At 39.4% G+C, this 144,179-nt stretch overlaps 4 protein-coding genes across 30 annotated transcripts in view; 3 read left to right on the top strand and 1 right to left on the bottom strand.

Annotated features, from left to right (window-relative positions):
• The first annotated feature begins 9,759 nt into the window (after positions 1 to 9,759).
• LOC125975028 (plectin) lies at positions 9,760 to 81,488 on the top strand. Of its 22 annotated transcripts, none has more exons than XM_068651896.1 (36): positions 34,468 to 38,227; positions 52,692 to 52,753; positions 56,062 to 56,076; positions 56,635 to 56,724; positions 57,757 to 57,834; positions 57,937 to 58,041; positions 58,731 to 58,897; positions 59,150 to 59,265; positions 59,780 to 59,883; positions 60,909 to 61,028; positions 61,148 to 61,243; positions 61,319 to 61,446; positions 61,893 to 61,986; positions 62,114 to 62,268; positions 62,345 to 62,657; positions 62,745 to 62,822; positions 62,951 to 63,112; positions 63,228 to 63,332; positions 63,420 to 63,515; positions 63,671 to 63,796; positions 63,879 to 64,031; positions 64,108 to 64,262; positions 64,378 to 64,504; positions 64,807 to 64,990; positions 65,086 to 65,109; positions 65,527 to 65,684; positions 66,263 to 66,441; positions 66,528 to 66,666; positions 66,853 to 67,209; positions 67,308 to 67,391; positions 67,573 to 67,677; positions 67,784 to 67,882; positions 69,470 to 72,823; positions 73,550 to 80,558; positions 80,777 to 80,893; positions 81,014 to 81,488. In XM_068651896.1, the coding sequence occupies exons 1-34, from the start codon at positions 35,002 to 35,004 to the stop codon at positions 79,667 to 79,669; spliced, it is 16,674 nt and encodes a 5,557-aa protein (XP_068507997.1). In that variant the 5' UTR covers positions 34,468 to 35,001; the 3' UTR covers positions 79,670 to 80,558; positions 80,777 to 80,893; positions 81,014 to 81,488. The 22 variants fall into 22 exon arrangements, with proteins under 22 accessions (XP_049586024.1, XP_049586025.1, XP_049586027.1 ...); XM_068651897.1 differs by having other exon boundaries at positions 81,048 to 81,488; XM_049730067.2 differs by lacking the exon at positions 34,468 to 38,227 and adding an exon at positions 9,760 to 9,917 and having other exon boundaries at positions 80,777 to 81,488.
• Positions 81,489 to 82,441: 953 nt separating this feature from the next.
• macf1b (microtubule actin crosslinking factor 1b) lies at positions 82,442 to 105,562 on the top strand. Of its 4 annotated transcripts, none has more exons than XM_068651900.1 (40): positions 82,442 to 82,731; positions 83,572 to 83,683; positions 91,245 to 91,301; positions 91,410 to 91,580; positions 91,957 to 92,123; positions 92,197 to 92,356; positions 92,570 to 92,654; positions 92,856 to 93,100; positions 93,671 to 93,790; positions 93,901 to 94,008; positions 94,088 to 94,306; positions 94,669 to 94,872; positions 95,712 to 95,943; positions 96,265 to 96,491; positions 96,575 to 96,697; positions 96,776 to 96,877; positions 97,004 to 97,105; positions 97,192 to 97,341; positions 97,414 to 97,569; positions 97,821 to 98,018; positions 98,106 to 98,234; positions 98,312 to 98,482; positions 98,576 to 98,731; positions 98,826 to 99,032; positions 99,143 to 99,262; positions 99,331 to 99,500; positions 99,578 to 99,737; positions 100,067 to 100,261; positions 100,360 to 100,485; positions 100,655 to 100,798; positions 100,927 to 101,115; positions 101,195 to 101,309; positions 101,401 to 101,567; positions 101,712 to 101,874; positions 102,254 to 102,408; positions 102,482 to 102,556; positions 102,635 to 102,752; positions 103,667 to 103,812; positions 103,925 to 104,045; positions 104,139 to 105,562. In XM_068651900.1, exons 2-40 carry the CDS (start codon positions 83,645 to 83,647, stop codon positions 104,165 to 104,167), a joined length of 5,721 nt encoding a protein of 1,906 aa, XP_068508001.1. In that variant the 5' UTR covers positions 82,442 to 82,731; positions 83,572 to 83,644; the 3' UTR covers positions 104,168 to 105,562. The 4 variants fall into 4 exon arrangements, with proteins under 4 accessions (XP_068508001.1, XP_068508000.1, XP_049586033.1 ...); XM_049730076.2 differs by lacking the exon at positions 82,442 to 82,731 and adding an exon at positions 90,357 to 91,051 and having other exon boundaries at positions 83,572 to 88,438; XM_049730080.2 differs by lacking the exon at positions 82,442 to 82,731 and adding an exon at positions 90,357 to 91,051.
• Positions 105,563 to 105,906: 344 nt separating this feature from the next.
• Positions 105,907 to 111,401, top strand: slc52a3-2b (solute carrier family 52 member 3-2b). 2 transcript variants are annotated; one of them, XM_049730093.1, is made up of 4 exons: positions 105,907 to 106,979; positions 108,907 to 109,979; positions 110,174 to 110,297; positions 110,695 to 111,401. In XM_049730093.1, the coding sequence occupies exons 2-4, from the start codon at positions 108,946 to 108,948 to the stop codon at positions 110,905 to 110,907; spliced, it is 1,371 nt and encodes a 456-aa protein (XP_049586050.1). In that variant the 5' UTR covers positions 105,907 to 106,979; positions 108,907 to 108,945; the 3' UTR covers positions 110,908 to 111,401. The 2 variants fall into 2 exon arrangements, with proteins under 2 accessions (XP_049586050.1, XP_049586049.1); XM_049730092.2 differs by lacking the exon at positions 105,907 to 106,979 and adding an exon at positions 107,698 to 108,088.
• A 13,432-nt stretch (positions 111,402 to 124,833) lies between these two features.
• LOC125975034 (nuclear factor of activated T-cells, cytoplasmic 1-like) overlaps positions 124,834 to 144,179 on the bottom strand; it is a 48,007-nt gene continuing 28,661 nt past the window's right edge. Inside the window, exons 10-11 of one of the 2 annotated variants that reach the window (XM_049730087.2) lie at positions 143,019 to 143,675; positions 124,834 to 126,824 (exon numbers count right to left, since the gene is read on the bottom strand). In XM_049730087.2, coding sequence (XP_049586044.1) covers positions 126,769 to 126,824; positions 143,019 to 143,675 — 713 coding nt within the window. In that variant the 3' untranslated portion in view covers positions 124,834 to 126,768. The remainder of the gene's footprint in view (positions 126,825 to 143,018; positions 143,676 to 144,179) is intronic. The other variant, XM_049730089.2, reaches the window with a different exon arrangement.

Here is a 144,179-nt window from a genome sequence, read left to right on the forward strand (position 1 = left end):
TGCTTAACATTTTGATTTACTGCTCATTAGCTGGATAAATATTCCCATACGTATGTTACAACCATCAGACATGCATCTATGATACATGCCACATGTGTCATTTTATAATTGGGCCTTTTACAAAGAGACCATCGCGGGACTTCTTCAACACAGTCAAGGCCTTATGTATTGATATCTCGGACGGCGGCTCTCAGCCGGAATCGTATCTGTTGTGTTTCCTGTTTCTTAACGATCTTCAGTCCCCATAGTTTGCACAGCTCGGCGTGCGAGTTGTCGCGTTGTTGACATTTAAACTAACAAACAGTGGAAAAAGCCCCGGAATCAACACACATTTGTTTGCTTATGTCAAATCATCGCCGTAGACTTGCAGAGTGCCATGAAACGGTTCATAGATGATTCAATACAAAGTGCTTGTTCCCTAAAAACTGTATTGTCAGCCTAGACAATCTCCTCTCTATTGCTACCATCATAACTTAGTGGCAGTGTAAGAACAACATTTGAGGCAGCTATTTTGTGATGAATCACTGCTCTGAATAATCTTAAATTCCTGATTAGAGGGGTTAAATGAAACAGCGAGTGTTTATGATCTCAATTACCACCTTTGCTGTAGCGCCGACTTTAATTACGTCGTTTCACACACTACACTTCAAAGAGTCCAAATACTCCGCATACATACTGTACATATGTAGATTTCCAGCATCGATTCAAATTGACAACAGCAGCACATAAATAGACTGACACATGTCTCATCCAATATGATCCACATGCAGAATTAATCATCACCACTGACTTTTCCTTTCAAGGCCATGATTTCGTCTCACGTGGTGAAACAACCTGTGGTTATAAAAAAAAAAAAAAAATTATGTCACCATGATTATCATCATTATTGTTAATCACCCATTCATTTTCTGTTTCACAAGAGCCCACAAGATCAAACCTAAGTATTTTAAGCATTTCCCTGAAGCATGGCTCACATCAATGGTAATTGGAACAATATGAGGTATATCTGCACTCACTGTTACTGAACCATCACCGCATTCTGGAGATATGATGATAAGGATGTGAAGTTGCTTTTTCTTCCACCCTTTTGGTACAGAAGCTTGCTCAATTGTAAAATGCAACAGCAGCACTCTCTTGTGGAGGCAGGAAATACATTCACTGATCGTTGACTGAGTGGTCCAAAACAGCATGGTGAAGCTATGATGACAAGAATGTGTTAATTTTTGTTGAGTTAATAGGGCATCAATGGAATATATTTCCCTTTCAGTATCATAATTACACCACCATTAGGCATCCTTCATAAATCAGAACGTAGCCTGCTATCTGCGATGGCGCTCCCTGATTTTGCCAGTCATGCTTCACAGGAGGACTCCGGTCCACTGTGCATCATTGTAATTGTCTGTCGAATTACTAAACAACAAATATAATGAAGTTAGTATTTTGCACAGTGCTGTGTGTGCTTGTGTGAATTTTACTTTGTGTCTTGAGTGATAGATTTTTAAATTGATACTTGATTGCTTAGTTTCCCGCTATGCTCCACAGAGCATCCATATATTCCTTGAAGCAAATCTCTTTGTTATATTGTACATTTGATAAGTAGTCTTTGTCTCATAGGGTTTTTCCATTATTTACCTTATTTTAATCTGGGCAGCCTATTGAAACTATGATTTCATCTCTTAAACAGCAGTGACACAGGAGGAGGTGGAAATCAGAAAAGAGAATACAAGTAAGGATATACAATACAAACAAATGTATACTGTATCCCGTTTAATGTTGTAATGGAATTGACCAGTCATGTTCAAAGTGTTTCAAATACAGACGTTTTTAAAAATAATGTTTTTATTTGCACGGACGAAAGGACAGACAGACGGAAGGACGGACGGATGGATGATTATTACAATACAGATGAATTTATTGTTTATGGTTGTTGAAAACAGGATCTTAAAATACCCATATATTTTGCAATTTGATTATTTTAAAAAATTGGTCAGCCCAAGATCTAACCTTACTGTCTTTCATACAGCATCTGTTCTTCCTACTACATGTTTTAAAGATTACACACATATTCAAGTTAAACAACGTGCATGCGATTGTGTTTAAGCATGTGTGAGTGGTGCAATACAGTAGCAGTGCAGGGCTTGCATCCAAGCAGCTGGTACACATCTGTTTCTTCGTCTACTGCTGCGGCCTGCGGTTCATGGAACGAGGTAAACTGGCATGCGGTGTACTGTGTCTGCACCATTAATAGAGAGGTAGGCTGCATAAATGCGGTTTATGGTGAGAGGCGACTCCTATGGGTAAACTGCATTGGGTTTTTCATGGATTTGATTTCGTGTGTGGGTGTGCATCTTGAAAAGGCCGCATGCCTGTGCGTCTGTGGATTGGTGGTTTGCAATAATCAAATGATTGAGCCACTTATAATTGATAATAACCACTCGATAAAGTCTCACATCATACATGTGACACTTCCGATGTCTTCCATGATGCATTCAGTTCCAAAAAGCTTTCACTTTTTCTATTTATTATTAATGTAATGCCAATGTGTATCCTATAGATTGAATATAATAGCCGGCCAATGGCCTTCCAGAGTTGCATCATTACTTTATTGCAATGCTACCTATGATTCTATGATTGATGCTTTCTAACACCATAAAAATGTATTTCTTGCCTTTACACGGGAGCTTAATGTGCGTTACCTTCTGAATCAAATACTTGCTCTTAAACTGTTTGTAAACTCTTTTGCGTGACGACGACATTTTTCCACTAGAGGGGAGTGTTGGTCAAGTAATTGTTTTCAGCTTTTGCAATTGCTGTCTTCAGAAGTGCAGGTTCGGCACAGTGTATCTCAGTCTGTGGCCACATTATAAATACTTTTTTTTTTGTAATTGGAGTATAAAAAGCAGGGTCAAAACCCCAGAGATACACAGGAAATGAGTAAAAAGCGCACAAGGGTAGATAGATAGATAGATAGATAGATAGATAGATAGATAGATAGATAGATAGATAGATAGATAGATAGATAGATAGATAGATAGATAGATAGATAGATAGATAGATAGATAGATAGATAGATAGATAGATAGATTTTCAAAAAATATTTGATTAAATTATCAAGGGCCTGATTCAGTTTGAATCACAGTTCACTTTGTGTATGTTATTGACCATGATCTGATCAAAATGATATTAATTTACATTAATTCTAACCACAGGGCATGGTGTGTAAACTCATTTTCTGTAGAACCTTCACCTCAAACCTCAAAGCTAATGTCACATTACACTCAACTAGGTTCAGAGAGTTGGAGAGTAAAGTCCTTCTCCATCTTAGTTCCATTGGTATTATTGAAAAATCTGAAATATTGCCAAACTTTTGGCCGGCGCATCTTTTAATTTTGTTATTTCCCCCCCTGTTTGGATTTAGACCTCTGGCACATAAGTTGTGCTTGACTTTTTAACTGCTGTGACCTTTAGACCTCTTTGGCACATAAATTAAGCTTGACTTTTTAATTGCTGTGACCTGAGAACACGAACACACTTTTGGCAAAACCCACCAAATTTCAGGGTTAAAGAATGACCCTGAAATTTGGTGGATTTTTTTTTTTAAGCAATACCAATTTTATAGCTTTCAAGTGTCAGAACGGGTAAAAATATTCAAAAATGACAAATAGGTCAAACCTGTCGAACATCGAATCATCCATCAGCTCTTCGCAGCATCCACACGTGCACGCACGCACGCACGCACAACATAGATCACATGCGCATATCAGTCCATGGCTTCCCGTGTCCCACGAGACTGCTCTCGTTTCACTTCTGCAGTGAAGAAAACGAGAAGGAGAAGGTTGCAGCTCGGTTCCAATTACAACCAGAAGCATGGACGACAACGAAGCTTGGAATGTTTCTTGCTGTCGTAGGATAGATACTGTGTGATGCGGAAGGACAATGATCAGCCTCATTTTGTCTATCCAGTGTTTTACCATATGCCACCGTATGAAGGAGTGGCTGGTTCACTGTTGCTGGAAGTCATTGCTGAATGCAACGCACACTTTTGAGTTCATGCGGTTTTTGCGACGTGTCGCCCAGAACCTGCGGAATATTTTGAAGCAAATGCATCCATATGGTTCTTTTGCAAACATTGCTGAGCCAGCAGCAAAAGTCGCAAGGTAAGTGATGACATTCCCTCAGAGAGGAAAAGAGCGCATTGTTCCTGCGATCAGGACGCTGCAGGTGCACTATTGTAATAGATGTAAAGAAAAAACAAAAACGTTATTTGCCATTTGAAATTAAATGTACCGTAGGTTTATCTTATGTCTCTATTAAAGTCACCAGATGACGGCACATTCTGAGGGTCAATTCAAGAGTGTTGTCATTCTGACAGCTGTTTTGAATATTTTGTCAACACAGAAAAACCCCCAGCAAAACATAAACAGTATACTGCAGTGCCAGTTTATTTTACAGTGGTGTACACTGTACGCCATTGCAAACTACATTAACGGCAATGTATAGTTGTTTACATTTATAGGCTACCTCCCTGATAGTGTCATCTTGAGCGGAGCATATTTATCAGTGTTTTTTTTTTTTTTTTTTTTTTAAATGCACAACTCTTGCATCGTCCCGTTAGATTGTGAAATCATAATGTTGGTAAGAGAATGTATTTGCTGCATTTAATGTTTTATACAGAAAAGATTGAGACACACATATTACAATCAGAAACCACTACATGAGCATACATCAGCTAAATCAAACTCATTTATTTTTATGATAATGGAAAAACATGCAATAAGATGTTTGAATATCCCGATATTGATATTATTGCAATATTTAATGCATTCCCACAGAAATGACATTTTTACTAATGAAATGATTACATTTTTTTTCATGGTGAAAAATAAGTAATATCAATGTCCTCAAAGCTCAAGTGTTTGCATTCTGTTTTTTCTATATCGAATATTTTATCGAAGGCATTTTCTGTTGATACCGAATTATCACCCCACCCATGATCTGGGCATTGCACTCAACTTCTACGGTAAAGTAAGAAGTTTCGGTCGTGGTGATTATTTTAGGAAAATGAATGATGTTACATTGTGAATAATGTAATGGGCTGCTTTACTCTTTAAATGTAGTGATCATTTATGTATCGTGGCCTTGAAATTGTAACACATAACCAGACCCACTAACTGTAATTATAGGCAAAAATATAATGAGCACCCTGTTATATTACTTTGTTACTGCCTAAATGTAATTGTAATTTTAATAATCTATAATCTATAAAAGATTATTGTAATGTAATGCCTGGGCACCAAAACTGGTTGTTGACTACTTAGTATAATCTGTCATTTCTCCCTTTGTCGTGTGGCGTTCTGTTCACTCCTTCTGAAACATTAACCAGGTAAAGCAGACTTTGTTCTTGCTGCGTCCTCCCAAAGATCTCCTCTTTCAAAGTCATTAAGAGCCTTTACGCTTGTCATATCAGCCCAAGATCATTTGAGCCTGCTCAACAACTTTGTATATGTGGTGTATACATGTGACGTGTCTGTTTCCCGTCTGTGCTTCGTGCAGCAGTGTCAACTTTCCACTTTGATCATTCCTGTGCGTTGGTAATGGCAACCTCAAAAGAAAGAATCAAGGATCGTATCCTGCTGGAGGAGAGCGATCGAGAAGGGAGCAGTGTCCCCTGTCCAGGTGACACACTCCCCTGGAACCTGTCCAAACATCAATGGGCCAAACGCTCCAAGTCAACCTCAGGGGAGGTCCTCGATCCAGCTGAAAGGGCAGTAATCCGCATCGCAGGTAAAGTCACTTTAAAAAAAAGTGGCGTCCGCAGACTTCATTTGTCAACATGGTTCCAGCAATTAATTAGATGGCAGAAAAGTTGGTGCTGGTTTTACTATGTGTTTGGTGTAAGCTATAATGTGATATAAACAGCACTACAGTCTCCTTGTGTATTTGTAGTTAAGTGGTTCTGCTGTTTGCAAATCTAAATTTTACAGACATAACATACCATGGCAAATGCCAATTCATTTGCATAATATTTTTCGAGGGGCAGAAGGGCATGTTGTTGCGCCACCAGCCATGCTGTCCTGTGTGACCACGTATACCTGTGACCTGCACTAAGTCTTTAAATTCATGAAGTAAGGTCAGTGGATTGGAGTAAAAATAAGCACCAAGCAACAACGTCATGCTTTTTTTTTTTAAGACCCAGACTAAATTATGGGTACCTCTGAAACCATAATTTATTGGTAGAATAATTCGATTCTCTAAATACGATTTCATGTTTTTCCTTTTGGAATGCCTGAAAAAAATTGGGATACGTAGTGGTTGTCAACAAGCAAACACTTCAAGTTATTTACTTTATTGCAAATAAGCGCAGAAGAAAATTAAATGGATTCATAAACAGTAATTTTGGGACTGTTACCTGACAAGATGACAAATTTTAACATTAGGAATAGTGCATAAGAGACTGTAACCAATTGTGAGGTGTGGTTTTGTTTGCACTGCGCAGACAATAGGGTCAGATCATGTCTAAACCAACAGTAGTGGTGCTGGAAACACATTACTTATTCATGTTAAGTGAGAGGGGGTCATTTGTATTTTGTAGGTGCAGGTGTTACAGACAAGGAAAATGTAAGCGCTGTTTCCAAAACAATTATAAATAAATTGTTAGTCTTGAAATGATCGTAACACATGAGCATACCGTACTACCGACACTAGTTGAAAATGTTTTTTCTTCCGATAGTTAAACTTCTTTTTTTGCACCAAATCACTTTCAGTTGAAATATTCCGCACTATTATTTATTTATATATTGTTTACTTAATGTTGCCATTTTTAGGACAATATGTCTTCGATGTAGTTTGTTTTGGAATGTGGTGCGTTTCTGCCAGGCTAAGAGGATTTTTGCATAACTGGTGTACCTACAATGAGTGTTTCCTGTGCTGCTCTTCCCGTGATCTTCCATTGGGTCAGGTCAAGGAATGTTATCACACCCGTGGGTGAGTGTTACGGCTTACAGATATCGTTGGTCACAAAGTGCAGATGTGAACAGCCTTTAATAAAATGAGCGGAGGTCTTTTTACCTTTGCTGCTTGATATTAACACCAGGTCTCGAGAAGCTGTTTGTAGGCCAAGTCGATTTATGCATGTATGCTGATGAAATCAAAAGTCTGACTCTTTTTGCCCCGACACTTACTATTGCCACTGTTACCATTCTTGCCTCAGGCAGAAAAAAAAATGATACAATGAAGAATATTTATTAAGACTGGCATTTTAGCACAAAGCATTCTATTTCTCATTTTTTGGACTGAAGAGCTGAATCAGGAATAAAAGGATCTTTGTTAATAATCTCACATTGCAAAGTTTCATAGAGACATGACTTTTATTCGTCAATACATGGCTGCCTGTTCTACTGTCATCTTTAAATAATGGAGATATTTAGCTTTACGATTTCCAGAACGTCAAACTCTGTGTTAAAGCTTCTGGGATCGAGACGGCAGTTAACTTTTTGACCAATAGATGGCACTTTATGTCAAAAGGGGCTTGTTGGCTGAAAGCTGTCTTCCTAAAGACCACCACATCCTCTGGAAAATGTGTCTCATTTTCCGCACTCACTTCAAATAGAATTGACCACATAGAGTATCCATTGTACTGCTGGTGTTACAGTGCACTAAGACAATATGATTTATGCTCAGTGATGTAGTCTAGAAGACAGAATGTCTTTATTTCATCTGTTCTTTACAACTATGACATTTCCACTTCCGCTTTTACTATATCATCAATCAGTTTTGATACCATCAGAGAAATTGGCTGTACGAGTGATGACGAAATCTGGGGTAGAGTGCAACATCCAATTGCCAAGCATGAAATATTAATTTTTTGCTTTTTTTTTTTTTTTTTTTTTAAACATTGATCTATTTGGGTGGAGAATTCCACGAGCGAATGAGAGGCCTCTGAGGTTGGCAGTTTGACCTTTCTGTGTGTTTGTATAGATTTTTTTTCTCTGCATTCCGGTTTCCTCCCACATTCGAAAGACATGGAGCTTGTTGTTAGGTAACTGAATCGTCTAAATTGTCCTTCAATGTTATTGTGAGTGGTTGTTGTTTGTATCTATAGTGTGCGCTCTGTGATTAGCTGGCGACTAGTTTATGGTTTGCAGTGACACCTTGCCTAAAGTCCGCTAGGACAGGCTTCAGCTCACCCGTAACAATAGTGCAGATAAGCGATAGAGAAAATGCAATTGAATGTTTTTTTTTTTTTTACTTTTCATGTAGGTATCAGACAATCATCCAGTTATATAAATGTATGACTTCCGCTACAGATCACATAGCGCTGCCTGCGGATCAGGTTGCCGCAAAGTTTTGTTGTGCTTTCCAACATGCTCTAAAATATCAAAAGATGCCGCCAAAGCCCTGTCTAAATATGAGAGTCCCTGTAAATGCCCATCTTTTCTTTCTGAAGTCCATAGCCATCTCTTTTGTCTTCTTCCTATTGATGCAGTGCTTACTATATTTGCAGTATTCCACCAGATTTTCTACCTCCTCGCTGTAATCGAACACCAAGATGTTTACTAAGAGTATATTTATTATAGCAAAATTATAGTATGTTATTGATTAGGGTCGCACAATGTGTATAGCTTGATGCATTGTCATTAGTGATGTACTGGGTTTTTACGGCCTAATGTGTCAGAAAAAAAGATATCTGATGTTATGTGATATTAGAGAAGTGTAAAAGAGAGAAAAAAAAAGTATTTACTTTCACATCCTAAGCATACCAAACTGTTCTCCGTAAAATTGAGTATATGTCCATAATCAAGGCCTTCTTTATGATTTAGTACTAGATTCACCCGACACACAAAGCACCAGTCAGCATTTGAACTGACTGTGCTTCATCCAGGAAAGAGTGCTTGCTGTTGCCAAGTTGGACTGTCAAGAATTGAGTCTGCAGGGATTTCCTTTTGCTACTATGTAACCCCGCTGTTCGAGGCTAACAGGCACAGCCTTGTAAACATATTTCAAATCGTGCAGTGGTAAACACGATCAGGGAAGTTTATGAAAAGCAAAAATTTCAATGATCTGAAATATTTCATCTCTTGTGTGTATTCACTTGGTTGTGACTTGTTTTCTGATACTATATGTAAGCTTTAAAACTATTTAGATGCATGGAAATGGTTAGTTTGTCATTGCAAATTGCTCACGTAATGTTTGTGTATAATTCTTCAGTTACTCAAGTGAAATAATTACTTTACTTTGTTCTACATTCATTGTGCCAAAGTTATCAAAGAAAAAAATAATGTGTCTCCTTATGAAGTTAATAATGAGGATTCAATCAAAATAAGCAATTGTTTTTTAAGTCTTTAGTCTTCGCTTCGTTCGCTTAGTTCGTTAGTCAAAAGCATTGATATGTAGCATTTTTGATACAACCCTTGAATCAATGAGTTGCACCACTGTCCCTGATACGTATGTGTTTACTGAGTGTATACTGACATCCTTAACATTCCAGTTGAGTTGAAGTGTTACCATTAAGAGCAGTTCTTGAACTCTGCTCTTACGACAATGCAAGAATAAGCAGTGAGTGAGTGCCTGCCCTTCTGGTCAGTGTATCTTTAAAAGGAGGAGCCGGACATTTATACTCGTTTTAGTGAGTGTGTGTGTTTGAGGTGTATGGAGGGGGCGTGTGTGTGTGTGTGAAGCTTGTTCGTGGAATGAAGTTGGCAGCTGTGGAGGGTTCACACACAGCTGAGAGAGTTGATAGACGACAGCTCAGACTTACAAACTAATTCAAAGTAATAGGAATAAGTAGACTTGCAGGAGAAGGAGGGAAGAGGGTGAGAGTGCCGGCATGGCCGTGTATGAACCCGCCTACCTGCCTCCGGACGCTGAGGAGCAGGACTTCATCCAAGCGTATGAAAGCGTCAGAGAGAAGTATAAAGGTGAGAGCCTGTCTGGTGGCATCATGTGCATGATACATTGAAGACACATTTTAGTCGTTTGCACAAGTCCAGGGCTATTTGTGAGGTTATTGACCTATTCTGTTTATGCCTTGATGTTGTATATGTTTGGACTTGCAGTGTAGGTATTGATGATTGATTTTGGATCGGTACATGGGTTTTAAGTCTTGTGTGTTGAGGGTTACAAAAGTCCATGTTTTACTCTACATGTGTGACTGTCGCAGTAAACCTGCTCTTCTGACCTCTGACCCTAATGAGGCTATTAGATGGGGGATTAGGACTGACTGGATTTCTGATTCTTTTCCTACACAGACACGGCATCATCTCAACTCATTATTACTGAATCATTTTACATTTACCTACTTTGTCACCCTTGGTGCACCCAAAAGGTACAGCTTTTTTACACTTGACACTTTGGAAAATACTTTCATCTTAGTTGACCTTGGAGAATGGCAAACCTTTTGTATTGAATGAACCATTTGTACCTAAAAAATATCTTTGATAAGTGAGTTAATTTGACCCTGTCTCTTCTAGCACAGTTTGTTTTTACACCTTCTTTGGTCAAATTCTCATATGGCAAGGTTACAAAGAGTAAGCGTAAAAGTGGCCATTGAATGTACCTATAGTTTTTACACAAAAGGTTTTTTACCAATCAAATGACACATATTGGGCACATATGTTTAATTGTTTTCAGCTATCAATGGTTAATTTTTAATAGCAGCATCATCATTCATGATTAATCTCTTCAATTAGTTGTTAATTATGGGCTTCAGGAACTTGCTCAGTAACTTGCAAAAGAAGAGCAGGGGAGAAGACATTTCTGCAATAGTAACAAAGCTGTTCCAAGTATTCATGGTCGTTAACATAAATCACTGTTCTGTTTGTTGTGCTGGTTCTTTACAAGGTTATGAGAAGCAGGAGCTCGTTCTGTGGCAGTTGTTTATGTTTCAGGCGTTCCACTCTGTTCCCTTCTAGACACAATCAGTGTTGCATTACGTTACTGTATGCACTCCTTATTAAGACACATATTTTTCATCATTCACTTCATCTTCATGTTTCTTTCATCAGCCTGCATCAAAGCCAATCTGTTTTTCCTACAGAAATCACTGGTTTGAGAATTCTTCTTGAAAGTCTTACTATGACCACAGCCTGTTTAGAAAATGAAAACTGTCAAGTAGAAATAACTTGGTCCCACCTAAAAACCTTACTTAGCAGTATTTAACCAAATGAAGGCTCTGACCAATTGATTAAATTTAGATTTTTATTTTTTTTTGTCATACTGTGTGCATACATGTCGGATGATTGCACACTGTAATATGATTTTGCATCTGTCATCACTTATTGAAGATGATACTCAAGAATATATCAAATAAAAATATACGTATGTTGATTGCTAGTTTCCATTCTGATGTCTGAAGTAGAGTATGTTGTCAACCTCGAGAGGTTGAGCTATACATCCTTGACACAACAGCCTTGACAAGATACATCCTTGACATGACAAATCCTCAGTCAGCATTAATCTTCTTGGCATCAAATAAGAAGTTCACAACATCCAGTAAAATATTGCCCTCCCTTTAATTTGTTTATTTTATCTCGTAAATGAACAGTTAACTGGTTCATTGACATTTCATGTTTCCTTTACTCGACCAAGAAAGCAATGCCTATCCCTTTGAAAAATATCATCCAGGCCTTTTATAATATGATTGCACTAAGTATGCTACGTCTAATATTACTCGCTGGTCATTGCCTGCCTTAATTTGCATTGCTTTGGATGGGAGAGCTCTGTCCATTGTCCCGTTGACTTCTTTGGAAACATACGCTAACAGCAGCTGAAGTGGAAGTAGTTCCAGGCACACCTAAAGGGGATTACCCAGTTCTACTGGGTGGATTGCTGATAGAGCACAACCATGGCTGGCATCCATCTTTTGACAAAGCAAGTGTTCTATATGGCCCAGTCTTTTAGTATGCAGGGCGTGAAATAATCCCAATATAGCCAGGGACATTTTCAATCATCCAATTAGCCTATTGTTTTTGGCAAGCTTGGCTGCAGTAATTTAAATTCCCATTTCTTATTGCTGTAAATCCTTGTACAAATGACAGTCCAGAAATATAATACGTTAATTGACAATCTGCAGACATCTACACACCTGTTTAAATGCTATTTTTGTGATATTAAAAAAACAAGAGCAATAATTACTAATTCCAAAAGATTTCCCAATTTGTGAACAATTACCTGTTACACTCAATAGAGGAAAACAAGTTGATTTTTGAGAAGGGAAGCAATAATAAACAACAGAAATAATGAGTTTGCACAAGTGTGCAGATTATATTATAAGTGGGGATAAGGTTGTGTTCAGTTTACCAATCAAATTCAAACTCATTTTAAATGAAAGTCGGCATTTACCAGCCGTCATTTGAAGTGGTCTTTAAAGTTCAGATGTTGCCATGCTTTTTGGGTAATATTATCGAGCAACGTAAGATGAGTCCTCTGAGATTCTACAGCATCAGAAGCAGCGCTTTGTTCAAAGGTATCAGTGAGGAGAAGAGAACAAAAGAGTTTCCAAGGCATCCATTATCGTGCAACGCAATAAAGACACGTCAAGTACCGAATATATGCCACAAGAGTGATATTTTGAAAGAACTTGACATTCTTCCAAAATTGTTGAAAAGACGAGGAGAATACTGTTCAGGAAGTTCTGCCAACAGGGGTAAAGGAATTTTGCAAAAACACACTTGAAATCTCTCAAACACTTCTGGGAAAATGCGTTACATGATCCAATGAAACCAAGGTTGAACTTTTTGGCAGTAATTCTAAAAGGTATTTGGTTTGGAACACTTCTCTCCAGCAAAAGGATGGCATGATGGCGACTATCTATCAATCTCTCTGTGATATGAATAATTAAGAGGTCTTTTCAACACTATCTCTGTGTGGTGGGTTTCACTTTTGCTATGATTTTCCACTTCCTGAAGGATGATGTCATGTGTCGCATCATCTCTTCAAGCTCACTTCTCAGAGTATATCAACAAGAACAAAGCCTTTGGATTTTGTATGATCTCAGAGTCTCCGTCATGGCCCGCTGACTGCGGGGCGCTGCCTTGGAGATCAGGGTGAGATTAACGTAGAAGAAAAAGAGGGGGAAGGATCCGGCTGTGGGTAGTCACACCATCGTGATCACCCTTGGTGCACCTTGGTTGGGTATGTGTTTAATGATGGCCCAATAAACTGAGCAGAGATGAGAAGCAGAGAAATGGGCCAAATATTCACCAGCTGTCGCAGCCCGGCATTGGCCCTTGGTGTGAAGACTGCTTGGCTGCTGAAGACTCTCTTGCCGGCATCTGTGAACGTGTGCATGTTCCTCAGAAGAAACCAGGGAAATGTGGCAAAGTGCAGAAAGTGATCCAGCTGAGGAATTTTTAAAACTAAGAAAATTATTTTTCGTGGAACAGTTCCGCAGCAGCAAAAGTAGTATTCCACTTGGAGCTTCATGCAAAGTTAGCCACAGTGCATGTGAATGAGGTTTTTAGCTTCACATGTGTTGACATGCTCTCAGAAATGTGCAGCCATTTGTTGTCCCTCCTACGTTTTATATACAACTATTTCATGCCTTGCATTGATCAGCACGATCATACATCTTTGGGGAAAAGATTACTGGAGGGCATGATAACACAACTGCAATGGATTCCTTCAGGACCTTTTATGGGAGCAAGAGCGCTCCAAAGGGATGCTTCCCCAAGCTGACATCCTTCCTGTCAAACATTAACTGTGACCACATGGCAGGAAACAAGTTACTATCATTTTAAAATGAAACAAAACAAAACTGCTACTGTTGTTGGTCAAACTATAAGCACAGAGTTCCACTTAATTTACTTTTACTTTTCCCTGTCCGTTTAAAATGGATTTCTTGCCTTGCATAATTATTTGCAATCATGTGTATCTATGTACATTCCAACTTTTGGTCATACGATAGACAAACGGAATGCAATAAATGAGCATTCATTTGATGATCTGTAGAGTTGGTTGTTGTGAATGAAACAGGACAAAAAAAAACATATAAATTGAAAATGTTTTGAAAGAAAGACATTTTTGCCAAATGTTGTCTATTGTCAATGTCTATTGATCATTTAAATGACATTCACGCATGTGTAACTTTAACTTGTCACAGAACATTCTTACAGTAGATTCTTGTTCTACAGTTTGAAACTAGGATGTCTTTATTGTCTAAACAGTTTTTTGTTTTACCACTCAGCAAAACTGTTTTCTTGAGAAAGTAGCAACATTTTATTTATTCATATGCCAATTTGGAAGATTTGTTCTATTCCTTTAAGTTCCATAACTACGTATGTTCCGCTACAGTTGGGGTTTTTCATGAAGGGCTCTCTGTTGTAAAGAGCAGTGGAAATATGTCTTCGTTACTGCCAAGGAGACTTAAGAAGGACTTTGGGTGTATTACTTTCTTAAGAGAATAATAATGAAAATCCCCCGGACACCTGATCGACTGCTTGTTGTGTGATACAGTGCACTGATGTTTAACAGTGAGTTGTCTTACCTTGTTTGTTGTCAACGGTTTCCTGACACTGCCAGGCGTTGACTTTATTGGTGGCAAGTGGTATTCAGAGCAGCTGGACCCAGTGTGACAGTCACCAACCACAAAGTCCAAGAATGTCTCAACAGGTCACCCCTCACAGCTGACACTCTTGGGTGACTGCTCCTCATGCGTGCTTTCTCACTCTTTCATTCTGTCTCTCTGTCGGTCTCTCTCTGTCTGTCTTTCTCGTCTCAAAATAAAACTCTCTGGTCGTCAGTGAAAATTCATTAAAGCAAATTAAATAGCAAAACTGACAGTGACTTTAATTTGTTTGACAAATGAACTGCCGAGACTGTCCCAAATAGCATTGCTGGACGCATCCTCCTTTTCACGTGGCTTCACATGTTGAGGAGTCACCTCTAAGTCAGTAAGCATCGCTTCCATAGTGGCGAATAAGCCACACATATGACAAGGATCGTCATCACAAAGAGATATAATCCTGGCAAAAATTGCTTTTGAAATCAGATGCTCCTAAAATAAGTAACTATTTCACAAGAAGTAGAAAAAATGTTGAGATCTTACGAAAACACTGGAAGTGGTGCATCATGCCCTCTAAGCAGATCACTTAATCTCTTTTGAGTCTGGATACCAAAGAAGGATGAGGTGTGTTAACTCAGAATACCTTTCACAGTGATTCTGTCCAGCTCTGACAGAAGATGTGGTTAGGTAGTTAAAAACTGCCTTAAATGGCAGGTCTGACTCCATGAGCTACACACTGCTCAGTTACATAAAAGGTATGAATAAAATCTTCGGACATAATAAATGGCTGTTAAACTAAACAGAGCCTCCTACACGTTCATGTTTCTGTTGACTGTGAGGTCCCTGAGGGGTGTGGCTGCTGTCCCTCGGAGCACAGGTCAAAAGGCAAACCCTGGAAAAAAGACCAATTACTACTCCCATTTGTTTGTCTTATCTCAAAGCTCCAATCACTGCTAATTTGGTCTATCCTGTAACATTGGAACTACCCTTTACTATTACATCAGGATAATATAAAACTGTGTGGCTATGTTTGTCCTCTTGCCACCTTCCAACTTGTCGTATATCTTAGATGTGTGTATCGAGTGTGTGGAATTAACCGTGTGTATATTGACGTTGCTATGGCTGATGCAAAACCTTGATGTGTAGCAGAACCATGTACGGTATTTTGTCTTTGACTTTTGTAATCTTTCCATGAATTTAGATTTGAAGGTGGTGGATGAATTGTTGTAAACATAGGCGTACATTTCAGCTATGCAATTGCTTGAGCTGTATTTTGTTTTTATTAAAGTCAATGTTTTGTCATTAAAACATTGTCAGGATAATGCAAATTGGTATATAATGGCTATGTATGAAAAAACAAAAAAATAAAACTGAGTTTGGCTATAATTTTTGAAAAGGTAGGGTTGAAGTTAGTGTCTTTAGAGGTATGTGAAAAATCTGGAGGAGCCAATGTAAATTCTGGATGAAACCTTCAGTGTTTCCCACTGGACCAGAATGTATTTGCAGTGGTCTGTATCTGGCGGCTCAGCTGGCTTGAGTGTGTAGTGGGTAGATTTACTCATAAATAAGTGGGCCGAACTACTCATATTCCACAAGCGCAATATTTTTTGTAATAGGGATTCTGAAGACATGGTTTGGCTAAGTTGTGTGGTCAATAAAACAAACCCAAATTTTAAAATCCCTACACCAACTTTGACTAAACTGAGTCAAGCTCATTATTTCAGCATTCATACTTTTTAACAAACAAAATGTGCTTTACCAGCAGACTTTCACATTTAATTGAAGGTAGTATTCACATGCAAGATAGGTGAAAACAAAATGTTTGAGGGACCTGCAGTGACCTGCATGCTAGCGTCGTATATCCTTGGGTGAGCCAAGTTTCCGTGGCAATCAAAATATAGCAAGGTTGTGGGAGATGTAGAGAATGTTTGCAGAAAGTTGTCAGTGATCAGCTATCAGTGATAGAGACTACAAGATCATCATTCTCCCATCTCGTTTTACCATTGCTCCTCAACTACTATCCATACTATCATTGTTACATGACAAGATGTCTTTTATATTTGCGTCTACTGATATTGCATTTCTCATGATATGAGCATCACATGGGCTAGAGTTTCTGTACCATAATCCTGTACCCTGGCTACAAACTAATCTGACAAACAAACAAACAAACAAACCCTTCCATTAAGTAAAATGTGCGTGTTGCAAAACCTGCATCCCCAGGCATGTGATTGTTGTGGTAAACAGCAATTACAGAATTTAATTAGATTTTATGTGCGCAAGACCCTACAAAATTGTAAAGTGTAATAGGCCTTTCCTAAATGCTCCTTTGGACCAAAACAATATTTAAGTTACCTGGGCCTGCTTCAAATAAATAGAATATTTGCGTCCCCTGTTTTAAGATTATTTTGTCTTTGAATAAATTGTGTGTACACATTTTTCAGTTATGTGGCATTACTTCAATATACAATATCTTTTTTTCCATTCAGTTTTATCTTTACCCACCATCTAATTTTTGAATGGGTATCAATTGTTGTCATGTCCTGGACACTGTATAGTTGGAGGGATGGAGTCAAGGCGCTAACGTTTCATTTTCCATTCAGCTGTTGAGTTTATACAGACGTACAAGTCCTGCCAGCTCCATGCAGGCTCTTCCGTGAAGGCTCCTTTTTGTCATCACTTGGCAAAGTCAGTGTTTCCAGTGAGCGAACAGCCCTGACTGGATCTCTGTCCACCTACCACCATTCTTTAGAATTAAAATAATGACAAAAACATGGCTCTATAAAATGAGCTGGCATAAAACAATTATCGTGAAAATGTTGTGATTTTGCAGAACCTTAAATAGCATTTTGAATTGGACTCTAAAAGGTATGTGGTTATATTTAGATTGAGATGAAAATGACAGCATCTTTCCACTGATGCAACTGGTTCAACTCTAACTCATGCCCATTTGTATGGCATGAGTTAGGCATATTTTTATTTTTTTTGTAGACGCGATTCAGATGTTTAAAATTTGAAAGGGGCCATCTTTTATTTGAAAATTATTGTATTAACCCCTCCCAAAATCTGACCTGTCACTTTATATGAGGAAAATCACATGTACTGTGGAGGATTTTACATCAGTATTTTGTGTGAGCCTAGTGGAAGAAATGCCCAAAACTTTCAATTCACAATCTGCCAGACTGTGGGTTATGGGATTCCATCCAATGGCTTAACTATTTTATTACTGACTACAACAGTAGCGTCTGTCTTGGATGAAAACACAAACTGGGTGATTGGTGTCCAGTACTCTAAGCCACTGCATTGGGCCAGAGATTTCACTGGGTGAGTGACCTCAGGCAGGAGGAATGTTTTGTCTGGCTGGCCATTTTAACGCTACCATTCTTATGAAGACATCAAAGAGTCAAATTGCTTATTAGACACTGTGGTACAGTTTAGTCAAGCCACCCCCTCAGAAAAAGAAGAAATCAGCAAAGACAGATAAAGGAGAACTGTAGAGATCAAGTGACTTTTGCAGAAATGTTAAACTGTATACATCTACATTTAGAGTATTGACTTGAACTTTGGTATTTAATAATGTCATGAATACTTCAAACACACCTAGCGGCAGGAAGGAACTTTCATTTTATTGGAATTTTCTGATGCTGGGGGCATACAGATTAAAGATTGAAACGCCATTGAAATTGAGTTCAGCAACAAAAGTTGGCTACAAAATATTTCAAAATAAAAGCCAGTGTGTTCCAATATTTTTTTATTTTAACAAACCACCACACCCAAGGAAAACCAACCAAATACAGAAGAGGTGACTGCCAAGGTGTCAATTTTGACACAAAAGGGAGAGTATCATAACATTGAGTGGCAGTACTGTGCTTCACCACTATGTAACTAATGGTGTAGTCATCTTTTTATTTTTGCCACACAATTCAATAAATATGTATTATTGTGCAGTAAAATCCCCAGTATCTAGCAATAATTTTCATTTATCCCAGTTTAGTATGATCTGCATGACATCATATTTTAAGTTAAAATGGTGAACTTTTTAAAAATAGAATATGGAACATAATTAGGTACAATGCTATGAGGATTATGATTTGTTTAAACTGACACTGTCAAAGAGCTATTAAGAGTAACTGTTCTGCACCATAATAAAATGTGTTTATAACAGTTATGGCTTTTTGCTAGCTACATAATAAGGAAAAATATATTAGGATGAATTCAGCATTGCTGACCCCTCTGGCTGTGATGTTCTCAATCAAAACCATACATGTATTAGATTTCATTACATAGCGACATTATACATTTACCTAATTCTGTAGTTTGGTTAAATGAGGTTCATTCTTAAAATGGCCCGAGGCGTTTGGGTGTATTCTTTACGTATATACTTCCTGGTGGTGCTAAAACTGTTAAACAAATGAACATATGGTTCATAGATAGACACTTCCTGGAACTCCTTCCAATATTTTTTTTACATGAGCGAAAGTTTGATGGAGGATGTGTGGGAGGGGTTAGGGGAGGAGCTGTTTCATGTCTGTAACCATACATTGTGACGGTGAATGGGTGTGTGTTGAAGTACCAAAACAAAGATTTCCAGTCAGAAGACCTGCAGTATTCTTGCTACTGTACAATGAAGTGGATATTTGTCCAAAAGGGGTAGAAAAGCATCAAGACAAGTCTTTAGTTTTCGTAAATTCCTAAGCCAAACAGTTCAGGTGGTAATGCTCCTAAAGCTGCGTCATCAATTTATAGAGTTTATTCATTACTAAAGAGAAGAGCTACTATGGACAATTCAAGATCAATCCAACAAGAGATCACTTATCTGAAAGGTATTTTCCATATTTTAGACTTGCACCGTATACAGCAAAAGTTGTCCCTATTTTGATGATGCAAAGGAAGGATATCTGAGGCAGGCATTGTTTGAGAAGCGGAAGGGAAAATAATTCCCAGTAAAAGACCTTTCCAACTCATTTGTCACTTTAACGCACTTTTTTTTTTTTGCAAAACTTTAACCTTTAGTTGTATTTGATTACCCTGTGGTACCTTTATACAGTTAACATATACATACAGAATATGTAATCCATGTATTGTACATAGCTCGTATTAGTTCAAGCACTCAGTCCACAAATTTGCCATGCAAAGTTTCAATGCAAACCTGCATCACTGACATTTCTCTTCTCGTCTGCTTGAATGTGAAAGAAACTGCAATGTCTTTTGACTACTTCACCAAAAACTGATAGGAGTGTTAAACAATGAAAGAAACATGAGCCTAGAGAGAGATAACCAATAACTTTTTTTTTTTAATTTGCATTATTTTGTGGTCACCCCCCAGGTTACTTTTTTTTTCAAATGCCAGGTTTTCAGGCTTTTCTTTCAGAACTGTCTGAATTGTGGGCTCTTTTATTGTGATTATGTGACATCTTAGACTGAAGAATCTTACGTCCCTGTACCTATAACATCTGTGTTCTGTATGTGTTTATTTGTCAAAGGTAATAGATAATGCAGTGTTCCATAACATGTTTTTAATTATAACAACTTTTGGCATTGTTAGGCATTGTTTGTCAATTTTATTAGTATGAAGACCTACAGGCAGTCAAACAAGAGATAAAGATAACATGTTTTTAATTATAACCGCTTTTGGTATTGTTAGGCATTTTTATTCAATTTTATTGGTATGAAGTGCTACCTAAAACAGGCAGTCAAAGAGATAAAGTTTTATTGCTTTGCATCACACTCTAAGCTGCTACTTTTTGCACAAGCTTTGAACCCTGCATCTTGTAGTCTGGTGCGTTTTATATATGAATAAAACAGGATTTTCCACACATTTTAGCTGGTACCTCTAATATTCAGGTGGGGCTTATCGTCCAGAATTTATGGTACGTTTAGTAGAAACCATACTCATCTTTTTAAATCTAGAGGTGATGATATCTGATCAATAATTTGGATTTAAGGCTCCAATTTTAATCCTCTATCCAGCAAAAAACAAAACAAAACAAAAAAAACTGATCCACACTGCTCATAATCAATTAACCTGGACCATCCTAATTTGGATCAGTGGTAAATTTGTCACCCGTAAACTACATATACTTTAGGTATGTCTGCATTTAATCAATGAATACTCATACATAGTAGATGAACATGGATCCCTAGCGAGACCTGGATAAATAAAATTAAAAATTACAATAGTAATTGAAACTCACACTCAACATTTGTCACTGCTTCATTTTCTCTGTTTCTGTCCCACTGCTAAAAAAAGATCAGTCAGTGACCTGTTTGACCGTTTTGTAGCTTGCAAAGAACACTTGCGTAGACTGTTTCCTTCTGTCGTACATTAACCTTGCTCTACTTCCTGGTCAGGAAAGCTTTTTCCAACTCCAGTGGGATGCTGCAAGGTTGACAACCAACAATAGTGTCCTAATGTGATGCGCAGATGCAATGATGCCCTTCCTCTCATAGTTTCCCTGATTTCCGAGGAATGTCCTCTATATCCTTTGACCCATTATTGCATGAAGGTGGCGGTTTAAACCTGGTAGTGTCTTACTGCTGTTATACTCCGAACATCTGCAGTGATGTACCTCTTGCTGACTGACTTTTTACCAGTTTGCTGATTAGAGAAAAGTGTGTTTGCATTCAGGGTAGTGTCAGTGCTTGTGTTGCACAATGTCACATTTTGCAGTGATGTGGTGATACTGATTGTGTGAGGCAAATGTCAGGAGGGCATCTGCACAACAATGTCTAATTTTTAGGAAATACGTTGGTGTGAGTATTTTTCAGTGTGTGAATGTCCAGCATCTTAACATAGTTTTACATCAAGGTGCCATGACAGCTTGAAGCTAATAGGCTTGATTTAACTTGAATCGAGTTATTAGGATGAAGCGCTGCATTATATATCAGATAGGTGTACCTATCTTTACTTCCCCCACATGCTGGTCTGTAACTATCAAAGGACTAGCGCTAACAACAAAACGGCAGTTCCGGTCATGGTCTGCAAATTATAAATCAATTATTATTGTGCCGTGTCCAATCGATTGAGTGAACAAATTACAACTCGTTCGTTTGTAGCCTATGTATGTGGGTATTTTATGACTTCAGGGAGAAAGGTGGGTTATGCCCCTAGGCTGATCACAAGTCATTGATTGGGCTCATATACTGTAGAGTGACAAACAACCAATCGCTCCTTTACTATCACAATTAATATGTCAGTAAATTCTAAACACATCAGAGAGTAAAAGCTGATTCTGTCCACTTGGGGGCAGCAAACCTTATTTGCTAAATAAATGGTAAATGTCGAAGCACTACTACAATATCTCGGAATAGCTCATTTCCATGGTTTGTCATGTGACATAACAACAAGGAGACGCAGGGTATTGTTAGTAGGTGCCAATTGGAGATGAGGAGACTGTTTTTTTCCCCCAGTGTATTGAAAATGTGTGTTCACCACTTTTCTTCTCGGATTTATCTTAGCGGACTTGTTGCAACCTCACTAGTTGTGAGGAAAGAAAGAAAATGCACTAAAATGGCAATTTTTTCGTGCAGCAGAGGCTGACATGAATTGAGGGATTCATGTTGGACTTTTGAATGACTACTTAAGAAGCATATGTCGGGTTACTCTTATATCTGTGTGCTGGGTTAATGTGTGTGGTGCTTTGCTGAAATTTAAGGAGATGTATTAATCATTAACCTCCTGTATCCAGCTAAACACCTTCCCTCACAGTTTAGCTTTTACACCGCCATGTCAAATATCTCAACTGCAACATGTGTCTGTATTCAGGAAGTAATTGTCTAGGAATTTTGCACATTTACCTGAGACAGGTGCTCCATTTTTCACGGTATTAGCTGCATTATGTTTACGTAAACGTTCCCATGTACTAAATAAATTATACAATGTCACATTTTCTGCCTTCTCAAGTCGGATTAAATTAAATTAAATGCAACACCTCTTGCCGCCTCGTCTGCATTTAGTGTACTTTTTATCTACATATTAGTCAACTGTACTTTTTTGTACACACAGAAACGACTATACATTTCAAAGATTTGTATACAAAGCGGAGTGAAAACATAAAGGAAAATGCCGTCATGACATTTATAAACATCTTGAGATATTTCATTTAATGTTTTATCCCATAATACTGTAGCCCCTGCTTTTCAAACACTTTACACACAAGTAAAAGCATTATAATGGAGGGCGGCTCTGACCTGTGTGGGAGGGTGTGTGAGAGACTCCCATTCTGTTCAGTGAAGCATGACTTGTTTGAAAGAGAGAAGGAAAGATCATCGAGAGAGAAAGTCAAAGTTCTCTGAACAAATCTATTAACTGTGAGGGAGAGTTCTTGAGATTTGGGATTTCATGCATTTCCAAAATATTTCGGATTTTTCGTTTCCCATGGCGTCCTTCGCTTCGAGCAAAGGTAAGACACGCTGTTGTAAGTAGATGAACAGAGGTGCAGCTTCAAACAAAGACAGGTGACAAAGCCAAGAGGTAAATGGATACAGGTGGAAAGCATACTGGGAATTTCTGAACTACAGGAGGGATTCCACACCGCGTGTATTTCTGAGTGCTTGCTCAGTCTTTGTTACTTTGCATGATGTTGGAAGATCGATGATCAAAACTTTTAATTGAACTGATATTTTAAATCTGACATTTTGAATGAATTGCTTCAGTTCAGATCATTGATTATCTCATTTAGAAAACAGAAACTAGTCACAACATAAGTTTTGCGTCCAATTGTGTTTTATTTTTCTACTAGATCCACTATGCTGTGTTTTGCTTTTATTCTTGTAAACATCAATCAACAAAATTTGAGATATTTGTATTATTACTAGGTTCAGTTCAGTTTTCATGTTTTATACATGCATTTCAACACAAGCAAACAATTCAGTGTGAATTCATTTCTGCAGGTGAGGGAGAGTGAAGGAATGCACAGCTGTGTCACACTCCTGTGACACTTTTGCACTTGCAGTACCTTGCCCTTGGGCCGTGCTAGGGAAGCAGAATAGCATCCCTCCAACAGTCACAGTCCCAATTTGTGAATCACATTTTACTACGGGTTCTAAATGTATGACTGTGTACTTTATATTTCGGTACTGTTGAGTCTATTTTTGTGATTTTTCTCATGGCACACTGAGGCCCACTCAGTGGAGCTGTGTGCTATTTTTCACTGTCATTGAGCTATTTTTTCTGTTACTCTTTGGAATAAGAGGCTAAAATTCGCACTGATCCGTCATCAAGCCACAGAATGATTTAATGATCTCCCACAGAGGGAGAAGAACTAGTCTGCAGTTTGCGGTTGTTTGAGGTTGTTTGTCTGTTTGCAGGTCAGAAAGTTGGTATGTACACGTTCAATGTGACAAGTAGATGCTGTTTGTAGGACAGAGACTCTTGATTTTACATTGATCTGCACTCGCATCCATTTTTTAGTATTTTGCTGTTTCGAAAAGATCAAACCTCTTATAGACGTATATGTGCCTGCCCATCCATCATCTGCCCAACCATCATCTGTGAAATTAAACAGAAAAGTGTATCATTTTTCCCTATTTACCACATCAATCGATAAGTGGAATTCAGAGGCTTTGTGATGAAGTCAAGCCTCCATGAATGAAATGTCCATCTGGTCACTCCGATTCTGGTTTCTGAGAACAAGAAGTTCCTCTTGTTTTGTTTCATATGGTCTTGCACTTCTCTGTCACCTGTGTATTTGGCAATGTGCAGGTGGACATGTTGAGCTGTGGCCCTTTTGCATGAGATGAACCCCAACCCATTCCAAACTGAGTGATTTTTTCAGGTTAAAAAGAATGATAAATGCACTGTAATCTTTTTTGTTTTTAGTTTTTTTTATCACAAATTGTCTGTCAGTCACAAAACACATAGCTATGTGTGAGCTGGAACCTAACACAGGTGACTTTTGGCAAGAGGTGGCATATATACAGGAAACAGACAAACAACCAGTCACTCGTATGTCATACCCATGGCCAACCTACATCGTTCTAGATTCTTTCCTTTCCCTAACATGGAGTTTATTGTAATTTGGGAAAACAACTGGAGTATCTGGAGGAACCCACATAAGCATGGTGCACAAGATAACATTGTAATACTACTTTGCCAACATAGTCATGTTTATTCTGTGTACATTTGTGAACAGAATCTTGAGCCTGTTCACTGATTGACTGCTGTTCATTATCTTGCAAAATGTTTGCATTGTTTTTACCATCTTACATTTTCTATATAGGGTTATATAGCTGTTCACTTATTTCCAATATCCAATACCCATGCGTTTGCAGGAGATGTGACTTTTTCAGTCTGCAAGTCTGCACTCAAGTGACTTTTAATTTAATAGTTTTAGCACAGTAAAGGTAAAATAACCAAACAGTTTTCCTGTTCGGTCTTGTCGGTTATGTAGGGCTGCTATTGAATTCCACCCCCTACTGGAGTCATATGGCAGTCGCATCTAAGCCTGGGACTGTTGCCATTATGGATAATACCAAATAATATTTTGCTTTTTAGTACTCCATTACTTCCTTTCTCCACTGTTAGTGTACACACTGAAAGTCCAGATCTGGTCATGTTGACTTTGGTCCAATATGTTTCTAAAGCTTTCCACCTAATCTCTTGGCCTTTACTCCCCAGTTGAGATCTTTCACACCTGAAAGTAGACATAGTAAAATGTTCTCTTGAGTAATAAGCTTTAAATTAGCTGGTAAAATCCAGAAGAAAATAACATTTCTGTTCAGTCAACAGACAGAGTCACTGCTTAACCAATCAAAAAATAAACAGTGTTCTCTAAATGTTATGTAGGCTTTAAACTGACTTCCTGATTTCCTCACAGTGCTTCTGGGATCTCTAACAGCTAGACTCTTTTCCACAAAATCATCAATCAAAAGCCATCAAATCTCACCATGACCCTACCAGCTTTTCAAATTTTTCATCAGGATAGGAGGTCTTATTTTAGTTTGAGTGTGAAATTTCCCAGGTCAGCAATGTCATGATGTGATGGGTCAGCAGTGTGTTGGTTACAGGACAGAAATTCATACACATAGGAAACGGCACTATCGCTAATATGTGGAATGTCCGATATGTTAGTAAAGCAACGTGGGTGGCAAGTGCCAGCAATGAGGTGGCACGCCCTTGCACAGAGCGGGTGGAGATCTGAATTTTTAAGATTTTCTCTTATCCCTGTTACCCAAGAAGCAGTCAACCCATTTGTGCCTTTTGTTTGTAGATGGTTTAAAAAAAAATAATAAAAAGGCATGTTTACCAGAATGCATTTATTTGTTTGAGATTTTTCTTGAATGGATTGCAGCTCATATTTTTTTTCAAAATGTTGTTTTTGTAAATATTTTATCATCAACACTTTAAATGATTATACTTGGAGAACCCAACACCACTAAAACGTGACGTTATATTATTGTCCAATAGATGGTGATATTACTCAGTTAAGGAGAGCTGCTCCAGATGGCCGATTCATCCATCTATACTAACTTTTAATCATTCCCCTAGACAAGTTTGACATTTTCTCTTCTCTTAAATGATGACTTAGGTGTTTGTAATATAAACAGCCACCCATAATTTGTTTGAATTTCATTTTGGTCGGTGCATCGAGAATGTAACATGAAAGACATAGTTTTCCAAATATAACTTTAGATACTAAGTAATATTATACAGTGGATTTAAAATATCCATGCTTCAATTAGTCCACATGTTTTTATTAACACACTTTGAATATATGTTGAGATATACATATTGGACAATACTATGTATTTATTGTTCGCACTTACAAATGACTCAAATACATTCTCTGTGTTTCTCTTTCAGGTGAGTGTCCACTCTTCAGTTGATTCTTTGTGACAAGATGTAATTGTCAACGTCTGAAGCTGTCAAGACTAATAAGTATTCTGACAACATTTAAACACACACACAGACACGCACGCACACACACACCCTGCAATCATTGTTACACCAGATATTAGAGATTAAAGGTAAATGTGCACGTGTGTTAAGGGTTGGTTCAAAAACCTCCCACCTGATCAATGTGTTCTTTTAAAATCCATCTGTAATATTTTACATGCAGCTGACTACATCTGTATTGAACTTGTAACACTTGTGTGTAACCAAGCCCCCATCATGGAGCAGGTTATAATTTGGTTGGGAAAAGGTGCATTTTTCTGGGCTTTACTCAAATCGGACACAACAAGAATAAGAGTAACTGTACATATACTTTTTATATGTTGTATTATGTGCAGTAGTCTTGTTTCATCCTCAAGCAAACATATGTTCTGCACAACGCTGTCATACACACATCTCAACTATGCAGGCTCTTCCACTGCCCTTACGTTGCATGTTTTTTGTTTTTTTTTTGCTTTGCCGTACAAGCCAGAGCTCTTCTATGATACTTTTTTTAACTGTACCCTGAGCATTAGGAAATACTCTTAATTGAATACATCTTATACAATATGATACTTTCCATTAGTTGTATTATATATTGTTAGTATCCTGATTATTTTGTCAAGATCGTTGTTTGCAGGACAAAACAATGTTGCAAACTCTTAAGTAGCTCTCTGTTTCCTGAGCAACCTGAGAAGTAGTGTCACCTGGTGTCATATTTTTTTTTCCTAGTGTCGCCCCTCACTGCATGAATTAGGATTTTGGCGCATTGTTCAATGTTGTTTCCAAACAGTAAAGGAAGGGAAGCTGCCCATTGTTTGGACTGCTATTATCTTTTTATGGCTGAAGGTTTCAGAGGTGCATGTCACAGTGGAAACAGGATATGGAGTCAACCAGCCGTACTGATAAGAGATGTCCTGGAGTGAGGTCGCTTATGTGTGTGTATGTATGTACGTATCTTATCTATATGGACCATGACATTATAACACAACATTGGATACTCGTGCACAAGAGAGAGCAATAATATCAGAAACACCTGATCATCATGATGCAGTGCATTTCTGCAGAACAGCAAACTACATTCAAAAACATTTTATTCAACGAATATCTCTTTCACTGTGTCATCTTATTTTGATATATCTCTTTCAAGTGGATGTCATTAGATCGTGTACCTAATTTGTTGAGTGAGATAAGATAGATGCATAGTAGTAGTAATAGCTCATTGCAGGAAACACCTCATAATCTAATATCGCTTAGTTTATTCAAACTTGAAGCCAATGCATGCAGAATAGAATAGAATAGAATAGAATAGAATAGAATAGAATAGAATAGAATAGAATAGAATAGAATAGAATAGAATAGAATAGAAGCAGTGGGTCAAACAGGTCAATGGGTGAGAGATATCCTTGCTAACAATGTTTGCTCAGTATGAGGCATAAATATCCATCATGGAGGGGACCGGGCAGCTTTTACTACTCTCTGCAGCATCTTCCTGTCCGCCATTGGTACAGCTGTCATATCATACTGTAATACAATATGCCATGCAGTGTGTGTGGCCTGGAATGATTGTCAGACAATCATAAAGCACCTTAAATAAACATATTTCAATTATACCAGATTCTATTTATGAGATTTTTGATCCATTAAAGTATGCACTGTTAGTATGTAATGAATGTTCCTATATCTCTAATTAGTGTAGCAGCTAAACGTGAGACTACTGCAAAAACATTTAAAACTTCTGATCATTATTTTCTACGACTTTACTATTGATATGTCTATGTCGCAGTCGAGACAGTCTGGATTGCAAGTCTTATTGTGTTACATGAGCGTGGCAATGTATGCTAGTGTCTCATTACAGTGGCAAAACAGGATTTGGGATGAGAAATGAAACCCATTTTGATGTCACAATAGTGCTCCTAAGACTGTTTCTACTTAATGATGGACAATTTTGCCGTGACAGTTTATTGAAGTTCCTGATGATGGTGAGTCACTGTCTGTAACGTGACTCCAAAGCCACAGAATAATGGGCCTTTTCTTCCCCTCGGCCATGTCATGCCACGCACGCACGGATGCACGCACACACACACACACGCACGCACGCACGCACACACACACACACACACACACACGCACACAGAGCAGTAAGTTTTCTGCAAGTCTTTCGTGAAAGTAACAGCCCGTGCAGTCATTTTTCTTTCCGCTCGGAGGAAAGCAAGAATGCAGTGGATTCATTCTCTCCAGATGTAGGAGTTTTGTGGGAGTGGGCATAATAAATCACTTCTGTACATGTGTGTATGTGTGCGAGTGCAGTGTGTCCAATGGAGGGGGTGCCCGCATTGTGATAATGACTAATTTATTACACACCAATCTTCAGGATCCCGATACAAAAATAACATATAGCCTCTCTGGTTGCAATGCAATTCCTCTCATTGTGCCATGCGGTCGGGAAGGCCAATGTGTGGATCCTGTGACAAGTTTTGTTGTGCGATTGTTGGTTACCCGTAGCAACTGGCGCATGGCCACGTTCCCCTCAGACCTTAGCGTCGCCAGCTCATTTGCCTAACCTTTGGGTTGGGTTACCACAGCAACCAAAGGCCACACCCGAACGGTGACTCACCCTGCAAATATGATTTTTGTTCTGTTTTAGTAATATATATAGTTTACAGTGCTGAACAAATGTTTGAGACCGCCAACTCATTATACAGTTTGGCCACAGCTGCTGTGTTAATTACCAAAATTATTGTGTGTCATATTTCTTTCAACAGAAATGATAATGCTTAACCGTTTTTGAGATTACCATTTGCATATTCCTTGGGGCCATTTCACAATGCAAAAAATTGGAAATAATCCAGTCGATTCAGAGGCACAGTTGATTCAGTCTCAACTAGTACATAAATGATACTATTATTATACAACACGAGACAGGAAATCGCATATTTTAATTAAATATTTTTATGTACTAGTATTTTTGTTTTTATTATACTTTTGATTTTTTATATTTCTGTGCTTGCAGATGGAGAAAAATTGCATTGCCGTTATTATCATTTGACATTGAATTCTAATGTATGCTCATCATTAGCCCAAGTTTTAAATTTCCATCATTATTATTTCTCCTGTCTTGACTGTTATGGCTGCCAGTAGATGTATGTGGGACATGGCATTCGGTATCCTGGGCAGCAGGGGCAATGTCCAAGCCGACAACGCCTCAGATTTATGGTGTAGATCTTCCTTTGCTTTTTTGCAACAGACAAGAAAAGATTCCCTTGTTCTTTTCTCAGTAATTCCCTCCCTTGTTACCCTCCACTCTCATTCCTTCTCTCTTTCGCACCCAAATTGTTGATGCCATGTTGGTGCTGGGCATGCAGTTGCTCTCACAGGGGTAAAATGTACAAGTGACAGAATAGCGCTGCTGTAAAACTTTGTTTTGTTCGGAGGGGTTTGTAAGCACCATGAACAAAGGAGATCCACTTGGTGACAGATTCTGGCTCAGTCCCAAAAAAGGTAAGTCCCATGTTATCAAAATAATGTGAATCTATAGCCGGACTGACACTAATCGATTATGCATTGTACTCGAGTTGCCACTTGAATGTTTCAGAGTACCAAAGGGTTAAATCAAGCATTTCTTGTGACACAATTTTGAAGCGTCTCCATCCGCCAAAGATACAGTTAAACACCCCGCATAGTAATTCTTGATCGTGCTGTTGGTTTCGCAATTGTTTGCAATTTGTAGCTTCTTTCATTCATAGTCGTTGTTTGTTTGCTTGCACAATATTTTATGCTCTGGCTCTAGCAAACATCTAAAACTTAACTTGTATTCTAGCACATATTTCACAAAAATTGCTTTTGATTTTTATTTAACGTTGCTTTGTGCAAAGAGTGCAGAAAAAATAGTAAAATTGACTTATTATTATTATTATTATTATTCTCAACAGTTGCAGGGGAAATAGTTGAGCATCATTAATTGAGTACATTTTTCATAGTCCATGGCGTTAACATGCCAAATCTGCTCCATTATTATCCTTGCTTGGCTGCTTTAGGAAGAGCTAGAAGGATTTAGTGTCTTTGTGGATTCCTCTACTTATTTTGGTGACTGTAGGCTTAAATCTGTGACCTCGCTTATTTCCACTCTGGAAAAGGTAAGGTCAGTGTGAGCAGGTCATACATTAAGGATTTTACATGGATATTTATGCTTGAAATTATTAAACAAGACAAGAAATCTGCATTTTTTTCCCTTCACTACCCATACCAAATGCTCCTCTATGGTGACACCTGCATTTTTTCATTGCTTGAGAGAGAGAGAGCGAGAGAGAGACAGAGACAGACAGAGACAGACAGACCTCTAAACATCAACTTTAATATTGAATTCAAAAGAAGATGAACGTAAGCGTATCTGTATGTGCAAGCCTCCTCATTCAACATTCTCTAAATTTAGAAGACTTCTGGGTTGGAAGTGTTGGAGCTTCATCATGCCTTAGCTCTGTCAGGGGCCACAGCTGTTCCTCTTGTGAGGTCAAACTCCTAAGTATAACCTGTCAGGTGACAAGCTGATCCAATCAAAATAGGCCTATCATCTAAAGAAAAATGCTAACCCTTGCTAACTGTAACATTGATTCTTTATTAATTATTAGTTGTACTGCATTTTATTATCATGGTTTTCTAAATCGCTTTCTGGCCTGACTTGGCACTGACATCAAAATAAAGGCTACACCGGTCGCCAGGTGATATTATTTTGTCACAACAGGTCTATTCTAAGACTTGAGGTCTAAAACATTCATAGAAGATGTGCACCCTTAAGTGTCAATCTTCGTTGTTATTAACATTCATTTGCAGGTTGCTCATGGGTAGCTGCATACATGTTATATTGTAATGGCTAAAGAATTTTACAACCCTGAATTTCCTGGGCTACTTTGTGAACTCCGATACTCATCTCTGAGAGCCTCAGTGTCTGGTTATGCAAATGTCTTTGCATGAGATAGCTCTTAGCATGAATTTTATTTTAACTTCTGGAATATTAGCTTTAATTATTTGCATTTTTTGCAGTTGCATTTCTGTTTGGATGTATCAAATACATGCGGCAGGTTTGCATAACTACAACCATGAATTTATTTAAATTATTCAAAGTTAGTCGATCAAAAACGCTGCTCCGAATACACACCCTGCACAAGGTACATGCCAATCCCTTTGTTTATAATCTCCTCCTCCCAGATCATGAAAGAATCATTAACCAAACAATCATGAGGGATGTTTTGAAAGATATTTAACAAGGGTAGGGTACATACCGGCATGGGCCATCCTTTTCCTCCACTGAGAATGAGTAGATCACATTTGTCAAACTCAAGGCCCGGGGGCCAGAAGTGCCCCGGCCACATCATTTTATGTGGTCCACAAAGACAAAATTTGCATCAAATTGTCTTCAGCTTTAAAACTCATCTTTTTAAAATGTTTGAACAGTTTATTAGTCTGATTTGAAAATGAGTTATTTGTCAGTTTGTTTTGTAGCTTACACCAGTGTTTCTTAACCTGGGTTCGATCGAACCCTAGGGGTTCAGTGAGTCGCTCTCAGGGGTTCGGCAGAGCCTCCACTGCGGAGGAACGAACACACCTGAATGTCGTGTAAATTCGCGATAACTCATATCTGAACTGGTCTTGCAAAGGCAACAGCAGAAGTCACACTGATTTGCTGGTATGTCATTTGTTGTGAGTTCATGCATTGTGTAGGTTTTATTCTTTGAACAAGGTGACGTTCATGCACGGCTCATTTTGTGCACCAGTAAAAAAACATCTACTATGTCTTGAATTCGATTTTTTTTTTTCCACTAAAGAGGGGTTCGGTGAATGCGCATATGAAACTGATGGGGTTCGGTACCTTCAACAAGGTTAAGAACCACTGGCTTACACTATTATATCATATGAGGAGTTCATAAATGTATTTAGGTCATAATGGCCCTCCGAAAGAAACTATGACTACAATGTGGCCGGCGGCAAAAATGACTTTGACACCCCTGGAGTAGATTGTAGTGTTCTATGATAAAGGCTTTTTAAATGTCAGGCTCTTTAAAGGTTTTGAGCAATCTTCAATTCAATATGAACAAAAGACCACTGGTGGCCGCTCGGTCTTTGCTACACAAAGTAAAAATGGACAAATGTTTGTTGTGCAGTTTCAGATTTAACCGATTTAACACCCACCAGACTGTGTCTGTGCGATATTAATAATTTGGATTAAAATTTGTAAAGTCAATAATCTCTGATGTTGGATTTGAGGCAGAGTTTGCTGACTCGCCGTCTCTGTTGTAGTTCATCCCAAAGGTGATTGATGCAATTGAGGTCAGGGCTTTGTGCCGGTCAGTGAAGTACTTTCACACTCAACTCATCCAACCATGCCTCGATGGACTGGCTCTGTGCACTGCAATACTTGAACAAAAAGGGCCTTGTTTAAGAGTTGTCTACTCTATTTCTATTTAGGCGATACACCGATCTGACCGGTTGACCGATATTTTGCATTTCGTGCAAAATCTGTCGACTGTGAAAAACGTTTGACTGTTGATTTAATCTGTCGACTGTGATGTCATAATTTGCTGATTGATCAATTACATCATACATTTAGTGGATCTACAGTAAAACATTACAGCAAACACAATTTTGTTCAACCGTTGTTGTCACCTGTGCATAAAGAAACCTTTAAAGTTAACTATCATTATAATGTTAGAATGTCTAATAGGAAAACTGCCAAACGTAGTGGGAGTGCTCATGCTCATGGATGAGCAGAAAAGACTATGCAGTAAATAAACAAGTTGTTTAAATCAATATATTGCTCCATCTTCTTATCAAATCAGTCATTGTTTGTTATTTAAACTCTGTGATCAGCCCCAAAATCCTGATTGTGTAAGGCGTACTTCTATTGTACTTTTGTGTGAGTATAGTTAATTTCTAGTTGTACTCAAACACACCCTGTCTGACAGAAAAGGGGAAAATAAATTATGTTCACAGTGAAAGATTTTTTTGTTCTAAGTGGTCTTCGGGCTGTCTTATAACATCAGTTTATAAACTGCTGCGCCGCTGCTTGCACCCAAAGAGTATATGTGGCTCTGTTGCAAGTAGCTCATTTGACTGTTGCCATGGTAAATATAGTAAAAAAAAGAAGGAAAAAAAAAGTTTTCCACTGGTGGTTGGATGTGTAACAGTCTGTGTGGTTTCAAACACCCGGGAAGAATCTTTTCATAGCTGCCCACTAAAATTGTGCAACTGTGTTCACGCAGCTTTCCACTCTCTGTTCTGTTCTGTTTCTGTGTTCATAACTACTGCACATTGATGTGCTCCTATGCAATCCTTGAACAGTTCCCCTTTGCTTTTAACTGGACATTGGCCATGAGAGGTCCTCTTCCTGACACATAGAGACGAACAGGAGACAGATGCGTAGAGGGTAGAAGTGATCTCGGGATAGAAATCTGATATCATGTCTGTGAGTGCTGAAAAGGTTGACTGTAATGCAAAGTTCTTTTTATAGGTATGCAAGAGTTATCAGCTCATTTGAAGTATGACGTTCTAATGTTAGCCGGCAATAAACCTTTGAGGTGCATTGCCATGTTGCGTTATTTTAATGAGCTACGAAAGTGACTTGCAGTTCTTCGTTGAAATTTACGACATATGAATAATTTCTGTCTTTGCAATAACGGAAAGTCCAGCATTGAAATATAAGCATATTTTTTTTCTCTTTTAACATGTGTGTGTGTCTGAATTCATTAGTATTTCTTTCACTTATTCCAAGACTGTGAAAGTTAGACCTTCAATGTAGAATGATATCTGATCTGGAAAACTAGATAGCTTGCTCTTGGTAACCTACATGCATGAATAACGTGTGGCTCCAGGCTCAGATGGAGGTACGCCAACTGGTTCTTCCATCTTGTTGAAGTGTATCTGAGTTTAGAAAAGCCCATTCACTGAGCTGGGCGTGTGTCAGCCAGCAACGGTGTTGGTTTAAAAAAAAAAAAGTGTGTGTGCGTGTGTGTGTCTGTGTGGAAATTAGAGGTGTGTACTTTAGTGTGCGAGTGGGCGTTTCTGTAGAAGTCACAGAGCTTTGGAACATGTGCTCAGACACACTTCACTGGTGTGTTGCGCCATTCATTTTACGTTGCGCTTTCTTGATGTTAATCAGTTTTTTGCGGATAGTTTTCTTCACTTCCTCGTTGCTGCAGTTATATTTACTTAACTGAGAATTTTTTTCCATGCGTCTTTTTTTCCATAAGGAATTGAGAGGGTCGGTAGGAGGAGCCCAACGAAGTGTGCTTCACTCTCTTTCTCTTTCACACACTCATGCTCTCTCTCTCTCTCCCATTCTGACATTGCTATCCCAGCAGAAGGGAGCAAGACTTCATGCTGTGGGGCGACATAATTTGAATTTTGTTTGAATGACATTTGAACGGATTATTCTTTTTCTTCTACAAAACCTACAGGATCAACGAGAGTGAGAAAAGTAAGGGGACATATTAGACTCTTTTTTCTCTTTGATTTATCTTTAATTGAACTGAAGCACGTGTTTTGCCGGAGGATTTTTTTCCCCTCACAGTAAGACGTGTGGTCTGTTGAGTCTTATTTTTGTTCCTCTTTAAGATAGTGTTAGATAGATAGCAAAATGGTTGCAGGAATGCTTATGCCCCTGCGGGACCTGAGGGCAATCTACGAGGTTCTCTTTCGAGATGGTGTCATGGTGGCCAAAAAGGACAAGCGACCTCAGACCAAACATCCTGAGGTACAAGGAGTGTCCAACCTACAAGTAATCCGTGTTATGGGATCACTTAAATCCAGAGGCTTTGTGAAGGAAACCTTTGCTTGGAGGCATTTCTACTGGTACCTTACCAATGAGGGTATTGTTTACCTGCGTGACTACCTCCGCCTGCCACTTGAAATTGTTCCTGCCTCCTTGCAGAGGTTTAAGAAATCAGCAGCCACGGCCATGGCTCAACGAGCTGCAAGGGTCCAATCAGTTGAAGGTCCTACATCTTACGTACCCAAACCAGGCCATAGGGGTGAAGCTGAAAGCCAAGAAGCAGTGGCAGAGCGCCAAAGCTACCGCCATCGGATGATGGGTCCCAGAGAAAAAGAGAGCTACTCTGACAGGACCCCCAGATTCAGGGGCCGTCCACTGTCTGCAGAACCTATGAGGCCGAAACAAATGGATGACCAATCTGCTTCGTTGTTTACAAAGGGGAACACCTTTCTGGGTGAATCCATGTCAATGGGCCGCTCATATCAGCAGCCTGATGTGAGCAATGAGAAGGCAACATCTCAGGAGAGAGACACATTTGAAGTTCAAAAGGAGAAACAATTGAGTTTGTTCCCTTCTTCAAAAGCACCTTGGAAAAGCGATGTGTCAAAGCCTTCTCTGACTGCAGGATCCTCCAAAACAGCCCCAGTGCTTACTGTGGCTGCTACTGCTGAGGCTACAGATGCTATACCTCCAGAAGGTAGACGTGGGCCCTCTATTCCTAAGGCAAACACAGACAAGCTGAAAATTGCGGATGCAAGTGCTGGTAAAATTATGACCAGCAGTTCAACTAGTTCAGCACCTCCTGAAACAGAGATCAAAAAGGCGGTCAACAAGGAGCCTGTTGCACATGTTAAATCGTATGTAACAGCCACTGCTGTACCAGCAACTGATAAGGTAAATGCTTTAACCTTGCAGGCTTCTGCCCAGGGACCTAGCACCCTTGTGACAAAAACTGTCACATCCACACATGTCATAACCAATACCACCAATAATGATGTCAAAGAAAAAATGAAGATGAATATTGAACCAGAACTTGCCACAACTGAAATAGCAGCTGATAAAATAAAGAAGAGTAAAATGGTTAAATCATCTTCTCAGGAAACATCCAAAATCCTAACCAGGACTGATATTCCTGTTGTGAAATCTGCCAATAAAGATGCAGTGGGAGAACATCTTAAAGAAGAAATGATCAAACCAGAATCAGCTAAATCTACTGGTTCAAAGAACCAAGTTGAATCTAAAATGCTTAATGAAATGGCCAAAACATTTTCAAACAAATCAAATGTTGCCATAATTCAGGCGACAACCAAATCTCAACCACTGATGTCTGTGGATGCAGAAGAACTGACAATTAAAGAAATCCAGAATCCCATTGTCTCTGTGACAACAGTGCCTCTCCCACCAAAGGCTCAAAATGAAGAAATTTGTGAAAATACATCAGTGGAGTGCTCACTAACTAAAGTTAGTACAACCAGTGTCACAAGAATGATGGTTAGTACTGAAAAGGTAAAACCAGACAAAGACAAAACAAAGCAGAAGAAAACTGAGAGGAATGCAAGTGAAGGCATCAAGAAAGCAGAGGCATTTGGGCCTGAAGAAACATGTAAAACTCCAGCACAACTCTCTGTTTCTTTGGAAAAAGGCACTTCCCCTGAGCTCACTCAAACTAGTTTGCCCACTGAACTGGCTATTGAAGACAAACAAGTGATTGTGGGAACCTCTAAATCCAAACGAAAGAAAAAGAAGTCTCAAGTAGAGAAAGTAGAGAAGACGAGTGAGGACACACCTGAGACAAAGGTAGAAGATAAAAATGTGAAGGACAAGGCCCATGACAAAGACCAAAGCCCAAGCACACTGCCTGAGGGACCATCTTCTTCACTGACAAATAAGGCTGAACCAAAATTAAATAATACAAGGGAGCAAGTAATTGATGTATCTAAACAAACGGGAGTGACACCAGTGGCTGAAACCTCCAAACAAACAAAGGCTATTTCTGAAAAGTCACCTTTGCCATTTGGCCAAAACGATTCAGTGCCCCCAGTGGCTCATCCAGAAGTTGCACAATCTAAATGTGTTCTGCCAGACATAGACTCAGAGATATGTGGTGAAATTTCTGCTGCTAAATTGAAAGCAGTGACACCGCCATTACAAGAACCTGCCAAGCCTGACAAGAAACATGTTAAGTTGTTGAAAGGTTTGAATGGCAAAGAAAAGGTTGAGACTTCAGTGGCTTCAACCAAAAAGCTGCAAGCAGAAACATTGCTACCCACTAAAATGACACCTTTGCCTGGGGACACAGACTGCCCAGCTGTGACCTCTGAACTGAAAAAAATGAATGTTTCTCCCAAAACGACTCCTGAAAGAATGTACCGTGAGGAAACCAGTCAGGCAGCAGTTGTGCTCTCTCAGGCCCCTGCAGACAAAGAGGAGGTGGAGCCAGAACTGCTCTTTGCAGAAAAAATCAAGCAGGAGGTTCCAAAAGCAAAAACATCCTCCGCTGTTAGGGAAGCACCCAAAGCCAGAGCATTAGCGTCAGCAGAGCCAGTGGTAACAGCAGAGGCAGCTGTAGCTCAGGCACGGGCCAACCCCCTTGTCAAGCAAGAGGAGCCGCCCAGTGTTGCACAACATTCAGCCACTCCGGCAGCAGAGCGCGGCACAGCAAATAAGCTCTCTGTGTCAGAGGCCTTAAAGCAGGAGGAAGAGAAGAAGAGGGACTTGGAGGAGGACACACCCTCTGCCACTACAGCACCCGTAAGTGCCCAGCCTCACGTGGCGGACGTCGTTTCGTCTGAAAGTCCAGAAACAGACGAGGCCAACATGAAGAGGAAAATTGTAGTGGTTGAAGAGATAGTTGAAGTGAAGCAACTTGTTAGTCCTGAGGTTGCTGGGGCACAAGCAAGTCCACAGCCTGTGCAACCTGAGGGAGAAGAAGAAGAGGAGTTAGACTTGGATGTTTTGGAGGAGATTGCCATTGAGAGGGCACTTTTGTCAGGGGCACCGGGTGTCAGGGTGCATGGAGCTTCAGCTGAGGCAGACTGGGACCACTCACTGGAGGAGCCGGAGGACAAGACATGGCCAAACTTTATAGAAGGTTGGTGTACCAATTACTCTACTTCCTCTATCTTTCTGCAATGCATTGTCTTGCATATTTATTTAAAGTCGATTAAAAGCAACACCATCTTCCAATGATCTGAGAATAAAGACAAAATAAATGTTCATGATGGATTTAAGCATGGAATATATCAAAGGACAGCCTCTTTCCAGTAAGACCAATTAGCTGTCTCATAGTGTGAAGTATGCATGGAATTTAAGCATATGTTATGACAGATAAAATGTCTGATAGGCTCTTAGAACATACTATTAGTGGTATTTTTTAGTCACTGTCAGTTATCGCAGAAGAATGTTTTACTTCTATACATAAAGCTAAAAGACAATAGATCAACAATCTTTCCAAAGAATCCCGGAGTTTCCCTATGTACACATGCAATTGATTGATCAAAAAACATCAATACAGTTGAGGTGGGGTATTGTGGTTCTGCAGGATAACGAACTCATCTGCAAATTGATAAGGTTCAAGGAATTCTATCTGTGGTCACTCTTAACATGTTTGCCAAATGAGATTTTGCAGACCTTAGGTCACTCCAGCAAGGTGGGGCTTTTTGCTGAGATTTGGCCTCGCCTGGTCCCTGCAGAAATACTTGTGATCCATAGCTCGCTTGAAATGAAGGAGGTGTGGCACTTTTGGGAGTATTTCATATTTTTCCTCTAGCAGTAATAATCCTTCACTGTTACGATATATTCTCCACTCTAACATGTACTGTGGCTATGTTTTGGTTCTCCTGTCAACCTGATATGTATGAAAGAGAAGTTTGATGACATTCCATTACGCAATTGCGTGTGTAAGATTTGGTAGGTATGCATGCAATGTGATAAGAGTTCTGTAAGGTTGCCTCCTTTTTTTAGTTACCCATCTGGCTTTATGCATAACATCTGGATGAAACTTGAGTATTGACATTGAATTCTGTCCTTGTGACTCCGATTATATGGAAATAAGAAGTGAAAGGCATGCAAGAGTCCAGCTCACGTGACAAGGGTGTAAGAAGTGCTTTTCACATGGGCGTTGTCTCGTGTGGGTGTGAGTAATAGGCAAAGAGTGAGGGAAAAGCTCGCTCATGGCTTCACTTGTATTTGTTTGGTTCAACACATGACACAAGATCTGGAACTAATTAGCATACATGTTTCAATGTGTGTTCAAAATGTAACAAAATGTATCAAGACGTGCAATTAACTGTAAACTGAATGACTCCCACTGATCCAACATAGTGCAGACTCATCATATTGAATGTATTTGAAATTATTTATCTTTTGTGGTTTTATCAGTTATGAGTTTTTCTTGTGAAGGGGTTGGATAAGGCTCCCAAGTTTCAATCAAGTCTCTCTGTCAGTGCTTGGTGTCCCACTGCTGACATCTACTGTTCATTCACAACCACTGTTGTCTTAGTCTGCTAATTTCAACAAGTTTAGACAGGTGGTGCTCGGGTGTGTGTCCTTCTGATTTGACCTTAGCTGAGTGTTATGCACAGGTTGTCATTGAAGGTATTTTTAGCAAGGTACTGTTATTATTTGTGGTTGGTTTCTTACATGCCTGCAAATAGCTATACTACTGGATGCATGTGTACTTTCCTGCAGTTTGTTTACTTTTATTTATCTCAAATTACTTTTATGTTATAAGCCATTAAGGTATTGTCAAGAGTGAGAGTGTGTTTAATGTTCCGTTTGTAGCTTTGTAGAGAACATGATTTGAATGGCGACTGCTGCTCTAAGACTGCACATTCCTCACTTGAGTCTTGTAGACTTGCTTTGAGAAAGTGTTTCAACTCTCCCCACGCATGGCACAAGTGACAATTGGACTTGAACACAACACGGACGTGCCCACTGAGGACCTCCTTGTTCTCAACTGAACTGAAGCCCAATGGATACTTGTGCAACCACTTAAATGAACAATTACACTATGGTGCAGCTCAGTGCCTTTAATTTGTACTATTGCATCATACTGGTTCAAAAACAAAATTATTCACAAATTTAAGGATTTGAATTAAAAAACTGAAACAGTTGACAAAATGTTTAAATCAGAGATGCAACTAAACGTTTTTCAATGTATTTTGACTCTGCCCAAGGTTTGCATATTTTAATCAGATTTTCATCAGGTTTTCATACTAGTACTACCACTACTACTACTACCACTACTACTACTACTACTACTACTAATAATAATAATAATAATAATAATGGCAATTTATAATATAATATATATGCATAAATATCATATCAATATGATTTATTTACTAATATATATGAATTAAGGGTTAGGGTTACAACAAATGGTAAAATATGTATTGCACAAGATTGAAGAGGTCAAAATTATAAGTGAAATGAAAAGATTTCAAACATCTGATTTGCTAGACAAACATTTAAATACATTATTTAAATCAGGGTTTAAAATACATTAAGGTGCACACAAAGCCATTAAAAAAATATTTTGAAAGTGTATTTATGTTGAACTTTACAGTTTTAGATAAAAATATTAAATTTGGAAAACACATTTGAAACAATCACAATAATAATAATAATAATAATAATAATAATTAATATTTCAATAATAGTAATAATAATAATAATAATACAAACTACACAGGCAATTTCACAGATGCATTTTTGTTTTTTCCAATCAATATGTATTGTGTGTTTATATAGATATAGTGTGCACTATAATGAAAACTCACAAGTTACCATTTGAGTCCCATGGCAGATAAAGATCATAGAGTGCTTCTCTGCTTCCCATTTACTGCCTGAGCAGGGCAAGACAGTCAGTTACAATTATTGAACTTTTAGGGCTACCATAACTTGATAAGGCTTGGGTTTTGGAGCCAAAAAGTTATTGTTTGAGTCCTGCTGCAGACAAAAATGCTTAGATGCAAGGCAAGACAGCAATTATTATACAGCAAAAGAGAGGTTAAGTCTGTATCAACTAAACAGATGAAAAAGATCAATAGCATCTGGAAATAATTGTGGGTTCAGTCAAAATGCGTATGACTTTAGTCATGTCCCAGAATAACGTCAGAGGCTTAGCGAGGCTACTTCAGTTGTGTCCACATTGAAAAAATACCTTTCTTTTACGTAAAGATTCCATGTGTTCATTATTTTGTTGGATGAAATTATCCTTAGTACACTTATCTCTTTACCCTTTGCCAATGAGTGTCAATGAAGACATAGTTCCACATGGACACGTGCTGAAAATACATTTATGGTATGTGTATGAGGCCTCTGTAGAAAGCCAACTAGGGAGGTCCGTGACATGTTTCCTACAGTTCCTTGGAAAGCCCCCACATGGTTTCTACATATAGGTGGACTTCATATGCATTCACATATAAAGCATTGTACATTCCAGGTCTGTTCCCAAGACACATCCATCCATCCATTTTCTGAACCGCTTAGTCCCCACGGGGGTCGCGGGCGTGCTGGAGCCTATCCCAGCTGTCATCGGGCAGTAGGCGGGGGACACCCTGAACCGGTTGCCAGCCAATCGCAGGGCACACAGAGACAAACAACCATTCGCACTCGCACTCACACCTAGGGACAATTTGGAGTGATCAATCGGCCTACCAAGCATGTTTTTGGGATGTGGGAGGAAACCGGAGTGCCCGGAGAAAACCCACACGGGCTCGGGGAGAACATGCAAACTCCGCACAGGGAGGGCCGGAGGTGGAATCGAACCCGCACCCTCCTAACTGCGAGGCGGACGTGCTACCCAGTGCGCCACCGAGCCGCCTCCCAAGACACAGTATTAAATTATTTTTAACATTGCAGAGCAAGGAGACGTGTTGACAATTCCCTAATTCATCATGTCTTGTAAAACAAAAACACTATATTTAGATATTGTTTGTGCATTGCTGAAAATACATTTATGGTATGTGTATGAGGCCTCTGTAGAAAGGCAACTAGGGAGGTCCGTGACATGTTTCCTACAGTTCCTTGGAAAGCCCCCACGTGGTTTCTACATATAGGTGGACTTCATATGCATTCATATATAAAGCATTGTACATTCCAGGTCTGTTCCCAAGACACAGTATTAAATTATTTTTAACATTGCAGAGCAAGGAGACGTGTTGACAATTCCCTAATTCATCATGTCTTGAAAAACAAAAACACTATATTTAGATATTGTTTGTGCATTGCTGTATTCCCAGAAGAAATATGGGATTAACACCAGAGGCCATGAGTAAACTGAACAATTTTGCCGTGAGAAGCATGAGTGGCAGAGTTTAAATTGGAATTGGTAATCTGTGGCATTCATTTGTGATCTAAAAGGACAATATGTGTTTATACTTGGAAACCCAACATTTCCCACATTGATGGTTACATTTGTTTTTCGGTCCCATATTGGCACTGGATTTGTTCACAAATACACATAAGGCACACTGTGTCTGACGTAAATAGAGCAAACCTCATCCATTATGTTTTAATTGGATTAATGTATTTTATCATCATTGGTATTTTGAGATGGGGTGGCCATCTGATTGTTTTCGCGTCTCCAGGGGCAAATTTGCCAAATGTCCTGCCAGAGTGCTTCCATCACTTTCTAACTGTGACACGATGCGATCATCTGGCAGTGGTAGATATTATTAGCCCCGAGTTAGCCCCAACCCTTTCTACCCGAACATCCAGCCCTCTTAGCCCTTAGCCCCTGCCCTTTTCCCCAGGCTTGGGGTCGTCCCTCCTCCCCTGGCCACAGAAGAGCAGGCTGACGAATCTAAGCAGCAGGCGCCGCCTGTCAAAATTCAACCCGAGTGAGAAACAAGACAGTTCAGAGCAAACAAACAGCAGCCTCTTCTGTCCTGTTCGTCCCCCCTCAGTCCTGTTCAGTTCTCGTGTTCTTCGTCTTCCTGTTCTTCTCTGTATCGTCTCTTAGATGAAGATCATACCTGGTAGGTTACCAGATTGGTGTTGCTATGGTGTCTATGTGTAGAGTGTGGTCTCTCTGCCTTGCCTGTTTGTCGAGCTGTCAGAATTTTGTTGGCAAATACAAGGTGAAAGACAGTCTTGTGGTCCCGGTGCTCCCTCACATATTAACACAAACACAACACAGATACCCTTCTTACATATATGTGTGTTCACATTGCATGCCAGCTGGCTGCTATTGCTGCTCACATTCCGTGTCACATTTAAAGCATTGAATTAAGGTTGGCTGCCCTACTGCTGTATTTCATTTAATAGTGTGTCAATGTGGGGCACTGGACCAAAGCCGCCGCCCACCAGCCTAACGTGCTCCCCTTGCTACTTTTAGGAACTCTGTTTGTTGCCAATAGAAGCAAGTAAGCCAACAAGTGTGTACGATATTCTAAATTATTTCGGTTTATTGTGAAATGCTGGACAGATGGAATGTGTGCATGTATCTTTATTATGTTATTAAAACAAGCTTAATGGCATCACAGTGATTATACTTGTTTATTATTATGGTGATGATCATGTGAGGGCCTGCAAGTTTGTGTCACCTAATACAAGATAAACCAATCCACTTCACTCTGTTTGATAATATATCTTACATTATGAGGGTGTTGTCACGTAGGGTCACAGTCCAATAATGCTTTTTCTCCAGAATCTCACACAGGAAGAAAAAGGCCAGCCCATGATATGGTCAATATGAGCACAACACTCAGTGGTGTGTCAGAAAAACTGCAACAGCTGCACCTGAAATAGATGTGAATGGTACAATAGAGATAACAGCTAAACCAGGATTTAGGTCTTCACTGCTCAGAATACTTTGAAAGAGGAGGGTTTGGCCTGTGTGCCATTTGTCACAAAGGTCTTGAAAACAGCTGAATAAATAAAATGATGGGCAATTTCAGGATGGAGAAAACAACAGGGATTCTTGCACAGGGTCTCCTTAAAAAGCCACACCCGTGCCATCACAGTGTTCTTTGACCCCCTCCTCCAAAGAGGAATTCCCCAACTGTCACCACTAACCAGGCTCCTATCCTCATTTGTTTTACCTTCTGTTCCAAAAATGCCTGCAAGCCCCTTAGGCCCCACATTCCATATATTCGTAGTGGTGGAGCGCTTACTGACACTCATTGTATTTTAGAACTTGGATTTTAACAAATTAAGAATGATGCAAGTTGCGGTAGAATTAGTCACAAACATTTTGCAATAGTCAACAGAGAACGTGTTTACATACAAGAGTATTATATCGTTTTTTTTTTTTTCTAAACATTGTCAAACATTCAATCCAGTATGCTAAATATGACTTTTATATGACAGTACAAAGTATTATTATTATTATTATTATGATGATGATGGTGTGTGTACGTGTATGGGAAATTTGTTAGATTGTCTTGTGACACTCTTAGTGTGATATTGTGCCTGTAAGATCTTATAGTAATGCCTGCTTTTAATTGCTATTGCAAATAGTAACTGTCATTATAATAATACATAGCTGGATTTATTGGTGTCGTGATGCAGAGGCATGTGTGGCACTGACAGGATTGCAACAGAGCACACACTGGCATGCCGTTTTACAGCAGGATTGCAGATGACAGCTTGACAACAACCCTGCTTCCCAAACCGGTTTGGTCATGTTTGCTTAGTGCTAAAATGCTGCCTGCGTGTCTCTCTCTGAAATACCCTCAGCGGCATTACATTGTTTTCAAAACAAGTACCAGTAATTAATTAAAATATACTATGCCGTCTGAGAGTGGTTTCTCTGATGTGAACACATTTATTATTATTGGAATGTGACTAAACTCACACATACTATGAAGCAATTTACAATTGATTCATTTACCTTCATCCTCAATTAATATATATTTTACACAACACACGATGGAGACACACAAATGGATGACCATGATACCTAGAACTCGGCTCTCAGGTCTTTTAGAGATACAATCTGCATGTTGACAGCTCGGCCTTGAGTGAGAACTATCATTTATTGCAGCTGTGAATGAGTAATGACAAACTCCGGGGATTTTATTTCCTCATCCTCAGCACTGCTTCAGCTTGTATCCAATGTGTTGTGAATGTGAGAACATGGACGTTAACATTCTTCCATGACCAAGGTGGAACAACGCCATGTAAAAGGGAATACATATGTAGACTGCTGTCTGTTGCAGCAGCAAGTGAGTGAAACCTGATAAGTAGATCCGACAGGGGTTGTTCAGTTTGGTACCATTTAGCTCATCGCAACATAGTTTGGAACGGTGTGCATTTTCAGATGAACAAATACAATGAGCGGCAGACATAGTGTAGCCCACTGAGTCATTCAACAACGTGGAATGTGCCAACTGTAAACAAAAAAAACAGAGAAAAGGTGTGCCTTGTGTTCTGCCACATTCCATTCCAATTTTTTTCTGACAATTCTCTGTTGACCAATCAACAAACTGTCTAGCAGATAAGATAAGCAAACCTCAAACATGAACTAAGCTTCATGTCAGTTAAGTACTGATTTGATAAGATGTTAACATGATTTACAATACAAAGACTAAAACTGAAAACTGGAAATCATTCCCAGTTTGTGCAATACCAGTATGACTTGTTTTAAAGTAGTGAGTAGAGTTCTTAATTTGTCATGTTTTATTTTGTATAAGTAGATTTTGTCTATATTTGGTATACTGGGAATTTCCATCAAAAAGCCCTAATTTTCCTGCCCTTGTAAAATATTTTGCTCTTTTATTGAGGGTGAATATGACAACTATATGATTAGACTATCAGTTTAAAGTTCCAGTTCAGAGATCACTGACTTGAAGGAAGAAAACTCAGCATATTTAGATGACTTTCCTTTTCGTTCTACAGTATGAGGTCAGAACCCCATCGTAAATTGTCATATCCTAAAGTTGACTGGCTCCAGTGTTTGTTATTCAAAGGAGTCTTCTTATTTAAGTACACATAGGGCTTGATTACCTTAAGGCTTGTGCATGCAAAAATGATCTAATGACCGACTTGGAACCAGTCACGAGGAGTCATGCTAATGCATATCCCACATTCATATTCATGACATATTCTGTCTGTCAAGTGGCTCATATCACCGCACTGGGACAACTGGTGCTGGCCTCTCCCAGGGTCATTTTCCAGGTCTGCTTTCCAAGTTTTAAACATAATGTAAGGCAGGGTACGCGCATACAACCACTTGCAATGGACTCGAGGTGAGTTAAATCAAATAAAAAATGGTGAGTCCAATTGCAATTTTAGCCCCCGGTATTTGGGATCTTACTAAAATATCACAATATTAGTAAATCACGTGTAACACGCCCACCAACAGCAGTCATCAAGAATACAGAGTTTATTTGGGATCTTAGTAAATCCGACCATAAACTTTCATTTGTGATTATTACTCATGGCAGGACATGTACAATTAATTCCATAACTGCATGGTGTAGTTTATATATTTAGGTTTATAGGTTCCAGCGTGAATGGATTAATTAAGTTTAAAAAAAAGTCTGATGATATAAATGAACTTTTCTATGATGTTTTCAATTTCAAGTACAGTATTTCAATGGAGGCCTTTAATCGGTTAAAGCGCCACAAGGCTTTGAAAAGGAATGCATCGAGTGGTGAGATCTTGCCTGCAGCTGTAGACATATTAATTGCAACAATTAAATAGAATACGACTGTCTCACGCAAATCGCAACAAACACATATGTAATGGGCATAGTTGATAAAAATATATATTTAATTATATCCTGCAGTATTCATGGATGTCGCTGACTTTAAGTTAGAAATTAACCCACTAGATATTCTTTGTTTTGTTGTAAATGAATAGCTGTAGACTAGAATATGAGAGAATATGACAAATCTGTACAGCATCACACTAATACTATTTATGTGAAAACAAATATTAAAAATGTTAAGGCTAAAAAAAGTGCAGTGAAAAAGGTTAATTACTAATAATTTTAATGACTATTTGCTTTACTTTCTGAAGTGTTGGTTGGTTGTGGCTGTACTATCGCTATCGAGTGGGCAAAATGTAGTTGTTTTTTAAATCTCCATGGCAAGCCTGTCAGACATGAAAAACAATACAGTAATTAATAACTTAGTCAGATCGAAGTTGTGTGCTGTCCTACTTTTCTCATTAACAGATGACACATAAACTATGTAAGCTGTTTGTCATATTTTGTCTCCATTTTAATTAGATATATTTGCTATCCCTAAATGACTAAATGAAAAGAAATGCTACAGTTGAACCATGCAAATATGTCTGCTTTTTTTGTAGTGATCTTGAAGGCCAAATTAAATAATTCACCATTTAAGAACGTTAGTGACCAGAGACGTTTTCTGAGCCTTTTGTTAAGTGAAAAATGGCCCTGCAGTTTTTGTCAGGCTGGAAGAGAATACTTTCAAAAAAAGTAAATATATATACTATACATTATGTATTTTGTAAATTAATACTTTTTCAATCTCGTTTCAAAATGGATGGAAACATCACATAATCTTATTTTACTTTCAGCCTTGGTGAAGAGATATATTATGCTCTGACCTGCAGAGGGCGACATTTGATACTCTTTTAAGGCCAAGCGAGAGAACACCACCCTCAGCTTTGTACGCTGCGGCGTTGCATACCTGTCCAAGCTAAATAGATCTGTTTTAACGACCGACATGATGGACAGCCTGACATTTGGTGGCTTTCCAGGCCTCTGCAAGTCAGAGCTGGGCTATTTTAAAACTCAGCTGTTGTGTCTAATCCAGATGCTTGTTGAGTTTAATAAAGTTTTAGGAGAATTGTTACATTGAATTTGAGCATCTCACTCACATGTTTGCCATCAGGTTGGAGTGGGTGGTAACAGGAGACTCCAGCTTGGCCCAGTGTCAACAAACAGGCCCAACACAGTCACGTAGTGGCCCCAGGCTTCCGGGCCATTGTGAATGTAGAACCCTGGATTTACCAAAATTACATAGATGAGTGGTACATGGGCAAGTAAGAACCCAAACATATTTGGGGAGAATATGGATACATTTGCGGAGTTAATTTCATCAATGGAACCATTCACCAATTTCACAATCAAACAGTGAACTTGGACTGGTATGTAATACGATACGCTCTTATGTGCTACCAACCTAGTCCTGCCTTTGTTTTCCCAAAATTCTCCTCCACTTTTCAGAAATATATCTATGTAATGTAATCCCGAGGGTGTGTTTGGATCACACCTACTTTTATCGACATTCCTTTTCTACGACTGAGGTGTGGTTGGCCAGATAATGCAATATTATTTACGCTCTCACCTGAATGAACCAGTGAAGACATGTCGTTATCCAAGAAACATGAGTCTAGCAATAAGTGTAACGTAATAAATCCACGCCAGTGTTCTGCAACAAGGCATCAGTTTGGAAAACATCAAATAATGAACAGCCAAGGCCAGCATCCAGATTTCAGTGAAAAACCACTAGTGTGTTTTCTATGACTTTACAAGTCCTAATTTAAACGGTATAGCCTCATCATCTGTGGACTTTGTGTACAAAACATCACAGCATTCCAACAATAGCAACAGATAAAGAGAGTACAATCTGTCATGGGAGTCACACAGGACTGAATTAATTTAGGCTTATTTTTTACTTGAAAACGCATTGAAATTAGACCGAACCAGAGAATACTGTTTGGATCAATTTCACTGATATAAAATCAGGAGACCAGTATTGCTCCTATGCTTGTGAAGGTCAAAATATAATCATACAAGTAACAAAATGCATGTAAGTCATAAAATAAATTGCCATGTGGTATATAATTTGTGATATAGTGAAAACCCTTCAAATTTCCCCAAGTTCTGACTGCTTCTATAAGACCAGGGTGTTCCGTCTGGTTTTAATAAAGCCTTATAGAGTCGAGTAATAGGCATTTTGAGACCTTAATGATACGTCTCCTTTGTGGAGGAAAGAGCTCATGACGACAGTGTTCCACACTTTCTGTATCTTTTTCGACTGTGATTTGGGTGTCCTCAGAGTTTCCAATAAGTGGCTCTAGTTTTTACACTGATGGGTCGGGGTATACGGACTATAGTTTCTTTTCATGCAGCTTCAATAGGTACAATTTATTGCTAATGCACCCAGTCACGAGAGATGGCCATTAATGGTCCGAGCCAGGAGAAATGGGAGGGTTGTGCCAGGAAAAGCGTGTAAAACCTGAGCCATTGGAACATGACTTTCAGAGGTGACCCCTCATGTGAGATGCTCAAAGAATAAATTCCATTTTCAAAGCCAGCTCTGAAGTCAACGTCTTCTTATAAGCATTTAGTAGAATGTTTTGTTACTATTCTTACCATTCTTTAGTGATTCGACACAGTTGACCAATTTCTTAATGATTAACTCGGTTATAAAAAATACTCGAGTCGAGAAAAGTTGTTTACAATTTTTTTTGTAGTTCCTACATATTAATGTGTTTCTGCTGTTTGTAATGTACGTACAGTTCTGTATGATCAGGCACATAATCATCATGTTTCATGGCGACCTTATTCATTAAAACAAACTATAACTACATAAGCGATGTCAGTTACAATAGTGTATGCATCTTGAATTCCTTTTAGAAAGAAATCGTGATTATTTTCCTTTTTTGGCTCACCCATGCACCACTCCTTAATTCCTGAGCTTGCCTAGACATTGAATAGAAGGGTGTGTCTCTTGATGTTAAAAACGTAGCTCAAAATGAGCTAATAAATCCACACCCAGCCCGAACCACCTTCATGTTTGTACAGGTTGGGTTTAATACTTTGCCCCTTAGAAAATGGCTTTGGTTGCCTCAGATTTTGATGTCAGAAAAGGTGTGAAAATATGATACAAACATGGGAAGCTAACAGAAAACACCCTGCTGTCAGTCCAACAAACCATATGGTGAAATGTTCATAAAACAAAGGGTTGTTCAATAGAACTGTTTTTCTGACCGATACCAATTAGATTATTCACATTTGAGTACTCACCAATACCATAAATACTTTTGAGATTACACAGTATACCATTAAAAGAACAACGATGCATTTATTGTCAATGTACAACTAGTATACAACAAAATCGGGATCATACACCAGTGGGAGGTGGCTGCCAGGCCTTAGCCAGAGCAAAATAGGTTTCATTGTCTTGCTCAAGGACACTTCAACATGGTCACCAGGGTTGCGGTTTGAACCGTTGGACTTTGTGTGAAAATCTCGTTTATTAGATTATTTACCAACTGAATGCTGCTATATATGATTTCAAAATTGTGTACTAGCTAGATGAAGACAGTCGTGTTGATACTTTATGATCTTTGTGTTTAGGGCTTTGCTGCCATCTGGTGGCATCTATATGTAATTACAAACTTGATTTTAAGAAGCCACTTATCTATGGATTTTCACTCTTCGCGTCATACCCTTATTGCCTCTGAATAGCAGGGGCTATCTCTATATAAATGTGCGGCAATAGGCATTATGACTCATCTAGAGGGTGTGTGTGTGTCATATCTTTTTAGGAAATGGTACCATTAAGGGATAGTACACGTTTGTTGCCACACTTCTCCCGCCTCCCTCCTTTTCTATCTTAGGGTGTGTTTAGGCCCTACCCACAATGTCCTGCACTAAATACACACTGGGAACGACACATAGGAAGACAGGCCTGAACTTTATAGCCCACAGGCACCATTTACTATGAAAGGGACTGGTTGAGCGGAGTAAAGGGAAAAGAAAAACACTCAAGGAGGATCAAGAAGGGGAAAACTGAACCCTGTCAGGGAGTGGGGAGGTTGAGAGGCAAGAGAGGAGTAATTGGTAGATTTTGAAGTAGTGAGCGTACCTGGGGCACGGGACTGCTGGGACAAACCAAAGGACAGATAGCGTCAATTTTAAGATAATTTGGGCAACCAGTCACCAATAATATTTTGAAATTAGGAATATTATTCAACAATGGCATCTCCACATCAGCGGTACAGGAATTTTTCATCTGACAGCATGGGCAGAGAGAGGATGCCCTCAGATGAAATCTATTACCAAGGGATGTTGAAGGCTATGGACACCAGAAAAGGTACCAGTATGCGAAGTTAATGCCTTTCAAACACAGTACTACTGTTTTGAAAGAACTTTTTATATAGTGTGTAAAAGGTACTGCCTTCACCTTACAATGTGTGAACCGGTCATATGTTGTTGTGCAGCATCCGACCATTTTTCTTTGTCGCTTACTTGGCTGGGTACCAGTTGAATTTTTATCTTCAAAACAAATACTAATAATTATCTGATTCATACAAGTTTAAATAATACTCTATGATTATTTGATTCATACAAGTTTTAGGTCAGTAAAACCGTGCTCTTGTGTGATATGCCAAGTGGGCTATTACGAGATAAATGCGTAAGTCATTCCATGCGGTCGTGAAATACGGTGCTTTGCTACTGTTGGCGTTTCCCTTGTGTCAAACTCCGGACTGTTAGCCGGTTAAAATGTTGTTAGCTGTTAGACTGATTTGAGTTTCGGATCTGGAAACTTGCTTGTGCCCCTATCAACAAGCTCATCCTGCATTTATAAAGTCATGTCAGCATGCAGCAGTGGCAACAGGGTAACACAATGGGGATAGAATGCATTGACCACATGCGCCAAGCTCAATAAAGTCCATGTAAAAAAATCTTAATTTTCCCCAGGAAATTGATTCAAGTAGTGTTCACTTTTTCCAAGTTATATAGAGTACAGTAATCTATGAGTAGTAATTACTGTAAGGAAAATATGGGAGGATTTTGACATCCACTGTGGAGAGGGCCCTTTGCTTACCCGTTACTAGGTGTGTCACTATACTGTAGACTTAACACTCTTGCAACTGATAAGATAAATGACTTTATATTGATGGCCATAGTTCACTCTGGGACTTGCTGTGTGAGTCAAAAATTCTAGGAAGAAGAGTCACTAGTTGCATGGGGTGTAAGCATTTCCACAACCTGTTCCTAATACAAGGTTAAGGTTTAGACGTCACTCTACCATTCTTGTGAGCAACATCCTTTGTAGCCTTAATAGTTTAGAGCAGTCAGAATAATAAAGGTTGGTAAAACACACCCTGTGGTTTTTTTCCTGTTCTCTCAAAGAGACACAACAGGTGGTGGGTCAATGCAGGTAGCGGAGTTGCATTAATGGGTGTGTTCCGTATCTGGGTCTTGCTGTGTCTTGTTGAAAAATTGCTTCCTGCACTTGGTGCCATGTTATGTCATATAGTGGAAGTATGTTAAAACATTCAAGCGTAGACATTAATATACTTCCTTTGAGACAATGGGGCAAACATGTACACTGATGCTGTCTGATTAAAACAGAATACTGCATTTTCTGGTATTTTCCACCCACCTATTGACAAATTGTGTTTGCCGTGAAATGAAACACACCTTAGCAACCACAACTTTTGGTTCGCTTTCTCCATATAAACAAATTGAATGTATCAGCTGTAAGGTTTCAAGGAACACAGTCATACAGTAGGACATTTTATTTCCCCATCTAACAGCTCGGCAGGAAGTTTACGTCAATAGGCTGGTGATGATATATTCTGATGTTTTCGTTGTGGTTTCTGTGTTTTTCAGATGAACGAGATCGAGTACAGAAAAAGACCTTCACAAAATGGGTGAACAAGCACTTGATTAAGGTAAATCCATTCTTCAAACTGTCATGTGATAATCACTGTACAGTGATCCCTCGTTTTTTGCCGGAGAGGCGTTCCAGACCCACCCGCGACAAACGAAATTCTGTGAAGTAGAAACGGTATATACATTTAGAATTTTAAACACCACATTTCCAACACGTAGTGTTTCTTTTGGCTGCTAGAGTGCACGGGCGTATTGTAAGTTAATTAGAATTATGGTTTACCTTACAAAGCAATGCAAAGTGTCCATCTTTAGAATTGCCACACTACACTAACCCAGGGGACATCAGGCATAGCAAAACTAAAGTTAGTCACGGTTGCGCATAAATCTTCCGTTGGGTTGCGGTCCAGTACACAATATTAAACCCTCCCCAATACTTTTACATGACATAAATATTTCTTATTCCCTAAATAACCATTCCCACACTGTTCTGTGCATGTACAGTAAATAAAACAAACACATGATATTGTCAGGGGTCCCGACTCCTGCACCGTTGGTGCGCGTGGCCGGCTGCCCCCTCGCTTGAACTCTTTCATGTCCGCAGTGACGCACTTGCTCAGAGGCACGCCCGGGCTACCAGTGTGTATTTAAATGCCGTTGTTCCATCACTTATAAACCTGTGAAGCAGTGCATTCACAAAGGGTGAAGCGCAAAGTGGCGAGGGATCACTGTATAGAACATACATTATGGGCAACATTGTGTCCGTATAATAACATTTTAGTGATCCGCAAGAAGAAAATTGAACTTAGTTGTCAGGAGTATTGCTATTGGTTTGTCTTAAAACCTTAAGGCTGGGGTAGGAGAACACAATACTAAAATAATGTTATTGTCTACATCTACGACATTGAAGATGTAGTTTTTTTTTTTAATTTATTTACAAATCATTGCACTGATTTTTGAGTACAGGATGCAATGCTCAGTGTTAAGAGTGTTGAAACTCAGATGTGAGGAAGTTAATAAATTGACCCTTAAACATTTAAAGCATGATCTGAAATAACAGCAAATACCTGGGTGTATTTCATGGAAATAAAACATCTCAATATTCAGTATTGCCAAAACCTATATACAGCTATTAATAACTTTACAAATAGCCAGTAGGGCGGTCCCCGGGGGCACTGCCCTATCGGAACATGCTTGGACCCTGGATGCCAAGCCAGATAATCTTTTTAGTTTTTTTCAATTTTACCGGGAATTATTTTCCGCCGTCTCCTGTAGGTAACACATAGTGAACTTCATCAGTTTATCTGAAGAATTTTGGGACTTGTAATTTTTTTATTTGTTTTGTGGATATCCTGAGATATCCTTGGCTACCATGGCTCCCCCAAGGAAAAAAATCCTATCTGCAAAAGATGCTTTCCAAAGATGTGTGTTAAAAAGATTTATAAAAGCACAATTAAATTTACATTTTAGATGTATTAAATATTACAAATTTTTATTATAAAAATGAAGTTGCCCAGTTCTACAGATACAGCTGAATTTTGCATTTCTCTGTCCAGTCACTTTTTTTACACCCTCGCTGGTTAGTCGTTTCCCATCTTTAACATCACTACTGCCGCAAATGACTCGCTAGAAGCCTATTCGGTCATCTGTGGAAACCATCCGTCCACTGTCACCTTCTCCACTTTTTATACTTACACTGAACCCTGAAAGCTACCTAATAAATGGATACAGTAATTCCTGAGTGTGAACAATCCAGGAGGGCCCTCTGAAGTTTCTCTTGAGTAAAGTATTTGCTTCAATAAAACAACCCCCTCCCTTATCGTACTGAAAATATCCATCATTATGTCACTTGTCTTTGTAAACGCTACAATTGGCAGTAATATATCTTTAGCCTTGTGGCATTAAGTGCTTAATTTTTATGTATATCCCTGAGGAATGGAACAAGATGGCTGGCACAAGATTGTTTTTTTCCTTTCTATGTGAGTGCAGCACAAACATATCGTGCTATCACATGCACTTGTGCATTCTTGTTACACTTACTGTAACACTTCAAACTACTATGGAATGTGACTCAATAGACATCTGGATTATGTTAGTTCCCTCTGAGAAGTAAAATTATGTGCTTTTAGTTGTTGAAGCCAACAGTAGCACATGTGCTGAGCAAGGTTTAGGTGGGTACTTGCATGCAGGCCCATAAACTGCAAGAGACACTGAAGCATGCAGATTTTTTTACACACATTTTTTAAAGAGTTCTTCAGGCAAGTTTTTGAGCCATTTCAAATTGCAGTTTAGACAAAGTTGGTGCTGCATCTTAAGACAAGCCATTGTTAAGTTGTAACTTACTCTACAATTACTTTGTGACTATTGCCTGTCAACTTAATTTGGTAAAATAGGACCAAAAAAATCTTATCTTATAAATCTGCATCTGTAATTAAAAGTAGGAGATTTTTTTGTTCTATTTTACTAACAGGAATCTGTTAACAGTATGGAATGCTGTGCTAAGGTTAAACCAACAAAGTGATTGATAGTGATAGTTACGTAAATGGTGGGCTCCAGGACACCCTATAGTTTGGGTGTGGTAAGGAGAGGCCCGAAAGAGTCATAGCGGAGTTTTCCTTGCTCATTCAATGAGTTGTAGACGATTACGTCAGGTAATGTTTACTTAATGTCAAGTGCAGGGCATATTAGGTACTTGATGACAGAGTAAGTGGTGACAAGTTTGAGGGCCCATCAATTTTCTTTTGTAAATGATTTTCACCCCGAGAACAAAATATTTGACTTTGAGGCCTGCTGATCATATTGAATCCACACACATTGTGCTGGTATTCAAGTAAAGAAAAGCATAACAGCTTTAAACAGGACAGGGCAACAACTCCCTATATCATATCATTAGCATAATCGAAATGCAACTTTTTACTAGATTACTTGCAAGTCAATAAAAATGAAAAAGACATTCCTAGGACTAAAATGCTGTTGCATATTATAACGAATACCGTGTTGTTTATGTCTTAAGAAACAATTGGATTGTGAGAACAGTGAATCCTGGTGGCCTCTATGCCGAGCGAGCGTAGTTTAAATTCTTGCCTAAATGAATCACTTGCTGTTCTAACTTGTAAGGGCAAATTTGTTTCATTCCATTTAGGGGCTGAGGTTACTACAAGACCAAACAATCCTATCCTTTAGTAAGATTTAGTCTTTGACAAGGCTACTCAAAATGTCTCTCTCTTACCTTCTACAACCAAATAATCAGTTCTAAACCGACAGTCTACACATCATACTGCATTTGGCACTTTCAATTTAGATTTTTCTAGCACTAACCTGTTTTCATTCCTTTTGTACATTACTCATCTGTTTTAATCTCTCTATTTAGCCCTGGAGAGCAGAGGTAGGTACCGGCATGTTTTAGTTTAGCTCTTCTAAACATGTGTGGACTAGAAAATGGCTAATACAGTACTTGCATTGTGACAGCCCCCACATTCACCGTGTGTGCTCAGTTTTCAAATCACGTCTTCACATTGCTCACCTCCCAACTTGTCTGAACACTTTTGAAATGTGAATTACAATAGCACTTTCATTAATTATTCAGTAACCACAGTTTATCAGTTCATTGTCATCTTTAAATCTTCATTTATGTGGTTGAGTTGATTTTGGTTTTAGCCAATCTGATTTAACAGATTGCTCACTTTCTTCTTCTTCTTCTTCTTCTTCACACTTTTTTTTTCTGCAATTTTAAGAGGGCTCAGACTTGAGTCGCTTAAAACAATACATAGTTGAGTTACTATGTATAATTGAACTGGCACAAAAAGCTCTAGGGGAATTCTTATGCAAATAAGTTATTTCCAATTAGTTTAAATTAACTAATATAACTGCTGTATGGTCCAAGATATACTAGTATAACTGTTGTCACACCGTTGCTCATATTTTGTTGTGTTTCTTCTGGTAGGCCCAGCGTCATGTGTCAGATCTGTACGAGGACCTTCGAGATGGACATAACCTGATCTCATTGCTTGAGGTCCTCTCTGGAGAAAAACTGGTCAGTATTACTGTATCTCTCTAAAATTTGATCTGAAGCAATAAAATTTTAGTTTGTCAGTTTTATCATACTGTTGATATATGTAGTCATCTACGTAGTGCACTACTTTGCTGCAACTATAATTAGTAAGTCAGCGTGGATTTAGTGTCAACTCGTTAGCGACCTTAAAAAGGAACCGAATGACCTCTGCTCCGAAACAACTCTGCAAAATGATTATGCTCAATGTATTGTAATCAAATACATGAAATAAAAACATGAATCTAAAATTGTGTTTTTAAACATATGATTAATGTAAGAGTTAAAACATTTCCTCCAATTCAAGCAAATGTGGTCAAATGCTTATCCTTGCTAATATTAGACTGTTTTTTGGTCAGTGGTCAGAAGTGAATATGATCGTGAACTTTGGCCTTTGTTTTTGATCGCCTGTTGCATCCAGAGCTCAGCTCCTGTTCTCCCTCTTCTCCCTCACCTCCCGTTTGCCTCCCTTTAACCTTTCTCCGTATGAACTGATCATTGCCATCTGGCTCTTTTTGCATTGCTCCTCTTGGAGCTAGCTGAGGGAGAAAAACATTCTCAGGAGAGTTCAGTTGGTGAGTGGGTTTATAAACTGGCTCGTCGTATCCCACATTCCCCCCATCATTTCCTTATGCCTTCCTAGAGATTTTTTTATTATTTATTATTTGTTGCTTGTCTTTTGTCTTGTCTTTGTTTGTCTTTTGTTTGTTTTACAATACCTCGACATTAGAAGACAACAGAAAAAAATATGAAAACTCAAAATAAAGTGCCAAGTCTATTGCATGACCTCCCCTCATCCATAGGCAATTGCTGGAACATACAACCTTCTTATACTGATCAGCTGAATTTCTTATATCTCGTAATGTTTCAATAAGTTAATGTTTTAATAATGACTGCTGTGAAAAAGTTAGTAAAAGAACCAAACAACTGCACACATTTTTTAATGCAAGCATGAAAATTTTGGTTTAGCATTGTTTTATCACTCTATGCTTAAATTGTGTTCTCTGTTCACTTCAGCCCAGAGAGAAAGGCCGCATGAGATTCCACAAACTGCAGAATGTACAAATAGCACTGGACTTCCTCAAACACCGTCAGGTAAAATATATAAAATGTAATCATCGTAAAAATGTAAATTGTTTGCCCCATGATTAAATTTTCTGATCAAATGATTGCTTCTTGTTTATTTTTGGTCACCAGGTCAAGCTTGTTAACATCAGAAACGATGACATTGCAGACGGGAACCCCAAGTTGACCCTTGGGTTAATATGGACCATCATCTTACACTTCCAGGTCTCCTCCGCTGTCAGTGTTGTGTTTTATAATTTTATCGCTCCGTCCCGCCATCTCTGGGATCTACACCTATCATCTGGGCCTTCCCAACTGTCTGGAACCAATCAGAATGGACTGCACCCTTCCACACTGCTCTCAAAGAATAAACCGTATCTCCTTATTCAATTAATACCACAGTCAGAGAATTCACCATAGTTTACTAAGGCAGTGTAAGAGGGTGTGTGAGTATGAGTCATCGTGCCTGACTCTCAAGGGTAGGGTGTGCCGAGCCCACATCCCAGATATACAGGCCTCTTCCTGCTTTGTATTTCAAAATCAAATATCCCCAAAGCTTCCAAAATAAAATCTCCAGCAGCTATGGAGTAATGCTGTGTTAACTGTCGCAGAAAAGTATGATTTGTTATTACCATTGGATTCATTCATAAACGTTATATTAAATAGGGGTGTAATAAATTGCTGAGAATTTTTAGGCAGCCAAATCTATTACTTATTTCACACCAAAAAAAATCAGCCCACTTAATAATAAATCATACTGTATTCTGCTCTTCATTATAGTTGGGAGGAAATAATTTTTACCCCTGCTTTCCTATATTGATTCTGATCAAACTTTGGGCATCAACTAATTCTTATTTTATTTTCCACATTCCTAATTTTTTCCATCATTCAGTGTTTAACTGCACAATTTCTATGTACTATTTTAGATCTCGGATATTCAGGTCAATGGCCAGTCTGAAGATATGACGGCCAAGGAAAAGCTCCTTCTCTGGTCTCAGAGGATGACGGATGGCTACCAAGGCCTCCGATGTGACAACTTCAGCACCAGCTGGAGGGATGGGAAACTTTTCAACGCTGTCATACATAAACACTAGTAAGTCTACTCCCTTTTTTGCTGTCAATACAGTTAAGGTTACAGCTTGTTATGACACCTCATCATCCATTATTTTGATAATGACACAGGTCTAAGACAAGTTCAATTTACCGTTTTACCTCTTAATGTTAATATTTTAGCGAAACAAAAAAATATATTAAAATTGATTAATTATAAAATGCATGTGAAAGTAGTTCATTTGGATTTTTTCATTTCTGGCTTATTCCTATTAATTCCCCGGTGTTCTCCTAGTCCCAGGCTTATTGACATGGGCAAAGTATATCACCAGACCAACCAGCAGAACCTAGAACAGGCCTTCCACGTTGCTGAGAAAGACCTGGGTGTGACACGTCTTCTGGATCCTGAAGGTACGGATGATTTAGATTTTTTAAAAGATTTCTAAAATCATACAAAGTTAGGATTATTTTTTCTTTTGTAAGACCAGAAAACTTTGGAGTTGTAGATGTGATTGAAAAAAAAAAAATGTTAAACACTAAATTATATTCAATGAAAAAAGAAAAAAGGTTCACACACCACACTTTTGCCACAAAGAGGGAGTAATTACAAAATTGTATTTTCTAGTCCTGTATAGATTCTACAGATTAAACATAGCAAACATTTGCAGCATTTTCTCTTTGACTTTATTTTGGCTGATGCTTGGTTTATTTCCACTTAAATCTAATGATTTTAGATGATTTTATTACGATTACAGTGTCTTAATATTTTGTTTGTCTTTCCATAATACTTTCAATGTTTTATGTAAAGCACTTTGAATTGTCTTGTTCATCAAATAAACCTGCCTTTCCTTTCCTGGTAATTTGTGTTATTGCACCACTTGCATGGTACAGAGTCTCATAATGCTATTTTGCCTTTTTATTTCAGATGTTGATGTTGCCCACCCTGATGAGAAATCCATCATCACTTATGTGTCTTCGTTGTATGATGTCATGCCTCGGGCCGCTGTGCAGGACACCATGAGAGCTAATGTGAGTGAAATGTAAAAACTTAATCTGTCTGGGATGGCGCAAATCTGGCCATCTCGTACTGTCTGTGTAAGTTAGTTACACAATGTCATATTGCTACAAGATAACTCTCATGTGAAAGTAAGCAGTGCTCTGCACACTCTGCATCTACTTGTGTTCCACGAATCATGTAACAGAAAAATGCCAGCAGAAAATTTTTTGTATTTCCCAAAATTGGGACATACTGAGAAAAGACAATGTCACATTACTGGTAAAGTATTTCCAAAATGTTAACACTAATAATGCTCTACAATACTGTGTTAGAACAAAATGTGATACTTTGAGCCTTGACAGGTTCGCGTGTACCAAAACAGGCGTATTCATGATTGCCCTGCCAGATGTGAGCAGATGTGAACGGGCGTGACCAGAATTGCATCTGCCAAATGCGATGAATTGCTGCATGGCTTGTGGTGCAAGTTGTGATAGGAGTATATGACATGACATTTATCATACTTCATACCTTAGATGAATTGCCAGTGCAAGTTTTCATTTTTAAGAACATCTGAAAGGCAGGAACAGACCTGCTGTAAAGCATTGCCAGCGTAGCGCAGGCAGAATGAGAGGCAACGTGGAGAAGTTATCTGCTCACGTAAACATTTTTGAAATGCAAACAAAAATTAGTAAGACATATTGATCTGATCGTAACCACTCAGGAAGGAATTTTTAATGACAGTTAATTATTTATCTATTTGAAGGCACATGATGATTCATACAGTATGTTATTGCGAAAAAATATAACATACCCACGTCTGTCATTATTTTCCCTCTCTCACCATATCCTACTTTACACCAGCACTGTTCCCATCGTCGACCTCATTTTCCAATCTGTTCCTTTTCACAATACCTGTTTTGTTTGGTGGTGCCTAATTAAGTTTACTGTGACGTGCGAGTGATCGAAAATGGTGAATCAGAAGAAGAGGTTCCCTGTTGTTTCCCCCTGCTGTTAAACTGAACTGTTGTTGCTATCCGTTTTGCTGTCTTGGCTTCAGGAGTTGGAGGTTCGCTGGCGGGAGTACTATGAGCTCGTAACTCTTCTGCTCCAGTGGATCCGCCACCATGTCATGGTCTTTGAGGAGAGGAGGTTCCCAGCCAATTATGAGGAGATAGAGGTGAGACTATATGCAAATGATGCTGTTATGCATTCTGTAGATTTGTCTTAATTGTTGATTTGTGTACTTTTTTTTTTTAAATACAAATTGTCCGTTTCCTTAATGTTGTTTTTCATTAGCTCCTTTGGCGCCAGTTCATTAAGTTCAAGGAGTCAGAACTGCCACCAAAAGAATCCGATAAGAACCGTTCCAAGCACATCTACCAAACTTTTGAGGCAAGCTAATTCATTCTATTTGCTTGTATCCTGTTGTAACGAAGAAGAATTAATAGTCTTTTTGATTAATCACAGAGTGCAGTCCATGCTGGACAAGTGAAGGTCCCCCCTGGCTACCATCCTATTGATGTGGAGAAAGAATGGGGTCGACTTCACGTTTCCATTTTGGAGAGAGAACGACTGCTGAGGACAGAGTTTGAGAGGTCAGCTGACAGATATTTGATAACATAAACCTTATTTTGTTTGAAATAAATATACTGTATTCCTCAATAGGGCTGAGAAGTACGGACAACATTTCTTATCTCTATTTCCATGCGAGATGTGGCTAACAATATTACTCCAGGTTCAGTCACATATCAGTCTCATAGTATTATGAAGCCGATAAGTGGAAATGTAGACATTGTTGTCAGTCACAGTCACTTCTGTTACACTGCTGAGAATTTTGTTAGGTTTTACTGAGATGAACATTTGAGTGGTTAAGATCATGGCATTTGAGAGTCAATCTTGTAGACGGGAGTTTTTGCTGCAGCACAAATTCCTCTAAGTATCGTGATTGATTTGAAAGCGATATTATAGTATTTTACTCTACAAATTGCAATACATAATAGAGAATCCTTTATATATCTTTTTATCTCTTTTTTTCTTTCAGACTTGAGAGGCTTCAGAGGATTTTAAGCAAAATCCAGATGGAGACTGGAAGATATGATGAGCACCTAATCCACCTTGAGACCTTGCTCCAGACGGTGAGTCCCAAGCCTACACAGAATTATGATGTAAATTGTCAAACTGTCAGTCTCATTGAGATAACATTTCCGAATGTGACGTACCACAGTAATTAACATTGACATTATAATTATCTTGTACTCTTAGGATATCCGCCTCCTTAATGCGGGGAAACCAGCTCAGCACACAGCAGAAATTGAGCGTGAACTAGATAGGGCCGACAACGTTGTTCGTCTGCTCTTCAATGATGTACAGACCCTCAAGGATGGGCGCCACCCTCAGTCTGAACAGATGTACCGCAGGTGGGTGCCACATAAATTGCATTTACCATGAAGTATTGATCACTAAATAGCCATACATGATCCTCTTTCTGCACAGAGTCTACAGCCTACATGAGCGCCTAGTCAACTTGCGCAGCGATTACAACCTTCGCCTGAAGACTTCCCAGATTGTCATGACGCAAACATCCCAGAAGACTACCATGTCGAAAGTACGGCCAGAATTGGATGACGTGACATTGCGCTATGTCCAAGATCTTCTTGCCTGGGTGGAGGAGAATCAACGGCGCATCGACGGAGCTGAGTGGGGTTCAGATCTGCCTTCTGTCGAGTCACAGCTTGGCAGCCACAGAGGCCTGCACCAGACAGTGGAAGACTTCAGATCAAAGATTGAACGTGCAAAGGCTGATGAGGTACTCCTTTTATTTTTATTTTCCCATTTATTATCATTCAGATGAGCTTCTGTTGAGTGTTTTTTTTTTATCCGACTTGGTTTACAGAACCAGCTATCCCCTGCCAGCAAAGGCGCATACAGAGAGTACCTGGGTAAACTGGATCTTCATTACGGCAAACTCCTGGTAAATAGGCAAATAGATATGCATGTTCCTGAATTGCATGGTCACCAATTGGTACATGCCTTTAACATTTTTCAATTATTTGAACATAACCTGATGCATTTTTTTTGTAATCACTTTTCTCCTCTCAGAACTCCTCAAAGTCCCGCTTGAGGAACTTGGATTCACTGCATGCATTTGTCAGTGCAGCGACTAAGGAGCTTATGTGGCTAAATGACAAAGAGGAGGAGGAGGTTCACTTTGATTGGAGCGACCAAAACACCAACATGGCAGCAAAGAAAGACAACTACTCGGTGTGTTTCTGAAGTAGACCTCCTCTTATGATCTTTAATTCAGCATTTGAGAATACGTTTATACAAATTAACGTGATTTTAATGGGGGTTTTTTCTTCTTCTTCTTACCCTTCAGTCTCTAATGCGAGAGTTGGAGCACAGGGAGAAAAAAGTCAATGATATCCAGACCACAGGAGATAAGTTTATCAAGGATGGCCATCCTGGCAAGAAGACAGTGGAGGTGATTACATCAAGAACTTTTAGACAGCGACCTTTAGAAAAATGCACCTTTGACTTGCAATCATCATAACTGCTTGCTCTCTCCCAGGCCTTCACAGGTGCCCTGCAGACTCAGTGGAGCTGGATACTGCAACTGTGTTGCTGCATTGAGGCTCATCTTAAAGAAAACACAGCTTACTACCAGGTATTTATGATTTTATTACGACCTAAAGTGGATATTGCCGTAAAGATTTTCATGTTTAAATATATTCATAAAATATTTTCATGTGACTGTTAAGAAAACATATAAAGATGTGACTGGATAATGGATTAATGAATATTTTTGTCTTCCCGTCACAGTTCTTTGCTGATGTAAAAGAGGCTCAGAACAAGATGAAAAAGATGCAGGAGACCATGAATAAGAAATACAGTTGTGATCGTTCTACCACAGCCACACGCCTGGAGGATCTGCTGCAGGATACTGCGGTAGGGATGATTGCTTGCACATACCTTATTGTACAATCAGGTTGTCACCTGGTTTTAATTTAGTTTGCTTCAATGTCAACAGGAAGAGCGAGAACAGTTGAATGAATTCAAGACACATGTGAATGGCCTGAACAAAAGGGCTCATTCTATCATCCAGCTGAAACCACGTAACCCCACCGTGTCCGTCAAAGGCAAACAGCCCATTCAGGCTGTCTGTGACTTCAAACAACAAGAGGTGAGGATTGCTTGCAGTATGCAACATGGATCAAGTAAAGAGCCACTTTAGGCTTACGTTCTCCATTCTTTCACAGATTACTGTTCATAAAGGGGACGAGTGTGCGCTCCTCAACAACTCCCAGCCTTTCAAATGGAAGGTTCTGAGTCGCTCTGGACATGAGGCAACTGTGCCATCTGTTTGCTTCCTGGTTCCTCCAGTAAACAAGGATGCCATGGACAGTGTGTCCAGGTGAGAGACCCAAAAAAGTGCAGTTTATAGATTTAAAGATTCCGTTGATTGTTAAACCTAATAGATGCTGTAGTGCAGTAATGTGAAAGTAAATGTACCTTCCTCCTCCTCACAGTCTGGAAACAGGGCATCAGGAGATGATGTCCATGTGGCAGACATTTTATATCAACATGAAGAGCTTGCTATCCTGGCAGTACCTGATGAGGGACTTTACACAGATTCGCTCGTGGAACATCACCATGGTATGTATCTCGGCTGCTGGATAAACTTTTAATTCATTGTTTAATTTGTTTGTTTTAGGATTACATTTAAATCAAATGAAATGATATATGGGAACAACACAGTTCTGCTAGCACCATAAAAATAGGATTCGTATGAGGCTTAAGTTTGCAATTTGCATTAAAAAATAAACATTTGTGACCCCAAATTCATTTGAAACGCATTATTTCAACAGTGTTACAATTACTGCTGTTTCACATTGACAAACAATGTTTTAGATGATCTTTTCCACCTACTTATCTCTATTTTCCTCTATCATTTCTAGTTAAAGTCAATGAAACCAGACGAATATAGACAAATGATGAGGAACCTGGAGATCCACTACCAGGACTTCATGCGTGACAGCCAGGACTCTCAGCTTTTTGGACCTGATGACCGCCTACAAGTAGAGGGAGACTACACCAAGTCCACCCAACACTTTGACAGCTTGCTTCGCTCTATGGAGAAAGGTACACATCTTGAAATGTCTGTCTGACGGAAGGGATAAATTATATCTACTGTAGTATATAGAGCAGACATGTTATGTTCTCAATTCATGTTCCAGGGCGAATGGTTGTTAGGCTCGGAGGTGAGTGATGTAAAGTTATGCTTCCAAGCTTTAGTTTAGACATGGATATGTTTTTGTGAGAGTACAGTAGATGTAGATGATTGACTGCATGGTGTTTTCCACTGAAAAGTCTGCACAATACAATTACTGCCTGCAATTCTGGGTTAATTAAATGAAATTGTTTCATTGGTCACGTACGGAAATGAAATAAGCAGTATGCTCGTACCCTTAAAAAATCGAGAGAGATCCAAGAGTTGTATAACATTGTAAAGGTAATTTTTTTTTACCATTTTTATATAAGTATTAGTCCTCATTACAGGTGTGTGCATATGGTGTGAACATGAATTGCATGTGCTCTCATTGTGAGTTTGCGAGCTATTTTGTCTGAATACATTGTTTTCTATTCACACGTAATGAAATCGAAACTCCTATTCATAGGTCAACAAAATGAGTCTCTGTGTAAGAACTACATCACAGAGCTCAAGGACCTGCGACTGCAAATTGAGGGTTGTGAAGCCCAGACTGTCGCTCGCATACGCAAACCAATGGAAAAAGACCCTCTGAAAGAATGCGTTCAAAAGACAGTAAACCAGCAGGTATGCTGCACTCTTTTTGCTGTTTTAACACAAAGTTACAGTAGAATATGTGCATCAGAGTTTAAACAATAGATGCAGCATTTATACGTCTTTGCTTTTTATACAGAGCCCATTAAAGTAGAATATTAATTGACACTACATTGACATACGGAAATACCAAGAAGTGAGCCTGGTTCTGCGTAGCGCAACACCTTTATCCTTCCTCGTAGCCTTTAAGGGATAGAATTTTTGGGGTGTCCTTATAGCTTCTCATTTGTAGTGTCATATACGAGCAGCAATATTTCAGTCAAACCCATATTCTTCAATCAGTGAAAACTGAGCTGTTGTAAACAACAAACGACCATACTAAATGCCAAAGAATGTCAGGACCAAAAATTCAGAAATTAATCCACAAGGGTTTAGCATGATGCACAATACCCATTAAATGACAAGAATGGGTGGCAAAGTACAAATTAAAGAGAAAAATAAGAGAGCTGTTGTAGCAGATTTCCAATTTACATCCACCTCTTTCATTTCCCATATCCACCCAGTTGAATTTATTTTCTTTCTTAACTAATATATTTGACTCTGTTTTACAGAAAGTGCAGACAGAGCTTGAGGGTCTCAAAAAGGACCTTGATAAGCTGACAGTGAGGGCACAAGAAATCTTGAAGTCCCCACAGGAATCTACTTCTACTCCTGTGCTACGTTCTGAGCTAGACCTTACCGTTCAGAAGATGGATCACTCCAACTTGCTCTCCTCCATTTATCTTGAGAAGTGAGACTCTCAAACAATTCTACACAGCAGTTCTTATTGCTTCCACGTTGGTGTGCTTTCAACTGATTCACTGTATCTCGCACCAGGCTCAAGAATGTGGAAATGGTCATTCGTAACAGTCAGGGTGCTGAGGGTGTACTTAAGCAGTATGAGGACTACCTGCGTGAAGCTCACACTGTGCCCAATGACATCCAGGCCGTTGAGACGTACCGTACAAAGCTTAAGGTAATCAGAAGATACGAAAGAATACCTCATCATAGATCACATGTGAATTTTAAATGTATGACAAATATGTCTATCAGTGTATCTTATTTCCCACCACATTGATAATTTAACCTAATCTTTGTCAAGATTTAATTTGTGGTCACTACTCATAACCCTGCCACTTCTGTTTTGGTCTCAAAAATGCAGAAAATCCGAAATGAGGCGGAGGCTGAACAGCCAGTGTTTGATTCTCTTGAAGAAGAACTAAAGAAAGCCTCTACTGTGAGTGACAAGATGAGTCGTGTGCACAGTGAGCGCGATTCTGAGTTGGACCACTACAAGCAGCTTCAGTCTAGCGTTCAGGACCGGTGGAAGGCCGTGTTCACGCAGATTGACCTTCGTCAGAGAGAGCTTGAGCAGCTCGGCCGGCAGCTTGGCTATTACCGTGACAGTTATGATTGGCTTATCACTTGGATAGCAGAGGCCAAGCAAAGGCAAGAAAGGATCCAGACCGTGCCTATCACTGACAGCAAAACACTGAAAGAGCAACTGGCCCTGGAAAAGGTCAGTAATTTACGCTGATTTTTACCAACAGCCAAATGCATTGTCATTGCATAAAACAATTGAGCTCAACTTCATTTTTGTCCTGCTTTCCAAAACAGAAATTACTGGAGGAGATTGAGAAGAACAAAGGCAAAGTTGATGAGTGTCAGAAATATGCTAAAGCGTACATTGACACAATCAAGGTGAGAATGAGACACTCGTATTATAAAATTAAAACTGTGGCTCCCTCGTTTTGACATGTGGGCACCAAGCTGAAATGCCACAGAATAAATAAAAGGCCACTAAAAAAGATCATTACCAAATTTACAGTATCTTTGTATTCTTAATACACTTAACTCCAGTGTGTTTTTTTCCCCCCAAAAGGACTATGAACTCCAGTTGGTTGCCTATAAAGCTCAAGTGGAGCCTCATACTTCTCCTTTAAAGAAAACAAAACTGGATTCTACATCTGATAACATCATTCAGGAGGTATGTTTCTTCAAATCTATGTAATGAACATGTTACACGACCACATATTAATCAGTGTTTGACTTAAAACAACATCCTTATTCATGTGACTCTTCTTCCATACCAGTATGTAACACTGAGGACCCGATACAGTGAACTGATGACCCTGACCAGTCAGTACATCAAGTTCATCACTGATGCACAGCAACGCCTGGAGAATGAGGAGGTGCGTCACTCCTTGCTGAGAATCCCAAACAAACTCAAATTTAACATGACCTTAACCAACAAGCTAATCAACCAAACTAGCAGCATTTGTATTCTCCCATCACCACGCACTCATGTAATGTCTGAGTGTTTCATACTGACCCTCATGCTACAAGCACACATTCACAAGCACGCACACACACACATGGATAAACAGTATTTGATCGATAGAGCACTGCTATTTGAGAGATTACGATGAAATTACTTGGTGCTTCAAACTGAAATGGGTGAAGTATGGAAGTAGGTATGTTTTTCTTTTTTGGTTAAATTTACAGTCTCTAAATTGGATAATTTGTCCCATTAGTTGGAGGTTCTTCCTTTCACTTTATTTATTTATTTATTTATTTATTTATTTATTTATTTATTTATTTATAACTCTGGTTGCTTATAGACAGTTACATTCTATTTCCCACTATCTTGGGTTTTCCTTGTCAAATTCACACGTTTGGGTTTTTGAATTCTTTTCTTACCCTAATGGTGTGTTTGTTTGCTTCTCTTAACTGCTTGCCAGTGGTTTGCCCTGATGAATGCTTGAACTTGTTTGAGCAGTAAAGAGGTAAATGTTTAGTGGTGATGGTTTTTTTCACATGGATTGTTTTTTTATTTTCTTGCATTTTTCACCCTACCACATGGCATCATTTCGACATCTTTGGTGACTGGTGTGGTAAAATACAGTACATTTTTTCAGTTATAGTAATACCCTAGTATTAAAGAGACATAACAAAGCTAAGTCATTAGACAAATGCAAGAAACAAGAGTGAACATTTAGTGTACTTAACATGGGAGCATGTGAGCCTTACTTACTCAAGGAACTTCTCTAAGTCAACCTTACTAGTATATTTGAGTGGAGGGGATTTTGTACTTATAATTGGTGTCCTGACTAACAGTGGAATTTTCTGAAGCCTTTTCACTTTGACTTTTCCTTTGCTTCTTTTTCATTTTGTTGTGTGGTTTATATGTAGTGATTTAAAGAACCCTTTTTTTTTAAAAAAAAAGTACCATCAGATAAATATATACTAAAAACTGAATATATATGATTTGGTATGGTACATAAATAATTTAAACGACTGTACATCAAATTAACTTTCTACAGCCTCACTACTATTGTAGAATTGTGACATTAAGTAATCATAGAAAGCAAATTTCAAATTATTTTATGAGTGGAAGACCAATATTCTTGCATGCAATGTGATTTTTCCTTTCGTGAAATAATGTCCATTCCATCCATTAACAGAAAACTTCATCCATTTTCACTGAATTGCCTTGTCATGAATTAAATTCATTGCACCGTGAATTTAACCTCAGTTAATTGTACTTTGCATCTGACGTTGATCTTTGACTTGTTCTGTTAGCTGACTTTTAACATTAACATTGCACTGGTAATACATTACATTGCATTGCTCTTATTTCAGTGTGATTATGTTGTGATTACCATTGTAATTACAATGTTAAGCCCGCACTGTTTAGAGCTGGTGAATGTAAACTGTTACCTTCCACGTGTCATGCTCAATTATAATCTTTTCTTTACCATTTGCTTCCACTAATGCAGAAAGCTGCAAAGAAACTCAAAGCAGAAGAACAGAAAAAAATGGCAGAGATGCAGGCTGAGTTAGACAAACAAAAGCAATTAGCAGAAGCGCATGCAAAGGCCATTGAAAAGGCTGAAAAAGAGGCGCAAGAGTTGAAACTCAAAATGCAGGAAGAAGTTAATAAGAGAGAAATCGCTGCTGTAGATGCAGAAAAGCAAAAGCACAATGTCCAAATGGAACTTCATGAGCTCAAAAACCTTTCAGAGCAACAAATTAAAGACAAAACTCAGCAAGTGGATGATGCCCTTCAGAGCAGAACAAAGATTGAAGAGGAAATCCGCCTTATAAGAATCCAACTTGAGACAACAGTAAAACAAAAATCTACAGCTGAATCTGAGCTCCAGCAGCTTCGTGACAGAGCAGCTGATGCTGAAAAACTGAGGAAGGCTGCCCAAGAAGAAGCAGAAAAGCTACGCAAACAGGTTAATGAAGAGACCCAGAAAAAGCGTATGGCAGAGGAGGAACTCAAGTTAAAATTTGAGGCAGAAAAGGAGGCAGCAAGGCAAAAACAAAAAGCACTGGATGACCTTGAAATGCTCAAATTGCAGGCAGAGGAGGCAGAAAGGCAAGTGAAGCAAGCAGAAATCGAAAAGGAAAGACAAATCCAGGTTGCTCATCAGGCAGCGCAGAAAAGTGCTGCCATTGAGCTCCAGAGCAAACACTTGTCCTTTGTGGAAAAGACCTCAAAGTTGGAAGAATCACTCAAACAGGAGCATGGTACTGTCCTTCAACTGCAACAAGAAGCATCACGCCTTAAGAAACAACACGAAGATGCGGAATCGGCTAGAGAAGAGGCCGAAAAGGAACTTGAGAAATGGAGACAAAAAGCCAATGAGGCCCTTCGTCTAAGGCTCCAGGCTGAAGAAGAATCCCACAAAAAGAATCTTGCACAAGAAGAAGCAGAGAAACAAAAGGATGATGCAGAGCGTGAGGCTAAAAAAAGAGCAAAGGCTGAAGAATCAGCCCTTAAGCAGAGAGACATGGCTGAGAAAGAGCTCGAAAGGCAGAGGAAGATGGCTGAGAGCACAGCACAGCAGAAGCTCATTGCAGAACATGAGCTGATTCGTCTCAAGGCAGACTTTGACAATGCAGAACAACAACGATCCTTGCTAGAAGACGAGCTCTACCGTCTGAAGAATGAAGTCATCGCAGCTCAACAACAGAGGAAACAGCTTGAAGACGAACTAGCCAAAGTTAGAAGCGAAATGGATGTACTCCTACAGCTCAAGTCAAAGGCAGAAAAGGAGACCATGTCAAACACAGAGAAGAGCAAACAGCTTCTTGAGGCAGAGGCCGCCAAGATGAGGGACCTGGCTGAAGAGGCAGGCAAGCTAAGAACCATTGCTGAAGAGGCTAAGCATCAAAGGCAAGTTGCTGAGGATGAAGCCGCTCGTCAGAGAGCAGAGGCTGAGAGGATTCTCAAAGAGAAGCTTGCAGCCATCAGCGAGGCCACCCGTTTGAAAACTGAGGCAGAAATTGCTTTGAAAGAAAAAGAAGCAGAAAATGAGAGACTGCGTCGGCAAGCTGAAGACGAAGCTTACCAGAGGAAAGCTTTAGAAGACCAAGCCAATCAGCACAAGCGAGCAATTGAAGAGAAGATAATTCAACTGAAAATGTCATCTGAAGCTGAAATGGATAGACAAAAAGCTATAGTGGACGACACACTCAAACAGAGGCGAGTTGTCGAAGAAGAGATCAGAATCCTCAAGTTCAACTTTGAGAAAGCATCATCGGGAAAGCTCGATCTGGAACTCGAGCTAAATAAGCTGAAAAATATTGCAGAGGAAACACAACAAAGCAGGATCCGAGCAGAGGAGGAAGCTGAAAACCTCAGAAGGCTTGCTCTTGAGGAGGAGCGAAAGAGGAGGGAAGCAGAGGACAAAGTTAAGATGATCACTGCCGCAGAGGAAGAGGCAGCTCGACAGTGCAAAGCAGCTCAGGATGAACTTCAGCGACTAAAAAAGAAGGCAGAAGAAGCCAGGAAGCAAAAAGAATTGGCTGATAAAGAAGCTGAAAAACAAGTTGTAGCAGCTCAACAAGCGGCCCTGAAATGCAGTGCAGCGGAACAGCAAGCACAGAGTGTTCTCGCTCAACAGAAAGAGGATAGTATCATGCAGAAGAAGCTCAAAGACGAATATGAGAAAGCCAGAATGCTTGCCAAAGAAGCCGAGGCTGCAAAGGAGAAGGCAGAGCAGGAAGCAGCACTGCTCCGTCAACAAGCAGAGGAAGCAGAGCGACAAAAAATGGCTGCTGAATTAGAAGCCACAAACCAAGCCAAAGCCCAGGAAGATGCTGAGAGGTTGAGGAAGGAAGCCGAATTTGAAGCTGCTAAACTTGCCCAAGCTGAAGCTGCAGCATTGAAGCAGAAGCAACAAGCGGATGCTGAAATGGCAAAGCACAAAAAACTGGCAGAGCAAACACTAAAGCAGAAATTTGTCGTAGAACAAGAGCTCACAAAAGTTAAACTTCAGCTTAATGAGACCGATAATCAAAAGTCTCTACTCGATGCAGAGCTGCATCGCTTAAAGGATGAGGTTGACGATGCTGTCAAACAAAAAGGCCAGGTTGAAGATGAACTGTTGAAAGTAAAAGTTCAGATGGAAGAGCTGCTGAAGCTTAAAATGAAAATTGAGGAGGAGAATCAGCGCCTCATCAAGAAAGACAAAGACAACACTCAGAAATTCCTTGCAGAGGAAGCTGAAAACATGAAAAAGCTTGCTGAGAATGCTGCAAGACTTAGTGTAGAAGCACAAGAGGCAGCTCGCTTGAGGCAGCTTGCTGAAGAAGACCTGAATCAGCAACGCGCTCTTGCGGAGAAAATGCTCAAAGAGAAGATGCAGGCCATTCAGGAAGCATCGAAATTTAGAGCAGAGGCAGAGATGCTTCAGAGGCAGAAGGACTTGGCTCAAGAGCAGGCACAAAAGCTTCTTGAGGACAAACAGCTTATGCAGCAACTGCTGGAAGAGGAAACTGAGGAATATCAGAAATCCCTCGAAGCCGAAAGAAAAAGGCAATTGGAGATCGTAGCAGAGGCAGAAAAACTTAGGCTCCAAGTTTCTCAGCTCAGTGAAGCCCAGGCAAAAGCGGAAGAAGAAGCGAAAAAATTCAAGCAACAAGCTGATACAATAGCGTCCCGTCTTCATCAAACTGAAATTGCCACTAAAGAAAAAATGAGTGTTGTTGAAAAACTGGAATTTGAGAGACAAAATAACAGCAAAGAAGCCGGCGACTTACGCAAAGCTATCGCAGAGCTTGAGAAAGAGAAGGCTAGACTGAAAAGAGATGCTGAAGAACTTCAAAATAAATCTAAAGAGGTATTGTGTCAAAATGGCATAACAACGCAGTTTATGCCATTGTTAACTCTCAAAACTAACCCAGTTTTTTCTTCCAATTTCTCCTATCTCTTTTGTTCGATTAAACTAACCATGCATCTTTGATTTTTAGTTTCACTTTATTTTTGCAGTGCACTGTGCTCATGCACATCCCACCCTGAATGTGTCATGCCATGGAACAATTCTCGGGAGCACATCATTATATTGTTGTCTAAAAACATATTAGTATCACACAGCAGTAAATCCTAATTAGGATGTGTAACCTAGAATGTGAAAATTAATATCAATTTTACAGAAACAACCATTTTCATTTTATCAGGAAATGATGATAGTAAATGCTTGGGATAATGCAGTAGGAAGAAACTAGACTTTCTGGGATTGTGTATAAAAAGAAACTGGGTGATTTATTCCATCCGAAATTATTTTTTTTGCTCATAGCAGGCTAAATGTGGTGTGGTACATAGAGTGGTTAATAAAGATGTTACTTTCTTCCAGTTGAAAAACAAGTTGTTTGATAAATGTCCCAATTAAATTCATGACAACAAATTAGAAATTAATCCACATAAAATAAATTATCATGCATTAGCAGATTGCACTGTATGGTGTTTGGTGTGGTGGTTTGAGACACAAAAACTGGTGTGAGGAACATATATGCAGCCCAGCAAAAACTTTTACTGACTTGTTTTTTTCTTGCTTTTTCCCTGCCAGATGGCTGATGCGCAGCAGAAACAAATTGAACATGAGAAGATAATGCTCCAGCAAACATTCCTTACAGAAAAAGAAATGTTGTTGAAAAAGGAGAAGCTCATTGAAGATGAGAAAAAGAGATTGGAGAGCCAATTTGAAGAGGAAGTCAAAAAGGCACAAGCTCTGAAAGATGAACAGGAGCGCCAAAGACTACAAATGGAGGAAGAGAAGAAGAAATTGCAAGCCACTATGGATGCAGCTCTTAATAAACAGAAAGAAGCTGAAAAGGAGATGATAAACAAGCAAAAAGAAATGCAGGAACTTGAAAAGAAGAGACTGGATCAGGAAAGAATCCTAGCAGAAGAGAACCAGAAACTGCGTGAGAAACTCCAGCAGATGGAGACTGTCAAAGTTACTACGGTTGACAATGTTTTCAATGGGCAAAATGCCAGTGACGCAGTAGACAGTGTGGGGAAGAAACCAGATCCATTATCTTTTGATGGTATTCGTGAAAAAGTCCCAGCTAGCAGACTTTTCGAGTTAGGTCTTTTACCAAAGAAAGATTTTGATAAGCTCAAAAATGGTAAAACTACAGTTCAAGAACTTGGTGAGAAAGAACACCTCAAAACCATTCTTAAAGGAAAGAACAGCATTGCTGGTATTTTGACACCATCGAATAAAAAGGTGTCAATCTACCAAGCATCTCAAGAGAAAAAAATTACTCCAGGCACAGCCATGATACTTCTTGAAGCTCAGGCAGCAACTGGTTACATGCTGGATCCCATTAATAAGAAAAAGCTTCCTGTTAATGAAGCTGTCAAGGAAGGCTTGATTGGCCCAGAGCTACACAATAAAATGCTTTTAGCCGAAAGAGCTGTTATTGGATACAAAGATCCATACACAGGGGACAAAATATCTGTCTTTGAATCAATGAAGAAGGGTCTGATAGAACATGATCATGCTATCAGAGTCCTTGAGGCTCAGATCGCAACAGGGGGCATCATTGATCCTGTCAATAGTCACCGTGTGCCCAAAGAAGTGGCCTATAAGCAGGGACTATCTGATCCAGAAATGCACAAGACTTTAGAAAAACCAGCAGATGATGCAAAAGGTTACTTTGATCCGAGCACCCAAGAGCCACTGACATATTCTGAGTTAATGATGAGATGTAAACCTGACCCCGAAACTGGCTTTCTTCTTTTGCCAATCACAGATAAAGCTGCACAATGCTCAAGTATATACACAGAGGAAGAGACCAAGGATGTGTTCAGTAAAACAACTGTGTCTGTTCCATTTGGAAAATTCAAGGGAAAGACTGTCACCATTTGGGATATAATAAATTCGGAGTACTTCACTGAAGATCAAAAGAAAGATCTTCTCCGTCAGTACAAGACAGGCAAGATCACAATTGAAAAGATTATTAAGATTGTAATCACTGTGGCAGAAGAAAAAGAAAAGAAGAATGAAATTAACTTCAGTGGTCTTCGAGCACCGGTTCCTGCTTCTGAACTCCTTGAATCCAAAATTATCGATAAAGACCTGTACAACAAATTGCAAAAGGGTAATAAGACTGTCAAAGAGGTATCTGAAATGGACCCTGTCAACAAAGCTCTTAAAGGCACAAATTGCATTGCAGGCATAGTTACTGAGTCATCAAAGGAGCCCATGTCCTTTTACAAGGCAATGAAGAAGGACATATTGAGACCTGGGCTTGCCTTAAATATGCTTGAAGCCCAAGCAGGAACAGGCTATGTGGTTGATCCTGTTGAAAATCAGAAGTACACTGTTGATGAAGCTGTCAAAGCAGGGGTTGTTGGTCCTGAACTGCACGAAAAGCTCTTGAGTGCAGAGAGAGCCGTTACCGGTTACAAAGATCCATATACCGGAAAGACGGTCTCTCTGTTTCAAGCAATGAAAAAAGATCTAATTCCTAAAGAGCAAGGAATCAGGCTGCTAGATGCCCAAATGACCACGGGTGGCATCATTGATCCCGTCAAAAGCCATCGTGTTCCCCATGATGTCGCTTGCAAGCGAAATTATTTTGATGATGAAATGAAACGGGTTCTAAGTCAACCAACTGACGAAGTCAAATGTTTCTATGACCCCAACATGAAAGAAAATGCCACATACGCACAGCTGTTCCAGAGATGTTTAACTGATGAAAAAACCGGCCTGCATCTTTTCTTTCTCACCAATGAAGCCATCAATGCAAAGGACGAGCCAACACTTAGTGAGGCCCAGACAAAAGAGGCTATGACTAAGGAAACTATTGAACTGGATTACGGGTCACTCAAGGGCAGGAAAATGACCGTTTGGGATCTTATAAACTCTGACTATTTGACTGAGGCACAAAGACTTGACCTGCTCAAACAATTTAGGTCTGGAAAGATAACAATTGAAAAGATACTTAAAATTATCATCACAATTATAGAAGAAGAAGAGGCAAAGAGACAGGAACAGCTAAACTTCAAGGGTCTCAGATCACCCATACCTGCAAGTCGTCTTCATGAGTCCAAAATAATTGACAAAACAACACTTGATCTTCTTCAACATGGCAAGACAACACCTAAAAAAGTCAGTGAGAATCCCCATGTGAAGAAATATCTCCAGGGCTCAGATTGTGTCGCTGGCATTTTCCTAGAGCCAAAACAAGAGACATTAAGCATTTATCAGGCTATGAAGAAAAACCTGGTCAGACACAACACGGGTCTTTCACTTCTGGAGGCTCAGGCCGCCACCGGGTTCATTGTAGATCCTGTGGAAAAACAGTTTTTGACAGTAGATGAAGCCGTAAAATCTGGTCTTGTAGGCCCTGAGCTCCATGAAAAATTGCTCTCTGCAGAAAAGGCTGTCACGGGATATAAAGATCCATTTACAGGCAACAAAATAGGACTCTTTGAAGCTATGCAAAAGGATCTCGTTTTGAAAGACCAAGCGCTGCCATTCCTAGAGGCACAAATGGTCACTGGAGGAATAATTGACCCTGTAAACAGTTTCCGTGTCCCAATGGATGTTGCATTTGACAAGAACATTTTCAGTCAGGAAATGGCTAACAGACTCTCTCAGCCATCTGATGATAACAAGGTTTTCATAGACCCAGAAACTGATGAAAATGTAACATATAGACAACTTAAAGACAAGTGCAAAAGGGATCCAGATACAGGCATGTGTATCCTCCCACTATCAAAGCCTCAGTCTCCTACAGTTGTGGAGAAGACATATCTCTTCACGGAGGAGCAAACACAGAGTGACCTGGCCAATACCCAAATTGACGTCCCGATTGAGGGTGTTGCTGAGCAATCCACAAACCTCTGGGATATCATGAACTCAAATTTGATTCCAGAACAGCAGAGGCAAAAGCTTATCGATGAATATCGTTCTGGAAACATCACCAAAGAGCGAATGATCATAATTATTATTGAAATCATGGAACAGAGAGAGATCATCCGAAATGAGAGTCCTCTTCTATGTAAGACAATGAGGAGACAAGTTACCATTGAGGAGCTGCACAATGCCCGTATCATTGACTTGGAAACGTACAACCTTCTTAAACAGGGCAAACGAAATATCCGCGACATAATGGAGATGACTAGTGTAAAACAGTATTTATATGGCACTGGCTGTGTTGCCGGAGTCCAGACTGACTCGAGCTCAAAGATCAGTATATACCAAGCAATGAACAGGGGATTTCTTAAACCAGAAATTGCCCTTAGCCTCTTGGAAGCACAGGCAGCGACGGGATTCATTGTTGATCCAGTAAAAAATGAGACGCTTACTGTTGATGAAGCCGTTCGTAAGGGTGTTGTAGGGCCCGAGATCCATGATAAACTACTTTCTGCTGAGAGAGCAGTTACGGGATACAAAGACCCATACAGCGGAAAAGTCATATCTCTTTTCCAGGCGATGAAAAAAGATCTTGTTAAAGAGGATTATGCTCTGAAAATGTTAGAAGCACAATCTGCCACAGGAGGAATTATTGATCCTGTATTCCAGTTCCACCTACCCACAGACATTGCTATGCAGAGGGGTTATATCAACAAGGAAACCAACGAGAAATTGACAGATGACATTAAAGGTTTCGTTGACCCTGTTACTGATGAGAACTTGTCATATGCACAGCTACTTAAGAGATGCACGCTAGAGGGCGGGTTGCGTCTCCTCTCTCTGGGAGACAAGAGACTGACGTTCAAGGGCCTTAGAAAACAAATCACAATGGAAGAACTTGTCCTTTCACAAATTATTGACCAGAAAACGGTCACTGAACTAAATGAAGGTCTTATTTCAGTGGAGGAGGTCAGTAATAGGTTGTCCAAGTACCTTGAGGGCACAAGCTGCATTGCAGGTGTATTCATAGAGAACACAAAAGAACGTCTATCAATTTACCAAGCCATGAAGAAAAACATGATCAGGCCAGGCACAGCTTTCGAACTTCTTGAGGCCCAGGCAGCCACAGGGTATGTTATTGACCCAATCAAAAACCTTAAGCTGACTGTTAATGAAGCAGTGAAAATGGGAATTGTTGGACCTGAATTCAAAGACAAACTTCTTTCTGCGGAGCGTGCAGTGACGGGATATAGAGATCCATATTCAGGCAAGACAATATCACTCTTCCAGGCCATGAAAAAGGGACTCATCCTAAAAGATCATGGCATCCGTCTCTTAGAGGCTCAGATAGCCACTGGTGGAATAATTGACCCCGAGGAAAGTCACAGATTGCCAGTTGAGATGGCCTATGAACGTGGTTTCTTTGATGAGGAAATGAATGAAATACTGACAGACCCATCTGATGACACTAAAGGGTTCTTTGATCCCAACACTGAAGAGAACCTAACATACCTGCAACTCATGGAGAGATGCATTACTGACCCTGACACTGGCCTGGTTCTCCTTCTCCTTAAACAAAAGAAGCGAGAGAGAAAGACTTCCTCAAAATCCTCAGTTCGCAAACGAAGAGTTGTTATTGTTGACCCAGATACAGGCAAAGAAATGACAGTATATGAGGCCTACAGGAGGGGACTCATTGACAACCAGACCTACTTGGAGCTTGCTCAACAAGAGTGTGAATGGGAAGAAATCACAATGACATCCTCAGATGGTACAGTCAAATCCGTCATTATTGACAGGAAGTCAGGAAGACAATATGATGTTGATGACGCTCTTGCACGTGGCCTCATTGACCAAAATTCTCTTGAAACATATCGATCTGGAAACCTGTCCATCACAGAGTTTGCTGACATGCTTACCGGAAACATGGGAGGCTTCCGTTCTCGTTCATCTTCATTTGGTTCCACATTTGGTTCTGATTTCTCCTCTCCCATGAGCCCAATTCCTTCCATAAAACCACCTGCAGTCATATGGAATGATCCAACAGAGGAGACTGGCCCTATAGCCGGAATCCTGGACATAGACACGTTGGAGAAGGTATCCATCACTGAGGCTATTCGCAGAAACTTGGTAGACAATATCACTGGCCAAAGACTGTTGGAGGCCCAAGCCTGTACTGGGGGAATAATTGACCCTTCCAGTGGAGAGAGATTTTCAGTCACAGACGCTGCAGAAAAGGGTCTTGTTGACAAAGTTATGGTGGATCGTCTTAATCTGGCTCAAAAAGCATTCAATGGATTTGAAGACCCCAGAACTAAGGAGAGGATGTCTGCCTCCCAAGCTCTGAAGAAGGGCTGGTTGTATTATGAAGCTGGGCAGCGATTCCTTGAAATACAATATCTGACAGGTGGACTTGTTGAGCCTGATGTCGAGGGAAGAGTCTCACTGGATGAATCAATCAAGAAGGGTACAATCGATGCCCGCACAGCCCAGAAACTTAGAGATGTCAATTCCTACTCAAGATACCTCACATGTCCAAAAACTAAACTCAAAATCTCTTTCAGAGATGCTATGGACAGAAGCATGGTAGAGGAAGGAACTAGTCTGAGGCTTCTGGAGGCCTCTTCACAGTCTAGCAAAGGCCTCTATAGTCCCTACAATGTCAGTGGCTCTGGATCTGCTTATGGTTCACGGTCGGGTTCAAGGACAGGTTCCCGATCAGGATCCAGGAGAGGCAGTATTGATGCAGGCTTCACCGTCAACTACTCTTCCTCTTCTTTCACATCTTCCTCAACTGGCTATAGCCGCAAGTTTTGATTGGCCATATCTGCCTTCAACAGCTTTATTAATTGGCACACTCAACAAATAAATCAACAGTACGATTATATTGTTAATTTCTTTCTGTGGGGGAATTAAAAAAATTATTAGCAGAGTAATTTATTTATTTTGCCCGCCAAATCAAGCCCTACCTTGACTATTCATGTTGTTTCAAGAAACCATGTCTCAAGTCTATTGAAAAAATTGAAAATAAAGAAAACAAAGAATTTCTACAAATATAGGAATTATATTTTTTTTTAAAGTATAAATTAAAAAAACTCAGCATTCAGTATATCCAGCATGTTTCTGCTTTTTCAAAAGGGCTTCATAGCTCTTATTTTATGGCTAATATTTTTGAAACACATGTTTGTGTTTTCTGAACTAATGCTATTTTTTGTCAAACTAAAATATTTTTCCAGTATTCCTTGTTTTATTTGAAATTCAATACATTGTTTATTTTGTATCTTTTTTGACACTACTAAACAAGATGCATAGTTACGATGTTTTGACAAAATCCGAATATGTATCTAATGCATACACAGATTCAAATGCTTGTATAGTCGAAACAGATTTTGTGTTTTGTTGATTCTAATATTGGATTGTGTATTTGCAGTATCCAAGACACACTAAAATGTAAACACCAGAATACAACAGTGAGATTTCCTGTCTGAACGAAAGTTATGAAAAAAGAAAAAATACAGTACTTTCATATGAGTTTTTGTGATGCTTTGTATTTTATATTAAATGGACTTGCTTGCATGCTTTTTGTACTCTATACACACTCTATACACATCTTGGATTCTTCATAATCATTCTTCCCTGCAAACCCTAAGATGATGTCAGCCTGCGTTCCACACATGATGCAGACCTGCCTTCTGTTAATTTTGTTGTAAGTTGTTTTGCTTTTCCATGGTTTGTTTTTTTGTGTGTGTTCCTTACATTCATTAAGTCATTCATCATTCGAACTGCTTGTTCCTCAAATTCATTATACTTATTTCTTATTAGTTTGTCACTAGCAATACAAAATCAAGTTGACACATTTAAAAATAGTTTAGCTTTGCAATTTTATTGGTGTTTAACTACAATTGCTTTTCTTCTTTTCAACAGCTCCTTCAGTCTCTAAGAATCCCTCGTTTGAGCACAGATTTCCAGATGACCCCAGTTTATGAGCCCAACAAACTAGATGGATTTTTCAAACAGTATGAACATCCCATAGGAGCACAGGTACACTAAATGTCTAGAAATTGGTTATTTCAGTTTCATTAAGCTTTATATGAATAATTTAATTCAAAGATTGGCCATTACACCATTATTTGTTTACCTTGAGTTATTTTATTTTTTTAGCATTGGCGTCATTATTTGTATTTTGCAATTGAAGAGAGCTGAGACAGACTCAACCTGACACCAACTCTGGTTGCTTGTACTGGAACCTTCTTTATCAAGGACTTTTAATTTTTTCCCCACAATACTCATCACCACCCACAATTTCAGAAATTCATTTATATTTGGAAAAAAATCAACCAACATGAACCTTTGTTAATATTTTTCCTAACATCCATATTATTCATGCATGTTCTGTTACACATGACTTTAAAATACAAATCATTGTCATTTTTGTTTAATCTTCGATTATTTTTGTTGTAGCAACAATGTTCAGTTTTTTGTTTTAATTTGCTACAGTAATATTAGGGTGAATATGGATATTCAATAGTAATAATGAGCTTGCTTTTAAAGAGATTTTGGTTTATGCTACGTTTTTTTTTTTTTTGACTGATGAATGTTCTTGACCTAACTTATGTAAATAAAATTTTTGAGATGCCCTATTGTCATTTTATATTAATATGATTTAAACCATCTATTTCCATTATTTTTACTATTGTTTCAATTATCCATCTGCTTAAATCAATAAAAAATCTAATTAAACATTTAAAAGGAACACGAAGCATGACCATAATGTATATGGTAAACACAGGCCAATTGACTTAGTTTAGTGAATTGACCACAAGGGGACAGTATTTTCATTAGTGAACCATCTGTGGTGACCCTGACAAAAGCAGACGAGCCCCAAATATTCATGATATAATACATTTTAGTTATCATTTCTAATTAAGCTTCTTTATATGATGCATTCATTCATAGATAGATAGATAGATAGATAGATAGATAGATAGATAGATAGATAGATAGATAGATAGATAGATAGATAGATAGATAGATAGATAGATAGATAGATAGATAGATAGATAGATAGATAGATAGATAGATAGATAGATAGATAGATAGATAGATAGATAGATAGAGATACCCGGGGGGAATATACATATCTATACAAATTATTGTAAAAGTAGCTGTCTCACTCATTTTAATGTGAAGACATATCTTGAAGTACCGTCATAAGAATAAAAAAAATAATACAAATTGAATTAAAAATATCACTTATTAGCTGATATTTGGCGAGCTGGGTCATGTGCTGTATTCTGACAAGTTATGACCATAATGACACAGTGCCGCAAAGATGATCAGTAGTGGCCTGACACACCGGTGCACAATCCATCCAGCCACGGTTAATGTCGAATCCTGTTTTAATCCTAACTCCTTCCTCATTATGAAATGTGTGGTTGGGATTATTCTGGAGGCTAGTAACAATCTCATAGTTTGGGTTTGTCCGGCAGTTTTCTTATCCAATTAAATATTTAAAGTAGGACAACAATGTTAATATTGGTATTGTGAATTTGCATGCATGCACATTGTGCTCTGTGTGTCAATATTAGCCATCGACACCTATCGAGAAGACTTCAAGCAAAGGCAGTGAGGAATTTATGCCAATTAGTTCTTCACACAACTTTCTTGAATTCTTGAATTTGAATCATTCCATCTCAGAATTTTCTGCAAACAATGAGGTAAGAATCAAAGAGCATCAAGAATCGAAGCACATCAAGTCACTTATTCTTCATACACCATGTGTATTTGAAATGTACTACATGGAAGGTTCATGTGATCTTGCAGGATACAGGAGGGGATTTGTTTGAATCAACAACACCATCACAGGACCAGCAACACTGGTATGCAAAGAGCTGGGATTAAAAAAATAAAAATAAAAAAATAACTAAAAAGCAGATGACTTGTATGCATTCTTGAAGAAAAATGCCATGTATTAATATAAATGAAAGTACTGGAAATACACAACTCCCAAAAACATAGGAACATTGGCTTTTGGGTGAAATTTCAAGATTAATCAAAAATGCAATATTGGCTTTACAGGTGAACTTAATTTGACCGTCCCGAAGGTTTTGCACACTTCCAATAGTTTAATTCACATTAGTGTTTTCATGACGTTACAACACATTTCTTGATTCAGTTTTATTTGGTATTTAAATGACGGTGTTGTGCTGCTGATTCATATAATCTGTTGCAATAGACATTATTTTGAGTAGGACTGTGGTCTGTGAGATGAAAGAAAGTATTTGAGGTCACCGTTCAAGCCAGCACCATCAGTTGGTGGAGGCCCCGAGCATATCTAAGGAATCAGAAATTGTGAGCATCACAACAGAATTGACGAGTGAAATGTTCATCAAGCTGGATAACAGTAAAGTTTGGGTGGAATGTAATGAGTTCTTCAGAAAACTAAAACTACATACATATGCTTTGCTTGCATTGCTTAATGTAATTTGTGTGTACACAGAAGAAAAAAAATCGTTTAGCTTTGTTGATACGATCAAGCTTGTATTTGTACTTTATTCAGTTACATTGAAGGTAAACAACAAATAAAGATCACATTCTGGAGCTGGATTATTTCTACTTTTGTCTCTATGGTTGGTTAATAATCAGAATAATAACACCAATTAATTTGATTGCTTAATTATGCCAACATCACTAAATGTTTGTGTTTTGTTTTGTTTCAGGAGGGATGTTGAGGATTCAAGCCAATGGCAGTGTGAGTTCAAGGGTCAAATCAGAGCACTGAGACAATGGCTGATGTGTATGGAGATGAGGCTTCCCCCCTTTAACCTCAGGGTCAGTTTTTGCTTGTTTTCTTATTGTTGTCTCTGTACTCATCTCTGCTATTTTTCTCTTCCTCCTTCATCCCATTTCCATCATAAGGATTTATTTTCCTTTACCAGCAGGACATTTAGCTTGCAGTACTTTTTTTTTTTTAATAGAGCCACTTTTGTCATACAAAGCTTTACGAATTTACATTAGAATAGTTACGGTACGCTCCCCCGAACTCAAAATCGTATGTTAGTTTTATTGAGTACTCCACATTGTCATCGTGTAAACATCAGTGCATCTCTAAAGTATTTACACAAATAGAATAAGTTCTGAACTAGTTGACTGACCTGCTGTGGGGATGGTTTTCAACAGTAGGAATTGGAAGACTAGTCAGGATTTCAGGATGGATGCATAGAGCAATGTACAGAGAAATCTTGGCTAAAGAGCCGCTGCAGTGTGCTTGGGACTTCAGACTGCATAGGGCAAATATTTCTTCTTGCAGGACAACCAGCATAAGCAAACAACCAAGACAACAAAGTGGTGACTTTCTGAGAACTCTGTGAATGTCCTTGAGTGGCTCAGACAGAGACAAGTCAGGAATCTTCTGGAGAGATCTGATTTTTTTTTTCCCCCTGGTCTGGTTATTGGGTGTTGTCTATCAAGTTTTTTTTTTTTTTTTTTTTTGGAGGGAGAAATTATTCCATTTTGGTACGAGGCTGTAACATAAAACGTGAATAAACTTTAACATTGTGAATACTTTTTGGATGCACTGTCTGTGACATTGACTTCAGCCCAGTGAAACAAAATGGATGGGTAGTTTCTTTTGTTTCTTCCTTTCTTACCAAACATAATACAATGAAAACCTGAATTTCTACTCCTGCAGGGAAACCTCTTTAGACCATAGGGAGGCAGAGGTGTGGGGGAATCGGGCTTTTTGTGCTTGGTCTGGGAAGCCAGGCTACACAAGTGTTTATCACTGGAGGCCCTCTGCTCACATGAATGAACATACTGAAAAGACATGAAATGCTGTGGGGATGACAAGGACAGGGTGTCGCAAAAGAAAAGAAAGGAAGGAGGAGCATTGCGATAAATGTGATCATATCCCACTGTTTTATTGATCACCACTGTCACATGAATGTTTATATCAAGTGCATTTATTTTGCCACGGGGAAAGATGTATTAAGAAACATCTTTATTAAGAAAAAAATCACAAGAGCTTAACATGAAATTAGGTAATAAAAATGTATAAGGACTTAGTATATATATTTTTAAAATCTGTAAAGTGTTCAAATATAAATTAGGGGATTTCTGGCAAAACAAATCTTGTCTGAAGTGAATTAGTTGAATTGAGCAATTAGTTGTGTTAGAGTATAGTGTTGAGGTAGATTATATGTTTCTAATTCTTCTAATTCATTGAGGGTTTGCATTATACATAGTATAGAATAAAATAAGTAGTAATATAAAATAAAGTTTAATAACAATTGGCATAATTTTGGGTGATTGATTCATTTCATGTTTTGTCATATCTACATGTGGCTTGAATGTTTTGGGTGGCTTGTTACCGTCCCCAATGAGAGTGTGTTAAATATGCACTTGGCTCTTCGTCATACTACATCCGGTTACAGACCTTTGTCATGCTAATGTTGTTAGTCTGCTAGTTTTTTGGGCGTTTTTTTTTCACGTTGTACCTTTGGGACTCATTCGTTATCAGCATGAATGAGGACCTAGTAGATACAGACCTTTAACATCACACTTCAGAGGGTCTCACACCTGCTCCTGAAGACATGAACTATGCCATAATTATCTATTTGAACAGAAATGTTGTCATTTTTTAACCTTTTAGTGGAAAATTTTTCGACTGATTAATACATTTATAATTCGAGGCTTGAAATAAACAGCATCGCAGCTTGTGAGGGAAAAGTTGCATTGTGCATCTCATCAATACACACTGCCATATTTTGTCATATACGTATGTCGACCAATAAGAAGAGGGGTCTTCTTTTCCTCAGGGACAAGGGGTTTCCTTGCCCAGAATATGGTAAACATTGTCATCCCCCATAAATTTCTTTCCATAGAACCTTGAGCCTTTCGTAGGCTTCTGTCCCACTGAGCAGTGAACAATTACAAGTGTTTTCGAAGGCATGCAATGCTGCGTTCACGTCAGAATTCGTCAGGGTTCGTTCGAGGTTGCAAATCTTCGCAGAACGTGGGAACTGTTTTATTGAGTTTTCTTGTCGCAAGAAAATTTTGAAAATGTCCAATATTCCCTTACGACAAGAAAAGTACAGGCTGCTGACCGTTTGGTGAACATTTGGGACCTTGATTAAACGCTGACACTTGCAATTGAGTATTAAAAAAAAACTCAAACGTAAAAACGTATGATATGGTTGATCCCCAAGTGGCTAAACCCTCATTCAAACCATAACTGTAACTTCTAGCATCAACCCGACACGGCCCAGAAAGCCCAATTGGGAAGTACTATATAGCCTTTCATTTACTTTTCTTTGAAGCAACCACTTTGGGTGATAAATGAATGTGCGTGAAAAGGGCTTCTGGTTTGACCCAAAGAATGAACCCTCCTTTTTGTGTCTCATGAACGGGGCAAATTACCATGTTTGGGGGAGGACACATTTTGAAGTCTTATTTAACAACATTTAAAGAAAGCAGCATTAGGTTAAGAATGCAGAAATTTAGCATAACAATCCTGTACAATCCTCTGTTTTTAGGACTTGGTTTACTTTTTAGATAATGGGAACTTATTTAAATATGTGTTTTACTTTTAATCTTTGATTGAATTTTTAACTCCTAACTTATGTTCAGAGTCATGGATTTGATTTAAATAAAAAAAGTTAAATACTTGAAATCACAGTGATCCAAAGAAACAGTTCTGTATATCAATCTGGCTGCAGATTGTCTATCGTAGGTTCTTAGAATACGCATGAGGAACTCTTCTTCAGCTCTCCCCAGGGGTTTAATAACATCACCCCACAGGCGTCATTTATGCTATTTCGCTCTTTCTGGCCTATGTCATTGACAGTTTTCTATTTTTCTCCACTTTAGTACAGTATTTTGTTTTCTATCAATTCCTTCAAAACTAAAAACAAGACAAGTAGTGTTTTAATTTTTTACAATAAATTGCATTAGAAACCGATTTAGAAAACGCAAAATTTGTTCTGAACTAAATATTAGGTTGGCTTTAAAAAACTAACATTTAACAGAGGAACACTCAACTTGTGAATTAGGTAGGGGGAAAAAAAACTATCTGCGTGCGTGTCTGTTAATTGGAATTGTTAAGTAGGATAGTGCGTGGGTGTATGCACAGTACAAGCGTGCATTTGTTAGTTGGATCAGTTGATTTGGTCCATTATTTGGCTGGTTGGAGAAATACAGAGGCAACAAAATAAAGAGGGCACGATATAAACTTCTGGGAAGTGACGAGCGTGTACACTTCTTGTGTGCTTATGTACACTTGCACAGAAAACAGTACTCTATTCTGTAGTTTTACACTGGGAATGTTAGTCTTTTATTTACTGTAAACCCCAAATAAAAGTGCCCCGTTTCTTATAACATCCAACAATGTTCACATGAATTGTTGCGTTAAACTAAGATTGGTAGTCCTCAGAAATATTGCGGCATTTTTTAACAAGATATTTCTCAGTAGGAGCCCTTCCTTTGATTTTTTAAGGCCATAAGCAGAGAAAATACTAATGTTGTTGGTATCATTGAATAACTCTTTGTTTCTGAGCAAAGATTACAATGAATGAAAGTAAAATGAAATGTAATTTGAGATATTTTGCAGAAATTTGTTGCCTTTCTTGCTCCTGAGGAGACATGCTGAATTGACTGAATGGAGAATTAGCAATGCAAGGGGGTTGGGATGTTGTATGAGTGGGTGGGTATCAGAGTGGGTGTGGGTCTCTTCTGTCGCCTGCACTTCTCTCCCTCACCACTAAAAGGGGAATGGGCTGAGGCAGCTGTCACTTAACATGTGAATGTTTTGAGGGCAGCCCGGGGGCCTTTAGAAAACTCTTTTTTTTTTCTACCCCCCCACCCGCTCAAGTCGCTGCAGCATGGAGTTTTTAAGCTGCTTTCAGATCCGCAGGACAGCCTTATCGGGTGAAAAGAGGGAGGGTATGAGGGGAAAACCAAGAGAGAGGTAAAAGGGTCACTTTGCCATCCAGCTGCTTGGTACAGGATCAACCTGAGCAGCGTCAGACTTGGTGAGAACGACATCGTCTTGTGAAATGGATCTGTTCGGGTCTGACCTCCATGTATAAGCCGCACTTGGCAATGAACTGTGGGAGTTCAATTGAGTCGTTGGAATACATTGTCTGCATCTCGGCGCACTATCCCATCAGCGGCGTTAACAAGGAAGGAATTCCTCTATCACAGCTCTTACAACAAAGAAGAAAGGGAGAGGAGCAGAGAGCCGGTGGGAGGAGAAGTAAGCTGAGGGGAGGGGTGCACTGTGAGGGGAAAGGAGGAGGACATTGTTTCCCTGTGACTGTGGGCAACGGAAAAGCATGAGTTATCAGGACATGTGCATGGTTGTGTTTAGAAAGTGTGTTTGTAGGTGAGCATGTGTAAATGAGTGGAATTTATTGATTGTGTATTCAGGAGAGCATGCATGAGTTTGGGTGCGCAGCCTTCAGTTTGGGATGTTGGAACTGGGAGGCCACTCAAAGGATGCTCAGACAAAGCTTTTTTTCCTTTCCTGTTTGAATGCTGAAATGGGACTGGCTGGATTCCTTTACTCATGTTGTTGGTCCCTGGTATAGGGTAAGTGTAATTCATGTAGTATCTAACTGCTCAAACTCCCAGTATTAAGATACAATTTGTGTTTCCAGTGCATGACCTGGGAATTCACATCATAAAGGACTTTGGACTGGGGTTTGGCTATATTTGAATAAAGAGCAATTACTTTGGACAGGCTGCAAAATTCCTGCAAAAAACATATATATGTATATTTTTGTGCTATGGCCTATTAGTCCTGATTAACATCCTTGAGCCATTGGTTAACCTTTCTATGGAATACTATGGGCTTATTTTGTTATGAGTCTCTTGAGTAAATGTATTGCCCAATATGCACATTCAGGGACCACTACAATCATTATTATTTTAATACCTCGCTTAACTGTGAGCGTAAAAGAGCACTACTCTACTGCTGTAATTCGGGATTATTACTGTGCTGCTAGTTCCCCAATTGGATAATTTATTTACACCAAAGGATCATATTTTATTCCTAATTAAATTAAGTGCATTGATTTACTAGAAATCACTGTTGAGAGCAGAGAACCGGCTGGTTTGAATTAAAGTAGACCCGGGTTAAGTGATGAGATGGTTAGGTCATTGCAAGATAATGAAATGGATCAGTAGTATTATGGCTGCTAGCTCACAGACAGTTACTGGCATTTCAGATGGAGGAGCAAGGGATTTTTAGGGTGCCTTGATTATAATGTAAGTTGGGACAATGAAAAACTTTTTTTTTTTTTGTATAATTTAACCTCACCCTTCATACAGACCTAAAAAAAAAAAAACAAATTTTTGGGCAGTGGGTGGGTGACTGTTGCACATATTTATTATTAATTTCATGAGATCACTGTGATGTGGCAATAAAAGACGGCACACCCATGCTTTTGAATTGTTAACCTATGTGGATATAGCCAGATACTCTGTGCCCCACTGGTAGGCAGTGATGTGAACTAACTGGGTAATTATTGATCTAGATGTTGAGGCTTTGTCTGGGACCACTCTCTGATCAGACTCAGTACTCCCCTGTGGATTATCTGACAGCATCAGCTGCCTGGTGAGACACACAATATATGAAATGCAATTACTAATGGACACGAAGGCATCATACTTCAACTCTCATTTAGTTAAAAGCCATGTCCTCTAGAATGTGTGTAGTTTAACATTTGTGTAAGAAAAATGAAATTCAAGTTTAATGTCATAATAAATGGTTCGTTGTTTTCCTTGGCCACAGACTATTTGGATCACAAAAGGTATTAAAAGCACACAGACTAGTATGAACTATAGGCGGTAAACAGTTAATTCCCATTTCTGTTTCATAAGCCAACCCTCTATTTGTCTGTTGATGCAACACAGTTGCGGACCCTCTTTTGTCATCAAGTTAAGGTGACCTTGAGAGGTCTGAATTGGGACAGCACCGAAGGTAGCACACTGTGAAACTTGCAGGGACATTTGCTGTGATAGTCTGATGAGCACACCTTAGCTTCTTTAGTCCTAGATCACTGTACAAAACAATTAAGGCAAACAACAGAAGTGCTTCTTCCAGTCCGCTTGTGATTAAAGGACATACAAATCTGTGTCCAAAATATATGTTGATACTGTTAACACTAGTTTGACAACAAGTTTAATAGAAGTGGGTCACTTGGACTTGGCTGAGTGAATGGGATTGGCTCATTGCCACTGGTTCGTCATGCCGACAGTGGGATCCTTGACAAGCCTGTCACATTGATTTGTAAGACCAGAATATTTTAGCTGCGAGTTAAAGCATGTGTGTATGTGGTCTAAATGAAAACAAAAGCACAGCAAACATCAGAGCCATGTGTCACGCTAGGGTTCCTTCTGGCCAAGAAAGGAGTAATACAGAGAGCTGGTTTCATTTTAGCTGTGGCATGTAGTGCTGTGAAAAAACACTGTATTTTTGCATGATGATTCATTTGTCTTATTTTAGGTAGCTAAAGGAGAATCTACATGCATGGCCGAGGGCTTTTACCTCAATTATTGCCTCATTAGCCTCTGGGCTGAAGGATTATGGGTAACCTCATAAGCCGGCCCAGCTGCCTGGGCCAAAAGTCCAAGCATGTGCGATCAGATGAGGACTTCCTGAAAGAGTGCTACCAACGACGAAAAGAGTGTCAGCCTCCTCACCATGGGCAGGATAAAAGCAAGGACAATGTGGTAGAGACAGTCAAGGAGGCACAAGAACTTCATCCCAAGAGAGAAGAAGGATCTCATACACCAGTTTCTGACAAACCCCTCCACAGCTCCCCTGCCTCCACAATCAGAAGTACCAGTACGTTGGATAACGCCTGGCAGGGCACCCCTTCTCCTGTAAAAACATCACGAAATGGGACACTGACTAGAAGAACTGTTCCCCCAGAGTTTTCAAGATCTCCCTTGGCTTATCCTGACAAGACTGCTGCAGAGAGAAGGACTAGTTTTCACAGGGGAGACTCTAGAGAAGGAAGTCCCTGGTCGTGGAAGACAGTGGCATCACGGGAAGTGACGGAAGTGACGGAGGTGACTGAAACTATTGTGACTGAGATCGTGGAGGTGACAGAGTATCCAACAGGAGATAAGGGAGGGGACCCCATAATCACAAGAACTGTTCGAGTCCTGAATGGAGTTGCCCAGGAACTTGCTGAGGTTGATACAAAAAAACTTTTAACATTATTCAATCACTCAATTCCTTCCATTCCATTCCATTCCATTTTGTCATCTAAACTAACATTGTGTATTATAAAGCAATGCTTGGTCTCAATCTCTGTCAGTGACCCGACGTTCATCTATCTACAAGTGTAATTAAAAAAAAAATGATGCAACATTGTTCACTTCACAGCTCCAAGGTGATGGACACTCAAGCTCAGATCAAGAGTCCTGTGTGGATAAATGGAAGGTATGCTTTAGCGTTTCATGTTAACAAAACTGATTAGATTTTGCCTTCTAAGTATTCATTCAATTAATTGATGTGGTCAATATTATGGGATGCATGATTTTCCTAAAGGAAACCAAGTCTACTTTGGCTCTGCGAAACATATCTACTGATACTGGGACGTTCCTTCAAAGCCTGGAAACCTTGCTGACATGGGTGTGTGAAATAGAGGAGCTCACAGCTAATCAGAAGCCTCCATCTTCAGAAGTCAAAGTGGTGAAAGCACAGCTTCAAGAACAAAGGGTTTGTTTCTTATCATTTCCTTTCATACTCCATAGACACTTAAATTGCCTTGAAAAGGCAGATAAACCAAAATAGTTAAGCTGGATGAAGGTATAGCAAGGTAAGACCTGTTTTGAATGAAAGAGAAAGTGCCCTGTTGAAGAGTGAGTGGGCAGAGTTTGCTTACCTGATGTTGGCAAATCTCAGAGGGAAGACCCTCTGTACCCTCCGGATTATGAATGAATATTGCATAAATCTTGACAGTGACGTTTCCATGTTTACTTCTGTCATGTGCATGCATATTAGCCAATTATTGTTGACATTGAACATATTTTTTGACTCTTTTGGTGACGTCATAAATCATCAACTAAGCATAATATTGTACTGTATGTTTTAGCTCCTGCTGCGCCTTCTAACAGACAGACGGAAAAGTATCCATACTATGTTGTTAGAGGGTCCTCGGCTGGTGGAGGCCCACCCAGGAGAGGAGGGGGATCAGGCAAGGGTCAAGCTCTCTGCTCTCAAACAGAAGTGGGAGTCCATACAGTGGGAGGCGGATCAAAGGTCAGCTATTATAGGCATTGTCTTCAACACAAACACCTCACTAAAGCTTATGTATTAACTATATTCTTTGTAGGAGGGACAGTCTGGAAGGCATTCTACCAATGGCCCGACTCTTCCAGGAAGGCGTAGACAATCTGCAGCAGTGGCTGATATCTGTTGAGCAGGCCCTAGCTCAACTACGCAATGCTGAAAGAGTGATGCTGAATCTTTCAGATGCCACAGAGAGGGCTAAGGTTGGAAATGTTGACCTCTTCTTCATAATGTATTTTCTTTCTTTCTTTCTTTCTTTCTTTCTTTCTTTCTTTCTTTCTTTCTTTCTTTCTTTCTTTCTTTATTTATTTATTTATTTATTTATTTATTTATTTATTATTATGATTATTTATTATTATGATTATTTTATTATTATTTATACAAGTCGAACTTGACATGCAGTTATTTCTTTTCAGGCATTTACTGATGAGATTCAGGCTAAAAGTGCGGCGCTTGCAAAAGTTCAAAAAACAGGCCATGAGCTCATGGAAGTGATTTCAGGTAATATTATACCCACCAAATAAAGACATTTACAGGCCCTTCCTCTTTACTTCATATGACTATGTTAAATGTAAAGCGCTTTGTTACAGCTGCAGCTGTTGCAAAATGCACTATATAAACAAAGTTATATCGTATTGCGTTGTATCGTATTGTATTGTATTGTACTATACCAATGATAGTATATGGTGACTGTGATTTCAGAGGAGGAAGAACACCAGGTGCAGGAGAAATTAGATGGACTTCGTATCCGATGCTCCGTGCTAAATTTGAGTAGTCTTGATGTACTACAAAGACTGGAGCAGGCTCTGGAAGCATCCAATCGCTGTACATCAAGCCAGGAGGACCTCCACCTGTGGCTGGGTCGTATTGAGAGAGAACTCTTGGGTATAGCAGGAGCACAGACATATGGCGGAGATGCAGTGCTATGTGCGGCTGAAAGACAGAGGGTAAGATCAAGCCGTTGAAAAAAATGTTAACCTAAAATATCCAAGTTACTTTGTTACCAAGCTCCCCAGACATACGGTTGTCATTCCATCGAGTTCATCAACATTTGCTAATTTATCAGCCAAGATTGAATCATATTAATTGCTGGACTTCACATGTTTACATTTAACTGTAATGTTCCTCTCATTTCCAAGACAGTCCAGCAAACGGAAAATACATATCTTCAATTATCAGTCAATTAATGCTCAGATAATGCAAGTGGATTTAAAGTTATTGTTACTTACAGCAGTGACAAATGCAATACAATAGCTAGTTAAATACTGTATTAAATATAGCATTACATTGGTGAGACTAGCCAGACTGCATTCTCAATTAAATGTTAGATCAGTGGCTGTAAACTACATTAAATATTTGGGAGAAACCAAAATGTCAGACCAAGATTAAAATCATTTGGCTTGGGGGTATGGTACTTTGATAAATACTATTCATACTATCTTATATAGTTGTGTTTTGATGACCCTCGTCATATTTTTGATGACTCTATTTACCACTTTTCCAATATCTTTCAATAGCTCGAACAGGCTGTAGTGAAAGAAGTGGCTTGGTTTAAGGATGCAGCGCTAAGACTTGAAAAAATGAAAACTGTTCACCTGGATCCGGACCTCATATCAGAACAACTCAATGAGCAGAAGGTTGTGCACATTGAACACTACTTTGATTTGTACTGTAAGAGATTTTGTATAAAGGTGCAATTTAACTAATTCAAAGCACAAACAAATGAGGTGTTTTGTGTCCTGGGTAGATTTTGGCTGTGGAGATTCTTCAACACAGGTTCAACATTGAGAAGATGGTAAAAATAGCTGAACTCTTGCAAACATACAGCGAGGAAAGTGAAGTGTGGAATCTGCAGGTAAACACCTCACCACATAACACTTTGTATGCAGTGTGTTGTTGGAGTTTTAAAATTGTCCTTTTATCTTTCTATGCAGACCCCATTAGATGCCTTACAGGAACAATGCGCCACCACATCAGCGACTAATTCCCATGGAGTTTTGCAGCTTGAGCATGCTCAGTCACTTGTTGTTCAGTTCTCGGAGGGCCTTACTGAGGTTTCACCCTGGCTAGATGAAACACAAAGCCTTGTTGGGCAGCTCTCCCTCAGCACAATCAGCTTTGAAGCATTACGTGAGCAACAAGACCTTTTACAGGTAAAAAGAGCCTTCTCCATATTACATCATTGCGTCTCTTTTAGTGAACAAAAAAAAAAGCCTTTTTACCTTACATTTTGAAAGTTCAGATGTGTCATATAGAAATAATTTTCCTGTTATCTAAATGTCAAGAGCCTTATCTCCTAAGATCCCGATTCCCAAATCAAGAATGTTCAATTGTGTGCTTACACATTCCACATTCGGTAGACATAATTCTGGCTGCGCTCGGTCAGTAGATCAGCTTCTGTTTCCATGAGCAAGTTTGTGCCCATTTTTACACACACAAATCTTCAGCAAATCAGGGTGTAAGACTTTAAATTCAGTGATGTTGAACAATTTAATTCTTTTCCTCCAACTTTAAGGGTCTCAGAGAGTCAATAGCTGAACATCGGCCTTTGATCACACGCTTATGCTCCTTGGCCAAACGCCTGTTCGAGCTAAACCCAATTCAGGGAGAGGGATTTTGCCGCAAAGCCACGGAGGCTGAGGAGCGGCACAGAGCCATCAAAGAACGTGTCAGAGAGACCGCCATTGTACTTGAAGACTCCCTACCCAGATTCACTCAAGTAAGGTTCCACCAATTGTAAATTAGGATCATGCAAGTACACTTATTTGATAACAAATTTTCCAGTAAGGCAATGGCATAAACGGTGTTTGAATGACAAATTGGGACGTATCGCTTGCTCAAAGGAACAGGAATTCAGTAAACATGCAAATTAATTCAACAACAGCACTACAAATAATAGGTGCATATTTGACTAATTACACTGTATTGAATATGAAATGTATTTTGCAATGAAATTAACAGTACTACTATGTACTTGGCGGCATGGTGGGGTACTGGTTAGCACGTCCACCTCACAATTCAAAGGGTGCAGGTTTGATTCCACCTCCGGCCCTCCCCGAGTAGAGTTTGCATGTACTTCCCGTGCCTGCGTAGGTTTTCTTCAGGCACTCTGGTTTTCTCTCACATCCTCAAAAACATGCATGGTAGGCAGATTGAACACTCTAAATTGCCCGTAAGTGTGAGTGTGAATACGGATGGTTGTTCATCTCTGTGTGCCCTGTGATTGGCTGGCAACCGGTTCAGGGTGTCCCCCGCCTACTGCCCGATGACTGCTGGGATAGGCTCCAGCATGCCCATGACCCCTGTGAGGACAAGCGGTACAAATAATGGATGTACTAGTATATAAGTTGGAACACCACAATTAGGTTTACCAAATATTTATGGCATCTCTCTAATGTGGATGAATTGCTATTTTAATATCTAGTTTTCCACATAAATTTAGTGTTAGGAATAAAATATTTAGTTATGCATGTAATTTGCCTAGAAAGTCAGAGCAAAAATTCAAGTGTTACACTGTATTTTGTTGTAATAATAATGCAACCATTTTAATTTCTTTAGCTGAATGAGAGGATGGTTCTTCTCAGAGAAAGTCTTGACCGCCTGCGCAGTCACATCCAGAGTCCAACACCTCTTCAGTGTCTGACCCAGAGGATTCAGGAGCAACTACATGACAGCAAGCACTTGCTGTCTGAACTATCCAAATTGGAGCTCAGCCTCACAAGTGTCAAGACACAGGCACAAGACTTGCTGACTAACACAAGGGCAGCAGGGATTACCTCCCTCGACACGGGTGATAATCATTGCTTGAATGTTACTTCTTTACATTCCTTACAGACAGAGATGTTGCCTTAATCCATGTCACAGTCATCTACTCACAATGGCGGAGCTAGACTTTTATCCTTTGGGGTCAAGGGGTAGCCAAGGCTAGCTCAGTGGTCCGCCAAGCAAAAAAAAAAATGTTTAAAACGCCCCAAATTCTTCCGAAAATCTGATAAACATTCATTATGTGTGCCTCCCCTCTAGCTCCGCCAGTGTCTACTCATATTAATATTCCACACTTGCTGTGTCAATGCTTCTCACCTTGAACTTTGTGACATCTTTACAATACTAGCAATCCAGGAGCAAGTCTCAACTCTTTCCCAGCTGTTGGATGAGACGCATAGTCAGGTTCAAGAAAGGGAAAGCTGGTTGCTCAAACTACTGAATCTATCCATGAAGTTTTGGAGTGATGTTGCTGAGGTCACCGCAGCTCTCAGTAATGCTCAGCAAGCAGTTTTGGATCTTAATGCAAGCCAAACGGACTGTGAAACAATCCGCCAGTGCTTAGAGACCATGCAGGTTGGCTAGTGAAATCTTAAGCCTTACAGTGTTACAAAACACAAATTTTGACATAATTATTCCTTAAATTTGACATCCAACAGACACTCAGGGAAGACATTGACACTTTGCAAGGAGATTTAGACACCCTTGGTGTTCTCGGAATGGATCTGATGTCAGCATGTGGGGACACAGACAAACCGGATGTCACAAAAAGCCTGGATGAAGTAAGGAGTATGATTAAATTTATCATTTGTGATGATATGAGATGCAATGAGAACAACAATGTGTTTGACCTTTTTAAGCTTTATTGCCTGTGGAACAATTTGAGTAAATTATGGAACGAATGCCATGAGAAGCTGGAGGAGTCCTTGCAAATGTCCTTAAATTACCAAGACACTATGCAGGTATGGATATGATTATGGATCTTTTGTGTTCAATAAAGGAGCAGGTACTAAATATTAGTGTATGTTTATTCATGCATCTTGTTCAGTGTGAAAATGAGTCAGTCAGCCTAACATTTTACATTTTAGGGACTTTTTGAGTGGTTGAAATCTGCAGAATTGAGGTCAACAGAAGAGTTCATGGTTGGAACTGACCTAGAATCAGTCAAAGAGCAGCTGCGTGAACTCAAGGTGAGGATTCACTATGATATAGAGCGCGAGCAGCGGGCCCCACTTCATATTACTAGTTGATTAATTCTGTTATTTGTGTTTCTCAGGAATTTAAGCGAGAACTGTACCAGAAGAAGATTGAAATAGAAAGCCAAAACCATCGCTTTGTATTTCGATCGTCACCAGGCTCAGTCTCACCCCTGTGTGACTTTCGACTGCGTTGGGACAATCTGGAGTCAGAAACTGTCAACAGACAGGTGAGCGAGTGTCTAGCTAGCTACTTTTTTTGTTTGCAGATGTGCTTTTTTATATACTTTTTTTGTTTGCAGCATCAACTGGAGTGTGCTCTACTGGGTTTGGGACAGTTTCAAAACACACTGGATGAATTACAGACATGGCTTGCCCATACTGCTGAACAATTGCGGGGCAAAAAAACAATTAGCATCGACCTGCAGGCTTGTGAAATAGAGCTGGCAAAACATAAGGTTGGTGATGAGATAATAATGTTCAATAGTGAAAATGCCTGCAAAAGAAAGTCATTGTGGCAAACATCTCTCAAATTACGAACAATAAAACCTCAAATGATAAAAAGAAACATACCTACGTACATGTACTGTTTCCTGAAAAAGTTATGTTTGCACAAATTTGTCCACATAAATATGTAACAAAAATTTCCAGACATAATCCAAGAACAAGCTCATGACATTAACTATGGAATGTCTCTCTTTTCTTACAGGTGTTGCGTAATGATGTCATGTCTCACGTTCGTACAATGGAATCTTTGAACCAGGCAGGCAAGGAGTTGCTAGAAGTTGGGTCCGGGGACTGTGCACATAGTCTTCAGTCTCGACTGGACCAGCTCGGTGAAAGCTGGGAGTTTGTTTGTTGTGAAACTGAACGTTATCAGCTGGAATTAGAGAACAGACTCAGTCAGGTAATGATTTTTAATTGTAAGTGTATAATTACGGGGTACCGTCTGTAAAGCAGCTCAATATCCCATTTTTTATATCATCTTCTGCAGGTGCAAGATATTACAATGGAAATTCAAGACCTCCTGCAGTGGTTGGACAACACAGACATCAGGTTGCCATCTTCCAAATCCATGTGGGGAATGCCAGAAACAACCACTGAGAGGCTTAATGCTCATTTGGTGAGACACACAAACTCTTTTACAAAGTTTGTAACTCAAAGTGAACCTACTTGCTTTGTTCTGCACACCCGTAACAGGAATTATGCAATGAGACAGAGTCAAAGCGTCAAACCTATACAGATGTGAAAAATGCCATTCAAAGAATGCTGGAAAGCAGCAATGTTGTGCCGGGATCAAGTACAGAACACAGCCTGTCCATAATAGAACAAAAGTGGTCTTCCGTGTACAACAAAGTTCAAGAGCGAAAGGTCTCTCAACTCTTCCATACTGCTTCATCCATTATTAATCTTAATGATTAAGACATGATACAGTTGTGTATTGTTTTTTTTTCCCTTTTTTAGGCAAAGCTCATGAAAGGCTTGACATTGGCCAAGGAATTCCACAGTGACATCCAGGACCTTCTCACCAAGATGTCCAAGTGTAAAGAGTCTATTGGACTCCTCACACCTCCCAGCTTTGTTCTGGACACAGTTTATACCCAACTACAAGATCACAGAGTAGGATTTGTTTTATACGTCATTCTTGTTGTTGCTTTTCAGCATGACTTGATGTAATAACTGTTTATTGTTTAATTTATACATATCTGTATAGATGCTGGTGGATGAGGTGAATGGTTATGGGGAGAAGAAGACCACGGTGGAGAGTGCTGGCTGTAGACTTGCTGCGCTTAGCAGGAAAGAGGACTGTGATGTCATTCATAACCTCATCATGACTGTCCAGGATCGCTACAAAAAACTACAGCAGTGTATTTCAGAGAGAGGCATTGCACTAGAGGAGGTCAAAATGAATGCCAAACAGGTAGAGGTTTTTTTTATATTTACAATCACCAACCATTATAAGCATTAACCTTGAGTGTGAAACATGGCATCCCATTTTGAACTGACTGACTGTTACCTCCTCTATTTCAGTTTAATGAATCTTGGCGCCTCCTGGTGGACTGGATGTTTGAGGTAGAAGAAACCTTAGACAACCATAAAGAGATTGCACAGTCACATGAGGAGATTAAACAACAACTAACTGAGCAGAAGGTGCGGTTCACGTTTAACAACAGCTTTGTCATTCGTACATGTTCACCGATCCCGATCATTTTCTTTAGGAGTTCCAGAAAATGCTCAGATCCAAGAGGCCAATGTATGAAGCGACGCTAAAGAGTGGCCGCAAACTTCATGAACGAGCTCAAAGCAGCTATGACCAACAGCACCTGGAAAACCTCCTGGCTGAATTGAAAGACTCCTGGGACACCATCAATGGAAAGTCAATGGAGAGGTATCAAGATATGTTATTGTTGGCAGGAGAATATTAATTCCTAAGTTTAAAACTTACTTATTTATTTCTACTTGCAGACAACACAAACTAGAGGAAGCGTTGCTGTTCTCAGGAAGGTTCACTGATGCTCTTCAAGCTCTGAATGGCTGGCTTTATAGAGCTGAGCCCCACTTAGCTGAGGATGTTCTTGTCAGTGGAGACAAGGACATGGTCAACAATTTGATAGACAAACATAAGGTAAGGCAAGAAAACTGAATTTTGACATTGCTAGTTCCATGCTCTGCGAAACACATTGTATTTTTAACTACAGTATATCACATTCCCAAGAATCACCTTCTTTCATGTTTTGCCCCGATGATTATAATATTTCATTTTTGTTCTGACTCTGAAACTTTGAGAACTAATTTGAAAGTAACGTTGTCATTTTCTTCCCAACGCAGCTGAGTGCTTTCTATTGGCGGACACACTTTTATTCACATAATGATGCCCTCTCAGAAATTATTTTATTTCATATGCATTTTATTAGTGTCACAATTTCGCACATTCTCATCATTGTTCTTGTGTAGGCATTTCAAAAGGAGCTGGGGAAGCGGGCAGGGTGCATCAAGACCCTGAAACGCTCTGTGAAGGACCTGACCAAGAGCAGTACGGCTGATTCCCACTGGCTGCAGGAGCAAATGGATGAACTGGAGGGCCGCTGGGAGGTGGTGTGCAGGCTGTCAGTCGGCAAACAGGACAGACTTGAGGCTGCACTTCAGCAGGTAGTTCAAGCTTAGTATTAGTAACTTTGTGCTATGTGATACTTAATCAATGTTGATAGTATTGCTAACGTTCATATCTTGATCTTTGTTCTCTTGAGGCTGAGAAATTTGATGGCCTTGTCCACTCATTCATGGAGCGTCTCAGTGAGGTGGAGAGGCTTTTTAAATACGGGGTTATACCTGAAGAAGAAGAAAGTTTGCTTGCCTTCCACAAACACAATGAGGTAAACACTGTTTATGCAGGTCAGAGTAACAAAATAAGTCTGATTAGGATTTAGTGAGCGAGTCAGTAAAGTCTGGTAATGGGAACTTTGTCGCCCATGATTGTATTCGTAGATCATAAAAAAATGTAATACGTTCATGAAAAATTGACTTTTGCGTACTTTTCCACAGGAAACAATGTCTACCTTAAAAACGCAATCAGCAGAGTTGGAGAATATCCAGTGTCTGGGTCAAAAGATCCTCTCCTCTTGTCATCCGGACTCAATTGTAACCCTCAAGTCTTGGATGGGTGTCACCAAGACCCGCTACGAAGAGGTGAGCAATCTGGTGCCAGCATAATGACAAATGACACATTCATTTTTCAGTCAATGGTTTGCCAATTACACTTAGTACAGCTACAGTATTCCTCATCAGAGAATCCCTTTTGTGGTTTTCTGAGATAGGTTCTGACATGGGCCCAGCAACAAGGCTTAAGGATCCAGACGACTTTAGCTTTACTGGAGGAAGAGAGAGCGGAAGTCCAGAGGCTGTTGGAATGGATCTCCTCAGCACAAGAAGCTCTCAGTATCAGAGATGAAGAGCCTGTGCCTGAAAACACAGAGCAGAACCAAGAACTTATTGAGCAGCACTGTGTATGTTTTTTACCATCATGTAAAAGAGAAGTCGTGCCTAACCCTTTACCACATGTCTAAATGTGATTTCCTTCTGCAGGTATTCATGGAGGAGCTCAATAAGAAGCTACCAGAAGTTGAACATGCAACAAAGTCCTGCAAACGCAAAAGTGTTTCAAAACATCAGGTTTCACCCTTCAAACGAACAATCATAAGTAAGTACACCACTGTTAATGTGCCACACATAAAGGAATATCAACAAATTGTGTTTAGAATTTATTCGACTTCCACGCTTTGTCTACCCAGAGAGGCGGAGCACTCTAAAGTTGCAGCCTCCATCACCACTCCCCCTGGAGCATCTTGACCCCCAGACCTCACTGCTCAGTCAGCTGGTCAGTCAGTGGCAGAAACTTTGGCTCCTGGCAGTAGCAAGACAAAAACATCTTGAACAACACCAGCAAAAACTCAAAGAGGTTATTGTGTTTGTTGAGAATGAAACAAGTACACTGTTGGAAGAGTCCAATGTGTATGGACCCATTGTGATTATTTTTTTATTAATTTTGATGTGACATTAAGCCCTGTATTTTTGCTTTTTTTTATTTTTATTTTTAATACAGATTGAAGAATTTGCCAACTTTGACTTTAATATTTGGCGAAAACGTTACATTCAGTGGATAAGCCATTTGAAGTCTCGCATCCTAGATGTATTCCGCAACATTGATCGGGATCAGGATGGACGCATCAGCCAGAAAGAGTTCATCGACTATGTCCTGGCTTCGAGTAAGACCTACTGGCGTTTCTCTTTTGTTGTTGTGTGTACTAGTAAATGTGAAATTCATAAATTACCAATTATGAATGAAAAATGACCAGTGAATGTGATGCTGTCTACAGAACAGAAAGCCAGACAAATTTGCGACTGTGACTGATTACTACTATTTAATAAAGTAATGAAAAACTTTTCAGAAGGCACTCTGAAGCCATTACACCAAAGGACATGTAAAAATGTGCTTTTATAAATTAAATGCAATCATTTTTTTGACTCGTGCTCCATTGTCACCAACATCATGTCCATAAAGCTTTTCTATACTGTGAGTATTTAATTGTATTATTATTACTTCCCTGTATCAACTGACCTCTCTCCCCACCCCATTCACTGCAGAATTCCCCACCAACTCGCTGGAGATGAATGCAGTTGCAAACATTTTTGATATGAACAGTGATGGTTTCATCGATTATTATGAGTTTGTGAGTGCGCTGCACCCCAGCAGAGACCCTTACAGGAAAACTCTGGACGCAGATCAAATCAATGAAGAGGTACATTGCTTACGAGTGGAGAAATTGCCGTGACTCAAATGGTTCACATACTTTTGCATATTTCTTTTTGCAGGTGAGCCGTCAGGTATCACAATGTAATTGTCCCAAGACATTTCAAGTAGAGCAGATCAGTGCCAACAGATACAGGGTGAGTTATGTTTCTTTTTGCCTTACAAAAAAATATGTTTGACAGTGAATTGTCATTGCAAATTTTCATTGTGTGCAGTTTGGAGATTCCCAACAGTTGCGGATGGTGCGTATGTTGCGGAGCACACTGATGGTCAGAGTGGGAGGAGGCTGGACTGCTTTGGATGAGTTCCTGGTGAAGAATGATCCCTGCAGAGGTAAGGTTACTGCAAACTGGACTTGTCTCAATAGCATTTTTACTACAAGGTCACAGTTTGATGACAGAATGCATCAATAAACATAACAAATGCATTTATAAAGATAAAAAAATATAGCAAGTCATTAATTTAAATAATAGTACGGTAGTATCAAGGTTGTTTTAAGTTCCAAGCATCAATCACAAAAGATGGTTGTAGTTCCCAACCGATTACCACTAAACTTTGTGGGAAATGATTGGCTCACGAACAAACCGTTACATTTCGGTGCAGATCATGTATCAAGAAAAACAGCAAGTTCAACAAATCTTTTATTAATATGAAAACTTGACAGAAAAAAACAACAACAAAAAAGATCCTTATTACAGCCTACAGGTGGTTTCAGTAAAGGTCTGCAATATATTGTACAGTCTTGACCTTGTTTATGTGTGCAAACTTGTTGGAACCTTTCTGCTAAACAAAAGAAAATGTTATGAAGATGTTATGGTCAAAGAAAATAAGAATATGCATTGAAACCTTGAAACTGTGGTCTAATGAAAAATACAAATGACCTGAGAATGAACAAAATCAGACATTGGATATGTTTAGCCTCGATGTGAGGGGAACAGATATGCGCTGTGAGCAAAATAGCTGAGAACAACATAATCATTGATTAGAGGTGAACTCAAAAGTAAATGTGCATGAGAGTTATAAGGCACCATCAAAATATTGAATTAAAGGTTAGTTTTGTCAGACCTATTTCATTATTATTATTTTTATTAAATTTTGGGGACTGTAATTCAAAAGCAATGCTGTGACTGTCATTAGTTGGATTTGTCTACTTTGTTCATCATTACTTTTGTCTTTTGTTATTTCTGTGACAATCAAGAAATTCTTGAATGGGTAACAACGTTCTAAAAACTGCACTTTTGCCACAGTAAAAGGTCGGACCAACCTGAAGATCAAGCAAAAGTACTTATCTCCCACAGCGAGCACATCGAAAGGTTTGACTGTCAGCAGGTCCAACTCAAGCCTCAGTCTCTATAGCAGCGCCTCCGCCCCCACCAGCCCCATGACACGCAAGGCAAGCTAGGACTTACTCACACCTTTGCCACCTTTGATTGTGCATTACCACTTCATGTTAAATATTTTTGTACTTCACAAATGACACCTGACTAGCAAGTCTTGCTTTTCAGGCTTTACTCCGCCGAAGTTTTTCAGGCGACCGTTGCATACGTCCACGAAGTTCCATTGCTGCATTAGGATCTGAACTCCTGTTTGTCTCTACAGAAGGCCACAACTCTCTATCACCATCAGGTCAGGCAATAACCTTTTATCTCAAGTGACTGCATATGCAGTCTGTTCTTTATACAATATATCACTTTGTTTTCATTCTTTCTCATCCTCCAGAAGAAGCTGAGAGGCTGCTCCCTACATGATTGCCTCTGCCTTCAAGCTCCACGTGTGCACTAAACCCAAACAGCCTTATGGCCCTGAATGACAGACATACTGATAAGTAGAAATGTTGTGGTCGTACACAAAATGCAGACCCTGAAAAAAAACAACAGAAGGTCAAGATATCGAAAGATGTGTAGCTTTGGAGTGTCTGTTGAAACTCTCAAAGTGTGAAGAATCAAACATGTTCACGCTCCAGTTGCAATTTACACATAAAATATAAATGGACACTGGAAGGTTTTGTAAATGTTTTGCATGGAAACTTAATGCATGGTTGCCTTATGATCATTTTTTTCCCCTTAGCAATGTTTACTGATTTTTATATTATCAGAATCAGTAAGTATAAACTGCTATGTAGTAATCGTCTGTTTACCCTAATAGTGTACATTGCTCAGTTGCGAACATTTACTGCCATGGAAAAAAAAAGTATGTTCCTTGTTTGTCCACTGAGAATCCAAAAACACAAATACCAAAACCACTATTAATTTGCGAGGATACAGTATGTTGGTCCTCAATTGTACACTGTAAATTGTTTTTTTGGGGGGGTTTGGTTTTTTTGCTGCTGCAAAGATGATATTTTTGGCAGGGCCACAACCTTGTATCATTTACGGTTTCTGAAGCCGTGCGTTTAAGTGATCTTGCATTGTTTTTAATGCTTTTAGGATAATGTCATAATTGAAAATTGTGCATCCAACAAATGCAATGACATTTTGAAAAGTTGACTATTTTGTCAAGATTCTTTTTAAGGGGGGTTTCATGGAACATTGCTGTAAAAGTGTTGATTTGATATTTGCTTTTTATTGCAGTAAAGGTTTTTGATTTTTCTTGAATTTTCTTCACATATTAAGCACTTTCTTACTACATTACAGGTTGGTTTATTAGCAAAAAATGTAGTAGTTATGAGATACATGTTAAAAGCTGTTTTTGTACCTAGCCATCAAGTCTGTTTTCCAAAAATACAATTCAGCATTGATAGTATTTTTTTTTGCTTGTCTAACTAGCAACTTGTACCAAAAGTGTATCTTGTCTCTTGTTTTTCCTTTCTGCAGTGTGGAATGTCTCTTACGGTCAGCTCACATGTAAACAACACAATTGTGCACTGCTTTATTGCTCGTTTTAGTATGTGATAAATGAAAGATACCAAGCAACTTTACATAAATTAAAATTTTCTTTTGGGGTACTGTCTATCCATGACAATTAAACAAGATGGTCAGTGAGAGAACAATACATTTTCACTATCTTTGTAAATAACTCAGCTTAAAAGCACCATTTTATGCTCTTGTTTTTCAGACCTGGTATTGCAGACAGAAGGTGAAATACAGTAGGGTTGAGTCTATGCAGTTGAATTGATTCATTAAATATTTTTAAATATAGAATACGCCTTTTGGCCTCAATTTGTTTGTATTGGGATATGGGTTATATTGTGGAGAAACAACATTTCAACTCATTTACTATGCACCTTTAACTTAATCTTTACATGTTCCTGTATTCAGCACTCTTTACAATGTCCAATTCTGGCGACCTCTCAATTTAGGTCACTAATCATTTTCTGTTGAAGTGCACCAATAAATGAATAATTTGTTACAAAATTCAAATATTGGTTGTGATTATAGCCTCAATATGATTCTAGTATTAAACAATCACATTGTAAATCACTGATTTTGCTGTATTTTCTATCCCAAAAAGTTATTTGTTTGTTTTTCATGCCATCAGTTGCCATGTTTTGCCATCACGTCAAAGTAATAGTAGTATTACTTGCAGTTGTAGTTATAGTGGTAGTGCAGGCTGCAATAGAGTAGCAGTACTAGTGTTATGTGAAAATGTAGGCCATATATACATGCATAGACCTCTGTTGTGCATATTATATAATCATCAAGTCTCAGTGGGAGAAATTTTATCTGTGGATCCTCATCTCAGTTTGCCATCCCGCTGCCAATCTTTCTACAAACAGTCATACTGATTCAAACACATAGGCCAGCAGTTTTCAAAAGAAAGCAGCGTATTGTTGTTTGAAAGTACTGACCCAAGATCAGAACAACACCCTGCTGCTAGGTTTTGTCAAAGCAAGTTGGCTAGCCTGTGACCTCTTTGGCTCATGCTATACGGGATGATAAATTGGAAAAGTTTATTAGATCCCCCCTTAAAAATGCCTCAAGAGGAAGTTAACAATGTTATTTAAAATATTCACATATAACTACTTGAAGCACAAATACACAAATATTTTTTATTCAAGCAGACAAATTCTAGCTGGAATAGAATTGATGCCATTCTCAAGGACTTAGAAAGCAAATTGGCATTTTTCCTTCAATACGTTCCACTCCTTATATTTTGGAATTAAATCCACTCTCCAATCCATGCCTCCACACTGAACTAATGTCATTACCTTGAATGGGATCACAAACAGAACTCTAGCTTTTAGGGTACGGCACAACAAATCTTATTAATGCAGTTTAGGTTCTAACAATTTGTTTTTATTACTTTGTACATTCCCCTGGTACTGAAATTTTAATTTGCTCTCTCCATCTCTTTTTCTCACTTCCCGAATTCCCTTCCTCCACTCAGACATGTTTTCTCTGACTGGTTCACAGTCATGACTCCTGGCTCAGCCCTCTGTAGTCACATGACAATATTGCAGAAATCCAGATTAGTAAAACACTGGAGTCAAAGGGAATAATGAATACTCGACTGAAACACCAAAAGGCCAACACAGATTCGCTGCGCATTGTCTTAAGGGCTGTATATTTGTTGTGAAACGTTTTACTAATGCTGACTCACCGTTTTCATATCCACAGGCAGGTAGGTTAGTGTTTGATATCCTTTTGCAATGATTACAAATAATAAGTATCCAATAAATAATTAATTACAAAATATTATGAATTACCAAATATTTCATAATTATTATTGTTGGAATTTCATTGTAAACTGATTTTTTTAACTTATTAAATGAATGACTGAACAGGAAGCCCATCAAGCCTTTTCAGTCTGTGGGACTCATAAGGTAGTTGATAAATACAGGCTGGCCAAACAGCCAAACAATGTTTTGTAACTGAAAAAATATATATAGTTATGAGAGTTTTAGTAACAGTTGCAAATTGAGAAACTTGTAGCACACTTACTATGATGTTTAAAATAGAATTTTGCCCGTTTTCTGTTTTTTTTCTCCATTAACCTTGTTTTCCGTGGGAAGCTATGTTTTTCTGTCTTTTTTTGAGGGGGAAATGTACAGGGATATAAATAAATAAATGGTTGAAATAATAAATCAATACATAAACAATAAATAAATTAAAAAAAACATTTTTCTCTCTCATAAAATGGCAAATATACTTTTGAGCCCATCTGTTGCCCGTCCCTGATATAGAATGTTGTTTTATGGTTTATTCCATTCAATATTTTTGTGTGTTTTTGGGGGGATTATAAATAAATAAATAAACAAATGAATAATAAATAAATAAATAAATAAATAAATAAATAAATAAATAAATAAATAAATAAATAAATAAATAAATAACAAAAATGAGTTTGAAATATAAAATAAAGCCTTTTTCTCTCCCATAAAATAGCAAATATACTTTAGAGCCCATGTGTTGCCCGTCACTGATATAGAATGTGGTTTTATGAAGAGTAGTCCATTCACGTGCTTTAGTTTATAGTCAGATTTGTCACGTCCAATATGGCAACCACCCTCTCGTATCGCTGTAACGGCCAATATTCTCAAGGTTGTTAATGTTCTATGTGGACGTTGCTCTAGTGTTCACAGTATGCCATGTACGCATGTGCAGTTCCCTTAGTATAATCGAAGCCGGCCAGCACGCGCACGCACGGCCAACGCGCGCACTGCCATAGAGTAAAGTCATAATAGTGGGATGATAATTTGTTGGAACTGCGTGAGAATTCTGTGTGACAAGGTAAACAGATTTTTGTTGTTTTAATTAGGTTTGTGCGACTGGATTATTTTGTCATTATTCTGAGGTTTCAAAGTCACTGAGTATGTCGCTATTTTATTATAGCCCTCTGTGTTGATTTTTAAAAAAATGTATGGCTTCATCACATTATTGTTAAGTATGTCTGTTGATTCTGTTTAACTCTATGAAGGTAAACATTATGGCTATTTACCTTGGCGAGCATGTCTACGTGGTACTTTATATGGGCGCAGTGTGTTGAAGTTCATGGCATCCTTCACCGGAGGAGGAGACAAGGTCAAGCACAGGAGATTAAGTTATTTTCGTTGAGTTTGGCCAGTGTTTTGAGTATCTTAAGCATTTGATGCACTAAATGGACAAAAATAAGAGTATTTTGAAAGTGAACCATTGTATTTACCATTATGAAACCCAGTTCAAGTGCAGTATATAAAAAAAGGAAATCCAATGAAAAGGTATTGATGAAAAATATCAGATTGTTAAACCAATTTCAATATCATCCCAGGTAGACACAATGCAGTTGTAAATGCAAAGATGTAAAATTTTATAAATCAGTTATTGCCTCGTGAACAAAATCAGGATGTGTTGTTGCAATAAATGTGTTGAGTCTTTTGCATCACTGTGGAGAAATCCCTTTGCAGAGTTGTTTTAATTCTGTAATAGTAATACTATTATATAGTATGGGGGGTAAATTGTCTATTTAACGTCATGCTATTGCATCTCAGTTTGATTTAAATCTTGACTTTTACCTAGCAACTTCAAAGCATATTTTTTCATTCAAACTGGCCTTTTTTGATGTGTTTCAGATTGTATAAATCTTCATTTGCTTCTTCAACGCCACCATCATGTCAGTGCTGACTCACGTGCTGGCATGTTTGTTTGGCATGGGCTCCTGGGTGGCAATCAACGGAATGTGGGTGGAGCTCCCACTAATTGTGCCACAAATCCCTGAGGGTTGGTTCCTGCCGTCCTACCTCACAGTCCTCATACAGATGGCCAACATAGGCCCGCTCGTCATCATCTTGATGCATCGTTTTCGCCCAGGAGTGCTGAATGAAAAGCCGGTCGTCTACTGCATCGTTACGTTGGGCATCTTTGTGGCGTTCCTTTTGGCGTTCTTCTGGAAGCACACAGTTACAATAGGGAGCACCCTGCACAGTGTGCCTCTTTTGATATTATGTTTCCTGCTCTCTGTGGTGGACTGCACCTCCTCTGTCACCTTTCTGCCTTTCATGATGCGTCTGTGCCCCCAGTACCTCACCAGCTACTTTGCAGGTGAAGGCCTCAGTGGTCTGGTACCTGCACTGGTGGCTCTCTTTCAAGGTGTTGGTGTAGTCCATTGTCATAATGCTACTTTGACACTGCCATTGAACAAAACGCTTGGGAATTCTACTACTGACACTTGGGGGTTCCAAGCAGTGTATCAACCAGCAAAATTCTCTGTTCAAATCTTCTTCCTGTTGTTGAGCGTAATGATGGTTGTTTGCCTGATTGCCTTCATTCTTCTCAACCATCATCCAGCTGTGGCTCGGGAGAAGAGGAATGAGCTTTATTTCAGGGAAGAAGTGACACGGCGGGAGAGAGAGCAAGTTTTCTCTTTACACACCAGAACACCAGAGAAAAAGCCAATGTTAAATTCCTTCGAGTCTGCCAAGAGGGAACCTCGCAGCGCCTTTGGCAGGGGCACATACAGTAACTCTGAGGTGGTTTTCATCTTTGTTGTACTGGCTTGGGTGAATGCTCTGACCAATGCAGTGCTGCCATCAGTGCAGTCTTACTCCTGTCTGCCTTATGGGAACCAGGCCTACCATCTGGCTGCCACAATGGCAGCTGTCGCCAACCCAATGGCCTGTTTCATTGCCATGTTTAGGCCAATCAGGTAAGCGTGACTAATGTGGCATTCTGAAAATCCTGATGTCCAAATATAAGCCGGTCAAAGGCTAAATATTTCTGTAGCGACACTTAATATATAGCTCAGGTGCAAGAAGCAAAGTAGCATGTATACCATTCATGTAAACCTAAATAAAGATTGAAAATGTAGAATTGCATTTAATGTGTTGCTCTTTATTCCAGGTCACTCATCTTCATGTGTCTTCTGACTGTCTTTGGCACTGGATTTGGAGCCTACATCATGGCAATGGCTGCTCTTAGTCCGTGTCCTTTGCTGGTCCACAGTATATCTGGAACTGTTGTTATAGTAAGACAACACTTTCAACATTTAAAGTTTTCATTATAACTCTGAGAACATTATACCTACAGTACATAATGTATTGAGAGCAGTACACATGGATTTAGTCATTGTAATTTTTTCTGGAGAAGCAGCCAATTATTGTTTTTCTCATCTAATATTTATCTGTGAAGAAGGCTGCAACTGTGGAGGTTGGACGGGTATTATCATTGTTTCTATCAAGAACCTCAAAAATCAAATGCTAATGGTAAATGAATATTTTAAATACGATATATATATATATATATATGCATTGTAGTACATATGAGGCTATAGTACTTCATTGTTTCAGTTTAGATTTTGTTTTGTGCTCGTACCAGCTTCACTTATTATTCTTAGCATTTATTTTGCATCTTGTGTGTTTCAGGTGCTGGTTTGGATCGTATTTGTTCTCTCCCTGTCCTATGTAAAGGTAATAATTGGAGTAATTCTACGAGATGAGGGCCATGGTGCCCTTGTGTGGTGTGGGGCTGTAGTCCAGTTGGGCTCCATGCTGGGTGCCCTTTCTATGTTTCCACTGGTGAGCATTTATGGCCTTTTTAAGTCAGGTGATGCCTGTAACACCAAGTGTCCCTTGTGACAAGGAAACATGTTAAAAATACTGCTATATAAACCAGAAATTCAACATGCTCTTGTGCTGTAATGGGGGCACATTAGTGGCAGTGTTAAGTGATAAGGCTTAATAATTCTAACTTTTTAACAGAGCTGAGTGGCCTCAGGTGTTTATCTGCCACTCCATCTTGTTTTGTAAACCTAATTGTTAATACATAGTAGATTTCTTATTTCACCTGATCAACTTCTGAAAGAGTAAAGACCACAAAACATGACCAGATCTAAATATGTATTACTGTTTTTTTTTTCATTGTCAGTAAGTTCCTTAGCTTTTACAAGGTTTGTTAACATTATATCGAGTTCAAAATATTATTTTGAGCGTGCACTTCAAAGATTTTTTTTAATTAAGATGCTAATTTCAGACAACAGTGTTGCATTGAATTACAGACTGCTGTAGAATTGTTACTGCTGTAGAATTGTTACTGTTAAAACAATGCAAATAAACCCAAAATGAAAATTCTCTTTTCTTAGTACTTTTGTTGTTATTTATATGTCACCTTTTCTATTTTTTTTGTAGAACCTATCTACAGGTGTGTTATATAATACTAGTATGGAGGTGTACAAAGTGTTCCGTACCTATACCACGGTTCACTTTCCATGGCCTCGTGGTCTCACAAATGTGGGAGAATGGGTTAACATATTCGCATGAGGTGTTTTCTGGTCTGCCGAGATGGTGATGATGAAGACTGAGAGGTTCACGGTTTCTTCAAACATGTCAAAACAATCAATAAAATCTGTAATGCAATTATTTGCCACTAGATGGGAGACATCACTTAGTTGAGCTTGTACCATTTATAGCAGGGGTGTCCAAGTCCAGTCCTCGAGGGCCGCATTCTTCCATGTTTTCCAAGTTTTCCTCGTTAAACACACCTGATTCAATGATCAGGCTCCTGCAGAAGTGAGGATGAACTGATCATTTGCCGTGAGCAGCAGGGGGGGGGGGCCCATTTCAACCCCTTACACTGAGTGCCAAGCAGGGAAGAAATGGGTATCATTGTTATAGTCACTGGTATGACTCGGCAGGGGTTTGAACCCACAACCTCCCAATCTCAGGGCGGACACTCTCCTCTTAGGCCACTGAGCTGGTAAACACTTGTATCGTAGTATAACATTTATAGTCGTTTTTAAATAACGTGTATACCTATATGCGCCTAAATATTGTTATCCAATATATCTACTGCAATTTCACATGAGATTGCTGGTTTGAAATTTGCTTTTAATATTATTATTTTAATAAACATTTATGTTAAAACTTGTCTGGTGTTTTATTCCTTGTTTCTTTTGTAAGTTTAACTTTGGGTACTTCAAAAGTGTCATTTTAAATTGTACTTTGCTAGGTGTTCGTGTACACGTGTTGTGATGACATCTGCTGTGGAGTCTTCAGCTAGTCGCTTGTGAGCTGCTCCATAAAACCATACATGTTCCATTCACTGAGAGCAAGGCTTTCCATAGGTTAGTGGTTAGTGCTTTGAGCGTTCACCCCAGCGACCCAGGTTCCAATCTTGGTGGAACCCAAAAAATTTTGCAACACAGTTGCTCGTGTAACCATAAAACCATACATGTTCCATGTACTGAGAGCAAGGCTTCCATAGGGTAGTGGTTAGTGCTCTGGGCTTTCACGCCAATCTCAGTGGGAACCAATAAGTTTTATCATAGAAAATTTGCAACACAGTTGCTCGTGTAACCATGAAACCATACATGTCGCATGCACTGAGAGCAAGGCTCACATAGGGTAGTGGTTAGTGCTCTGGGCTGTCACCCCAGCAACCCAGGTTCGAATCTTAGTGGGAACCAAAAAGTTTTATCATAGAAAATTTGCAACACAGTTGCTCGTGTAACCATAAAGCCATTCATGTCGCAAGCACTGAGAGCAAGGCTTCCATAGGGTAGTGGTTAGTGCTCTGGGCTGTCACCCCAACGACCCAGGTTCGAATCTCAGTGGGACCCAGTAAGTTTTATCATAGAAAATTTGCAACACAGTTGCTCGTGTAACCGTAAAACCATACATGTTCCATGCATTGAGAGCAAGGCTTCCATAGGGTAGTGGTTAGTTCTCTGGGCTTTCACCCCAGCGACCCGGGTTCGAATCTCAGTGGGACCCAAACCATTTTATCATAGAAAATTTGCAACACAGTTGCTCGTGTAACCATAAAACCATACATGTTGCATGCACTGCGAGCAAGGCTTCCATAGGGTAGTGGTTCGTGCTCTGGGCTGTCACTCCAGCAACCCAGGTTCGAATCTTAGTGGGACCCAATAAGTTTTATCATAGAAAATTTGCAACACAGTTGCTCGTGTAACCATAAAACCATACATGTCACATGCACTGAGAGCAAGGCTTCCATAGGGTCGTGGTTAGTGCTCTGGGCTGCGACCCAGGTTCGAATCTCAGTGGGACCCAAAAAATTAGGGTTAGAGCTAGGGTTAGGGGTTAGGGTAGGGCTAGGGTTAGGGTTTGAGCTTGGGTCAGGGATTGAGGTAGGGTTAGGGTTAGAGCTAGGGTTAGGGTTAGAGTTAGGGTTAGGGTTTAAGCTAGGGTTAGGGTTAGCGCTAGGGTTAGGGTTAGAGCTAGGGTTAGAGTTAGGGTTAGGGTTGGGGTTAGAGCTAGGGTTAGGGTTTGAGTTGGGGTTAGAGCTAGGGTTAGAGTTAGCGCTAGGGTTAGGGTTGGGGTTAGAGCTAGGGTTAGGGTTTGAGTTGGGGTTAGAGCTAGGGTTAGGGTTTGAGGTAGGGTTAGAGCTAGTGTTAGGGGTAGGGTTAGGGTTAGGATTAGGGCTAGGGTTAGGGCTAGGGTTAGAGGTAGGGTTAGGGTTAGGGTTAGAGCTAGTGCGAGGGTTAGGGTTAGAGCTAGGGTTAGAGCTAGGGTTAGGGTTAGAGTTAGAGCTTGGGTTAGGGTTAGAGCTAGGGTCAGGGTTTGAGCTAGGGTTAGAGGTAGGGTTAGGGTTAGAGCTAGGGTTAGAGTAAGTGCGAGGGTTAGGGTTAGAGCTAGGGTTAGAGTTAGAGCTAGGCTTAGGGTTAGGGTTAGAGTTAGAGCGAGGGCTAGGGTTAGAGCTAGGGTTAGGGTTAGAGTTAGAGTTAGAGCGAGGGTTAGGATTAGAGCTAGGGTTAGAGCTAGGGTTAGGGTTAGAGTTAGAGCTTGGGTTAGGGTTAGAGCTAGGGTCAAGGTTTGAGCTAGGGTTAGAGGTAGGGTTAGGGTTAGAGCTAGGGTTAGAGTAAGTGCGAGGGTTAGGGTTAGAGCTAGGGTTAGGGTTAGAGCTAGGCTTAGGGTTAGGGTTAGGGTTAGGGTTAGGGTTAGAGTTAGAGCGAGGGCTAGGGTTAGAGCTAGGGTTAGGGTTAGAGTTAGAGCTAGGCTTAGGGTTAGAGCGAGGGCTAGGGTTAGAGCTAGGGTTAGGGTTAGAGTTAGAGCGAGGGTTAGGGTTAGAGCTAGGGTTAGAGCTAGGGTTATGGTTAGAATTAGAGTGAGGGTGAGGGTTAGAGCTAGGGTTAGAGCTAGGCTTAGGGTTAGAGTTAGAGCTAGGGTTAGAGCTCGTTTTTTTTTTTCCCAAAAAAAAAAACCCTACCATACACGGTAGTTTTTTTTTAAAATTACCATTTATGGTAGTTTTTTTTTTAAATGGTAACGCTTTTTTTTAAACTACCATGTATGGTAGTTTCTTTTTTTTTTTTTAAATAAAACGTTTTCATTTTTTTTTCAAAAAAAAACTACCATACATGGTAGTTTAAAAAAAGCGTTACCACTTTTTTTTAAAAAAAAAAAACTACCATACATGGTAGTTTAAAAAAAAGAAGAAAAAGCATTTTTTTTTTGTTTTTTTTTTTTTTCAAAAAAAAAAAAACCTACCATATACGGTAGTTTTTTTTTTTAAACTACCATGTGTGGTAGTTTCTTTTTTTCCAAAATAGTGTTTTCATTAAAAAAAAGCGTTACCACTTTTTCTTTAAAAAAACTACCATACAATTTTTTTTTAAAAAAACGAACCCTAATCCTAACCCTAGCTCTAACCCTAACCCCAGCTCTAACCCTAACCCTAGCTCTAACCCTAACCCTAGCTCAAACCCTAACCCAAGCTCTAACCCTAACCCTAACCCTACCTCTAACCCTAGCCCTTACCCTAGCTCTAACCCTAACCCTAGCTCAAACCCTAGCTCTAACCCTAACCCAAGCTCTAACTCTAACCCTAAGCCTAGCCCTAACCCTAGCTCAAACCCTAACCCAAGCTCTAACCCTAACCCTACCTCTAACCCTAGCCCTTACCCTAGCTCAAACCCTAACCCTAGCTCAAACCCTAAGCCTAGCCCTAACCCTAGCTCTAACCCTAACCCTCGCACTAGCTCTAACCCTAACCCTACCTCTAACCCTAGCCCTTACCCTAGCTCAAACCCTAACCCTAGCTCTAACCCCAACCCTACCTCTACCTCTAACCCTAGCTCTAACCCTACCTCTAACCCTAGCTCTAGCTCTAACCCTAACCCTAGGTCTAACCCTAGCCCTAACCCTAACCCTAGCTCTAACCCCAACCCTAACCTTAGCTCTAGCCCTAACCCTACCTCTAACCCTAACCCTAGCTCTAACCCCAACCCTTACCCCTGACCCTAGCTCTAACCCTAATTTTTTGGGTCCCACTGAGATTCAAACCTGGGTCGCTGGGGTGAAAGCCCAGAGCACTAACCACTACCCTATGGAAGCCTTGCTCTCAGTGCATGCGACATGTATGGTTTTATGGTTACACCAGCAACTGTGTTGCAAATTTTCTATGATAAAACTTTTTGGGTCCCACTGAGATTCGAACCGGGCTCGCTGGGGTGAAAGCCCAGAGCACTAATCACTACCCTATGGAAGCCTTGCTCTCAATGCATTGAACATGTATGGCTTTATGGTTACACCAGCAACTGTGTTGCAAATTTTCTATGATAAAACTTTTTGGGTCCCACTAAGATTCCAACCTGGGTCGCTGGGGTGAAAGCCCAGAGAACTAACCACTACCCTATGGAAGCCTTGCTCTCAATGCATGGAACATGTATGGTTTTATGGTTACACGAGCAACTGTGTTGCAAATTTTCTATGATAAAACTTATTGGGTCCCACAGAGATTCGAACCTGGGTCGCTGGGGTGACAGCCCAGAGCACTAACCACCACCCTATGGAAGCCTTGCTCTCAATGCATGGAACATGTATGGTTTTATGGTTACACCAGCAACTGTGTTGCAAATTTTCTATGATAAAACTTTTTGGGTCCCACTAAGATTCGAACCTGGGTTGTTGGGGTGACAGCCTAGAGCACTAACCACTACCCTATGGAAGCCTTGCTCTCAGTGTATGTGACATGTATGGTTTTATGGTTACACGAGCAACTGTGTTGCAAATTTTCTATGATAAAACTTATTGGGTCCCACTAAGATTCGAACCTGGGTTGCTGGGGTGACAGCCCAGAGCACTAACCACTACCCTATGGAAGCCTTGCTCGCAATGCATGGAACATGTATGGTTTTATGGTTACACCAGCAACTGTGTTGCAAATTTTCTATGATAAAACTTAATGGGTCCCACTAAGATTCGAACCAGGGTTGCTGGGGTGACAGCCGAGTGCACTAACCTCCACCCTATGGAAGCCTTGCTCTCAATGCATGGAACATGTATGGTTTTATGGTTACACGAGCAACTGTGTTGCAAATTTTCTATGAGAAAATTTTTTGGGTCCCATTGAGATTCGAACCTGGGTCGCTGGCGTGAAAGCCCAGAGCACTAACCACTACCCTATGGAAGCCTTTCTCTCGTACAAAACAGTCCTAGCTATTGTAAACTGCCGGTAAGAATAGTCCACGGCTCTCGCTCGGCAAGAGCTTGGTTCGATCCCAGGTGCGAGGAAATGCTTTTGTTGTGCAATTAACCCTTTATTTATTCATTCTCTTTTTTTTTAACCTTGTGTAGTGTACCTACACATATTGTCATATAAAGCAGTTAACCAAATGTCTGATTTTTATGTTTTAATTGGTGAATATAAAAACAAGGAATAAGACGCCAGACAAGTTTTAATGTAAATGTTTATTAAAAATAATAATATTAAAAGCAAATTTCAAACCAGCAATCTAATGTGAAATTGCAGTAGATATATTGGATAACAATATTTAGGCGTATATAGGTATACACGTTATTTAAAAACGACTATAAGTGTTATACTACAATACAAGTGTTTACCAGCTCAGTGGCCTAAGAGGAGAGTGTCCGCCCTGAGATTGGGAGGTTGTGGGTTCAAACCCCTGCCGAGTCATACCAGTGACTATAACAATGATACCCATTTCTTCCCTGCTTGGCACTCAGTGTAAGGGGTTGAAATGGGGCCCCCCCCTGCTGCTCACGGCAAATGATCAGTTCATCCTCACTTCTGCAGGAGCCTGATCATTGAATCAGGTGTGTTTAACGAGGGAAACTTGGAAAACATGGAGGAATGCGGCCCTCGAGCACTGGTCTTGGACACCCCTGAGGCTTACTCTGTGAGTAGGCCTAATAATTTGGGGATTTGGTATGACAAGGCCAAACACAATGCCTTAATATTATTACAATATTGAGTGAGTTATTTTTTCTGGGAAATACACACAATACAATTTAGCACTTACCTAATGTTGGACAAAGAAAATCACAGTATGTGTTTTTTATTCAATAAAACATATTTGTATGTGTTTTTTCCATATTTAAAACTGCATTTTTGTCATCAATCTAGTTACAAAGTGCTTGCAGGTATAGCAGCTCCCTAGTAGTGCTTATGCAACCTTCATTTGTTTTTTATTCTAAGTTGCTCATCCCTGTTTTATCGGTACAGGTTTTATTTATTTTTTGTACGACATGTGGTGCAAAGTATTAGAATATAATTCACTGGGTGATGTCACAACTGCAAGAGCAATAAAAACCCTAATACAATTGTCCCTGCTATTGGTAGTATATGTGTCTCGAAGACTGAGAGACTGGGGTCATCTACGTACATACAAGCACGAAGACAAAATTAGATTTGTCTTTTCTGTTTTACATTGGAGTCTGAGGATCTGGTCAAAGTTTGTTGTAGGCTATACATATGTACATTTTTTCATCAGCGTTAGGTGCATTTCAAACATGGGTTGTTGACGTTTGCATATGGCAACTCAAACGTAACAATTTATGTGTTGTTACAAGGTGCTGGTGAGTATTTTAGGTAGACTTCACTTGCACGTGTTGCAAATGAACACTGGGTGTCTCTGTTTGAATGGGAAAACCAAAAAGAATTGAAGCGCCTTCTTTTCCTCAAACTTCATGATACAAATAGTATTCCATAAAATACATTAAATCAATTCAAATCCCAAATATAAACTTTGGGTACATAGGGACTTTCTTATATTTTCCACAATACCCCAAAATGCTGTTGTACTTTAGGGGTGGCATGGTGAGGTATCCCTCTGGAGGGGGTCTGCCCATATTACAGCATCTGCATCATATCCCCCTCACACTAAATCAGAGACTGTATGTGTGTAAGGAGTGTGTTCATTTTTCTTTCCTTTAATCCCCAGGGACAGGTAAGAATGAAAAAGTCATAACTAGTCAGTGTCTGATTCAGATCCCAGAGGTTCCATGTGAACATCTGGGGTCATCATCTCTGTGTGGTTCATACATCACCTGCTGGCTCTTATCTCTTCCAGTAGTTTTTATGACTTATGGTGTGTTTAGTGTAAATACTGCAGAGCAGTTTGGAAGGATTTGCAAAGGGGGTGACTGAGTCCATACACTTAAATGGGGCCCATTAACAGTGGTCAGAATAAATATGGGTGGCACATAATTAAAGGTGAAAAGTGTTAAAGCACACTAGTCTTTAACTTTATATTTATTGTTCTTTACTTCATGTGTAACATTGCCTCATTTTACCTTAAATTCTTCTCTGCTTTATGCACGTTTATGTCCACAATGTCAATCTAAAACACATGATCGAATGTCCTTATTCATGCTGCTTTTTAATGTGTAGTTATGGGACTGCGGTATGCAGAGAATGATTTAATTTTGCAAAACGGCCAAGAACGATCACGTCTCGCCTGCTGTTATGCAATCGTTCCTCACTCAACGCAGTGTCTGCTAAAACCTTGACTAGATGGGGGTTGGAGTGTCTTGGTGCTGGAAACGTCAGTGTCTGGACCAAAGGAGTATGGAAATATTTCTTCTTGTAAATGACTCAAGACTATATATAAAAGTGAAACTAAGGCATTATGTATATAAAACTGAGAAAAGTGAGATGTGAGTGAGCACATCAAAAGACAATTTATTTTTAAAACGTGATTTGGTATTGTAGGTTTTAAATGAGGCGTTTTACATGGAAATGCACCACATCCTATAATTCTTCTCATATTGGGTTATTATACAGAACTTGCCAGGTTATTTTATGGTTATTTTATTTTATGAATTTTGTCAAGACTTTCATTTGCCCTATGCTCAACAAATTAATGAGATTAAAAACATAGTTTAGGTAGCAAAATTTTAAATGTGTCCACTTTTCACACCCGTTGCATTGAGTTTCACCACATTTATCAATCCAATGCATCGGAGATTACCTTTCCCGTTAGGTCCATTATATTCAAATGGGCTTGGCCTTTTTTCTTCTTCGCAACAAGACATAAAGTAATCAAAAGTTGAAAGCAAACACTCAAGGAGGCACTTAGCAAAAAGAAAAAAAGAAAAGCTTTTATGATAAAACATTCATATAGCGTGCAGGAGACAGGTAATCTTTGAAGATGATAGGGTTGTCTTGTGGTCAGTTTCAATATAGTATAGCTTGGGGAGCCTTGTAGATGAATGCTGCTAATAACATCCCCGCCCACCCATCATCTACTGGACCATCCAGGCAGAACTACTAATACCTGAGTGTGTCTCCTCAGCGGCGTGAATGATGCCTTAAAGAGCTGTTGGAGGCTGGACCAAAGTAGGGTTCATTACCATGACAGACTGATGACAGCTGACAACAAATGAAGTCACTGCTCATAGTATTGGCATTTGCTTAGTTTTGCATAAACACAAACAAATTGGATATATATATTATATTCCAGAATTGATTAGAATTATTTTTCCTGGAATTTTTATAATGGTGATTTGAAAACTACTTTTCTTTTCTATATGTTTTAAGGTTCATTAACCTCTTCTTAACCTTTTTGTGCTGTTTTTGGTGCATCAGTGAAAAGCTTGCCATGCACTGTGTCTTAATAATCTGATATTTGAAGATAAATTAGCATTAATCTAAACACGTCGGAGAGTAAAAGAGAAAACAGTGTGAATGTGTGATAACTTTATGGTCGGTTTATCACAATTTTCCCTTCATTGAAAGTGCAGCATTGTGATTTGATTTCAACTGCACACTTGTAAAATTATACAACTGCAGCTTGTGGAAAACATTTGTCCACATACAGCAAAAAAACAAAAAAACATGCAGGCCTGATGAATGAAAAAGAACAAAACAGTGATAAATAGGTTGAAATTGCAGACATTTGGCAAAAATCCCAACTTGGACAGTTTTAATATCAGCAGGATGTTTACAGGTGATGATAGAAGTGATTTGCAGTCACCTCATCATATGTTCTCCATGCACAGTCAGTGTGCAGACAACTGCAAGTAGACTCAACAATTTGTCAGGTACACAAACCCTCTCAGTTTACTGCACGCAGCCATGTGGTGGATCAGAGCATACTTGTGGACTCGGCAGGTATGACGAGCAGCTTTTGTAACCTTGGGACAAAGTCTGTCTGGCCTGTTTTCAAGATTTTGAACTAAACTAAGCTAACAGACCTCAGTCTGTGGCTTTATAAATGAGTGTAAACACATGTGTGATCCATTTTGTCATCTAACTCTGAAAGGGAGCCAATCGGCATATTTTCCAAAATGTCAACCGCTTTGTCTTTCTCTAATGAGAGCAATAAGAGTGAACTATTAATAATTATTGCAATCATGGTTTCCAGTGCGCTTCGTCTTTGCAATCCATAATCACAGCCCACGCTGGATTTGTGGCTTGAATAAATCCTGTTCACAGTTCCACCCTCTGTGATGTGAGAAGTTGGAACCAGCACTGAGTCAAAAGATCACACAGCAATCTCCAGTCTGTGCGGAAGTCCTGGATTGCATGCGGGGTCAGTTTTAGGTCACAGTAGGCATCCATTAGTGGCCTTATTTAGAGTCTGATTCCTTTAAGAGGAGTGATTGGCCAGTAAAGACAAAGAATCATTACCTTTACCCGCCCCCTCCCTGCCAGCAGTCAATAATGAAGGATCATTAAAATGAATAGATGAACATTCCCCTTTTCTCCGGATCTTTATTGCAAAATCAGTGTCAAGGGAAATGAAGATTGAGCTTGGAGAAGGCGTCTAAAAGCCTCACAGTGTTTGTCATGAACTCGTCTTCAGTGCCCGTCTGCTTTATCTACTGTAAGAGTCTGCACCTGCCTCGATTCTTGACTAGCCAGGGCTTTTACTGAAGCCCATTAAGTATATCTCTAATGTGCGCTACAATATACTTCAACGTAAACGTTGTGCATATGTGCTAAAACATTTACAGCCAGCAATGGACGACTGATTACTTGGGAAGTCTCCATGAAGAATTGCAGCCCACAAAGTGGACCAGAAAGACCGTATTGACTCCATTCACTTCCATGTGCAGAATTGAGAACAGTTATGATCGTATAAACACACACTTAAAGATAATGATCGGCAGTGATGAACAAAGTATAAAAATAAAAGAGGGGGGAAAGGTTACCACCATTATTATACATGATGTAAAAACAACAATGAATACAACTGAAATGATTAATTGCTTAAATGTAATGCAAAGATTTTGATCATTTTAACATTTTTGATAAAACTTATACAAGTCCCTGAATGTGATTTGTCTTGAGTCAAACTAGGAATCTGAAGAGAAAAGGTAGAAGTTAAAGTTATCTTGTAGAACAATATATTAATGATCCTAATAACCATCGCAAATGTCCACTTTATGCTTAATGTCCCACCGGCAGTAGACCCCTGGGATAACCCAGGACACACTGCTAAGTCTCTCAGCTTGCCTGGGAATCACTTGGGATTACTCGGGATGAGCTGGACAAAGTGACTGGGGAGTGGGAAGTTTGGGCATCCCTGCTGAAGCTGCTGCCCCCCAAAGAAAATGGATAGACAGATGGTTATTGAAAATGCATACCAATTTTATTTTCCTGAGCATAGAGTTTTTTTTTGTGTGAGACATGGACTCTCTTCGGTATTTGCACAATTGTCATTGCTAAGTACTATTTTATTGTTAAGTAGTATTTTGTTGCTGTCATACTAGAGTGCCTCAAACTAATAGATACAATTTATTTGTGTGTTTCCTACTAAATCGACCAAAACATTTAATTTTAATTTCTACATTATATAAAAAAAATGCATGTGCGAATAAAAGAAAAGCAATACATTGGCAGTAACTGAGTTGCCACTGATGCTCACTATTTTGAGTCTTAAACATCTGTCACAACATGTTTATAAAACCAAGCCAACCATTTCACACATCACAAAAGAAAGAGAGCATATCAACTTGAATGCTTGCAGATGGAGTATAAAAGATTTTCCATGAGACATCTGCTTGTCTTCCTGGGTATAGTTGTCTTTTAAAACTGTCATTCGTCTGAGGGTCTTCCACCATATGATAATATCAGCAGGTCATGTCCATGTGGTGTCTCAAAAAAGCTTTTGTGTACACCTGTGGAGACTGCACTTTGCTCTGTTGTCATGCTGCTCATGGTATATTTTCATGCTGTGCAATAATATACAGTATATGACAGGGGTGGGCAATTACGGTCCTCGAGGGCCGGTGTCCTGCATGCTTTATAGACACCCGTTTCAAATGATCGGGATTGTTATCCAGCTTCTGCAGACCTTGCTAATAATCTGCCCATTTGAATCAGATGTGTTGGTTGCAACAGGGTGACATAGAAAACATGCAGGACACAGGCCCTCGAGGACCGGAATTGCTCTAACCCTAGTTTGAAACCCTAGTTTGGAACCCCAACCCTAGTTTGAAACCCTAACCCTAATTTGAAACCCTAGTTTTAAACCCTAGTTGGAAACCCTAACCCTAGTTTGAAACCCGAGGTTAAAATCCTAACCCGAGTTTGAAACCCTGACCCTAGTTTTAAACCCTAGGTTAAAACCCTAACCCTTGTTTGAAACCCTAGTTTGAAACCCTAACTCTGGTTTGAACCCTTGACCCTAATTTTAAAACCTAGTTGGAAACGGAGGTTTCATTTTAGAAATGAAACTCTGTGAATGTTTTTCATAGAGCAGTGCAGGGCTTTGAAAATTAAAATAAGCCGAAACCAACGGGGTTCAAGTATAAAATTGTTGAAGTATGCATAATCGAGTGGAAAGGATGGCCTGGCTGAGTCATTTTTTTTACCGTCTTCCAGGGAATCTCGCTGCCAGTGGAAGAAGACCAAGGTAAAGAAAGGATGCCAGGAAAAAGGGGGGGTGTTTGCCAATGTACATATATTGAGGGGCTATTTTGGGATTGCCACGGTCATCTAGGGGAGCACCGCCCAGGCCTGCCCTCTGTCTCTATGGGGATGGGTGCTTCATAACTTTGATGGATGGAAAAAGATCTGAGGAGTGGCAGGTGGTACACAAGAGTAAGGCACATCTCCCACGACGAGAAGTGTTTCACACAACGACCCACCACTAACAACTCTCCCCGGAAAACACACAGGCCTCTGCTTGCAGCAAGATGATAAGCAGCTTGTTGCTTTTGATAGCTTGTCATAAAAGGAAAGTCACAGCTAAAACGTTTCAGCAGTGATTCAAATTTTGAGTGTAACTGAATTTGCTGCTTCAGTATTTTTCATTTTTTTTAAACAATAACCAAACTATGAAAATGACTTTTGAAGATGTTTTTAAAAAAAAATAACATTTGTGAAATGAGTCAATCCCTTCGTTTCCTGACCTGTCATCAGAACATGCATTTCAATTAGGCATATCAAAGCTACAGCAAATAAATAAACAAATGAAAAAACAGAACTGCTATTGCACTACAAAAACAAAATACAAACAAGTCACTAGTGAGATGTGAAAGAGTTAAATTAGTGAAACCCAAAATTGATAATAAGGTGAAAACAGGCAAAGCTCTCAATTTACCGGTCGATTTACGCTCCTACCCTCACCTATGGTCACGAGCTATGGGTCGTGACCGAAAGAACGAGATCTCGGATACAAGCGGCCGAAATGAGTTTTCTCCGCAGGATGTCCAGGCTCTCCCTTAGAGATAGGGTGAGAAGCTCGGTCCTCCGGGAGAGACTCGGAGTAGAGTCGCTACTCCTCCACGTTGAGAGAAGCCAGATGAGGTGGCTCGGGCATCTCATCAGGATGCCTCCTGGACGCCTCCCTGGGGAGGTGTTCCGGGCATGTCTCACCGGTAGGAGACCCCGGGGACGACCCAGGACAGCTAGCCTGGGAACGCCTTGGGATCCCCCGGGATGAGCTGGATGAAGTGGCTGGGGAGAGGGAAGTCTGGGAGTCCCTCCTGAAGCTGCTGCCCCCGTGACCCAACCCCGGATAAGCGGAAGAAGATGGATGGATGGATGGATGGATAATTATTTTTCTTTCTGTCTTTCTGACAGTGTTTCAGTTGAGAGGATGCTCCTGTCTCATGCAAGTCAGCCACTTCTTACATACCCATGGCAAGTATGGATTTTGTAGTCACGATAACCAACACACAGCTAGGCGATTTAACTACTATGGGTGAGCAGAGCTGGAACGCTCGTAGAGACAATTTTCTCTTGTGGAGGCAGCGGTTCATACATTACAAAATGTGAATGTGGCAGAAGCATATAGCATCACCAAATACAATTATGTCCCTACCACAAAGGTTTAAAAAGTCATTCGATACTAAATGGTTCCAATATTTTATTCAAACAAAACATAAAACAACCAAGAATATTTTAATATAAACACAATAATAAAAAACGGGAAACAAAACATTGAATTATTCCACCTTTAGAGTAAACACCAACACAAAACATGTTACTTTATTGACAGCTCAAAAATAATTGGGGTCTTAAGTTATGCATGGTTACTACAGCATTTATGAATTCACACTTAAATGCACTTAAAACACATTTCATTTTTCATAAATATATCATATCAATGAGACGTATGGCTCACCTTATGCCTACACAAAAAGCAATAGTCTATGATCTTGAATCCCAGAAGGATATTAAGGCACATAATAGAAACCTTGCTCATATAGTTTAGTCATGCTTTTATACTATAGTTCCCCAAATGTATGCAAGAGCTACATTAGAATCCATTATCAGCTAAATAAGACATAATAGGCCAATGTGCATGCGCCATAAGACAACTAACATAAAAATGAAAGGTTAATATGAGAGGAGGAAAGAGCACAACATTTGGTCAGGGAGCACTATCACCTGCCTCTATTTCTATGGTAAAGTGCATGGTATTTTTGTATTGGGCGGAATCACTGGAAGTCTGAAAAAAGAAACCTGGACAATAATATCACCAAAGATAAAATCCTTTGGTTTACTCAAATCAATTATTGCCAGTTAGAAGTAAGAGTCCTGCCAGGTCTTCATGTAAATGACCAAAATGAATAAAACTGAGGCGGTAGCATATTTAAATTATCCTTCTGCTCATTAAATCTACAGTGCAAGAAGGTAAAGCGTTGATTGCTTAGGAGTACTGTATTTTAGTTTAAATTCAGCAGGTAAGCATACCGTTGTTTAACTCAAAATGTGAAATTGTATCTGCACCATACTATGACAATAGTGTCCTGTCCTGTCCTGTCCTGTCCTGTCCTGTCCTGTCCTGTCCTGTCCTGTCCTGTCCTGTCCTGTCCTGTCCTGTCCTGTCCTGTCCTGTCCTGTCCTGTCCTGTCCTGTCCAAAATATATTCATGCCACGAAGAAACCTTGGTCCTGGGTTGTGTGATGTTGAATGATTGTCTGTGCATTACTCTGTCATGGTGTGAGCATGACAAAACAGGCACTAGGGTGACAACTGTAATGAAGCGTAGTATAAATAGCAGAAATAAAAATTACAAAAAAAGAACATTATACTGGAATGGGGAAGACAATTTGAAAGTCTAACAAAATGTAAGGCATATTGTCAAATTTGTGATTATACAAAAGAATATAATGCATAACATTCAGTATAAATGAACAATGAGAATAAAGAAAAAGAAAAGAGTATTTGTTCACATACTCCCTACGTCATTTCCAAACTGTCAGTTTTCCCCATAAACAAATCATCAAAATGATACAAAAGTGTCATAGAAAAAACGCTGCACTTTGGGTTATATTTGTCCATTTTTGCATTTCTGTGTCTGCTGCTGTCTATCATCTTCACTACAAGTAAGGCACCAATTCAATGTATTTCCGTGGTCTGACAACACAAACAAAAGTCATGACGCATGACAGTTACTTTTGTCGCATTAATTTGTCCATGCATGAATATAACATCAATATCACACTCCAAATGAAGATTGTCATTGTCAATTAAGGCAAGTGCTGCCCTTGATGTCACTTCCCATTTGTACAAATAATATTACATATATACTGAACTTACATAATCATAATAGATATTCAAACTTTTCCAGGCAGTCAATGTGAATCTGCAGCAAGTCTTTAAGGAAGAAGGAACTGATAGCAACACTGGACGGATGGGAGATCCTGGTCATGGTGGCTCTTCTTCATCTTCATCTTCTCTCATTTCGATTGTTTTTTAGTTGATAATTGTGCGTGAGTTTGTTTGTGTGTGTGTATGTGTATGTGTTTTCTGCTGCTGCACAATCCTTGATCAATGGTCTATGTATGAGTGTGAACGGAAATGCTGGAAAGGTCATTCCTGATGATCTCGTTAACTGTGGAAAGAAAAGAGTACCAGGTCATTTATCTAAAATCACACCTGAGTGAATACAATTCAGTCTAATGTGTTATGGCAGGAGGTTGAGAAGTCGCATAACTGTTGTACAAAATATAAAATAAATGATTCTTTTACTAATTACATTCTTCTTCTTTATATTATACTTCATCTATCAGTGTACTTCAATTCAGCCAAAGAACAAATTTTGGATAAGTTCTTACTTTTTTTTTTTTTTTTTAAATCCAAACGCTTTTTTGCACTGGAATATCAGACTCAGAAGGGAAATCAGGCGATATCAAAGACAATGTCATTTAATGTAACAATGAAATTAACGCTTGGACTCGGGACCCTTTCCAAATTTAAACGACTGCTGACAGTTTGATAGCTGCAAACTATATACTAACTATATACAAACTAAAATAAAAAAAATATAATAATGTCAAGTTTTAAGGATTTCTAATATTTCATAGGGAAAAATATAATTTTAATGGGAATGAATCATCATCGAGTACAAAAATAAATCATGATTCAAGAATAAAGTTGCAATAATCCATTAATGTCTAAATGCATGTTAATGAGCTGATCGTGTCAAGTTACACAAACTGTGTGACACAAACAATTAGATTCTAATCATTAGAATCTATGACCACATTGTATAAGCAGCATTATGACCCTACACATTGAACAGATATTATCCAACCAGAATAATCAAAGTACCTTTTCATTGAAATGATTCAAATAACAAGATGACATCCAATCAAAAGACCAAGTTAAAGAACACAACTCAACAGGCTTGTACATTCACGATGGGTGACATCACTTTGGGCAAAACGACACCAAATAGTGGCATTCGGAAATACCAGTAACCTGGAATCCAAACAATCTATTGTCCTTGAAAACTCATATCGGCTGCATACACACATCTCTTTACACAAGTCATCCTCGTGTCTTTCCTGTGCCTGCTCCTTTCCCACAGTCGGGCAGGCGCAGATCAGCCTGCTGCTTTTATCTGCTTTGTATTCTTTGGCAAAACATGGGGAAGTGACCAAGAAGATGGCGAGGACCTGGAGTCCTGCAGCTCAACGCAAACAAGAAGCTCCCTACTTATAAAGCTGATTGCGATAAAGCTTACTGATGCAGACTGAGGGAGACTGGGTCGAACAGTGAGGAGTCAAGACAGGAAGTCCACCCACCTTAGGGCAGTGTGTTGTTACAAGATACTGTTTGGTGACACACTGATTTAGTCAAGGGCGTCATCTGAATAAGTAAATTGAGGTGATCCACTTACTGGACAATTCAAGAGGCACTTTTGTCAGATCAATAAATGGGATGAAATTAAAAATAGAGTCTCGACAGATTATAACTGGGTTGAATATATGTTATGTTGTAGTTTGCCACACTGACAAGTGTTTCTAATATTACGTTTTTATCACAAATCAAATGAAAATTGAAAGATTTCACCCCTTGAAACAGGCCACACAAACACGCGAAAGCGCGCACACGCACACACGCGCGCGCACACACGCGCGCGCACACGCACACACACACACACACACACACACACGCATGGGACTCACCTCCCGAAACAGGAGGAACTCCCATTGGAAAAACATAACCTGTGCCAACACTGCAGGCTGTTTTGAACTCTATTTGGCTCAACAGGCATTTACACGCTCAAGGTTATTTTTAGCTCTGCCACTGCAGGGTATGAAGGAAGTGCGCACACGTTTAACAATAAAACCAATGAAACTTTTATATTATGCCTCATCTCTGGAGCCAAGGTGAGTAACAGCATCAGGTAGTTCTCAAGAGTGAAGGGGAAAACCTAAAAGCTGAGCAATAAAAAAAGCCACAAATGTATTTTATATTGCTGTTGAATTTAAGAAAATCACATCCTTTCTTCATTCAAATAATACTGAAACTGCAGTGATGTATGTATATCTTTCTTTTACTGCTAATATCAACTCATACTTTCCACTGGCATAGTTGATCATGTTCCATTCTGAGAAACCTGGTGCTTAAGTGACAAAATGTACAAGTTTCGCATTTGTTTTTGTTTTACATACACAGTGTCAGAGTGAGGACCACAGAAGCAGGATGTGGTCAGATGTCTCCCCAAACGACGACACCAAAGACACTATGTGAAAGGTTGTCATAAAAATATGACAAGTTCTTGCAAAGGCTCTCACAAATTTTAACATCCTCTAACCAACATTTTCTTGGCATCGGCAAAACAAAACAAGAAGACACATTCCGGTATGTGTCATGGTAGACATAGTATGAGAGCATTTCGTTTTGGAATCAAACTCAACTTCTCTAAAATGACTAGATAACCTCAAATATGCAGCATTAAGAAACGTAGTCAGACGTGCTTCGGAACATTTTGTTCAATGTGGAGTCTGGCGGCAAAATATTATTCTATTTCTTAAGGAGCATGGACAGGTGAACTGCTTTAAAATTTGTACTATTTAACACATTTGCTTCTAACTAATTGATTGTGTCATCTCAGTGGACAGCTGGACAAACATTTGGTTTGGTTGTTTTTTCTGACTTGGTTCAGTAGCTCAGTCTAATCATGGAAAGCTGTAACTGAGAGGCTACACTCTCATGAATAAACAAAAACAGTGGAAAATGAATGGCATTATTCCCCTGGTGAAATAAGAAAAACATGTCACATTAGACTGACTCAAACATTAGTGACATTGTTCATTAGTAGCAGAGCCTTTGCAGTCAGTGGACCATAAAGCCGACCTGCCATGACCTATATTGACTAACTTGGGCAAGTTGAGACCTATTTAATAATATGAGACACAAAACTAAAAACTTTACAGACATGTAATGTCTATGGAATGATTGTCTTGAATGCCTAAATGAACCTGACACATTTAAATAAATGTAAAACGCTTTGTAACTTCAGCTCAGTAATATTAGCAAATTTTAGATTGAGGCATGCTGAACAAAAATAGCCCTCTCAAAAAGAAAAAAAACAACAACACGAGGCTGCGTAGGCGGGACCTTATTTGTTCAGGTTATAATAAGATAATAAAATCTCGGAGGGTCAATAAGTTAAAACATCTATCAGACACCACCACTTGACAAATGTTCATGCTCATCATATGGCAACAGCCACTTCAGTTTGTGTCTCTGCCCAAAGAAACACAACAAGAAAAGGTGAGCAGGTTATTTTTTTTGGCCTTGTGTTTAAGAGAAACTCAATGCGCTCACTGGCTGAAGGCTTTATTTCTTTTAAGTTATCATTGAACCGCATCGTAGTTTATCTGACGTATTGATGCAAGGTGCCATTATTTTCATTGAACGCAGATGTATTAGTAGCTGTAATTTTAATAAATGCCGTATGCTCATTGTTTAAGTTGCCACTTCCATTCATCCATCCCTCCATCCAACCTAGATCAGCCAAGAACACAGAACCTCTCCATTGTGAAGATTAAGTATGAGCTGGGCTGCTGTTCTGTGATTCGGCCTACAATCAAATAAACTAGAAATATTTCTTGGGCACTGATTCTGTCACAACGATGACAACATGACTTTTATATTTTTGTTCTAAGCTAGCAGCAGATGGACCAAAGGCAGTGAGCCAAAACTGAAATCAGGCAAGTACATTTTATCACCCATTAATATATTACACTATAACTAATCCAACTTTGAGCATGATGAATTCATCTTAAAGCTGGCTTGTTACAGCGTCTTTGTCAAGAGTGTTAGTGAGGCGTATTGTGCACTTGGGTTCAATATCATCAGGGCTTCTTTGGAAATCAGTGGCTACCCTGTGGTCTAGAGGCCCCATAACCACTCGGAGTTTTCAGCAGGTGAAACCTGATCTTAAGCTAAATCAGTTGTGACTGGCAATGAGCTGACGGAGAGTGACGCCGCCTTCCATCAGCCTCTGAGCTGACTTTCGAAAGCCGGACCTCTGACCTAAAGGCTGTAACAGAGGTTTCCTGCCAGGGACTTCTGTTCTCACATTTAGTCCCAGGACACCAAAGGAGAGCAGGGCACCCTTCCTGACCTTTAATCACTTTCACTACACGAATAAAGCTTCAGCTGTTGGGGTCATGGACCTTCATGCTTTATAGTGAGGGGTGATGTTTCCTATGCTTTCTCAACACTCGCGTATTAGGACAACAGCCTTGGGAGAAAGAGGAGGCAGCTTCCTTCGATTGTGACATCCAGCTCGCGCTGCATGTGAGGAAGTGTGCCTGTGTCATAGAATCTGGGTAATACAGTATAAACACTACTCACAAGAGTCGAAAGGACTGTTAAGACCAAGTTAAACCTCATTTGAACTTCATGTGGAATTGATTTGGTGGGAAGCCAAACTAAAGGTCCAACTTGCTAGAGAGAGACAATTGAATTTCCTGCTACATATTACTTTTGTTTCCCCACTATATCAAATCATCTCTTGGCCTCAGCAGAAACACTTAATGGACAATTTGCTGCCTCCCACACACACACGCACACACACGCACGACTCAAATGGCTGGGCGGAGAGTCTCCGAAAACGTCATATATCCTATGCCGATAACGACATGAAAAATGAAAAGGGGTCATGTGTCAGAAGACAAAAATAAAGTAAGAAAAAACAACAAGAAGATATTAAAAAAGACCTCAGACAGAGCAGAGAGAGACCGTAAGTAAACACACACACCCATAAAAAACTAATTTGAAAGAGACAAAGTCTTTCATTAATGTACTTTATCATGATAAAAAGCCTCATGAATCAATTAAGGTTTTGCAGGTAGACATCCTCTAATCTATCGCTCTAATCCTTTTGGGCCTAGTGACGTGATGATGTACAGAGAAAGGGAGTTCCCTTTCAGAGCTTCTGAACACAGAGAAATGCAAAGTGTCCATAGCTGTGATTGTGAGTATGAATGGGTGTTTGTCTAAATGTGCACTGTGATTGATTGGTGACAAGATCAGGGTGGAGCCAAGCCTAATAAAATATGAACTTGGAAAATGTGTGTAGAGCTTCACTTGAAAATTGCAGAAAAAAAAAATGCAATCCAAGTTTAGCAACATCCCAAATTAGATTATCCAAAGAGCTATTGAAATTTCCACCCTGGTGTGTTTGTTTTGGCTGGAGTGGTGCGTAACCTTTGTCTTTGATCATGCACTCAACTGATATGCTGATGTGATCCTCCCTGTCACACCTTCCTCTGTGTCTCAGAGCATCACTTCCGTCTCCTCCTCCCCCTCATCTTCTCATTTCCTCCAAGACCCAGGAGGCTGCGGGTGTGCCCGTGAGAGAGTGGGCCCAAGGGAGGATAAGGATGAGGTGTTTACATGGTGGATGCTGCTTAGCATGCTCATCATATTTAGCATAGTTAGAGCAAGAGTACATGGTTGAATAATGTTTATTTAACTGCAATACTAAAAACTGTATGAATACTATAATAAATTCTAATCGTGGAGTGAAGTTTACTTAACACGCTAACATATGTAGCTGACATCTGTTACAAAAGGTAATGGTGGATAGTAAAGTGAGATTCATCACTGATGTATTAATTTGCTACAATTTGGAATTTTCTTAGGACAATTACTTAAAATTCATCATCCAACTTCATGTCTACACGAGTTTAAATGAAAACAACCCCAAGGAATGTAAATGCAGTGGATTTCAAAAGTCTACACACCTCTGTTTAAATGAGAGGTTTGTGCAGCAATACGAAGAAAATAGACCATGACAAATTATTGTAGTAGTTTTTTTTTTGGCTATAATTGTGACCTATAACCTGTACATCTCAATTGAGAAAAAGGGAAATCTTTTAGAGGGGAAGTAAAAATAAACAAGCCCCTATGGACTATCGATGTCCCTATTGATGCGCAAACCTAGTTAGAAAAGAGTCAAATGTCAGCAAAAGCCTACGAGAACATTTTCACTTTATTAAGTGTTAGGGAAACTTTAAATGGTGGCAGTAGTGGCATTTAAAATACATTTAATAGATTAAAAGTACAGTTTGCAGTAATAAAATAAATAAATAAATAAATAAAAATTAATTAAAAAAAAGACAGCTTTTGTTATATATGTTAAATCTGTGTATGATGTAACAGTTGAACATCATTAAAATGATCTTTTGAAAAATATTCTCATTCTGGTCTCATCATATGCATCTAATTAAATTTGTAATTGTTATTCCTAAACCTGTCATGGCGGATCGAAGCTGGTCAACCTGAGGCTTTTGAGACAGAAGCCGTGACCAAATAGTTTGTCAGTCATATTTTCGTGCATGTCACGCACACGCGTTCTCATAACCATATCTCCGTCACGCTGATAGTTTTCTTGAGAGGATTTACTGAACTCGGGTTAACACAGAATGTGAATCTTCTATTTTTGATTGATTGTACGTTGTAAAAACATGAATGGGTAACATTTTATTTTTGGGCAACTTTGCAGCATGGATAAGCCATGCTACTAACTTACATAAGAGCCTTGGATGATGTTGGCTAGTACACAGTGCACTTTGGAAATGTTGCGTGCATGTTAATGGCAGGCGTAGCTTTGATTAAGGAAGCAAGGGTGCGGTGGGGGGGTCATTTATCAGACTACATTTAAATCTTGCTAGCTGCTTGAACATTGCGAACTGCACTTTTAATTCTAAACAAAACCACATCCTCATTAGAGGGTGTTCACACATCATCAATAACTTTATCTCAGTTGTTTATTTTTACCACCCCTGCAAAACATTACTTTTTTATTTAGACTTGTGGAAGTTATTGGTTACATTAATGGTGGAAAAAAGTTTTGAAATTGTTTATTCTGGTCTCATTTTGTTTTATATCACAAAAAACTGGCATTTGAAATTTTTTATATTCACTGAGACATGACTTTAGGTTTGAGGAATGAAAAGAGACAGATTAAAAGTTTTTGAGGCCTCATTATGAAAAGGTTTATGATAAAATCACTTAAGCGTCTTATAAACTCAGTATGGCAGATTCAGAATTAGAAACGTATGCTCTCGTGGAGGCTGACGCGGACTATGAGCATACTGAAACAATCTTCAGCCAGTTTCCCTAGTCTGAGTGAGAACTGGTCTGTGCGAGGGAAAAGATGATGATTTGTAGCTGCATTTGTACATTTGCTTGAGCTTCTTTAAATCACCTGTCATATGTTAGTTGTAAGGTGGGATTCTAAAGTTGTTTTCTTTTACTTATACACAGAGAAACACTGTTCTCCTTGTCCAACAGGGTTAACCTCAGTGCATGCTTTATTGTTTACTATCAATCATAGACAGGAGGCTTGGACTGACTCCCTCCTGTAACTTATTTGAGGGTCTGTGTTTAACAAAAGTGTAGAATTTGGTGAGCATTTCTTAAAAATATAAAGCCCCTCTGTGACAAGTGTAACTTTTTTTCTCGTACTTGCCTTGGTTGTTTTTTGGTCAAGACTGCTCTGATTTGTGTCACCACCTTTCACGAGGATTCCGTATGATTTTGGCAAACTAGAATATTCTCCTCCACACCCAAGTAGTGAAAAGTCATGAAAAAGGCCCTCATTATTACTCTGACGGTAACTAAATCTTACAAAGCCCCTGTTGGGCGCCCAAACATGGCTTCAATTTTTAAACTGCTCTTGGGATGCGGCTAGATATGCTGAACTGTTGTTTGATTAATGCTCTGAGCATTGAACTCGAAAGCTACCATCCAAGCTTAAAGCCTAAATTGCAGAAGACACACACAGGGGAGATTCCTTGGGCACATTCTAACCTTTTTTAGGACTGAACTTTTTTTTTGTATATTCTAGTCAAAACCCCATCCACAAGCCATTGCTCTACTTTGAATCCTGACAAAATCTAATCCATCTGGAGTTTATTCATTCAATCATTCATCATCCGAACCGCTTATTCTCACAAGATTCCACTGTTAAAATGTTGTATCTGGATGAAAGGTACTGTACATTATTTAGTTTTAAACCAACAGGGTAGCGTCTTCAAGAAAGAAAATATAGATTTTATACATTTTGTTATCAATCATAGACAGGAAGCTTGGATTGACTCCCTCCTGTAATTTATTTGAGGGTCTATTTTTAACAAAAATGTGGAATTTGGTTAGCATTTCCTAAAAATATAAAGCCCCTCTGTGGCAAGTGCATTTATTTCTCCTGCTTTCCCTGGTTTTGCAATGCTAACATAAATCACCCTACACGGATGCAATGCCAGTTAATCATAATGCATAATTATTTATGATGTTAATGAACACAATTGTGTGGTTTCTAATCTACCATGGACGGATGGATGGATGGATGGATGGATGGATGGATGGATGGATGGATGGATGGACGGACGGACGGACGGACGGACGGACGGAAACTCATTCCTGTCCTTGTGTTAAATAGTTTGTGCATTTTAGAAGTGAATCTTATCTTCAAAGTAAAAAAGGTTAGCGAGCATGTAATGATTTCCCTATTTGTTGGAAGGTTGCTGTGAAAGCAGCTGAGCTTGGTCAAATGCAATCAGGAGAGTCCAGGGACCTTTTGAGATTAATAGCTGCAGTGGGTCACATGCCAACAATTGCATTTCAGTGGTTATGATCATTCCCTCTTCAAAAATAAATATTTTCACCCACTGCTTTGTAGCTCCCTAAGCTGCAAAGAAATTAGTTGTGATCTTTAACTTTGCAATTGTTTATCGCGCTTAGATTTCTCCAGGTACAAAGGGGGCACTTTGAGTTTGTGTGAGCTTGCATGTCTACGTGTCAGGCAGTGGAAGAAGTTGCCAGGGAAATATCACCAAGATCTCAAACAACTTTCTTCCACTTCAATTTTTCCCTTTTTCCTCTCCGTCTACTTGTCTGTGTCTACAGTATGTCTAAGGTCTTCATATGGCTGACCTGCTTCTTTTCATGCTTTTGATTATTCCTGGATGTGAGGATGTGATGAAATTTGTCTGACCCCAAATTTTCCAGATTCCCATCTCTAATTTAGGCCCATCAGTACAAAACTCATTTTAAATGACAAACACTTTTTGGCAAGTAAATATTTTCACAGTTGCACTTTCTGTTTACCTGTCAACATGAATGTCGCGGAGTCCTTAATGGACTGTTACAGTGAAGCTGCGCTCGTGAATTTGTTTCACACTACTGCAAAGTATTTCAGACAAATCAATCATTTAACTTTTTATATTTGAAGTCATTAAGACTACCTCCCCATGTGTCTTTTTTTTTTTTTTTTTGCTGGCTGTCTGACTACCTTTGCCAAATTTCCGCCTGCTTCTTTCAGAGTGTTAGTGACTAACTAAGCCAAGTGGTGCGAACCCAAGAGCATTCCCAATCTCCCACAGTTGGATCAAAACTTTCTCCTGACATCCGCATAGCAGGATACTTTTTCACTGAACGAACACATTTCAGACAGCGAGGAACCGTTATCAAGTGATTTGAAAGGGAAACCTGTTTCTATTTACTGATGCTGTCACGTACTTCCATATTAAAAAACAATTCAAAACATCCAGCAATCCTTTTCCGTTTGTTTTTCCTGTGGCAAATTGTATGTGATAATTTCAGAAATTATACATGAAATAAATAGATTTAAAAGTGGTCAGTTTTCACTTCTGAACTTTGTGCTTCTTGTGTTGCTACAAGATAACTGTGACTTTCTTGTGGATCTGTGAATCCACCCAAATGTGCTGAGATATGCCATGATTTTTCCATTTCATATTTCTATTGCCAACTGGAGATATCCTCCATTAAAGGCTAATGTATGGTTCATGTTACTCTACAGCATTTGTGGCATTTTGAGCAAGCTCTCCAAAGAGGAACAGTGGTTAAACAGTAGTGGCAGAATGTGCTTTTAATAACAAATAAAACAGCTTAGTTTCTGTCAGTCAGTCGTTACTCAAAGAAGCATAGCAGTGGACCTACCATAAAAAAAAAGTTCGGTGAAATCATAACTTAGGCACAGATAAGGATTATAAAGTTTTCTGGGAAAAGTAGACTCCCTCCGCTATCATCCTGTCATTGCAATCAACCACACTGACATTTGTCATATTCCGAGGTGGTAGCTGCATGATCACAGATACTGTGTACACGGATACATATCCCAGCCAAGCCACAGACCCTGTCTGAGTCCTGACCCGTTACGAACTGTGTGTCTCTGTGGCTTTTCAACTTGTGTTCCCTTAACCTCAGAATGTGAGCCACGTAAACCGACCCTCTAAACAGCTGTGTCAGGAGAAAGTGTATGAGATACGTCATGCATGATTTAACTTAAGAAACAGAGATTCAAATATTTTGTGCAGCTTGAATCAACAACGTTCTTGAGTACAGTCCAATTGTACTTTTCAAAGCAATATTTCATTCTGTGTCCAGTGTGTTGTTCCTTTTCTAAACAGCTTGGGTGAATTATAGAAAATAAGTTACTCCTTCCTCCAGTAGCAAATCCGACAAAGTGATGATGTTTTTACAGAATAAACCCTAGTAATTGAAAATCAGAACCTAAGAATCACATCTACAATTTATGAGTGCCATTTCCCAGACTAATGGGAAAATCAATTTATTTGGATAATTTAGGTGGAGTTTTTAGCAGACACATTCTTTGTTAGTGACTGTGGATAATATGACCGAGCCATTGAAACTGGACCAGATCCTCTGGTTCTTCTGCCAGGGCTGTGGTGCACACGCAGGCAAAAGCAAGCCGACACAACTGGGCAACAAACGGATTGATTTTACACATTAATCTTTAAGCATCTGATCGAGGCTAATTATGTTCCAGATAGTTTTAAAAATATGTAATACTTGCAATGTGACCCTTTCATATGTAACCACTTAGATCCAGTTATTTGTTCAACGCACACACAATCCTGACAATCGTGTCAAATATGTCTTACAAAAAAAAAAAAAAAAAAAGCACACTGATCACTACCAGGAATCTAACGGCTCTTATGTTGGGCCAGCGGTGATAAATGATGTAAGGGGAGACAGAGGGTAATCCAAAGATCTTCCACTGAACTGATCTGACATGGTGCTCAACTCTTCAGCACATTGGTTCACAATTTTACTTTTAAAAATAATAAAGCACATAACTATTACACTGTACACAGGACCTCGAGTTAGCGTTACCTCGGCGTTAGGTTAGAGTTAACCTGGCGTTAGGTCACGAAAACTAACAAACATACCTAAGACAAATTAAAAGAAACATTTTAACAATGCTTTTTGAAAACAAAAACTAACTGAAAGTACATACAAAACTATAATTAGGTCAAAAATACATTAAATTTTGATCTTTCAGACAAGTCGCTGATGGTGGTGGCCTGACTTGTGTGTATATGCTGCATGGGATGAATTCCTGCTCAGTGGCGGTGTGCATGTGGGTGTGAACAGTTGTTTGTCTCTATGTGTGCCCTGCGGGATGGCGACCAGTTCAGGGTGTCGTCTGCCTTTCGCACATTGTTTCCTGAATAGGAAAACTGGTTTTGAAAATCGATGGATTAACAGACATGAGCATTCTGGGTTCATTTAAATGTATTTATTTCAAAGTTATAGTAATCTGTGAATTGTTTGAAGATTGTAGTTTAATTATATATTATATATACTATATATGGCTTATAATAATAATTACTATTATTTTTTATTATCTTCATTATTTATATTTATATTATTTTTATTATTATTATTATTATTATTATTACTATTATTATTGAAAAGGCCTCCTGCTGCAGTTAAAAAAATAACGCATATGAGGAAATATAGTCCGCATCAATGTTATGAGACATTAAACACTATTAAATCTGTTGAAAATAAATATTATGATTATTTGTTTGGGGTTTAGAGCTTCTCCCAAGTCTTCTACTTATGGCTTGTCATGTTTAAGTCTGCCAGGAAAAGAGTATTCTCATGAGAAGGCATCAATAACAACAATAGTGAAATACTTACATCCTGTTTGTGGTCATTAATAATAAAAAAGCCATCACAATTTCTCTGGTACCTGTCAATATCACTTTGTCCAGAGGGCTGTTTTCTTGGCATTGCACTTAACCACAGCATTTTTTTCGACAGACATTTATCCAGTCTTGACCTTCATAAAAGGGGACATAGGTTAAAAAGGTTGGGGGGGGGGGGTCACTTGCCAGACAAATACTTAGAAGTCTTGCTGACTCCGCCACTAAAAGACAGGAAGTATATATTAAAAAAAAAAAAAATTATATATATATATTTAAGCAAATCTGCTTTAGTTAGTCCCATTAGACACTTCAAACCTTGAATTAAATATACACCCTTCCCCCTAACTCTGTCTCTTCAGTCCTCCCCTCTGATCCCAAAGCCAGCCTTGCGGCACACTCCAATGTTATCGACTCAGCATGTTTTCAGCGTGGTGTGGACGCACTCTCAATCATCATTAAGGGTTTTGGAGAGTCCTGGGGTCTGGGAAATGTTCCAGAATGTGTAAAAGTTTCCATGAGGAAAGCCTTGGTTGCTTTCAGAATCATCTGTGTTAGACGGAGATCCTCTACAAGAATAGAATGCCCCTTTTTGTTCCCGAAGAGAAGGGGATTTGACAACATTTTGATTTTCAAGTTGAGAAAACAAGCCTCGTCAAGTTTCAAATACAGAAACCCTGAACTGAAGAGGAAACAATCACAAGTAAAACTACCCTGAAACACAAAGCAATCAGAGCACATATGTTAACTGTCAGAAATTGACTGAGGCCCCTATGTTTTTGTTTAGTTTTGTTTTGGAGAATAAAGGTCCTCTGTGTCCCAGAGAGGCAGCTGGTACAAATCTGACCACCTTATTAGCACTACTGTGCTGCATTCAGCTGTATTTCATGATATCACCAATCACAACAGCAGCTAATAAGACAGGACACACTGCAGTAGCCTCACAGGACCAAATGCCTGGCCCAGTCACCATCCTTCTCTTGCTACGCACACGTGCAAACATACATACATACACACACATTAATGTACTGTATACGTGTAGCAAAATCATATAGAACAGAAATATTCCTTGAAATAAATCCAATTCATCATTAAATGTGAGGTCCGTTAAAACTGCTTGGCAAAAAAAATAAACCCTATGGTTTGAAATTAATTTGGGGGGGTGGGGGGGGGTTGTGTCATATGTTGACACAAATGACATGGTGTCTGTATAGCAATTGCATTTATTGGCCCACATAACAGAAAACAACATATATAGAATAACAAAAACATATTTACACTAACTAGTTTTATAGTGGTACACTAAGTAAAAAAAGACAAGACAAATACGGCCATCGGTGCAGCATTTGAAGAAGAAAAAAAGGGCTTCTTTTCAGTCCTCTTGCGGGCTGCGTTGGCACCTTTATTTGCCACAGACACATAAGTGCCTGCTTTGCGTGTCAAGCACTCAGCTTCATAAGGATCACGACCCTGGTGAAAGCACGGGAATTTGAACGTGCATTTTTGTTTCGGCAAAGCTTGTTAACACTCTGTGTACACTGGCCAGCCTATCCTACTTCGTCGCAAAGTGACTAGATTTGAGGATAAGTATTTGCAAATGATACAGAAAAACCTGGAATTGAGTGAAATGGAATGGAGTGGCAATTCTATTGACAATGTACTGTACATGTTTGAGGCAGTCAAACAAAATAAATTTTTGAAATTCCCCCGGAACGTTTTTTTAGGGCTCAAAAGTAGGACATGTCCGGAAAAAAGAGGACATCTGGTCACCCTAATCCACGGTGCACTGTACAATACAGGTAATCTTCAAGCCATATTTGGGATCCTATTGTGCTGAAGGCCATTCTTAGGTCGGACTAGTGATCCGGAAACCGGCATTGGGGCTATTGCATTCAGCCTTACTCACATCAAGTACAGCAGGTAAACAAAATCTACTTTGGAGATTGTGTATTGCGGTCCAGGGGTTTAAAACTCTGACTCGCGCCATGCTAACAGTGCTCCTTGCGGTACAGTAGCTCACTGTTGATAAGTTGAGTGATTTCTCAAGGGCTATATAAAATCCAGCCCTGGCCAGAGAGACACATTTCCTTTGCCTGATGAGAGCTGGAGGCCTAAGCATTGGAGCGTGGGAGGCGCTGTACTCTTGGGGAAGATCAAGTGTGCGCCCATGGACTCCAAATCACCAGCCCCCAATTGCTGAGGAGCAACACAATGCTATATCCCTGGCGTTAAATCACTGCTGCTGAGGTGAGGTCATCCGCTTGTCTTCCTCTCTAATGGAGAGCTCAACTCACTAACGCACAGCGGTAATGCATGGAGAAGGGAAGCAGGAGGTACTGTGAGCTACCTTCCAATCTTATTTATTTTAACTTAGGACTCATTTCAGGAGTTTGAGAGAGAACTGGGAGCGGCAGATGCCTTTGGAGTATGCTGTTACCACCACATACTTACCGGGCTCCAGAAGCTCACCGCAGAATGCATGAGCAGATGACAGGTGATGCAAAGTGGTAGGACACTGAGGTTTTCATGGGGGCGCTACGCTGTCCAGGGTCAATCAATATACATTCCTGTGCGTCCCTAATGCAACTGTAATCACTGATAGAATACATTTGGCCATTGGGTGAAGAAAGACTGAGTCCATTAAGTGACAATGGATAGAGTAGTGGGGAAGGGAAACTAGGTTACACGATTTTAACCTGGTATTTCAATGGACTTCAGGCACATCTTAATTACTAGACATCTGTGTAAAAGGACACCAATAAAAAAAAAAAAATCAAAAATAAAGCTGCAGTTACACTTAATTTAATTATTCCGAATGACATGTGAGCTTCAGTCTGTGATGTTGGTAACAATGATAGCACAATTCACATTACAAGGGTTTAGGTGTGTTGCATGAATACAAACATGAACATAAAAACACCAACGCTGAAGCCTGTTTTGCCTACAATCAGTGTCCACTTTGCAACATTGGTTTGGCTAAATTTATACCTGCAACAATTAATCAATTAATCGAAAACTAAATGATTATTAAGTGAATCAATTATTTTGAAAGCAGACTGATTATCTCTTGTGTTTGAATTGGCAAACATCTACTTTTACTTTGCAACACAATGATCATTTCGTCCTATTTCATGCATGTTTTTGGAATATGGGAGGAAACTGGAGTACCTGGAGGAACTAATAGCTGATGCAGTATTCAAATTTTGCGGCACTACTGAACTGAAAGAAAACACATCCACAAACAAGTGTGTAATAACTTAATATAGCTGATTACAACATCCTTCATTGTCTGCATTGCTTGTTTATGACGACAAATGGGACTCATCAAAACGGGCAGATATGCTGACAACACAATTACAGTTCAGCAGCATCAACTCCCCACTCCCCTGCTCCCCTCATGCACACCTCTTGCCTGGGTGAGTTGTTGACAGGTACACACTCACAAACACGCACACACTAATGTTAACAGGAAGGGTGACAAGGTAAGCGTTCAATGAGGGTCATTGGTTCTCCTCCTGTATTACGATACAGGGGGTTGTTACAATTTCAAACTGATGGTGGTTCTGCTAACATAGATAACAGGTTGATGACCCAAGAGACATGCTGTGGGATGGACACAGGAGGCAATAAACTCGGCCATATTCTCCCTTGGGTGTGTCTGATCTCATTGCCAGAGTAGACCCATGACCCTTTAGTCTCCCTTGATGACGACAGATACATGGCCTGTACTCCAGAGGGAAAAGACGGGAAAAAGAACGACTCTGCCTCAGAGCTCCCAGCATCCCTCCCAAAAAGCCAGGCGGAGATTAGGAAACCCCTACCTATTGTTTTGCTTCCTTCATTAGTCGATATGTCAACAGTTTGGTTCGCCACGCGTGTGCCACTGTTTTGTTATGCTGGACCTCGGCTGACCCCAAATTCTCTGTGATGTTTTGACAGATTGTTTCAAAATCTCATCATCGCAATGTTGTGTTATGAACTTAAGCAACTACTTGGACAATACAAATACGAAAAGCAAATAAATTGTCTAGGACTAAAATTTAATTATTTAATGTTTTTTGTTTATTTGGATTTCTGCTTAAGTAAAACAAATGTGACTTAAATTTGTAGCCTGCATTATGTGACAAAATTGTAGCAAGAGTCTGGTAAAATAGGTTGTGGGGGTGACGGTTTTTGATTTTAAAAGGAATCAATGTTCTTAGTCAATAATCGATATTGTTCATATCATATTAATGATAGACACTGTTTGAAATGGTATTTTTACTCTCATGTAAGGTTGTACGCAAGTCAGACAGTGAACTCACCATCATCTAGGTACATCTGGTCCAGTTCTTGAGGTTCTTGTTTGACGGTGATGGCAGGTGGACTTGATTCCTCATGAAACAGGCTGGGTGAGTTACCTCCAGCCTGGGCTGGGGTGGCTGCTACCTGAGCCTGGCTGGGGCTGTAGACCTGGATAAATGGACTCTCTGCTGGCCCACTGGGAGTAGAAGCATGGGAGGCTGGGGAAGATGAAGGGCTGCTATTGGCATAGGCTGTGTGGAATCCATGGGTTCCTGGGCTGTTGAGTTGACTGGGACTTCCCTGTGTTTGAAGCATACCAAGGGGCGAGCCATGGTCGGGAGATGCTGGATGGGTGAGGATTGGCCTGCCGTTGTCCTGGAAGCTTGTCATCAACTGACCTGAAGGTGCTGCATGAGTGGGACTATTTGGGAGGCACTTGCTGAATGCCACAGGGGAGAGATCATGCAGGGTTGGGCTGGAATTGGGGGACGATGATGGTATGGCAGCATTAAGAGAAGGGCAGGGAGGGTATCCACCAGCCAGACAAGCATCATGATCAGCAACCGGCATGATGGGATTTAGTCTGGGATGATTGAAGTAGGGTTTTGAATGCAGTGGCAGCACTGAAGTCCCCAAAGAATCATATTCATCACTGGGTTCTGTCTTTATTATCGGCACTGAAGAATGGAAAGGAGAAAGAAAGATGAACATATTAAACAAAATTTGCAGAGGCATCAATGTGGCAAAATGCTTGCATGAAGAAGAATGAGTAAATCAATAGGCATGTAACACTTGTGGCGACTATGCCACTGATAATCCAAACAAATAACCAGTAGCCATGGTTCAGTGTTTCGCTGTGAAGCTCTCAGTAGTCTGTCGTGAAAAAAAGCCAAAGAATAGGGGGAAAAGAAAAATGGATGAGTCATCAGAGTGGAAAACCACAGCTGGTTCTAATAAAGAGTAAGACCTATTTTCTTTGGACTCTCCTCCAGCTCTGATATCCAATAAAACTACTTTAAGGCAGAAGGTTGCTGCTGCTGTTGCTTCTACATGAGGAGGACCTGCAGGTCCCTTGGTTTTGCCTGCCCTCTAGGAGCATTTTTTTCTCTTAGGACCAAATGATAGACATGACTGGATTCTCATTGGGATGGGTTTCTTAAGTGGCCAACGAGTTGCGTTTG

This window comes from Syngnathus scovelli, chromosome 9, assembly GCF_024217435.2.
Source record: "Syngnathus scovelli strain Florida chromosome 9, RoL_Ssco_1.2, whole genome shotgun sequence".
NCBI lineage: Eukaryota > Metazoa > Chordata > Actinopteri > Syngnathiformes > Syngnathidae > Syngnathus > Syngnathus scovelli.

What these genes read in the sequence shown, in the direction of transcription:
- LOC125975028 (XM_049730056.2), top strand. Translation starts at nt 35,002, where the DNA reads ATGGTTGCAGGAATGCTTATGCCCCTGCGGGACCTGAGGGCAATCTAC. An exon ending in AGGACACCATGAGAGCTAAT is followed by an intron (nt 59,884 to 60,908) that starts GTGAGTGAAATG and finishes TCTTGGCTTCAG; the next exon opens with GAGTTGGAGGTTCGCTGGCG. An exon ending in TCCTCCATTTATCTTGAGAA is followed by an intron (nt 66,442 to 66,527) that starts GTGAGACTCTCA and finishes ATCTCGCACCAG; the next exon opens with GCTCAAGAATGTGGAAATGG.
- macf1b (XM_049730076.2), top strand. Translation starts at nt 90,437, where the DNA reads ATGGGTAACCTCATAAGCCGGCCCAGCTGCCTGGGCCAAAAGTCCAAG. An exon ending in AACAACTCAATGAGCAGAAG is followed by an intron (nt 93,791 to 93,900) that starts GTTGTGCACATT and finishes TGTCCTGGGTAG; the next exon opens with ATTTTGGCTGTGGAGATTCT. An exon ending in AACTTATTGAGCAGCACTGT is followed by an intron (nt 101,116 to 101,194) that starts GTATGTTTTTTA and finishes TTCCTTCTGCAG; the next exon opens with GTATTCATGGAGGAGCTCAA.
- slc52a3-2b (XM_049730093.1), top strand. Translation starts at nt 108,946, where the DNA reads ATGTCAGTGCTGACTCACGTGCTGGCATGTTTGTTTGGCATGGGCTCC. An exon ending in GCCATGTTTAGGCCAATCAG is followed by an intron (nt 109,980 to 110,173) that starts GTAAGCGTGACT and finishes TCTTTATTCCAG; the next exon opens with GTCACTCATCTTCATGTGTC. An exon ending in TATCTGGAACTGTTGTTATA is followed by an intron (nt 110,298 to 110,694) that starts GTAAGACAACAC and finishes TGTGTGTTTCAG; the next exon opens with GTGCTGGTTTGGATCGTATT.